General features: G+C 35.3%; 3 protein-coding genes across 4 annotated transcripts; 2 read left to right on the top strand and 1 right to left on the bottom strand.

Annotated features, from left to right (window-relative positions):
• Window positions 1–50,302: 50,302 nt before the first annotated feature.
• LOC149775684 (uncharacterized) lies at window positions 50,303–58,272 on the bottom strand. Its single transcript, XM_089943077.1, has 3 exons — window positions 58,160–58,272; window positions 57,356–57,518; window positions 50,303–50,543 (listed from the first exon to the last, which is right to left on the bottom strand). Exons 1-3 carry the CDS (start codon window positions 58,194–58,196, stop codon window positions 50,468–50,470), a joined length of 276 nt encoding a protein of 91 aa, XP_089799203.1. The 5' UTR covers window positions 58,197–58,272; the 3' UTR covers window positions 50,303–50,467.
• Window positions 58,273–65,457: 7,185 nt separating this feature from the next.
• On the top strand, window positions 65,458–98,530 carry LOC149775683 (sodium/glucose cotransporter 4-like). 2 transcript variants are annotated; one of them, XM_089943394.1, is made up of 15 exons: window positions 65,459–65,904; window positions 73,770–73,841; window positions 76,809–76,913; window positions 82,847–82,906; window positions 84,735–84,839; window positions 87,235–87,340; window positions 87,956–88,036; window positions 91,267–91,472; window positions 92,834–92,969; window positions 94,210–94,317; window positions 94,586–94,736; window positions 95,144–95,312; window positions 95,889–96,104; window positions 97,510–97,609; window positions 97,947–98,530. In XM_089943394.1, the coding sequence occupies exons 1-15, from the start codon at window positions 65,821–65,823 to the stop codon at window positions 98,189–98,191; spliced, it is 1,944 nt and encodes a 647-aa protein (XP_089799520.1). In that variant the 5' UTR covers window positions 65,459–65,820; the 3' UTR covers window positions 98,192–98,530. The 2 variants fall into 2 exon arrangements, with proteins under 2 accessions (XP_089799521.1, XP_089799520.1); XM_089943395.1 differs by lacking the exon at window positions 82,847–82,906 and having other exon boundaries at window positions 65,458–65,904.
• Window positions 98,531–102,793: 4,263 nt separating this feature from the next.
• LOC149775682 (sodium/glucose cotransporter 4-like) lies at window positions 102,794–143,021 on the top strand. The gene is made up of 16 exons (XM_089943510.1): window positions 102,794–102,916; window positions 110,269–110,340; window positions 110,784–110,888; window positions 118,967–119,026; window positions 119,357–119,461; window positions 119,601–119,706; window positions 120,396–120,476; window positions 121,092–121,297; window positions 122,084–122,219; window positions 122,941–123,048; window positions 125,394–125,713; window positions 128,231–128,446; window positions 128,986–129,100; window positions 130,526–130,548; window positions 141,561–141,686; window positions 142,830–143,021. Exons 1-16 carry the CDS (start codon window positions 102,839–102,841, stop codon window positions 143,019–143,021), a joined length of 2,049 nt encoding a protein of 682 aa, XP_089799636.1. The 5' UTR covers window positions 102,794–102,838.
• Window positions 143,022–144,179: the final 1,158 nt, after the last annotated feature.

Here is a 144,179-nt window from a genome sequence, read left to right as displayed (position 1 = left end):
AACCTCCTTTACAGTAAATTGCCAAACCCTCTTGGCAGTGGACATGTTCACTTATATCGGAAGTATACTGTCACGTGCATTCCACATTGATCATGAATTATTCGTTACAATTGCTAAAACAAGTGTGGTGTCAGTCTGCAAATACAACTGAAGGTCGACAAAGCAGTCGTGTTGCGGATTATGTTGTATGCATGCGGAACTATCTAAATAGACGCCATGTCAAAAGCAGAACCATTTTTGCACGCGCTGTATAAAAAACTAATGAAGATAAGATAGCGGCAAAGGTTCCTAATCACATGTTCTCAGATGGGCAGGAATTCCACGCATCCACGTTCTGTTCATATTATCACGGTTGAGATGGGCAGGCTGCACATCACCAGGATGTAAGAAAAGCGATTATCAAAGAAGAATGGCTACGTTAAGCTGAAGAAGAATAATATAAAACGCTTTAAATATTCCCACAACCCATCCTTGCAACAAGTTTTTCACATTACATTTTCTCTTGTGCTCATAATGCCATTTTTACGCAAATAACTATTTGTACAAGCGGGGATCTAATGTTAATTTGATGTTCAATTCCCCTTGTGCCCACAACACCATCTCAAGTCAAATCTATTCACGTTTTTAAGATTACCATTCTCTTTATACCTATACCAGACCTCAATATTAAACCTATAGACTAATGTTACATTTCCCTTACACGCATAGCACACCTTGCTAGAATGGCGCTTTGATATTAATATCCCTTGGAACCATACTGGCTCATTTGTACCCATTGTAGACTTGATTGCTACTAGCGTTATTGAATAAGCATTATGTTCTATAAATCACAATGTACAGCCCATCAGTTAGGAGCATTTTTACTGTCTTGTGACAAATAAAATTCGAGCCTTAAATAGTCAGTTGAATTTATTTTACTTGTATCGATTCGCAAATTGTAAAGAAAACACGATATCGAACATGTCACTTGTTCAATGGTGGGCTTTGTCATGCACGAGAGATCTGTTAAAAGGCATATCATTGCATTCACGAGAGAAAAGTTAAAAGGCGTGTAAAATTATGCAAAAGAGATGTTCATGCTAAATTCTCGACCTCCTCGAGTTATGCAAGCACATAAACGCGTAACAATCTGAGACGTTTAGAATATGATTGACGAGTTGTTAAGACTTGCTGTAAATCGAATGTATGTATATTTTCAGCTTTCGTGAAATTGGAATTGATGTTGAGAGTGCATAATGGGAAGCGAGTTTATAGATAATAGTAGTTTGACTGCCATAGTTAGATTACAATCTATGCATGCACGCTAAAGAAAGGGTTATTATCAAAATGACGATGACTTTAGCTTTCATTGTAATTGAAGAAGAAGAAGAAAAGATAAAAACAGTTTACCATGACGAGGGGAAAACGATGGAAAAGGAAAATCAGAGAGGCTGTTCAATTTTAAAACTATTATGTATGAGTGTTTGCATGTGTCGAAAGGAGTACCTAACTTCATAAATCACCGATATTTTCAGAATTCTTTCCTTTTTGCATCGATACTTTCAGAAATCTTTTCTTCTTGAAAAGATTCTTACAGAAATCTTTCCTTCTTGCGTCAATACTTTCAGAAATCTTTCCTTCTTGCTTCGATACTTTCAGAAATATTTCCATTTTGCATCGATAATTTCAGAAACCTTTCCTTCTTGTATCGGTACTTTCAGAATTTTTTCCTCCTTGAATCGATGCTTTCAGAAATCTTTCGTTCTCCACTAATGTGAAACAGTGGTACTGCTCAAGAAAGCTTAATTATTTTCTTTATTTCAGCTGCGCTATTTGAAACATTCATGAATTGAAGTGAAAAAAGATAAATTTATTTTCCTGCCTATTATTGGATTGTGAGGAAGCTTGAGTCAGATGTACTCCTAAATAACACAAGTTTATAACTGACCCCGACACAAGAAGGTTCTAAATGATCATTTTGAACAGTTGATAAATAGTACAAGTAATATATCTGTAGACGTTAAACTTATTTATATGACATCATCTACAGTATCTGATATTTCTTCTCTTTAGCAGTTTGTCTAAAGAACACCCAAATTTATATAGGATAGATTTGACCTATCCTGTGACCAACTATGGCCTTCTGTAAGCTTTCATTTTTGTCTGCGACAATATTCGAGGGAAAGAATTACGTTACTTGAAATATATTTCCCAGTAATTACAGGTTTTCAATCAAATTATAATATAAGCCAAAATAATAAAATAGCATTTGCGAGCTCAGGGCGACACATTATAAATATTTTATGTGACTAATAAATATCTCTGTTATTCCTTTTTTGGAATTTAAGCTAAAAATTTTAAGTTAGTGAAATAATGAAAAACACACCTGTCTCCAGCCATGCTTAGTTATTTATAGAGGGAAGTTAAAATACGTTTTTACACAAATATTTTTTTTATTAAAAGGTGACTTATCACAATTTTCAAAGTAAATCAAATCCCGGTCCATTCATATCGATTGAATTTCAAAACTTTTCTCGTAATATCTGCCAATTCTCCTTTCTATTTAAGATATAAAGCATATCGTGTATCACGTGATAGAGACCCTGTTTTAAAAATGACGAAACAATGAAAACCATCCATGTAAATTTAGACGGTAAAATCAATCACATAAATAGTTCTTCAGTTTAAGAGGGTAACAAGGACAATAAACAGATGTTTCCGCGATCTCGGTTATATGTTAGCTGAATATCAACAAGATAGCGCGTTTATAAAATAATGAATCTCGGTCATGCTAAACCAATGCAATTATGAAACTCTAGCTCATTCGAATGGGCTCTACAATGTAAATTATTCAGGGTTTGCTTGATACATTACATCTGTCAAAATGAGGATCCTGTCATTTCATTTCAGTTAATAGCATAACGCACGCCATAAACGAGTGAATATTAAATTAAAACAAATTGTTTGTGCCAATCGATTTCATATTCATTAATTACTAAATAAATTAACGTCCTTGCTCTGCGTAATTGTTTTTAAAAATTCCTTAACGAATTTTATAGCAACCACAAATCGGAAAACCAATATGTCGGCAATAGTACTGCAATCACAATTATATCGACTTTTCTGCCCAGGCTACCAACTCGAAATGAATTGGTCGTATGTTTAAACTGCTTGTCTGATTTTAATACAATGTTGATATTTATTTCCATTCATTTAGTATATTTTCATTCAAGGCATATTCTGAAAATTAAAATTTATTTCGCTTTGATTAGAGCCCACTCAGTTTACTCGTTAATACTTTATTGGTTTTAGCTCAGTTTACTGTCGTATTGATTCATCCTAGAGACGGCATATATATATATATATATATATATATATATATATATATATATATATATATATATATATATATATATATATATATATATATATATATATTCATATTGAAAACAGGTTAATGAGTGAGACTCTCAAAGCCATGCAATAGTTTCGAAGCCACGTAGAATGTATGCTATGTACATTCGTTTTCCCGAATAATTTTAGTTCATGTGTCGATTTTAATCTATAAGTGTACATGCAATGCAGTTAAACACTCTCATACGACATGTAAATGAGGGAACTCAGCGATTATTTGAGAATGAAGAAGGTTCAGAAAAGAGACCAGTCATTCACATAAATTAAACAGCAAGATTTGCGTCAGTAGCGTCAAGTTGAAAATATCATTGTCAGGTCCACTGCCTTCGGTGAAACATTATGCGCTGCATCAGACCCATGTCTCAACGGCCTTTATTCTGACACGCAAGTGACAGCCTGAATTTTTCACATGTTAAATTGGGTAGCAACAACTGTTATTTTTAACTGTGTCAATTGAAAATGCAGCCTAGATTCAAAATACGCTTTTCAGTGATAACGTAATCTCTTTCAGTCGGGTGATATTCATTAAACGTGCCTTCGTCAAATAAGGCTACGAATTGTGTATCTCATGTTTTTCTCTTACCGGGTGGTAGGAGAACAATGGACCTTCATTATCTTATGTAAAATTGAATTAGCAGCTTTTTCAAACCTTTAGGAGTGTTTTAGTTGTTCAACGTAAGCATGTGTGCCGAGTTGATCTCACCTGTATAAACTGATCTTAACAGTGTCCACATTATAGAGCAGATTTGTAAAGTGCTTTTAGAAAAGCTGTGCAATTTATCTACCAACCTTTAAGTGATGCTGTATTATGTAATTTTACATATTTTGTCATATCCTGATAACAGTTTCTCCTGAAGATAAGGGTATAATATGAACGGTCTCTAATTCATAATTGAAGTCATCCATGATTATTGATGACATAAACCCATGTAGCAAGTGTTATAGAAATTGAAATAGAAATATAGTGTCTAGATGTAGAAAAGGAACAAACGCGGCCTTGCAGATGCATATCACGTGAGACTGTGCTAGTAGCTTCATCAAAAGCAGATTAAAAATATAACTCTAAAATGGTTATTATCAACACGTCAGATACAAGATTACCTTATTGGTCCTTGTGTCTATTGATCATTATCAAATCCATCCATGACCATAATGATATAACTTTGAACAAAACCTTTTCAGAAATATGACTTGCAGATATGTAAAAAGAACGCAGCTAGTCAGATGCAAGATCAACTAATTAACAATGTGCATTTCGCTAACTATCGAACCCATACAAAATGTAGATCATAGAAACATATATTCCAAGTTTAATCAAAATCAAAACAGGGTCTGGCATCGAGAATGGTGAAATGCTCTGTCCTTCAGATCACCACATTAATAAACATGGATCTCCTTCATTACAAAATGTTGTGAGATTTTGATTATAGAAGCCATTATTCCATGTCTAATGAAGTCGGATCAGAAACAGGGACTTAAATTGTTAACAAGCCATTGTTGACAGACGAACGACTTACTATACGATCATAGAGCCATACAATAAATTCAACTGGCTTTACGCCAGGGGATCCAAATATTATCTTTCTACCACGCAAAACTCGAGCTTCCAGAACCTGTTTTATACTACCAATAAATTCTAAACACCTATAATGCAGCGAGATTTAATAGGATAAATGCGGTAATAGATGCACGGACACATTTTTTAATTAGTAAATTTTGCAAGAAATTTATAACTTTTTGCAAATTTGAATTTAAATTGATAGCTGAAAAGAAGAATAAAAGAACTACATTTGAATGGAAGATGACCCGTACGAAGACGCAGTTCTTTAAATGAACATGCACTGGTGCACCTGACGATATATCATTTGGAATAAATCTGGACAGTTTAGATTTTATAAAAGCAATCATCCGACTGCCTTTTGTTGGAAATAGGCGTGTACTACACGACCCTTTCTGCAGATATGTTGGTTTAATCCTTTAGATATGTTCCCATGAATGCAGCTATGTAATTCATTACATGTCATTAGAGAAGAGACACTTTGTGTAATATCATCTTTATGTAAATGTTTTTCAGAATAACAATTGGCTAATCTGAGGCGAATAGTAAGGGCAACACACTGAGCGACTGAATACAAACACGAACATTTTGATTTCAAAAAGTTTAAAGCAGTATTACATTTAATATGTATTAAACTACTTAGTAAATTCTGAATCATTTTTGAAGTACTGAGCAACAACCAGTTTGAAAGTTAAAGCACTATATTCTGAAGACATCATCACATAGATGATATTTTAAAACACCTAGAAGTCACGTTAATGCAAGACAGACACGCTCAAAATAATGCCTGAAAAGAACGCTTTGAAGAGATATAAATGTACGATAATGCTTCATTTCCTAAAAGCAGGAAAGTATCGATTCTTTTTGATTACCAAGTTCATAAACTAATTGATAAAAAAAACATATCAGTTATGGAAAATATTACGCCAAAAGCAAATTAAACAAAAGAAATTAAATATTTATTTTCTAGTCCGCCATCACTGCAATTGTTTTCACCGTCGAAAATGGCACAGAAAGGACACGCCTGAATGAACACATATAAAGGATAATCACGATTAGATCAAAGAGATTTAAGAAGAACTTTCGACAGAACAATGAACACTTTGTAACACGATTATGATATTTAGATAACGAGAAGTAGGTGTAAATACTCGTAACAACAGTGGACCTTCAGATTCAAGAAATTAATAAACCGTGTCCCGTGTCAGTGTCCTGCAACTCAATTTAGCGTTCACTTTGACCAAGATATCGTACAAATGTTTAACGAGATACAATTCTAATATACTGATAAAGGTTATTTGACATGCAAACCATGAAATATATTTCGCATATTGCATTTTAAGATTTGACAGCGATTACCTTGTTAACAGATACGGAGTAACGTGCGACGTGAGAATTGGACGGCATCAACTTACCTGGGCAGTGTGGATGGAAACACCTGGATGTTGAATATGTTATTTACATTTTGCATATCAAGATATATCAAAATTTGGGAAATATATTGATAAAATTCATGTTTGCTTTCATTTGCGAAAACTCTAAACTGAATGCTCTAAACATTTGCCTAAAGAACACAATTTTACTTCAGTTAATAACAATTAACATAGATCTAAAACAATTAAAAATGACTTGTAATAAACATAACTTACCTCCTTTTTATGGAGAGAAAAACCTGAAGAAAACAATTTTTAAATAAAATTATTTACCAGACATGTAGGATGGAAAAGAAAGACATAAAACAATTTGTGATTAGGGATTTTGATCTAGTACACTTAAAGAACACTATGACTATGAACTTGGACTGAACCAATCGTAAATGCAGACTTGCAGACACTGTAAAACAAAGATGATTTTTATTCTGACGAGGAACCAGTAACAATTCCTAGAAAAAAAAGTACTGAAATAATAATAAAAAAGCGTTGATAATGACTATGTAGATAAGAAGGATGAAAATGGCAACATGACTGTAATTGCAGCTGCAACTGACTTAAAAGATAAGGGAAACAAACACAAGCAACAGTTGATATCGATAACAATGGTTGCAGGAGCTGGCTAAATTTTCTTTTTGAAATAAGTTGTGAATTACTACCATTATTTTTGTCGTGTCTACTCCTGTGATCGAAACTGCAAACAGCAAGACATCCAATGGCACAGAAAGTAAAATGAAATGATTAGCTAATAAAGCAACAACATGTCTAGCTACTTTCAAAAACAAGATTATTAGCTTGACAATAATTGTAGGCAATGCTTGTACCATGTTATTTTTCTTGCAATCACTTGTGCCATAAATTTGAATGTTCTCTTTCTTATCTTCATGAAATTTGTCCATTTTAACACAAATGCATAATGAATCTGTATCTGTCATTGATAATAACGAATATGTGTCTGTCATTGTTAATAACGAATCTATCTGTCGTTGTTAATAACGAATCTGTGTCTGTCATTGATAATAACTAATCTGTGTCTGTCATTGATAATAACGAATGTGTGTATGTCACTGTTAATAGCGATTCTGTGTCTGTCATTGTTAATAACGAATCTGTATGTCATTGATAATAACGAATATGTGTCTGTCGTTGATACTAGCGAAATCTGTGTCATTGATAATAATGTGTTATCACCATACTTTTTTTCACTCAATTGAAGTAAAAAAATATCTTACACCAACAAGTCTCATAACTCTAACCGAGTATCCTTCACATTCAGATTATGTTATTTTATTTTACGCCTATTCGTAAATTTGCATTCATTGCTAGTCTCCTTGCGATTGATTTTTGCATCTCATAAAAATACTCTCATGCATTAATATTCCACCCCTTTTCCAATACACGGGTATTCATTAGTATAAGAAAGATTATTTTCGAAACAATCAGTTCACATTTGTCTTAATTTTTATTTAATTGAATGTAAATGTTTCGCCAAGGTTCTTGAACAGATGATACTACCATATGTACTCCCTTATAAGTCAAGGCAAACTACAAGGTTCTTGAGTAGATAATACTACCGTATGTACTCCCTTATAAGTCAAGGCAAACTACACGCAGTAAAGATCCTGATCTTCTGTAGAAAAATTCACCTGCAAATCATGGTCTATGTCGTTTGTCCTACTGGCTGATCAGAACAAACAACACAGACCCAGATCTAGTCCGAGTTTCCTCTGACCCTTGCCACCCCATTTTTTGATATTTGGACATTTATGTTGGGGTGTAGGGTCAGAGCGCATTCCCTATCAAAAAGTTGGAATTCGCCGACACCATTTGGTGTCGGCATGGGGTAGCCGCTTTCTAGCCGACCCAGCACACTTTAACGACCTTTCATCGAGATATACCTGCATGAAATCGATAGGAATATGATTTATTTTCTCAAAAATCGTGAGCATAGCAGTCGTCATGTCTTTAATCCGCTGACAGACTAGTCCAAAGTACGTCGTTGCTGAAATTTGACCTGGATCTGGTCATTTGCATTCCGAGTCACATGACTATACAAATCTCGGAACCTACATGTCAATGACATCAGAGGTCATATAGTCACGTGATATCGAAATAAACAAATTTCCCAAGTTGTTGTACATAGAATTTGGACATATTATATAGAAGTCACTTAATATTTATAAATAAATATAATGCACACTTAATTCTCAACATATTTATTCTGAGAGCAACGAACAGAAACCTGTCGGTATCGCAGCAGGGTGGAGAAAACCGTTTTCAAGTACCCAACACGTGTCAGCGATGTTTTTGTCGGTGTCACGTGACTATCACATTGACACGTGCTCTTCATAGTGAATCTGGTTTTCTTCAAAATTTATGCAACATTTACAGATTTTCGTCGTTGTTTTCACAATAAATATTTTGAGAAGTTTATGTTTTTTAACTTTTCTATAAAAATTACATTACTTTTATATATATGTTCGATTTGTTTTCCTACAGCAACACTAGAAAAGATCTGTTGTTGATATCAGGGGATTAAAGACATGACGAATGCTATGCTCACGATTTTTGAGAAAATAAATCATATTCCTATCGATTTCATGCAGGTATATCTCGATGAAGGTCGTTAAAGTGTGCTGGGTCGGCTAGAAAGCGGCTACCCCATGCCGACACCAAATGGTGTCGGCGAATTCCAACTTTTTGATAGGGAATGCGCTCTGACCCTACACCCCAACATAAATATCCAAATATAAAAAAATGGGGTGGCAAGGGTCAGAGGAAACTCGGACTAACCCAGATCTAATGGCGCATTATGCGACAGCAGACATGGATCCGTGCAGTTTGCAGTTGGACTCGTCTTCTAATCAAGTATATTGAGTACACTGTATATTTTCTTGAACTTCAATCGTACCTGAACTTACAATGTTAATCTCGATGATACATTACATATTTGTCTATGTTTTTCAGCGTATAAAATCACTTCTGTAACATTAGTTTTGTATTTTTTCTTTCTTCTATGAGCTGTGTTTGAGTAGCGATAAATCTTCCATATAATACTGTTCTGGTGTTAATGGGTATTCACTAAAATTATGATGTTGATAATACTGTTCTGGTGTTAATGGGTATTCACTAAAATTATGGTGTTGATAATACTGTTCTGGTGTTAAAGGGTATTCACTAAAATTATGGTGTTGATAATACTGTTCTGGTGTTAATGGGTATTCAGTAAAATTATGGTGTTGATAATACTGTTCTGGTGTTAATGGATATTCACTAAAATTATGATGTTGATAATACTGTTCTGGTGTTAATGGGTATTCACTAAAATTATGATGTTGATAATACTGTTCTGGTGTTAATGGGTATTCACAAAAATTATGGTGCTGATGCGGTGGAGCCTATAAATCAACTTCTGAAATGCCAATTAATGTATCGCCATATTTCGAATTCATTAATTTGTCTCTGATAGTTTTGTGTATTTGTCCATCTAAATTGGCGACAGGCAGCATGGACCACTCACACGTATTTTCATCATTCAGTGCGTAAGTAATAACCTTCAATTTGAACTTTAGTATGATCTATTACCTACAAACTTTTCTTCATCGTCAATACAGTACCCACGATTGGATTTATAATATTTATTTGATATCATCTTAATTCCTATTCAGATACCAGGCTAAATCCTTACAAACATTATTATCAGGCAAATAACTCATTAAAACATATCAGTATGTATGTATGTATGTATGTATGTATGTATGTATGTATGTATGTATGCATGTATGCATGCATGCATGCATGCATGTATGTATGTATGTATGTATGTATGTATATATGTATGTATGTATGTATGTATGTATGTATGTATGTATGTTTTCTAGAGTATGTCTGAAATACATTTCAATTATTTTCATTGTTTTTCATCTCCATGCATTGATCACTGTATTGAACATTTGTTGTTTTTATTTCCTTAATTTCAACATAATTACTGTTAGTTTCATAACCAATCGTAAACTCTATACGCTAAAATCTCTACGTTTCCAGTTCCTTGTTTACGTTACCTTCACGTTGCATATCAAGGCCAGGCAATACCTGTTCGGTCATACTTTTAACTGTTAAGATTCATAAGTGATACAATAGGTGTTTATAATGAAATACAACAAATATGATTTATAGACACGGGTGATATTTTTTTAAAATGTTTAAACAGAGACCGCCATATTTGAAGTTTAATTTAAAATATGCCATGACATCTTTTACATTTTAAGGCTTATGAATTCTATTTGTGGTCATATTCTTTTTTAAATTAATTAAAGTTGTCACTATACTTTTATGAGCAAATGTCCATTTTTTAAACCTTATTTACATCTCGTTAAATGTCCTATTCTTTTAAAAAATATCATCATTTCTTATGCAAAAAATATATATGAATCACCAATAAATCTATAATTATCTACAAGCGTAATTGTCCATTCTGCAACTATTTTTTGAAACAGATCCAATACAAAATAAAGTATATTTTTCATCGTTAATTTGTATTATTTGTAGATCTTGATCATCGTAATTTTTTTCAGTACTTTAATAATTAGATTAGATTCATACATTATAATTTTGAATAAAAAGACGTATGTGATTATGATGCCATAAAGCAATATAAGTCCATTTATTATGCGCTGAATCTCCATAATTGCCAGTTAAATTATCATGATCTTTTCCCTTGTATGCAGGACTCACGGTACTAATTTGGTTCCCATAGTAAACCTATGCAAATAACATGATATTAAAAATGCAATAACTTTAAATTTCTGAGTACTTATGATCAAACCTATATTGATCAGCATAGATGAAACCTCGATGTCAGCTTCTGTGTAGAGAAAAGTACACGAACCGTTGCATTTTCTGGACCTTCATGTGTTTGAAACATGTGCTTTCAATTCCGCACCAAAGAGTCAGGTGCTAATTTCAATATTGAGTGTTCCAAATTCAAGACTGCTAAAGGACTAAAATTTCATCAATAAAACAATGTCTCTATTTCTTTTCAGTTACAAAAATAAGCTCTCAAAAGATTCTTTTTTCCTAAAAAAACTTACATTATTAACTAATCCTGGCCAGCTAAACCCATATATAATACTCTATTTTATGTTCACCCATTTCAAGGCTGGTTCCCATTTTTCCATAAAATTAGTACCGTGTGTCCGACAGTGCCATAACTTCTTTCAAAACTTATGAAACACGCTGGTAGAAATAAAATACTCGTTGTTTGATTTTGTAGATATCATTTCAGCCATGTACTTCTGTCCAGTTTCCTCACTAGATAAAACTGATATCCCTTGTAAATACTCATGATGTTTTTATTGAGATGTTTTCTAATTTAACCAACAGATGTAATGCCTTAATAAAGATTCTAAATTCTGACGGAATATGTTTGCTGTTTTTACTGCATATGAACGATCATGACCTTCTTTACAACCTATAACAGATTTTGAAATTTCTTCTAAACTAAAAATACAAAACAACAAGTGAATTTATGATTGCGGTTTCCAAAGTTTACAGCAAAAATAATTTTAAGCAATATCCCAATTAAATAATTTACATAAATATATCATCACTTATGTGAATTAAATGGTAATCGATCAAATATTAATATAAACACATTTTTATGTAAATACTGTAAAATGTGCATTTGTTTATCTGAGATAATATTAATTCTGATTTATTAATCGTACTAGAATTATAGTTTTCTCTATCAAATGCAATGATTGTATCAACATGCTTTTCTCGCCAACTTTCTGTGTCTGCCTATCGCTCTGTCTCTCTGTCCGTCTGTCTGTCATTTTAACTGGCCTCATACTGTTGCCTCCATCACTTAAATCCTATCCCTATTAAATTATCCCATAAACATTTGATGTTTTTTTTTTCTTCTTCATTTCTTGGACATTTGTGAAACCAGTCTCTTTAATTATCAAAGTTATATTGTGAATGTTAAGATGGGTTTTTGCCTTTACCCATCCTGGTTATGTTATACATGATGTAGATGGGATATATCTACGAGTCATATCAAGTTGCCCATTTTTAACAAAAACGGTTTGTATGTACACATCTTTCCGGTCCTAATAGTCAATAAATTACTCTTTCAATTTCCTTGCAAATTATAATGTTTAACGGTTTTGTTCTGTAATACCAAATGTTATGCCTGGTCTCCTGTTTCTCGGGGTTTCTAATTAACAGGGTTTCCAATTACTTCATTCTTCAGATAAATCTAACCGAACTTTCAACAATCCAAAATCTTTCATTCTTTTACTTATTGTCTTTTTGAAGTAAAGTACTTCTTCATCAAAAAGTTCACCCAATTCTTGATTGTTTCCCTGACATAATATGTACTTATTTAATCTCCTATTTAATGAATTCTGAAGTTATCTTGAAATTATTCTTTTCTATTTTGTTTAATTAATCGTTACACTTATTTTCTTCTTGAAAGACTTGTCAGAGGTTGAGCTAATTTTCTTCTTTCAGATTTTGATGTCCGTAAGTTAGTTTAATTAAGACATTTATTATACTATTATTGTTTTAAATGAAAATTATTATAAAACTTTTCTATGAGTATACACTGATCTTTTAATTATAGTCTTTACATATATTCGCATGTGATTTCTTTTGATTTGTATTCTCTTATGATACTATTTTCTCCAATATAATAATAGCTTGATTTCCTCCGTCAACATGTGTTTGACATCGCTAATATTTTGTCCTTCGTTGTTTCCTTTAATCAATCGGTTTTTATGTTATCCTTTTTATCTTATAATGCACATTTTTGTTTAGTTCCTTTACAACAACAAAAAACTTGCGATGGAATTACTTGTATTGTTATTGTACGATAAACATCATTTCAATAACAATCGAAGTCATCAATTATTTCGCATATTCTCTTTTCTTCAGACTCGTTAAAAAGGCACAATGTACATTTATCAAAAGCAACAATATTGATGACTTTGTTACAAACCTCTAATTATCTGATTGGACATATCAGCACAAAGGATCCGAATCTGGATGTTGATTGTGACAAAAATGGATTTGTTATCAAATACTTCCTTACAATAAAAAAATCGGATGATAACGCTATTTTTCAACAGACTTTCTATTTTCACGAAAAGTGTGATATTTACGAAAGCCCCTAACAAATCTACTCGGGTTAACATAATTTGTCAATAGACGACATAGAAAATAAGCTGCACACTACATTATATATACATATATATATATATATATATATATATATATATATATATATATATATATATATATATATATATAATTAGGCAGTGATAAAACATGGTATATTATTCTGATTTAACGATGTCCAACAACGTCGTCATATTTGCATCATAGATCCTGTTAGTCGATACTATCTAAAATTATCTTTATTATCTAAAGATGTTACAGACGTATCCAATGTACGTAACAGCTTGAGAAACAAGAAATTTATGTTTGATTAATTCTTTTTGTAAGCACGCCATAGAAAAGGATATTCAATTTCCGTGCAATGACAGGCTTTCTTTGAAATGATGTTTTTACAAATTAAGTAAGTGTTTATATGTCATGTAATGTTTCAAGTAAAGGTGTGTAGCAAGTACTATACTGACAATTACTGTTATATTAAAAATAAAGTCTAAACTTTATTTTTGACTTGACAGTGGTGGTTACATAAAGGTCTTTTATTTTTCTGTAAAGGTAGAAAAACGTATTTACATTTATCTGTAATTTTAAAGGTTGACTGTTGTCGCCATATATAAGTGAAGCTGCATTTTCCTATCGATTCAACGCCTTTCAATAATATATTATCCGATGATTTGGCATTCTACTTTTCATGAAGCCAGTAGTACACCCTATTTTAAAACTCCCATTTTAATGATAAACAATTAAGTATGTCTTCAGGTAAAATTCAGAACCTGGACGGACAAATAAACTGATGGTTAAACTTTTTGGAGAGATGTAGGAATGACAATATTCAAAGTTTGTTTTCCACCTATGTGATGATGACATACGATAAGATGGTATATATACTTTTACATATAACAGCCCGAATGTAAAGCCGCCTTATTACTGAATGCAAAATGGTTCAATAATAATAATAATAATAATAATAATAATAATAATAATAATAACAATAATAATAATAACAATAATAATAATAACAATAATAATAATAATAATAATAATAATAATAATAATGATAATAATAATAATGATAATAATAATAATAATAAGAAGAAGAAGAAGAAGAAAAGCAGTGAGCAACAAGGTACAAAATAACTAACAAATGAAACAGCAAAAGCAAGTATTAGGCTTGAAAAAAATGATGGAGTCACAGTTGCCATTTACAGGGGACTTTCCATCTCACAAAAAGGGACTGGAAAATAATAACAGGTAGACCAAAACGTTAATTTCAACCAATGGGGCATTACATTTGCGATCCAAAGTTAACAGGCTGTATCTGACATGGGTTATGAGAACAAAGGATCCTAGCCAAATACGTTACGGATAGTTTTGAAGAATTCCAAGCCTGGATCCAGAAACAAGACCTCATTTATGATTGACCTTTGAAGTATGAAGCGATAAACATTCTGTGTCATAGATTATACAGTGTCTAGCGGTTCATAATTAAGAAAACGTATGATGTATACTGGCCACTCTGTATAATTAAATTTGATATATAATAAAGAGAAACTAATAAACATACTTTCACTAAGTTTGTTAAAATGATCATTCAGCTTGTATAACCGTACATATATTCATGCAACATAGCAATCAGTATACATAATTCGCATACAGCCAATCAGAAGACAGCAACCAATTGCCTGACAGCAAGTCAAAAACTGACCACTGGTTATTAAATCAGTGAATGAGCAGCCACTACTGAACTCTGTAGTCCTAGTACCCAAAGTGAAATCCATGCGGCGAAATCAGTATACATAATTCGCATACAGCCAATCAGAAGACAGCAACCAATTGCCTGACAGCAAGTCAAAAACTGACCACTGGTTATTAAATCAGTGAATGAGCAGCCACTACTGAACTCTGTAGTCCTAGTACCCAAAGTGAAATCCATGCGGCGAAATCAGTATACATAATTCGCATACAGCCAATCAGAAGACAGCAACCAATTGCCTGACAGCAAGTCAAAAACTGACCACTGGTTATTAAATCAGTGAATGAGCAGCCACTACTGAACTCTGTAGTCCTAGTACCCAAAGTGAAATCCATGCGGGGAAATACGCATATTATCAAAATTCAGCATTATTTAAATGCGTTCACCATTTCCACCCCTGTCCCCTTAAGTCGAGATTAGAGAGTGGCGCCTACTTGTTCTAAGCTAGTGTAAAACAATCGTTATTAAAGAAAAGAAGTTTTATTATTTAGCAAAATAGTATCTACGTCACATGGAATAACACAGATGATAGTTTAATAGGAACATTTATTGAAAGAGAGAGAGAGAGAGGAGAAAGAGTTGCCGTATTTTAGGCATCTCATCGCTGTAAGAAAAGATAAAACACTAGACATTGAATTAATTCAAGTAGATTGGAAATGTGTACGGCTGCTTGTGAGTATTATCAGCGGATAATTTTTTTTCTTAAGCAAAATGCGAAACAGAAGTTGTTGCTGTCGTTTCAGAATAACATCAGCAAGCATAAGCCCCGTCAAGAAATGCGAAATAAAGTGTCTGATAAAATTTAGACCAATGTATTTTGGATCGTCAGCATCCTATGGATAGAGTAATTCTTACATTGCTAGGCGAATAGTTGTATGAGAATACTGGGCATCATACGAGAATTAACATGGAACCCACGGTTTACATTGGTCGATCGGTACTAGTTCATGCGGGAAATCCTATGTTAAAATTATCCATAGGTTCAAAATAAGAATGGTATTATGGAGCCAAAAGTGTATGTAGGGTCGAAAGTGGTTATTGGGTCAAGCGTTTGACAGGTTTTAAACTTTTAAAGCGCCAAACGGGAGTGGTAATGATATATATTTTTTTTCTTCAAAAATCAAACACATTATATATACTATCCAGCGCCCACTTTTTGACTACAATCCAACACTCACCACATATAATATCCAGCAGCCACGTTTTGATTACTATCCAAACAAACGCATCTACTATCCAACCAAAACGGTAGGAGAGTTTATACACATTTTGAACTTACACACAACATACTATCACACAAGGGTAAGAAGTATTTATAAAGACACTAATATAACCCTCACACATACTATCAAATATAATAGAGACTGAGTAAGAGAAGGCAAAGACTAACACAAAACATAAACAAGAAAAATACACAGACACAAGTTTAAAGTTTGAGTATCATAGCTATGACTGAAACAATGAAGACAGTGTGTTGGGGTGCATCCAAGCACGAATGCTTTCCTGCGACGGTAGTAGTACCTTTACCTCCTTCTAAGTCATTAGCCTAGGTAGATGATTTCAGAGAGACAAAAGCAGGAATTGGAGAGTCTTTGCAGCGTCAGAAAGAAGCAGAAGTATTTTTATTCAACAGCAACAAGATGGAAAAAGAAAGCGAGAAGAAGAATTAGAAGACAAGATGTGAAAGAAATGAAAACAAAACGGTTAGTCTGTTATATGCATTTAGACGGAGTAAAAGTAGCTGATACAATGGATCAGACTTATTTAGCTAAACCCAATAGAAAGTGACCTTCACGTATCAAGATTATTAAACCTCCAATTACTGCATCCATTCTCACAGCCACTAAAATACCAGCAGTAGCAGTTACTACAACTACCAAAGCAGTAACAGCGGCATCAGTAGGAGTAGGACTTGACCATGTACAAGGTTTAGGACAGTTAAAATTGATGATGCCAAGTCCATAACGTTTTTGTTATTAAAAACAAAAACAACAGCCAATGTCAAAGCCACCTATATCTCTTAGAAAATAGATACTATTCAATGACTGTCAAACGAAGCAAAACTTAAATCCAATTGCGTGCGCATGCGTTATTCAATTGCGTGCGCATGTGAGTAGTGTTTAAGTAGTGAAATGGAACGAGTTGGAGTATAAAGTGCCACTAGATAAAGCAGCAGGTTTCAATACAGACTTGTCGGGTTCGTTTGTTAGAGACATTGAAAAGACAATGAAAAGCTACAATTGACTATCGTTTGAGACTATCCATCAATCATGACCTTTTGAAGCCTCCTGTTTGGATCAAGTTTTGTACACCGGCAGAATCAATACCTTCCAAACTCATCGACAAAAGTCACCACGGCCAACAACATAATGTCGAGATTGACATGACAGATGGAAAAGCCACTCTTTACATGATGCACGTTTAAATATTTACGGATGTAATTCTCTGTCATATGGAATAATTTGGGGGTGGCTTTATCGTTTTAAAGATGGTTATGAATTAATTGACTATTATCCACGTTCTGGAAAACCGTTGTCTGCAGTTGCTTAACGAGAAGTGGCCAGGTTCTTTGAGAAAATTGACGAAGATGCCTCGGTGCACAGTGGAAAATACTTTTGTTTTCACGGGCATTAATTTGTCAGCCATTTTTAATATGTTGAAGATTTATTTGAAACTCAGAAAAGTTTGTCGAAGGTGCCTATAGTTTTCGCCGAATACCAATCAAAAGCAGATTCAGGATGAAATTCACGAACAACTGCTCTTCAAATACGAAATGAGCAAACCAAGATGTTTAAATGATATTGAGACAGATGATGAAGCGTGTATTTACGTTTAGAACCCCCACACAAGAGAAAACAATAATAACTTGAATCTGATGAACGGAGCAGAGATTACAAATCGAACGATGTACTCCGTATTCTGTGCCACTGGACATTTATATGCCTCCAAAGGAGTGGAAGTGCAGTCTTTTAGCGTACATGTGCAATGTACCAAATATTGAATGGCACTTAATAATTGGATAATTAGACTGAAAAAGTGTGTTGAGGTACCAGTACATGGGGAGTACTTTAAGAGCCTGCACTGACAAAAAATGTTTACTAATAGAGGCCAGACTGGCTGTGTGGTCTACGTTGTTCTCGTACAGAGCACTCACACATCTCACTTCAGTCCCCGAGTGGCCGAGTGGTCAAAAGCGCTCACCGTTCCGCATCATTGCCATCTCACCTCTGTCTGCGTGGGTTCGAGTCCAAGGCTCGGCTAGCGTGGGTACGTGGGAAAGCCTGCGTGTAGCTTCTCCTGGGTCGGCGGTTCTTCCCTGGGTTTTCCAGAGTTCTTCCTCCACCAGTTATACTGGCCGCCATGTATAGCCTATCTTGTGCTAAAGACAACGTGGGTATGTGAGAAAGCTTTCTAGTAGCTTCTTGTGGGTTGGTGGCTGTTCAGTACGTTTTTCCATGTTCTTCCTCCACCAAGTATAGTGACCTGTATGTATTGCCCATCATGTGCTGAAAAATGGAATTAAAACCTGTTCACTAATAAAGAAATGTGTTGTACAGCTAATTAATATTCAAAACGTTTAAAATACCCCTTGTAGGCAGACAAGAAGATAAATCTGGCCTACATCACAGACTAGTCGGTAACACGGGATTTTGATGTCGCAAAATAAGATGAAAAATAAACGAACGATGCGACCTGGTTAGAGAACACACAAAGCTTTGAACTAAACTGCAACCATTTTATAAGGATGAAAATTGAGTTCAATAGTTTGTCCAATAACCAGGTTACCACTTTACTGGGGTTGATGTTTGACAACTTTACATTCAGTTCTGAACGAAAGATTTGAAATTAATTAAATGGCATCAACAATATTAAAGCAATGTTATATAGTCTTGTAGAGATGGGAAACAAAAACTTGATTTGTAATATAAAGCCGTAAGAAATAGAATCTGTATAATTTATTTTTACTTTCGGCGACCCGCCTCTACACCCCTCAGCATATATATGGTTCAGAGATCATATATTCTCAGCAAATGGCACATACATATATTCAAGTTTCTTTATAATCCATATCTAGAAGTCATTCGTTTCTCTATTTTTTTAAATCTCTCTCTCTCTCTCTCTCTCTCTCTCTCTCTCTCTCTCTCCCTCTGTCAGAATGTCTGCATTTACTGTGTACTGTATGTATTTACTTATTGTAATACAGTGGGCCTAGGGCTTCTCAATTCTGCCACGGTCTCTCTTGTCTGAGGAAATATAGACGACAATGTTACTGGCTGCATCGAATCACTGAGAGCTCGTTTTTGTCATTGCAAAATAATAGCACAAACGAAGATGGCAAGTACGGTGCAGGAAGTCAGGGAAACTTACAAAGAGCTTTCGACATCTATGGATCCGTTTTAAAAAGCGGATTACAAAAACAAACAGCAGTTACAAATAGAAAAGAAATGTAAATAAAGTGTCCATTAGCTTCTATGGTAACTGAAAGCAAAATGTGTTACTCCTCCTCAAAACCACTGACTTAGAGCTGAATGTAATTAGTTTCAATTCAATCAGACATAATTCTCGCATCGTAGACACGAAACTATTCAACCTGAGTCCATACCAACACTCATATATTGTGTCTGTAGATACGTGATCTTAAGTAAATACTCATTAACAAAGCCGTTCGTTTTTAAATAAATAGCATCTACAAAATAAATTTCTAAATGAATTTGATCATTACTGAAGAAACGAAACTGAGTTTGAGTACACACTCCAGCTGAGTGTTTCATGTTTACGTGTCCGGATTAGAAAGAACGGGCCAGACATATCTGAAAACAACATGAATACGTGTCTGGATCATTAAGCACGGACCAGGAATATAAGAAATATGAAACATAAATGCTTGTCCGGATTACTAAACGCGAGACAGGAATATTAGAACCATGAAACAAATACGTGTCCAGATTGCTAGCACAAACCAGAAATATCAGAACCTTGTAACTTGAATTTATGTCCGAAGTACTAAACACGTACCAGGAATATCTGAACCATAAAATATGAATACGTGTCCGGCTTAGTAAGAACGGAACAGGAATATCAGAACCATGCAACTTGAAAACATGATTTATTGTACTTCGGATAACAAAATGCAGCCTTCATTTTTACTGTATAATTTGTGACGCCTGAAGTACACACGTAACAGTTGTCTAGAATTTTGCCTCATTCACATGCACAGGTAGAACATATGTTTAATGGTTTCGTGAAAATTACAAAATAAATAACCATTCTGTTTCATATTGATTTCCATTCAATGATTCCACACAAATATTACCCATTGATTTCATACAATACTTTACAGTATCACGAATTCAAAAGAAAACAAAGACTACTTGAAGTGACACTGAAGTCTGGAAATACAATTTTGAAAATAAAGAGGATCGCTTAACATAAGACACAATGAAAATGTGATAAAAACCTGTCAAGTAGTTTTTAAAATATTGCAGTATTTACATATCTTTCAAGAGAGGTAACTAAGCAAACTCAATACCTATTACTGATTTTCATGACTTTACCAGTATGATTTCATTATTCTTTAACACGGTCATTTTTGCTTTTCTTTTCAATAAAATTTGTATTAACTATGATTCCTATTCAGGCCATACGTGTTTAAATTAACAAAATAAAATCTTACATTACTGAAAAATATCTGATCGAGAAAGAAGAAATACGTATGATCGAACCATATGTCCAGTTCTATCTGGTATGTTTTACATTAAAATGGTACCGGTAAGAGAAAAACACCTGTGTATTCCCCAATACTGAGATCCGATTTCGCGCATAGGGAGAGTGGAGAATGATGGTGCAGTCAAAAGTCTTCGATGGCCCGATCCCGCAGATTTCCGCGTTGCATGATCCAATGTTTGAAAGTTGTTTATAGAAAGCGTGTGAGAGTATGGAAAATGTGAGGTTAGTTGTAGTAAAGTGATGCTTCAATCGAGTCCCTTCAGTGGTTCCTATAGTAGGCGGTACCGCCCCTGGAGGGCGGTGGGATTACCTAGAGTGGGCGCTAATGCTGAATAATACTTTTTACGGGGTAAGGTAGGGGCGCTGATGATAACCAAAGGGGCGGTGGCCCGAAAAAGTTTGGGAACCACTGCACAAGATAATTAGTTGGTTTGGTCGGAAAACGGGTCATTGACTATCGTTCTATCTTGATAATGTCACGTGATAATCTTTTATATATTCATATAAACTTTCTTTCAGAAATGGTGCCTTCAAACAGTGAATCCTAAAAACACGTGTCAGTGCTTCTTAGGCATCTGTTTGCGAACCTACATTTACTTATTTTTCTTGTTTGGGTGTGTGTGTGCTCCCTTATCTGATCTTTCCAGACCATTACAGGAGTCCCCCCCCCCCCAACGCCCTCATTGTATTGTTGCCGAAGCTTACTTTTATCCTTTTGGTGTTACTGTATTTGTTGCTATATTTATAGTTGTTTTATCTCTCTCTTTTTGTACTTTTGTTTGGTTATTGTATCTATGATACGAGTATCATCCTTTTTGAGGATGGGGGCGTTAATGTATCTATGGTACGAGTATCATCCATTTTTTAATTCTAGATCTTCATCGTTTTCAATGAAATATTTCTACATTGCCTCATCGTCCTCTTGTTTTCTGCGTCTCTTTTTCTTCTTTTTTTCCCGAGTCTTTCTTTTCTGTTCTCTTCTTCTTTTTTAATAAGTGTTGTGTATTCTATTCCACTCCTTTCTATTCGTGGTATTCTTATTACTTGAGTATTTTCTTCTAGCGGTTTCGATTCCTCATTGTTGGTTTTGCTTCTCTTGGTTGTAGCATTGATTTCTTAACCATTTGCAATACTGTTCTTGTGTAAGATCCTCTTTTTGTTTGCGGTGGTGTCATTGTCATTGATGCTGTTTCTGTCGGTGTTTCATTCACCTCTTGCTCCATTCCCTGTACTTTTGTTGTCGTTATTATGGCCTCTGTAGTTGTTTCTACTTTTGTTTGCGGTGATGTCATTGTTGTTGCTGTTGGTGGTGGTGGTGCTTTGTTTAACATTTCCTGTGCTTTTGTTGTCATTATGGCCTCTGTGTGTATTTCTTTTGTGTTCTCAGTTTCGGCGAAGGCACTGTTGTTGGTGTTGTTTTTTGTGCTTCATTTAAATCTTGCTCTAGTTCTGGTACAATTGTTGTTGTTACTTTCTCTGTAGTTGACTATTTTACCTTTTGCGTTCTTATTTTCTCATATATACTAGTTTGTCTAGCTGTTGAGTTGGTTGCTTTCTTTCTTGTTGTTAGATTTATTCTTCTTTGGTTAGATATTCTGTTGTGCTTGCTGCTGCTTTACTGGTAATTTCTGTTTTTGCTGATCTCTTTGTCTTTGATTTGGGCGGTTTGTCTTTCCAGTGCCGTCATTCTTCTTCTCTTTGTTGGTTGGGCATATGTGTGGTGTGTGACCTGTATTCCTCCATTTATTGCATTTCCTATGGTATATGCAGCCTTTATACCACGACTTGGCGAGGGAGCCATGTAAAAAAAATATATGTTGGTTTGATCTTCATTATATCCTTCGTTTCTATCTCTAAAATTCTTATACCGTTTTTGATGGGAGTGAGGGAATGACGTCCTTTTTTGCGTTCATCACCTTTACTTTCAGCTTTTCTTCAAAGCGTTTGATCGTAGCCTCTGAGGGGATCTCCATAGCGATATCAGATAGGTATAGTTCTGTTGTCTTCTCTTTGATCTTTCTTAGTACTGGTTCCGGTTCTTTATTTAGTACCTTTTCTCCTCCTATTTCCATTTCGCCAAACGGTAGTATGGGCTTGCTTCCCTTAGGTGGTAGAATCCATCCTTTGAATCCTTTTCTCTTCAAGGGGTCTGCCAATTCTACGAAGTTTTTGTTGAACAGATGAATTGCTACCAAGATACGTGACGTGTTAGGTCTATTTTCAATGGATATTTTGGATACATCGATCTCCTGTGTACCTTCTTTTTATTTACATTCTAGAAAATCTCCTTTGTCTGTCTCAATCCGCTTTGTGTTGAAGTACTTTTCAAGTTCAGGAATTTCCTTGTTGGACGCCATTTTTTCTCGTGCAGTGCGTGCTGCTGTGCTACTACTCACTAAGATGTTTTCCAAAACAGTTGCAAAATTGCAATTCTATCTGACTATTTGTAGCTTATCCTTGTAAGTTTTGTTTAGTTATTATTCTGTTTTCAAATAGTCATTCTGATTCTGGTTAATTATATCTTCACTTCTTGGGTCCTGTGGACTTTCGCGCTGTTTGCTTTGTAAGTGATATTGCCGATGATAAAGAAACACTTTGCTTCTCAAGAAGGAGTATCAGAATCTAACCTAAATGTACGAGCTTGACTTTGATTTATTACTGCGATACTTTGATCGCATGCATATTTATCTTTCATGAGTAAATAGCTCTTTGTTTGGCCTCGATTTTAACTGTAAACCCTCGATGACTCAGCCATGGATATTATTATTTTTTATTGTACTCACAGAGCTCCATTGTATTAAGTGTATATGCACAGTACAAATATATTTAAAGGTCACCACCCTTCCTCTAACATTTTTCTTTCTAAATCAGATATGCATTACATGATTAAAAGAAGTTATACTAGCACAAAAAGAATAAAAATAATTATCAAGTGAAAGAAGATATAATAATTTAATTACTCTAAATAGAAGTATACAACGCTGTTACTTCCCCTTAGCTACGATTTTCCATCTATAGTGGACGCCAACCGGAAATTACGTACATTTATTCCCACAAGACGAAGAACATGCTTCTTGTTGTCGAAAAATGAAACACTATACATTATGGATAGGAAACATTTAGATAAAACTATTGAAAAATATTTTAATGTCCAGCTTCTATCGATAGATTGTGTCGCTTTGAAAATTTATTTTCAAAATTTCCGTCAATTCAGGTAAAAAGGAATCAATGCTGCCTTCCCTATGTCGGGCGACTTTGTGAAAAAAAATAAACCGGCACACTTAACAGAATCCAAAGGAACCAAAATTGGCTTCCTTATGTCGGCCAACTTCATAAAAAAAAGATTGGCACACTTAAAAGAATCCAAAGTCAGTTTCCGTGGTTAGCTTGCATTGTCATAAAATAACCTTAGTATTTGGTATCATGTAGGTAAGTCTAAACGATCAGTTTATTGTTCGCTGCCAGTTCTGTTTATTCATCACCCTGGCTTCTATGTGTTTGCTATATGTAATTATAATTGATACAAACGTTCATTGATGTTCGTAGGATAAAAAGTATACACAGCGATAACTTGCTTTAATAACACTTTTGTACCCCATGCTAGCGACAAGATTATCATTTGCACTCACAGTCAATGTCTTTTCAAATCATGTTTTTATTTGCTAGATACCGTCGTATAGTTAACCTTGATACTATACAATCTTGGTCAGTTTGCACTTCATAAACGTATCATGCGTGGATGGCATGTGCTTTCAATCAATCGGGCGATATTTCCGTCTCATTCGCGATTTTGTTATTTTACACAAGCGATACACACTACAGTAAGGATGCATACGCCAGCCGGCATCTGGTATATATACGGAGTTCGTGGATATATTTTCTTTCTTTAATAAATTTCGCACGATGAAAAAAAGAAGGAATAAATGATAGCAATACAAGGTTAGTTTCTTTCATTTTATTTTCAAATAAATGTTTCGTTTATCTATTTTACTGTACCGTGCAGGGGCACAAATTCAACACAATTTTTATTTGTTTCCTAAGTTTTGGGTCATATATTTTGATGAAAAAAGTTTCGCCATAAGTTCTGGGACAGGAAAACAAATAATTATTTTATAGTGTCCCTATATATACGGTAAATAAGGTATATATATATATATATATATATATATATATATATATATATATATATATATATATATATATATATATATATATATATATATATATATATATATATATATATATATTATAAAATAAACAACACCAACACGTAGAATGTGTGACCGGTTTCGCTTTAATGCTTCATCAGACTGAATTCAAACTGAATTCAATATCATTGCTTACGTCATTAAATATGTTGTTTCTAAGTGATCAATGAAATAAACAATGATATAAACAAGATGACGTCATAGCTTACATTTTTAACGTAATTATCTAATACTTTAACGAATAATTTACATGGAGATGTGCATATACAGCAAAGATTAATGATATCTTAATACATAAAACTGGATCTTAAAGATACATATATCTCTACTGATAACTATATATACAATTTATTAACAAATAGAGATAAACAGTTTTAGTAATATTAGTATTATGTATAATACACGCTTATTACAAGAAAAGAAAATAAATTACAAATAAATAAATAAATAAAAAAATAAAAAAAAAATTAAAAATTACAAAGATAAATGTAAACAACATATATACTAGTATAATCTTTATAGCTGTTAAAGTGGTTATCAGAACTCTATTTAATAAAAATATAATAAAAATATGGTGTGCATTACGGTTACTATCAAGTATTTTATAAATAATTAATCATATTATATTGATAATTAATTACAAATCCAATTTCATTTTTAAAGAATTAGTAAACTTATTTTTATGTTATTAGATTATACTTTTACCAATTAAGATTTTCTGCAAAGTAAAATAATATGAAATATTCATATCTAATTGTAAACAGGGAACATAATTCAGAAAAAAAATATAAAAAAAATAAAAAATTAATAAAAAATTACTAAATGTCATATAGTGTTTTTGAATTTAGACCTTTTGGATATACCGTATTAAGACGGTGAATCCAATAGGTTTCCTTTAGTAGACGTTCCATTTCAGAATCAACTTTAACAATAGGTTGGAAGGAGAAATCTTGCAATGTATGGGAATTTTTGTTAAAATGTGCGGCAACATGAGATGAAAATGATTGATCGATATAATTTTTTATATCTGATCTATGTTGGTTCATACGTTTAGATATTTATTGACTGGTTTGTCCAACATATTGGATGCCACATTTTTTGCACGTTATCAAATAAATAACATTTGATGTTGCACAATTAATGTCACAACGCATATTAAAAGTTTCTTTCGTATTATTAGTATTATTATTTTTTTATTTATTTGTAATTTATTTTCTTTTCTTGTAATAAGCGTGTATTATACATAATACTAATATTACTAAAACTGTTTATCTCTATTTTTATATATATATATATATATATATATATATATATATATATATATATATATATATATATATATATATATATATATGTATATATGACTGATTCTACAGACTTTTACACCCATAAATGATAACGTTCCAGAGTAATACATCAAATTTCTTTTTTTAAATCCTTTTGAGTTCATATTAGTTATAATAATGCTAAATAAAGTGTTTGATCAAAGTCTACACTCTGCACGTTCAAAAAGTATATGAATATTTTGAACATTATTATTTTACATCTGCAGTAACATTACTGTGTTATAATCATTTATTCGATATATTTTACTTACCATCTTTCTATCCCACTTCTCATATGCACCATAGAGCTTTCTATGGGATTTAGAAGGATTCTAATTCCTCATCCTTCGATCCCATATCTTCAATCTTTCGGAAAAAGAAAGAACCAATTTGTCCCATCATCACTCTTTTGGTTACATCCATATGCAACACAGTGCACCATATTTGCTATACAAAAGCACCATCATAAGATATATCGCATAGACATTAACGTAGAGAAATTAAAAAACTTAAATGGCTAGGTTGAATAGAATTGATAAATTCGTTTTTTTTTTTTGCACGCGGAAACTGCCAAGTGTTTACAGAGTTTCCCAAATAATGTCTTCATTTTAAAAAGCTGATTTTTTGAAATCTTTTAATCATATTTATGGTGTGCATACATAAGAAATGCGTTTTTTTAATGAATATAATAATATCACACGTTTATACAATATAGGTGGCCAGTGACCTTTAATTAGAATGTATTTGAGTAATGTTGTAGTATTAGGGTTCAAATGTGCACCGGATGCTTTCTTGTTGATGTCTTTGACGATTTCGACTTTGTCTTTGGACGCTTTCCTTGTGGCTGGGTTTTGGAATTTATGCGTCAAAGCAGATAGCTGTTCCAACAAAATGTTGAAATTGCCATTGATATTAAACTGTGGATATGCAAACCATAGCAAATGAGGGCTGCGGCACGTGAAACGGCTATCATTCTTTCAAATTTATTATAAAGGCAGACGAAAACGCAAAACTAGGTCACTTGGGAAATATATTTTTGTCTGCCTGTTATTGCAAGAATGTATCTATGGTGGAGGTGCGATAGGAATAAGCCTAGAGTCCAAAAGCTGTTATTTTGACGGTTCTATCCGTTCCGTAGTTCCCACAGACAACACACAGCTTGTGGTGAATTTCCAGTGAGATTTTTCATTATCTCCTCGCAAACGAATGGTGTTAGTCGCCAAGCGCCACCCATTGGCTACGTCGCCTACAAATATTTTAAAACACCCGTCGGCGTTGAAAAGCAAAACGCAAACAAACGACAATATCTATTGAGATTCTACATATAGTAGTTACGAAGCGTGCAAGCAATAAGGATCTAATGTAAACGACATTGTGAGTTTAACTTTCTCGAGCAATTTTTCGCTTAACCTGAAGAAGGTTTTGTTCGTGCTTCTTTATTATGCTTGCAAATAGTGCAAGCAAATCATATTTTTCCGGATTTTTGCTCTCTGACGCAGACACGGGTTGCAGGTTACTTCAGGCCATGGCACAAGGCTACCTCAAAGACTTCGCGTATCTGCATGTCAGCAGATCCTTCCAAAGGGCCTCCATTCTGCGGCGTCTTTCTTCAGAGTGTCTACTGGAGATGTAAAGGCAACGGCGTCTAGTGGCAATATACGCGAGGACTCGTCATAGTACTTGCCGATGTTGACGCAAGGGTCTGTGTGATAGACTCCTTTAGGGACGGATCGCAGTTGCTGAAAATAATATGCATGCTTTTGGATAAAGTCAAAGATCCATTCAAGCTGCGACACATTGTAGCAGAAGACCTGCTCAAAGATAACAGTGATGTAAGGACTGACGTTCAGAGGAATAAAGATGGCGATATCGTCTTTACCCTCCCGTCTGCAGCTAACTAGGTTATGCAGAGTGATGGCTTTCAGCTTGTATTCCTTGGCGACTTTGTTGCAATAGGAGTTGGTGAGGCAGAGAACAAACGTGTGTGCTGTGCCCAAAGTTTTTCCCCCAGCTAACTTCAAGTGTGTTTTTATTCCACATAGGGATAGCGGCCAACAACAAGGAGAGGGCTGACCTTTAGAAGAAGCGTGTACAAATGTAACTGCTTACCAGAAAGTTCTTCTATGAGTGCCTGTATTTTATCATCTAGCAGTTCTACCAAGAAGCCGTCTATTTCATGTACGGTCTACTTTCGCAATGCATATGTGTAAATCAGTCTTGCTGTTTCCTTGACGGCCCGTGCATCGTGCATATTTCTTTACTGCTGGCTTTCGAAGGAAGATACGCATGGATAAACAGCTATGCACAGGTCATCCATTTCGCAAGCTAGCAGGCATTCAGGCAAACGACTATCGTCGATGCGAAGGGACTTCACATCTTGCCACATGAAAACCTGCCCCTTGTGAACGCTCGCGAGTCTACTGTCAGCTAAAGTTGTGCAGGAAATCTGGACGCAACCAGTGTCGCCCAGTGCACTACCACGCTTGTGAAACATGGTGCGTTTGCCGTTGAGAATAAGGTGCGAAATTGGTTGGAAACCGTCTGAAAGTTTTCTCTGTACTTGGTCAACAACTAGGTGCAGATCAGGGACAACCTCTGTGCGCAGAGGCTTATTACTGTATGAATAATTCTCGCTCTTGTCCTGATACAAATGACCCCATGCAGCCTTAGCATCTGCTGAAAAGTCCGTAGACAAGGCTTACTAATTACTTTTTGTCGCAGTTACTGACGTCAGTGCTAGCACAACCGTACAGCTAACGCCATACCATTGGTGCAGTGAGAAATGCAATTGTGTGTTGTACGAGCTCTTTACGAATCGCAAACCATATTACCCACTCTTCTGCATGCAAAAGGATCGCGCGAGTGACAAAATCGTGCCTGAGGAAAATAGAATGGGTCAGTGTTTGTAATTTCTATCACTTAAAACCCGCGGACCAAACTGAACCACCCCTGAGCTTCTGCAGATAATCAAAGTAGGATAGCACAAGTAGATATGTCAGCTCGGCCATTAATGCAGTATCGGTACGGATGACATCGAAACCAATTAGCTTGTTGCCCTATTGTAGGGGTTGCGTACAAATGAGACTGCGCGGACATAAACGGTAACAATAAATTATTGCAAGCGCGTCATTGCTGTAGTATGAAATCCCAGCGGACGGGTGGGGTCACTTCGTTGGAGAACATTTCGACCCAGCCTATGTCCTGTTGTTTGCACTTTCCGGGTCATCTCTTAATTTGTGTGGCAGGTTGAATACAATGTCATCAGGTGAAACACACCGAAATCGGATAAATGCTTGACCAATCTTTACAAACAATATATCAATAACGCCCTTACCGCACACCAGACCACCAGGATTGGTATGACCACGGTACAGCTCGTAAATGAGATTCTCAGACTCTTCGCAATGTAATAAAGTCCTTTTTGTCCCTTTTCGTCATAGATATGCCAAAAATACTTATTCACAAAGTGTTCACACACATCTCTTCCCGTCCTATTTTAAGACAAGCGTACTAGAAATATCATCTCTTATAGATATAAATACAAATGATCCAGTTTATTTAAACTGTAAATAAAACGCGAGGGAAAAAAGTTTGAAGGCCGGAATCAGTCGTTGTTATTATTCCTATAATATCTTTGTCCAGTACTACCAGAATTTTCGGTTACCTAATATCCATACCCTTAAAAACATTGGGTCTTAGTGCAACTTCAATAAACAATTTGCACAAGTTGAAATTTGGTACGCGTAAATCTAACAGATATGGACGCCGGAATCTTTTGGTATCTCTCCAATGGAATTGTGTGTGTGTGTGTGTGTGTGTGTGTGTGTGTGCGTGTGTTTGATTTGGATTTTTAACGTAGCTTTAACAAGTTTTCAGTCATATCGCTACGATATCTGCAGTGTGACAGTTTATAGTGATGTCTACCACTGGGACATCATGCCGCAGACACGTAGCATGATGTCCCACCCAGTCACATTATCCTGACACCAGGTCGACTAGTCCTAACACTAATCTCTTAATGCTGAGCGCCAAGCGAGGCAGCTGTTAGTATCATTTCTGTAAGTCTTTGGTATGACTCGGCCGAGGATCGAACCCACGACCTCTCGCATCCGCAATGGATTTGTATTGTAAGACCTCGATCAAGCAACTGATGCAAAAAGGTACTTAAAGTTCACTCTTTTAGAAGTTTCCAGTGTCATTTTTACAAGTTTCCAATGTCGTTTTTACAAGTTTCCAATGTTGTTTTCACAAGTTTCCCATGTCGTTACAAGATTACAATGTAAATTTTATAAGTTTACAATATCATATTTTACAAGTTTACGATGTCGTTTCTACAAGTTTCCAGTGCAGAATTTGCAAGTTTACGGTGTTTTTTTTTATTACAATTTTCCAGTGAAGCTTTTTACAACTTTCCAATGTTGTTTTTTTTACAAGATTCTAATGTAGTTTTTTTAACAAGATTCCAATGTCATTTTACAAGATTCCTTTGTCATTTTTACAAGTTTCCAAATTAGTTTTTACGACTTTCCAATGCCATTTTTACAATGACTCCAGTGTTATTTATACAACTTTCCATTGTCATTATTTGTACATCAGCACATTCAAGATTGGAATTCATTCGGAACACCAATGGAATTCAATCGGAATACTCTATTTTTTGGACTTGTGAAAGAACTTTTAGGACCATTTTGAACTACAGATGAATTACAATTTATGACGCTCAGCCGTTTTTTCGCCTATAGCTAACAAAGCGAGCCACGAATACCACCTATTTAATTCAGATAAATATATCGTTATAACTCATATGCCGTAACAAAAATGAGTGCCTATCAGCCATTTCTCTATCTGCTCATCCCAAACAATATAATTTATTTGTATGCTGATTCAGTTACATAATGGCAATTTATATAGTAGCAATTAGTGACTTTAACGGTGTATAATGATATTCCTGCTCATTTTCTACCACCATTTTGTATAAATTTGTAAATCGATGCTCCCAAGAATCCTTAATTTTTGCATCGCTAGTCTTATCTCACCAAAGAACAAAAGAAAAACGAACATAAAAATACCAGTGTTTCGTCATTTAACTGATATAATTTCAAATATGTCTTCCTTCACATAAAATGGTTTAGCTTAGTTAGTTTTCATCCAATGATCGCCAAGGCAGATATTATTCAACGCGTTACGTAAATTTGCATTCGAAATAAACGTTCATTTAAAATTAAAAATATACTTTTGTACAAGGACTCCCAGTGACCCCAATCTAGTGGAAAGTGACTGTATCATGTGGCGATAGTCCATCAGGGATATCGATATGACAGCTGTCATTGCTGACACTGGTCTTAATCTCTGTTACATCCATGAAATACTTATTAGTGTAAATAAAACCACCAATGCCAGAACAAAAGAAGAATGATAGAGATTTCAAAATGTGTATTAAAATCCAGCTAGAATTGCACACGTTTATGTCCCTTGAGTAAAGCTAAAATATTCCATGAGTCAAGTTTTCATTGTTATTGCTAGCTTTGTGAATAGTGTTGCACATCATTCTCGCTTTTGTTATACCTCGGATTAATGTTTCTTTTATCCTTCAGTCAATATTGTTTATGTAAATAATTAATCTACTGCACATCTGTACAAAAAATATCGTGAGGGGGAGATGAAACATGATATATGTAGTGCGTGTTTCGGACACAAAATGTTGTCATTTGCGCACGCCTATTACATTGTAATCTGCGAAGTATTTTGGAATGATGATGCACGTAAACAGTTGAGAGAAAACATTTTAGTAGCCGGGTCATTTAGTACATTCTTTTCGGTCTGACCAGGATCTTGAAGGAATGGAGGTTTAGTGTCATACACATACTAATAAATATTTGTTGCATGATAAAATTGTAATTTGCTCACAGGTGTTCAATGTACCAGTCATTTAAAATAATTAAAAGACTGATTTCCTTGTAAAGACAGCCTATTTTGAGATTACATCAATATTTTTATCGTTTAGTGTCATTTACGAAGGCCAGTCAAAATAGGCAATTTTTAACCCTTTTTTTTCCCCATTTGGAGAGCGTTCTTTTCTTTAATAGAATGGGAACATAAATTACTATCTTGATGAGTACAGTGTGGGTTTCGGCTTTGGATAACGTATCTTCCAAATTCCCGGTTTCTAGTCCGGTAGACTGGGCACTATAAAATTACACGCTGGAGAAGACAAGCTTTAACGAACTTGTCGGTTGCAGTCTAATGTTTAACTAGGTATTGTCTGAGGGGCATTAACCATTGCATTATAAACGTCAAACAAATTTATTTTTAATATTCAATTTGTCATTTTATTATGAACTTAATAGATACCATCCGAGGGACAAGTGTTGATGAAAAGAACAAAGATATGTCATGCACATTTTGGCATTATTTTGTTTCCTAAATTTACTAGTAATATATAGGTGTTTTGTTTGTTTGTTTGATCTAGCTCGAGCGGCCATAAAGGATAAAAGCTAATGAGATGTGATGCTGTCTGTCGTCTGTCCTTACACCAATTTTCTATGGCTACTACTCCAGATCTAAACAGAGGATTGCGCTGAAACTTAAACTCACGTTCATCTCAAAACTAGATAGTTGGAAATTAAAATGGCGACGCATGGACATTCATTGTGGTCGCTATAGTGGTCATCCGAGAATATTATTATCGCTACTTATGATGGTTATCATGGCATGGGTTTTTTCACTCAAACGCTTTTAATGGTGTATATTTGCTTCTAAATGAAAATGGTGCTGATTCTAAACATCCAATATGGCCGTGACGGCAACCATCTTGAAAATGTTCTTAACGGTCATCGTCATGAATCGAAAGCATACTGACGAGATTATCGGCCTCCTCCCCCTGTGACAGATGTGTTAAAACAAGTTATGTGAACTTAATTACCTCTTCAAGAAACTTTGTGATAACTCACCACCAGAGAATTTCATGGACATTTTAAGGGAATGGGTTTTACAAACTACAAAAAACCTTCGACTCATTATTTAAGAACAAAATTACCTTTATATTTATTTCACACTAACTATTTTTCAAGATCTTTGAATGTCATCTTTTCTCTTGTTATGCTATATGTCTACGTTTGTATGGAAGAGTTTACGCTTTTATTCTTTTTTACAATCTTTTATGTCAACCTTTTGAAAACTTACCATTTGTTCAACACCATTTAGACAATACCCTGTTGACTGCCGATAATACATACATACATACATACATATATACATACATACATACATACACACACACATACATGCACACACACATACATACATACATACATACATACATACATACATACATACATACATACATACACGCATACATACATACATACATACATACACACACTTACATACATACATACATACATACATATACACACACATACGCACGCACGCACACACACACACATACATACATACATACATACATATACACACACATACGCACGCACGCACACACACATACATACATACATACATACATACATACATACATACATACATACATACATACATACATACATACATACATACATACATACATACATACATATGGAAACCTATACTACAGAGTTAAAATCCAATTTCTTAAAATATTTTCAAGCGAAAAGAATTTACAATTGTGACTAAATGTTATGTTGCAGTTGTTTTTTAAATTATTTATGATTATTAAATTCAATATCTCTATGTATTTTTTTCTCCATTTTCATGACCCAAATTTGCAGTAAAATTTCAACAAACTTACTAAGTGAAATTCATTAAGTTAGCGTAACAAACGTACACATTTTATACAAGCATTAGCGAGTTTATTCCGTTTCCAAAAGTGTAATTTACTTTTACAAAAATTATTTGACCAAAACACTGTGGTGACTTTTCCAGAAGCGACATATTTATTGAAATGATTTACCCAGAATATAACATTGAACTTTTTTTGTTCTTGTTTACTTTGAAATAGGTGGCGTCATAAAGGGGAATATAGGTCAATGCTGATTTCACATGGAAAGAAGAAAATGATTTAAAACTACTTTTTTGTTACCAAAATAAAATACATTTGTGTAAAGTCGTTGTAATATAATTTGTATCGTCACGTTGTAGCGTGTTGTTTCTTAAGTGAATTCTGGTTAAATTCCGACCAACGCTGAATCGGATTGCTTCTCTCGTATATCTATGGGTTGACCTAAGTATTAAAACTTCAGGATCTCTTTTAAGTGAGCCTTACAGAGGTGATGTGAATTGCGTTTAGCAAACATTAATAAAACGTTTGTTTTCTTTTTTAATGTTGCTTCCGTACCAGGGTCAAACTTTGTGGGTAGTTTGCAGTTTGGATAAGGAAGAAGTCTGTAGATTTTGGGGTCAGTAGGTCAAAGGCTAAGGTCACTGACTTAATGGAGTAAAAATGGTTTCTGCACAATATAATTAGTTATGCGTCAAAGACCTGGATCAAACTTTGAGGATGGCTTACGCTTTGGATATGGAAGAAAATATTTGATTTTGGTGTCAAAATGTCATGGTGAATGCTGCTGAAAAAAGTAAATGGTTCGCTCAGTATGTCTGGAGCTCACGACCAGCTAATGATACCAAACTTTGTGCATGCTTTGCACTTTGGATAATGAAGAATGCTGTCGATTTCAGCTTCTAAAGTTCAGTATCACCGACTGAAAGACGAAACATGGTTTCTGTACAATAACTTGAGTTCTCCATTATCTTAAGTTAACAAACTTGCGAGTAGCTTGCATTTAGTGTAAGGATGGCTGATTTTGGAGTATAAACATTCGATTTCAAGGTTACTGGCTGGAAAATAAAAACGGTTTCCCAACACCATTATTTCCATATCATGTACCTGGACCAGAGCGTCCGCCTTGGATGCGGGAGGTAGCGGATTGGAGCCCCTGCCGAGCCATACCAAAGACTTATATAGTCATAACAAGGTTTTCAAGATGGTGACGATGGTCATAGTGTTTGAGGTTTGATCAGCACCATTCTTATTCAGGACCTCTGGGTATCATAAGGAGTCCTCTGCTAAATCTACCCTGTCAGTACGATTGTCCATAAGGAGTCCTTTGCTAAATCTACCCTGTCACTACGATTGTCCAATCAGGACAAGTAGCTATTACAAGAGTCCCCAGCTGTTCACCATGATGATTATAGTGGACATCAGATCAGCACGTTTCCATCTAGACGTCCTTCTAGTCTTAAATGAAAATGATGTTAATGTCACCTTCCATTATTTAACAAATCTTCACCAATTTATTTCTTCAAAACAGATGGCCATTCTGATATTTTAAAACTACTTTTTGCAATATGTCCTTGTTGCCATAATATAATGATGCTAATATGGCTGCCTTGATAACATACTGAAAATCGTTAACTAAATAGTTGGCTACTTCGCTAAAACACTAAAGCAATACGTATCTAGTTTTCATAAATATGCTCATTTATCTCAGCCACGTCACCGTGGCCATCTAGAAATTCTTATCACTACTCCTGTTGCATCAATGCTGTCATTGACATGGGCAGTAATGCATAGATTACTGTTGTTAAAGTAATGAATTAAAATTAAAATTAATATTTTTATAAAACCTTATAGTAGTTTTATTACAATTACAAACACTCTATGCAACATGATGAATTTTGAAAGATGGCAACCAATACATCACTGAGGAGTGAATCATGTCGCTGTCAGTGTGACATATGACAGTTAACTTTGACATATGGGTTAGACCCGCAAAATAATCGCTAGCCTGTGATGGATCTGATGCTCCTGCTGAGCCAAGATTGATTTTTAACAAGGGTTAAAGTCAGAGACGAGACCAAGGTAATGTGAGTTAAGTAGCGAATGATGTGAAGGTTGAGATTATCATGAGACAAATTTGTGCCGTTGGACATAAGTATCATAAATTGAGATTTTCCAGAAATTGTTATTAAGAGAGTGCGGAAAATGAGCCGTTACTCAAGCCTGGATTGGTGTGGATTACATTTAGGCGGTGAGATAATTTTAATTCGATCGGTTAAGCTAAATAACGGGTGGGGGTGTCTCAAACGAAATTTCAATGTTTTAAGTATCTACCCTCTTGAGCTTAGTAAGTCTAAGTTCTGCGGGAAGGCACTAAGATGACTCCGGAAAAGAATACTCCAATAGACGGGTGTCTGAAAGCTGAGGGACACGGAAGTTAAATGAACAACGAGATTCAGCTGCATTGAAAGAGCGAGTCTCGAGAAGGCACAAGGTAGTGTCTCAATCGCATACAATTTATTCACTGGTTTTAGTTTCTAATTATTTGTTGAATTTATTTGATTTAAATTCATACATCAATTTTTCTTAAGTTCGGAAGTTGATTTTTTGCATTCATTGGTCTTGAATGTTATATGACTCTTTTATTCTAAGAATATCATACATTATTCCTTTGATAGGATGTTTGAATTCACTCGTTTATATGTAATAGGAATTGCGTATTCTAGGAATTTCTTTCGTTACTTCTGATGCGAATTGTGAAAATTGGGTGAATTTATCTGTTTTAAAATATATGAATTATGTACGCTAAGAGAAAACGACATTTTACTTAGCAAATATTCATTTAAGACACAATGTGAATTTTGTTAATTCTTTTTTATAATTACGATAGGAATTATGCTAACATAGAGTCAATTGTATTTGGCATTAAGAACGCCTGCCGGCCGACATTTACTTCTGTTAGTGATTTATAACCCACAGCAGGGTGCATAGTGCGACTTATTGTGTCTAGGGCATGTTAGTTCAGTTATGGATACCATGTAGTCGCAGGGGAGAGACATTAATATTCTGGTAATAGGGTTGTGTGTATCAGCTATCAGACTGGGAACCTACCCATTATCCTTAGTTTCTGTTGAAAACTTTAATGTGTGATTCCAAAATCACATATCTATTGATTTTGTAAAAATGTTAGAAAAGTTATATTTGGAGCTAAACACACTATGGTACTGGTGCGAAAAGCCACTGGCAATGATGCAATCTGGCGACCTAACGCAGTTGATGCTGGTAAAGTAATACTAACAAAACTGTCACTGTGGATGGCGGTAATGACTCCATTGCTTGCTGAAGAAGAAAAACTAATTGCTTTTATGAATTCAGGTGGTAAATCATTGTTACCATGGTTGACAATGACTACAGATAGAGTTCAAAGTAGTGCGGCTGGTTTATTCACATGGCAAATATCATCACAGCAAGGAGTTTCTGCACTGCGACATATATTCATCGCCTTTCAGGAAAACGCTAGAATAGATTCACAGGAACGAAATCCAATATTTGACACACTTAGTGTTTCTGAAGTTGCTTTGAGGATAAACGGACGTCAAAAACAACCTGAAGTCGTTTTGTTAAATTTTGATCAAAATCATGTTGCAGGTGCTTATCATCGGTTGGTGACATTTATAGGACGTGATCAAAATGTTGACACCGGTTTGCAAATATCTCAGCTGGATTTCACAACATTATATCTGATCCATTACTTTTTGTTGGAACATTTAGATTTATTCAGGCAATCTGTCGTTGATATACACTTCCGAGCTCGTTTAGCTCGATTGCCCGCTGATGGCTATAGAGCAATCACTGTTATACTCAGTGACAAATCAATGTTACTAGAAGGTGTTGGTGGACGAATGATAGTTATTGACGCTCCAGCAGAAAACATGTAATTAAATCGCTCACGATAATTATTTATAATGTCATAGCGTCACGTTAATGTCATTCTGACTTCCCGTCAGGTGAAAAAATTACAATCAAAACTTGCAAGTAAGTGCGGGACAAAAGTAACGTTAAAAAAGATAAAATTTCTAGTGGTGGGCCAAACAAATTATCATTAAGCAAGACTCAACTCAGACATTTTAATGAGGCTTTAAAATCAAAAACCGGAGTTTAACTTCATCTTTCTCTGGGTTCCATTAAAGACTCAATTAAAACAGGTGGCATATTTCCACTTCTTGCGGCTATGCCAGCGTTAATAGCCGCTAAATCTCCAGCTGTAGCAAAAGTATCTGCACTTGGTGAGGATGGAACCGCCGCTGGAAAGCAACAGGACAAGGATTTAAAAAAGGGGAAAAGGTCTAAGATTACCAGTATCCCGTTATCGGTACAGAAAAGGTCTGAGACTTCCAGGATCATTTCGTTAATTCTTCCAGTGCCAAAGTTTGATTTACTTGATGCTGCAAAAAAAATTAAATGTAAAAAAATGTTAGAGGTGTTTTTCTGCGTGATCAGTTACCTTTCAAACCAAATAATGTTGAAACAGGCATTATTAATCTCGATAATAGTTCTGGTCCAGGAACTCATTGGGTGGCATACGCAATTGCTCCACGTGGAATTGTTTATTTCAATTTGCATGGGTTGACTCCACCAAAAGAATTTATAAATTATGTAAACACAGTAAAAGCTCCAATTTGGTAATCATCATTACTAACACAAACAAAAACTGAGCCGCCAATATGTGGTCGTGAAGTAATTAATGTATTGAATGCTATATCTTCGTCAACATTAAGACCTCATAAAGTCGTGTACGATTTTACAAGTAACCGTTAATCGTTTTAAACAGATCGAACAATTGATATTTAAGGGAAAAAAGAGATGGGAAAGGGGGAAAAAAGATGATCTTGATTTGTCAAATTACGCGGCTAAATATGAACTCGCTGATATTATGAACCTCTCTGCAGCTGACCGATGCGAATTTGTTATTTTTCAGGATAAACACGGTGTTTTAAAGACGAGTAATATCAAATGGAATGACATAGTTCGTATAGTTCACGGCTCTACCACAGATAATATTCCAGTATTTATCAATGGAGGAAAAATCAGAGACTCAAGGATAGCAATCGCAACTACTAGAAATCAAATTGCAAAAAGCGTTGCAAATCGATTGCGATCTACCGGTGATATAATGACAGGTGAAGCCAGCATGAATGGCAATAAAATAGTTGTTTTAAGACATCCAACATCTGATGAAGATGCTGCAACAAAAAATATGTAGACACAGTATATACTAAGTATAACGTTCACTTAAGTATGTTCACAAATCTTCGTAGAAGTTTTAGAAAAATTAATGAAATCGCAGAGGAATTCTTTGGAAGTCTGTTGACTGTTGACGTAAAACTCGTTGATATTAACACAAAACTCAGCGATATTAAAACAGCTATGTCAGACATTGAAACGATTATGTGTTATCAAAGATCCTAAATCATTTTCAGCGCTAATCACGATAGCGCAGAGTAATATCGATATTAGAAAAAGACTACAGGACGTGATAAGTGGAATTCCTGATATCGTTGAATAACATTAATCTGATCAAAATTCCCAACAAGTAAATTATCAACCTGGTATATACAGTGTCATCGGGATAATCAACATGGTCACAGCAAAATAACACAATCAAACATACTGCAGAAGTCACTGGTGTGCATAGGCTGTCCGTGTTCAGCGGTGCAAAATTTAGTATATTCACCACATATCCCTGGTGTCATTCAACCGATAGTTTTTCTGGAACCGCGTCTATTGTGTTAAAAGAAAAGGAGACGACGAAACGTTTATGCAGGAATCATTTAATAAACAAATTAACCGCAGCGTCTTACCGGTAGTGTCTGGAATTTGTCGCTGAAACACCTCCAACGTTTTAGATACAATCAAGCACGTGAATATCAAACAAAATTTTAAAAAATATCGTTGACGAGTACACAGTAAAAGTTAAAAAATTATCGCAGACGAGTAGTTATTGTTGACATAATTGTTTATTCAGCGTCTGCTGTTATTGCTAGAACCGGCGTATTATTATCAACAATAACAATGACATCATCAGCAATTGTAACAATTTGTGTTTCAGCTGCAACAGCGTGTGAAGTGTCGAATTTTGAATTGCGGTGAACTTTAAATTTGAATGCATTGAGAAGTAGAATCTTATCGCACGTAAGCCAGAAAAGTCTTTGCGAAGCGTCACTTCGACCTTCCTCCGTTCATCTCCCCCATGTCAGTGTAAACTTCAAAGGAGCAGTATTCCAACTCAGTGAAATTGACCTTGGTATCTTAACACGGTCCTTAGAAAGTAAACATTTGATCTACCAACCATAACCACTTGGTAGGAACATATGTCCACTTATCATTTTTTAAAGGGAAATTGTTACGCACGGTAGCTCACAGATTCTGAGCTGTCTAAACCTGATGAATGAAATTGTTTCGTTGGGAAAAATTAGGGACCGCTGCCTACAATTGGTCAGAATAAATTAGGGCCTACACTTTAGAGCAATCAGACTTTAAAGTGACGACCTTAGTCGAAATTCTTTAGTCTGAAATCTCCTGACAGTGGAAAGAGTCTTTACTTGGTGGAAAGCCTAAAGAGAATAGTGCTTGCCTCGTTAAACAAGAAAGGAACTAGGTGGCCGTTTTGTAAAAAGAAAGACAGGTTTTAGTGCTAGGACGCACAAGTTCTGAAAGAGAACAGCAATAACGTAGGCAATTTTAGTTTCACGTAATATTCTATTATTTGATTCTTTGTTTTATGCAAATGTGTTTGCTATGACTAGGTTTCCATATTATGTATCATTTATTCAGTTTCATGGACATGTGTTGATGCCAGAGTTGTTATGCAAATCCAGGCAAATCCTTTTAACCACTCCTCTTATTAACAGGGCGAGGCCATACAGTGATTACCGGTATTCTTAATATGATTGCAAAAACAATATGGATGTGCACAAATGCAAATATGCATGATTATATAACAAAACTACACACGGTGACGTTATCATACTCCAAATTATCCTCGATATTATCAATAAGTCTTAATGATGGAAATTTATCAGATTTTGAGTTCACGGAGATGATTTAAATCTACAAGAAAGTAATGACTTTAATAGAATCCACGCCTGATTTAGAAAGTCAGGATTAAATACGAATGTCAACTCCACTGACCTCGTAAGGCGGGCTACTTCAGCAGATTGTCGTTAATACAACTCTGTCAAAAAGTACGATGATATCAGTGAACTCAACCAATCCTGAATTTAATGCTAATTTTCCAACTGCAATTCCAGTAAAAGAAATTGCACTAGCACAATTACGAGTATACTAGAGTTGGCCAAATATCAGATCAAATTATTCGGTGGATTACAGGCGAATACTTCGATTGTATTTGCAAATAAAAATAAAGATGATGGAACACCAGACTGGAATGTCAGAATTCCAACAGGCAGTTATCAAATCGAATAAATCAACGATGAATTCCTGCGCAGAATAAAATCTATAACCGGAAACGAATTCAAAATAGCTATAACAGTTCACAAACCGACGTTTTCAGCTGCGATATAAATAAATTCGACAGATTATGTTGCAGATATTTATCAGTCATTGATCAGAAGTGTGTTTGGGTGGCCTGAAATTCCAGCAGTGTATCATGGACCACCAGAACCAAAGTTAAATGATTTTTCCACTAACGAAAAGAAATTTATAACACATCCAGATTATTGAAAAGAAAACCCGTGGAGTATTGATAGAACTTTCATTGCTTCTGATGGTAAAGATTTATTGACTTTGGAGCACTTTGTTTTTGTTGCAACTAATGAAGGGAGAAAACTAATATGTGATGAAAATTATTACTTTAATGTACTTTTTCGAAGCTGAACACTCTAAATCACATCCAGGTCTTCAAAATATGTCTTCTTCGTTATATCAGTATTATGTTCATGATATAAAACAACAGGTCATTGAAACAATACAACATCTAAACCAGGTTACATCAGACCTTGGATATATCAATACAATTATCGTTGAAGTACATTTCCATGGTGGTGAATTTATTAATCCTCCCTTGAGTACAATAACGCTAAAACAGTATTTTCTTAATCATTTTAAAATAACCGAGGCAGATCTACTGAAATTTATACTACCAGGACTTAACGCCGATGAGCTATAAAAAAATCACTTAACGATCTTATCAACGAAAACTTTCCTAAATTTGTTGAGTCATGGAGAAAAATATCCGCACCAGCATCTCTCCTCAAACATTACAATGAACCGTACGGTGGCGACAGACATATTTCACCAGGCATTGTAAATATAACATCAGCAATCGCAGTCAATTTTATATGTGATGCAATTGATGGCAGTTATCAAACAGATCTTGAAAAATCTAGGCAAGCTCAACAAGGATATATTTTATATACATTTACACCTCAAGTACCTCCTGGATATTTGATTGTAAAAGAACCGATCAATCCGGTTTATCTACGATGTCATAATAATTTATTGTCAAGAATACAGTTCAACCTTACTGACCAAAGCGGACACTTAATTGACTTAAGAAATGAAAATTTGAATGAAAATGTATATGTAAGATCTGAACGATCTTTGCAAAGTGTTTTACAATTAATTATTTAATCAAGAGGTATTATATAATGTATCAACATGTGAGAGTTTTCATACACGACAAAGAGGTACTTGAAAACGCCATCAGAATAATAATGACACAGTCTCTAGTCAATACAGAGCAATTTAGTGTTCATATTATTATTGATGATTACGGCAAGGAAGACTTTTTGTTGACGCAGAAACTATTAAATGAATGAATAGCGGCGAGAGCATAGTATTATGATGACGTGTGATAGAGATCATATTCTGAATTATGCTCATTCCTGCATTAAATTTGATCAGCTTAAGAAAGTGTTGCCTAATTCTTCAGATTGATGGGTATATTACCATAAACTAAGATATAAAAAATTACATAGAGAATTGTTATCTTTTTATTTTTCAGGTAGAATACAAGTCAGAGGATAATTAACCATGAGATTGCCGTAACTTTCATTTTCATCAGTGACGTCAATACTTTCACTATTGTCACTTTCGTCGCTACTTTCACAAGTGACGTTGTTGCTACAGTCACTGACAGCACTTTCGCTTTCACGATCTGACACAAACTTTTTAACTGTCTCACACGCGTGTTAATAATTTTCTTCATTTCGTATTCGTGAGCTAATTCTGATCTAATTTTTTTATCACGCTTGAGAGGGATACGAATCTTTTACTTCCGTATCTTTTACAGTATCCAAAGATTGGAACATATCTTGTTATATAATCTTTATGAATCTATATTCCGCTGGTAGTGTATATCTATATTCAAATTTTACGCGTTTGCAGTGATTAAAAATCAGAAATAAAAAAAATTCTGGAAAAAGTTGATTTTTTTTGGCAGAAATAAGATCAATACCATTTTTGTAATTCATTATATAATAAATATATATTTTAATTGTATTCCTTAACCAAGACGGTATAATACCATTCTGTAATAAAGCACAACCGTAACCTCTAGATTACTAAATAAATATTTACTTACCTCTTGTTCACTTCAGAATGCAAGCTTACTGACTGACTAAGAGGTTGCGATTCTGTGTCTTTAATAGCCCCCACAGAACAATTCTGGAAATCCCAGAAACATGTAGTAGCAAGTTATTTTGGAAATGCCCGTCTGGAAATCCCAGAAACATGTAGTAACAAGTTATTTTGGAAATGCCCGTCTGGAAATCCCAGAAACATGTAGTAACAAGCTATTTTGAACATGCCCGTCTGGAAATCCCTGTCATTTGCGTGGGCCAATGTTTCAGAATGTTCCAGAAAATTCATGTTTTTGAGTTATTTTTTAAATTCCTGTCATTTTGCTTGGGCGTTATCGTGACTATAAAAGGCATAGAATCGCTACATCTCAGTCAGTCTGGTACTGAATTCTGAGTGAGCAAGGTAAGTGAAATATTTTCTTATACTACGTGTGTTAATTATCACGCAGATAGTTAATTTATTGCATATTTGCATAATTAGTTTAAGATGATAAATTGACTGTTCTAACAATGAGTATAATGACACACAAAATTTAATAAATAAATAATAAACTTACTACCGATGATTATACAGTACTGAGTAAAAGTACAGCGTGAATTTATTTTCTGTTTACTAAAAAATCTGCAATGACAAAGTCAAGGTACATATTTACCTGGAGATCTAAAAAATAGCTTAGCTGTATTATACATGTAACGTCGTGTGCACCACTAATATATAATTATGTTACTTCACTGATATTAATTATATGATGTATGGTCAATTAATTAATCACGATGACAAAAAATATTAAGCTCAACGGATAAAGAAAGCTACAGAGTTTTCTTGTGGTCGTTCGTATTAACAAGCTAGGTAACTACTGAGTTACTCTGCCTGAAAGAGACAGAGTTATCTCCACTTTAGTAACAGAATCTTCAGATTGATAAATTGATCGTACTATCATGATATTTTATAAACATAAAAATATCTACACACTTGCGACAGGGGAAAGTTTCCACACCAACGATAATGACAAAATGATCAGATCAGAATGATAAAAAAACCGTTTCATCACGACATTTTACCCAGAATAAAAATACCTGCACACTTTGCGACTGGCAGAACTTCCATAATTATATGAAAATGGAAGATCTGCCACCGATGATAGAGGCCTCAGAATGATAACATAATTATTCTATCCATGAGTATAATGACACACAAAATTAAATAAATAAATAAATAAATAAATAAATAAATAAATAGTGATATAGTAAGTAGCAATACTACCGGAAATATATTTGCTTGATAGAGTCATCGTCCTTCAACAATAATTAAAAATCTTCTTTTGTTTATATATTTCGAAAAAGCAGATTTGGTTATATTTTCTGTGTCGCATTGAACTGAAGACTTGCAAATATCAAAATACTTGCCAGCTGCGTTTATTGATTGAAATATTATTTCTTCACCAGTCTGTGTATTTACGGATTTAACCGCCCTTTTTACAATTTTTTCTATGTATACCAGTATTACCAGATCTACAATTTTGGCTCTGAGTAACAGCTCGCAAATTACATAAATTATTATTTTTGGGGTTTGAGTCAATATGATCGGTCACAAGACCGTCTTCGAGTACCCCGTGAAAAGACTCGTAAATAAACTTATGACAAAGATAATTTTTCTTCCCACCGATACTGATCATGAGATAACCATTAATATTAAGAATACCGACTGGTCATTTCAGTCGATAGTTCCCAAAGATACCATCACGGGATGCTTCATATTTCGTTATGATAGGATGTCTCACAAATTCATTTTGATCCATTTATATATAAACTCATTTGTTTAAATAATAATTTATCTAAGTCATCATTTTTAAAATCTAGCCTGATAATCTTTCACATTTCTTATAACTTGTCATTACTGTTGTTGATGCTTTTTATGGTAACATCTTTTGAGATCCCTGTATTATTTTACCACCACATTGCACACACAACTGCGTTTCTCCTCTAATCCCAGCACCATACTTCAGACATGGTTTAGGTCCCAAACCCTCTCTCTGTACACTTTGTAAATGATATCCGCAGAATTCCTTTACGCAAGCCTTGTCACAAGGAGTTATAAAGTTGTAAAGCCTACCATAAGCCACCTGCATTTGTTCTTTCTTTGAATCATTATATATATATATATATATATATATATATATATATATATATATATATATATATATATATATATATATATATATACTTATATACTTGTCTTAATTGACGGAGATTAAAATTCAGCCTTCTAAAAACTAAATTTAATCTTATCAGAATATCCCCGACTTACCGATGCGAGCTCTGGCTGATGCGACGAATAGAAGTTTTATTAATACTATTCATGACGCCAAGAAAGAATTTAGCAAGAATTGTGCATATCATGTGTGGTCGATGTTTAAAATCATACTCAACACCGATGGTGTCGACAAAGTCGTCGATGTTACAATGAACGAAAAAAAGAGCGGCAAAGATTATTAATTATCTCGACGATCCAAGATACTTTTCAGAGTAACGTTTGTTGTATTAGCAGAAACAAACAATACTTTAATTATCAGTGACAAATGTGACCATGTATTTCATAATTAAAAAAAACTGCCGTATTAAGTAAAAATTCCAAACCAGGAATGTTGACTGGTATTTACAAACCGTATTATGAAAGAGTGTATCCGATAAATGATAAACCCAGCGTTAATAATCTGAAACCGATGAAATTTTCAAAATTATAATGTGTAGCCGAACGAGTAACGGAATATTATATAAACGCGATACGTGGAAATGGTTTAACGGATAAAAGACGTAAAATAATAAATGAATGGGAAGAAATAGTTAAAGATACCGGAACATCTGTCAGAGATGTCTCTGAACTAGGAAAGAAATTGAAATTCCCGATAATGGTAAAATCAATAACCGGAGAGACTTTGAAAGAAACAAAATATAAATCGAAAGGAGCTTCGATTGAAACTATTAATCATAATGCACATGCATGGACTAATGCAGTAACAATATCTTCACGAAATCGAACTGTTCAATTTTCCCAAGGAGATATATTTGATTTTATAAACGAAATAAGTAAGAATGATCCTATATCAGTATGGTTATTTCAAAGTTCAGATAATGGGAATTATGATCAGTTTGTACGACCTAATGGCGTTAGTTATCGTACAGAATCTCTCCATGAAGAAATGAAAAATATTGCGTTGCAATCTACCCATGACGATACTGAACAATCACCGAATAATTGTTTTACCGTTCCTTCAGTTGCTGCTCATTTAGCTAGAGAGAAAAACTCGTGGAAACCAACACGACTGGATTTTCTTGAAGAAATACAAAGCAGCTGTGTCGAATATGGACACGGTGGATTATGGAATACTAAATACGACTATAGGGATGTTATTTCGGTTGATATGGTTGCATATTATCCGTTACGTTTTCTTGGAATGGGAGTGTGTTCTAAGTATTTTGAACGATTTAGTCATCCCGCGCACGAAATTAACAGAGTATCGATAAACGGAACATTACCGGATTTTGATTGAACTGAATTCACTTGTATTGAGTCATTTAAGCTTGCCCAAAATTCTTCATCCGAATTGTTATGTCTGATTTGGCAAACATTGTTCAGAAAATGTGGGCACTAACAGTATTATATTACGGTATATGCTCGATATAAAACTACTATTATTGTTAACAGTAAGTGAAGCAATTACATCAAATCGTCTGCAGAAAGAAGTTTGGTTACCACATCAAAAGACATATTCTGATGAGGAAAATCCTGATATAACTGATTTTGAGAATAAAATCGCAAATGATCTTGGCAGAAAAATATTTGATAAATTTACCCAAGGAGGATCATATGATCATAAACGACATTATACAAGACTGATTGTAGATGATGCTGAACTATATTTTATAATTGATGATACAACGAATAGAAATACGTTTATAAGTCGAAGTAATATTCATTTATCAGAGGGAACTAAATTAGGTACAATTGTGTTATGTTGATGGTGAGTCACCGCAGTTTACTCATTTAAGGTCTTCAATGCTCACGTACGTTTCGATAAATCTAATATCAGTGATAAATAGAGTTTCTGAGTTTGCTGTCAGAGTCGCTACGAATTCGTTCTATATCAATAAAAAAATACGGGATTGCCAGAACAACTACATATCGGCACTCACGTGGTGAATGGAGAATAAAACAATAAAATATACTTAATTATTCTGAATCCGCCGACCCAAAAAAAATCAAATATCAAAATTGTCATCTGCACCATCTGTATTTGATCCTGTAGCTAGACAAAGAACAGTTTATCTCAGTGGGCCTGGACTTGTGGTAAAACAACTCGTGTGATCGAATTATTCTTGAACAGTTGTTCAGAAATAGTTGTATTAACACCTACACATAGAGGGGACCCCGAGTGGCCGAGTGGTCTAAAGCGCTCTCCGTTACGGATCACTGCCATCTCACCTCTGTCTGCGTGGGTTCGAGTCCAGGATTCGGCCAATGTGGGTATGTGAGAACGCTTGCTAGTAGCTTCTCGTGGGTCGGTGGTTCTTCCCGGGGTTTTCCCGGGTTCTTCCTCCACCATTAATACTGGCCGCCATACATAGCCTATCGTGTGCTGAAAAATGGCGTTAAACCCAACAGCAACAACAACAACCTACACATTGACTCGCAAGAGAAAGGATAAAAGGAAATAATAAATCATGCACTTAGCATAAATTATTTCGATGGAAGGGAGATAAATGGACTCCGGAACGAATGGGAGAAAAATATATTCCAAGGATTATTGTTTAGGATGAAATATGCACCGTTTCATTAGAAACATTGAAAATATTTCTTGATTGGTTATTGACAAAAAATACTGTTGTAATAATGTGTGGTGATCATGGTCAACCAGGACCTTTTATTGGATGGTTAAAGAATTTTATAGATTATTATGAAGAAATAACTGATGATCATAGAGCGCTTGATCCATAATTAAGAGAGTTTAAGAAATTATTCAGACTACAACCGAATTAAATTCAATGTGAAATAAAGCGTGAAATAATTTCAGAAACTGCTATAAACAATGTCTGGAATTTATGGTGACCAGATGATTTGATAGTTGCAAGTAGAAAGATAGTTCGTGATACACTTCAACAACAATTATTTGTTACACAAAGAAAGATTGTCAAACCTACACGTACCATTGTGTTATCGACCGGTTGATACGCGACGGCAGAATATCGACGTTGATATACCAGGATCGTCAGAAAAACAAAATCTTGTTTTAAATGATATTGTCTTAGGTCCTGTCAATGTTGTTGAGAGCGCGTTAACTATGGACAAAACTCCGTGGACGCTAGGATACGCAATGGCAATTCATTCATCACAAGGATTACCTATCTCTGATACAAATGTTTGGATCGTCGATGATCATATAGAATGGTCAAACTTAATTTATCTCGCAGTGTCTTGAGTCAGAAGAATATCTCAATTGCGGAGAATTGAAAATACTTAAAGATTTTAACGAAAATGTAAAATTATTAAATGAAGATGGTGATGACGTTATTAAATGTATAACTGATATTGATCAAGCACCGTCCGTAGATGAATTAGATGGATTTATTAATAATCTCGTTGTATACGACGACGTAATGCTGGACAAACACACAAATCCAGCTCGGATATTTTCTAGAGGTACTGTAGACTTAAAAATACTGATGTGATTTATGTTACTCAGCGATATGTACAAATACCTAAACTGATCAGAGATAACTATAATATTTTAGTTGTGTTTAAAGGAGTCGATACACATACTCTGCGAAATATTCATCAAACTTGGTGTAGTGGGAACATGGACATGATTAAGTTCCAAAACTTCTTTTCAAAAGCACAAGCTACCCCATACGGATTCATAACAATAAATTTACACGATCCCAGAACAAGATATCGTGTAGGTCTTGATAAAATATTTGGTTGATATAATAATGATTTAATTATAGCAGCAGAGAGGGTGAGACCTCAATAAAACGTCCGGTGGGTAACAAAAACATACATACAAATTTAGAAAAACGCTAACAACAAAAATAAAGTAACAAAAAAAACTAACCCAATTGGAGAAACTCTCGGTAAAGTTAGAATCTTTGATTTAGCGTCAGTGACGTTATTTTTTTCTTCTTTTTTTCGTATGAGGTTTTAGTTTTCATAAATGACGTTTCAGCAAAAGGTCTGTTCACCCTCTCTGCTGCTAAGCATCTGTTGTATCCAACATTTCTCTGGATGGCTACGTTCATTGTTTGTCCATCTGTGATTTGACTGAACAGGCAGCATTTCGAGGGCTTGAAGAATAAAACAAACAAAAAACGGAAGTTGAAAATTAGAGATTGGTTTCTAATTAATCAAATACATCTTTAAACATATCGGATTATACATGACTCGTGTTTAACTTTTTTCTCTCGATCTAATGACGATTTTCAATCTGCCATTTTCATGCTACCATTTTCCATTCAACGTCGCTTCATTCGAGAGGTCATTGCAAGTTTCTTGTTGTTGTTCCGCCACAGGACCCATCGTGGTCTTTGTGAAGAATGTTGAAGTGTCCCTCACTGAAAGGAGAAATAACTGTCTCTTAGCGGTCTCAGATATTTTGATAAGCACAGAAATCCGAACTCAAGTGAAACAGAAGGAAAGAAGAATGGAAATGCAATATTAATGGAAGAAAATAAAGATATTAGACAGAGCGAATAAAAAGAATTAACAACTTCACGATACGATGAAATAAAAGTGAAAATACCAAACAAGCACGAGTTTTGAAATATACAAGGACTTAGTTTGATGAAAATCTGTCAGTGGAGGATATATCAGGGTGGCTATAGGGTTGTAGTCCCCACCACCAACCCCACCCAACCCCAACCCCATCCCACCCACCTCATCCCCCTGTTGTAAAAAATTTCCTTCTTTACATTTTGGTTGGCTCAGCGATCCTATCACTATTCCCCAGGAAGTTCTGCTACAAATACCCAGTCTCTTTTAGATCTATTCCTACAGTGTGCATTCCCTTTTCCATGACATATTTCTGGAACTATTCGAACAAATATCACTTCTCAAAGGTTCTGAAATTATTTATTGTTCAATTTTCTCACATCATGATTGTTGAGTACAGGCAATTTTAAAATGTAGCTCTCTCACACGATAAGTATCATCGTCTATTTTCAATCAGTCATAACGTGCCAGTTTTTGGACAATTTGTACAGATAGATTATATATATATATATATATATATATATATATATATATATATATATATATATATATATATATATATATATATATATATATATATATATATATATATAATCACAGCTAAGAAAGTTAACACAGGGATGACAAAGGTGATTCTTGAAAAGAAAGTTTGATAACAGTACATTAGTTAACTCTCTCTCTCTCTCTCTCTCTCTCTCTCTCTCTCTCTGGCACACGTTGGTATTGTCGAAAGTTCTTCAACATTTGCCGGATTTGTATACCTTTTACAGGTGTAATATCCCCTGACCACTTGACCAAAAATACGTGCTACTGTGGTTTCCAAAATAATAGTATGATTTCCTGTTGTCAACAGTCAAACAAGAATTCATAATTAATCTTCCTTTCAAGAAACCGCAGTATATATGAATTAGGGGAAATAGTTCGTGCTAACTTGCAAACAAGAGCCGGCAGAGTTATAAATCTCTTGTTCGTCCGTTAGCAAGTTCCGAACAGTGAACAAACAGCTCACATGTAAAAAGAGGTGAAACTAACTGATTAAGCGGGGCCGTCGTAAGGGGTGGATGATGCGGTAAACCGTCTGGGGTAAAAGGGACAGTTTTTTATGTTCACATTTACACCTGCCTAATATAAAAATTCATACAAAATAAAATGCATGAGTGATGTCAAAAACGTCCTTATTTTTGGGTAGGTATAATAAAGCAACACATAAGACTATCATTCATTCGACCTGACAAGTCAATGGAAATTTATAGATTACAAAGTTGATGTAACCCACCCCCAAATTTTATACATGCATTTCTCATGTCCGAAGGCCATTTTTGAGAATATGTGATGCTCACAGTGCAAACACAAGCACTTTCCCTGGATGATAATTTTGAAAAACATTGTGTACTTAATAGCTTGACGTTATTCCAAATAGTTGTCCTCCAGGCAGTTTTATATATATATATATATATATATATATATATATATATATATATATATATATATATATATATATATATATATATATATATAGATAGATAGATAGATAGATAGATAGATAGATAGATAGATATTCTACTTGGCTTGAATAACGTGTCTAATGACATAAGTAGCTAGCTCTGCTTCCTAGCCGACTATTGGTATTTCACTGGCTACATCAGGGGTCTCAAACACGCGTCCTGTGGCCCGCAAAACCGTACCATGAGGCCCGCAAAATGATCGTCGTCACAAGGTGTTATGAGAGATAACGATGGTGGTGCGGCTCTTGGGTCATCAAAAATGCCTTTATGCGGCCCTCAGGGTGGTTTGAATTTGAGACCCCTGGGCTACATACTGTGCAGTGACTTTATGAGGTGTACGTGCCTCACATCAGTTTCAATATCACCGGAAAGACCAACTTCACAAATATATCATATCTTTAATTATTACACAACAATAGCTCAACAGATCAGACCATAGCCTTAAGTTAAAAAAATTTGCCAGAGGGCCAATATACGAAACTGTCCACAGTCCCCTGTCATCCTGCATTACGCGATGTTTGCTTATTATTTTAACGGGGGGTGGGTGGGAGGACTTTTTGTCCGGCACCAACTTGCCACGGCACTACTTATAAGCCATACAAAGTTTTTCAGGCGTTAGTTTCAGATTGTTACAGTTTAAGCTACCATTTTATTAAAACGTAACAAATACCAAATTAGTCAGTACTGAACGACAGTAGCAGAAAGTTCTCTCCAGCAAGTCTAATACTATGACTTTGAATTATCTTTCCTTTTCCTTCTTTTTGGCTGCTATATTCTCAGTTAATGCACAGCAGTATTTAAGACCGGACCTGTGTGCCTATTAAAAAATTGACAATGCAAATTTTCCAGTCTTGTTGTCAAAGGAAGCTGTACAATAATTTTCATGACAGTGTTTATTTGTATGGAAAAAGTACACATTGACATTTGTTCAGAAAATGGCCGTTCAGTTGTTAACCTTTCAAGATGGGACGAACAAGGCATACAACGGCTTGATTGTAGATTGCCCGCCATGCTTTCTATCGTCTGATAGCATGCAGTCAGTTCAATAATTATATGTAATATACAAAACTCAAAACCAAATTATTTTATTAGTTACATTTTGCTCTTTCAGAATATAAGAACCGATTATTATAGAAATGACAGACATTCTTCGTATAAGAGATGTACAATGCAGTTAAATTAAGACAGTTAAATAAATATACCTTTTGCCAGAATGTTTATAGCATCTTTGAAGCCTGTATTAAAAAAGAAATCGTGTACCGTCTGCCTGAGAACAAATAACCGACACGTGATCTTGATACTTATTCATAAAGCATGAAAAACTTGATACTAATTCATAAACCATGAAAAACAGCAATCAAATCGTATTTTTGCTTTGGTTTTCTCAAATCAAAACGTAATTGCTTCTGAAATGTATGCCTAAATTTAGGGTCATATTTAGCATTTATAATTACTAAGGGGGGGGGGGGCACATACTAATATGTTTGAAACCTGGGAATGAGGAAGACATGTAGAGCATTAAATGGAGTATCGGACAGATTTACAGGGACATGTATAGCACTAGATGGAGTATCGAACATATTTACAGGGCCGTGTATAGCACTAGACGGACTATCTGACAGATTTACAGGGACATGTATAGCACTAGACGGACTATCCGACAGATTTACAGACAGACATGAATAGCACTAGATGGAGTATCTGACAGATTTACAATGACAAATATAACACCATTCTATAGATCAACAGGGAGAGCACCAGATGGACTGCCTGGTTTATAGGGAGACATGTATAACATTAGATGAACTATCGGACAGACAGATTTACAGGGACATGTATAGCACTAGATGGACTATCGGACAGACAGATTTACAGGGACATGTATAGCACAAGACGGACTATCGGACATATTTACAGGGACATGTATAGCACTAGACGGACTATCCGACAGATTTAAAGACACTAGATGGAGTATCTGACAGATTTACACTGACAAATATAACACCATTATATAGATCAACAGGGAGAGCACTAGATGGACTGTCTGGTAGGTCTATAGGGAGACATGTATAACATTAGATGGACTGTCTGATAGATCTGTCGGGAGACGCGTAGAGTACAAGATGGACTGTCTAATAGATCTGCAGGGAGACATGTTTAGTTGTTGTTGTTGTTGTTGTGGGGTTTAACGCCAATTTTCAGCACACGATAGGCTATACATGGCGGCCAGTATTAATGGTGGAGGAAGAACCAGGAAAACCCCGGAAAGAACCACCGACCCACGAGAAGCTACTGGCGACATGTTTAGTACTAGATGGACTATTAATAGGTTTACAGGGATACATGTATAACACTAGATGGACTAATTGTTACATCTACCGGGAGAAATGCATAGCACAAGATCGGCTATCGGACAGATTTGCAGGGACACACGTATACCAGTAGTTGGAATATTTTATAGATCAATAAGGAGATAGCACTAGATGTACAATCTGAAAGGTCTACAGGGAGACATGTATAACACTAGAAAGGCTGCGATAAATCTACAGGGAGTTATGTATAATACTAGATGGACGTCTGATAAATCTGCAGGGAGACATATATAGCGCTAGATATTCTGTCTTGTGGATCTGCAGGGAGACATGTATAGCGCTAGACAGATCTGCAGGAAGGCATGTATTAGATGGATTATCTAACAGATCTGCAGAGAGACGCGTATATCACTAGATGGACTGTGTGATACATCTAAATGGAGTAAGGAAACATGAACTGATAGGTGAATAGCTAAACAGGTGGACAGGATATACATATACAGGCAAACATATACAGACATACACATATATAAATATACAGGCATACATATACATACATAAATATACAGACATACACATACATATATAAATATACAGACATGCATATACATATCTAAATATACAGACATACATATACTTATATAAATATACAGATATACATATAAATAGATAAATATACAGACATACATATACAAACACACATATATATACATAAATATATGGATATAAATATACAAACATATATATACATACACAAATATACAGACATACATATTGTGGCGTGCGGGGATGTTATGCAGCCACTGTGGTAGGTGTGTTATGGTTGGGCTTGGGGCGCTACCCAATATTCTATTTAAATTATTTTAGAAGTCCCACCCAGGCTCGATTTTGGCTGGAAGTTAAATTAGTGAAAGATAGATGTAAAGCTCCGAGCCCCCAGTCAGCAATGCCGACGGTTAAATGATTGAATATACAAAAAGTGAATTTCAACGAATGTCAATTTAATAATAATTCAATAGTCAAGTGCTTCGAATTTCCCAAGTACTCTCCTTCTGCTCAACCCTGTCAACCTATTGCATCATTTAATTAGTAGTGTGAGGTAGCTTTCCACATGTCCTTGTATTCTACTCATATGTGTATTCTTCTCTCATATTCCTCCAATTCCTTCTCTTCCTCTCGACTGTCTCCAAATTTCTTCTCCTTCTCGACTTCTCCACACTCCTCCTCCTTCTCCACTTTCTCCTCCTCTACTCCTTTTGCTCCTTCTCCTCGACTCTCTCTCCCGACTAGACTTGTCGACTTCTAATGCTCTGCTAGTCTCACTCCGTCTCCCTCTTAGAAACTCGAAACTTAACTGAATCGGAAGTTCTGTCCCACCAAAAGCTTCCTGTGAAAACTCATGGACGGTATAATATTTTCCTTAGCCCTCCCATATCACACTACACCCAGTTTATCATCAGATAACGGCTCCTAAATTTCTTTGGTCATGCATTCATTCACATTGAAATACTTATACGTTCTTGCATGGTAAAACAACGTCGCACTAAAAGCACGGTATCAATTTCTTCTCATGCATACATCAATAAATTGCGTCACATCAGTACATATTTATAATCCCATTATACTAAACAATATCACAACAATCAGACGCATTTCTTTACATTATAACTCATACAAAGTACATAAATATTCAAATATCACTGCATCCATATTAACTAATCTTACACACTTCAACCATTTTCCAAATTCACAATTGAAGCATGTGTAAACTCTGACATAGCACATGAATAAATGCATTAGTTTGCTACGAAGTAACCTATGAGAGAATGACAAAATTAATGCAGACCACAAGCTAACAATCTACATAATTCTCTACATATTACTCAAGCTCAATTCTCAAATACGTATATAAAGTAAACACTACAAAGGCAATTATACGCTCTAAACGATCCTACTACACATAATTACAATTACAATGCCGTAATATTCTGCAAAAATCCAGCAAATAACTTACTGACCTTTACGAAGCTTTGTCTTTCCTTAGAACCTCCGCTCTAAGTTTTACCGCCAAATTACGAGTGGAATCCTCGGAGCAACCCTGTATTGCTCGGCAATCTTCCTAGGCGAGACTAAATGTTATCTTGGTAGTTAGAAGTTTAAATTTGGATCGAAATTGTTATCACATTTCCGATTCAGTGTCGCTGACCCGATCCAATCAAACTTAGCGGACAATGTCCTTCTCGCTGTCTGTCGACATGGGGACGGATTTATAACACGCCCCGTTCCCTCGTGGGTTCCTCTGATCTTAGGACGTAGCTGTAACACATACGTGGGAAGTCGCGCGTTCCAACGCCTGTGCCGGTTCAAGATATCGGGTCTTCTCTCTGGTCACGGTAACCTTGTGTAAGAGATTAACTCTAGCCTGCGGCAATGTTTAGACATCAAACCATGGTTTGTAATACTACCTTAGTTTATACAGGACCAACGGCTGGAGCTAAGCAAATGTGACACATGTACATACATAAATATGCAGACATACATATAAAGACATACATATATATATATATATATATATATATATATATATATATATATATATATATATATATATATATATATATATATATATATATATATATATATATATATATAAATATATATATATATATATACACACACACACACATATATATATATATATACACACACACACACACACACACACACATATATATATATATATATATATATATATATATATATATATATATATATATATATATATATATATATATATATATATATATACACACACAGAAAAACAGAAGAAATTCTTACAAGCACATTCTATGTTGATTAATTCTTTGAATATGGCACTCGCTGGTGTACGTGTTTCCGTCTGTGGCACAGACTGGTTCGCTCAAAACAGTTTCACATGTCAGCAACTTGTCACACTGTATCCTGTCCTCCAAAAATCGCTTAGAAGGTGAGCCCAGTACAACTTGTAACATAAATATAAATAAATTAATTTCAGAATTCAAATAAATGTGTTGAAACTTTGATATCCAACGTAAATTTTGATGTCTACAGTATTGAACATTATATCTTCAATAGAACCCAAACGTGATAATTTGTAATCGTCTTTTAGCCAACAATTTCTTGTCTATGTGGGTAGGCTCGGACATTACTATTCCTCAGTGAATAAAGATACAATCTCATTTTTGTTGGGGTTTTTTAGACTCAAGGGGTACCATCCATTCCTAGACAATGAAGCCTTTTGAATTGATACATTTCCTTTCAAATGTCAGCGGGTTTATGGCGGGTTTACGCCATTTCTCAGCACATGATATTTACTTGGTAGAAAAACAACCCGGGAAAACCCCAGGAAGAACCATCAACCCACGGGAAGCTGCTGGCAAGCTTTCTTGCATGCGCACTGTCAACCAACATTTAGAAGAAAAGCTCGTTTATAAGCAATAATCGATCTAACTACCCCGCGCCTGTTTAAGACATGTTTTACCGGACGTAGTGATAGAACTTCATACATGTATCTGGGGCATACGTGTAGTTAAGATAAACTTTAAAATATTCGGATAAACGAATATTCAAATATAATGTCCTACAGATATAAGGTAATCCCACCTGCTGATGTTGTCAATAATAATATCCATAGATACATCTCGTACTACAGCTGTTGTCTCTGAAAATAAATTTGAGAAATATCCTCAGCACTCTGTGTATATATATATATATATATATATATATATATATATATATATATATATATATATATATATATATATATATATATATATATATATATATTCCGCTTGTGTGTAACCAACCATATGGTAAATTAAGATAAGATTGGCAAACCCACATTGAGTCACATTGTCGTCAGACTTTTACATGCCCATTTGATGTAGTTTCAAAATAGAACTGGGAACGTCAGATATAGTCAAATGCCCGTAATTATTTGGGCCACATTTTATTTTATGTGAGACACTAGATGGGAACTGGTAACCAATAAATACAGGATACTTTTTTGTCTACGTTATTACCCGATATATGTCAACGTGTTGTACCGAAAATATGATATTTTCACGAGTGGCAAAGCTACAATTTAAACTATATAGTTTTTGGTACCACAAGATGAAATATGTCAGGTATTAGTGTAGGAAAAGAAACATTTCTTTTTGCTATATATCAAACATGCTCCAGAATCGAAGTATAGAAGATTCAACTCACTCTTCGGTACAACACGGAACCCCTCCCTTTAACCCATTTTCGTAAATTCACCTCACTTTCATAACTTGATCATATAAACATATGTGACTTATGAAAGAGGTTGGATTCGGTTGACCTAATCTATCGCAGTAAATTATAGTTTTGTCATTTTGTATGTTTTTTGTTCTTGTCAGAAACAAAATGCATGTCCGATTCAGCAATGCATGACAGCAGGGGTTTTTTGTGTCGCTATTGGCAAGGAAATAAGGGGAAATAACTTTAGAGATCTACGCACGGCGTCTGGTCAAAACACATTCTCAATGATTAATTTCCATGTTTGAAATGTAAGGCAGTCTCTGTTCATTTTTTTTCAGGCCGACAAAACATTCGTTTTCCTGTTCCAGGTACATATTAAGTTTGCCAGGAGCACTCATTCTACTCAGTCAAATCAAGTGTACCTTGAACTCTCATGTTACTAAATCATATCATGTGTGCCAGGAGCTCTCATACTGCTAAGTTATATAAAGTGTGCCAGGAACACTCATACTACTAAACTATATCAAGTGTGCCAGGACTTCTCATATTATTAAAACATATCAAGTGTGCCAGGAACTCTCATACTACTAAAACATATTAAGTGTGCCATACTAAAGAATATTAAGTGTGCCAGGAATACTCATTCTAAACAGTCATTTCTTGTGACCCAGGAGTTCTGTTACTATTACACCATATCAAGAGTGGCAGGAACTCTTATACTACACCATATCAGGAGTGACAGGAACTCTCATTCTACACCATATCATAAGTGGCAGGAACTCTCATACTACACCATATCAAGAGTGTCAGGAACTCTCATACTATATCATATCAAGAGTGGCAGGAAGTCTTATATTACACCATATCATAAGAGGCAGGAACTCTCATACTACACCATATCAGGAGTGACAGGAACTCTCATACTACACCATATCAAGAGTGGCAGGAACTCTCATACTATATCATAGCAAAAGTGTCAGGAACTCTCATACTACACCATATCAAGAGTGGCAGGAACTCTCATACTACACCATATCAAGAGTGGCAGGAACTCTCATATTACACCATATCATAAGTGGCAGGAATTCTCATACTATATCATATCAAGAGTGACAGGAACTCCATACTACACCATATCATGAAAGGCAGGAACAATCATACTACACCATTTTAGGAGTGACAAGGACTCTCATTCTACACTATATCAAGAGTGACAGGAACTCTCATACTACACCATATCAGGATTGGCATGAACTCTCATATTATTACACCATATCAAGAGTGGCAGGAACTCTCATACAACTAAAACCCAGATGACTCATAAACTCAAACATATCAAGTACTTGCCTTCTGTCTCGTCGTGTAACGTAGATTATAGTGACCTATTTTTCTTGCTTGCATGACTTTGCTAGACATTTTAAATATTCTTTCAATAAGCAAAGCAGACATAACGTTTTGTTGAATGTTTGTAATCTTACTATTTTTATGGATATGTTCAGTAAATTTAAAATATTCCTAGCACTATTAGTGAAAATACGCTTCATCTAGACCAAGAACATCTGTCAAACATGTTCATCTCTTAAGTGGGTGACCTAACTGAATTTCCTGTCCATTAGAGTGACTTTTCATATTTTATCATTTATGCCTTTCTGTCTGTCTGTCTTTCTATCTGTCAGTCTGTCTATTTCTATTTATCTATCTATCTCTCTTTTTATATATCTGTCTCTGCATGTCTGTCTACCTGGCTATCTATCTATTTTTCTATCTATCTATCTATCTATCTATCTATCTATCTATCTCTCTCTCTATCTATCTATCTTTATATATATATATATATATATATATATATATATATATATATATATATATATATATATCGGTCTGTCTATCTAACTAACTATATATCTTTCTATCTATCTGTCTGTCTGTCTGTCTGTCTGTCTATATAACTACAGACCGACACACCTACCGAGCTACCTGTATCTGTATATCTACATATCTGTCTGTCTGTCTGTCTATTTATCTATCAACTGACCGGCCTACATATATATATATATATATATATATATATATATATATATATATATATATATATATATATATATATATATATATATATACACACACACAGAGACACAGAGAGAGAGATAGATAGATAAGTTTTGGGGAAAATTTGCTAAATTCAGGCCTTTCTTATGACTAACGTCTGATTACAAAATTGCAGTGAAAAAAAGCAAAACCCTAAAACTGCGTATTAAAAAAAGCGATAAGAAGAGAGCTTAAATATAATTTATCATATTAACTGACATATTGTTTGTTGTGTATCCTCAGCCCGTAAGGAAACTAGTACGCATGCAACAGAAAACTAGAAACAGAAAAGCATGTATTTCTATATAAAGATATAAATTTCCTAGGCATTTAGTACATTTTGTCAAACGCCTAAATCGTTGGGGTTTTTTAAGCATAAAACAAAGTCATATGACAGGTTATACAATTATTTATCTTGGTGCCGGAGTAAAAAGAAATGCGTTAAAGATGATCTTTTCCCAGAACTTTCACAAATCTTGGTGAATGCATTCTTTGTTGCATGAATTCCAAATAAATAAATAAATAGATAAATAAATAAATAGATAGATAAATAAATAAATAAATAAATTCCAAAATTATTGAAGTTTTTAGTTGTATTACTGCACTGGTTGCTTTCCCTTTCATCCATCCCAGTAACGTAAATTCGTCCTTCCTAAACGTCACTGGCAGTGCTATTAAACTCAGTTTATTTATTTCAGGACTGGAAATAGCATTAACAATCAGTCCAGTTTATTCAATGAAAACGCTGACTTGCGAATAGAAGACGTATGCACGGACAATTTCTTGCTTGGGCTAGTCATTTACCTTTGTTTTAATGAAAGTGGATCTCTCACTACGTAGTACTTAAAATAAATTATCAAAATGAAATAGAAACAGGTTGTAATCTTTCATATAAAACTTTACTTAAGTTCTGTCTGCGTGGGTTCGAGTCTCGGATTGAGCCAATGTGGGTAGGTGAGAAAGCTTGCCAGTGGCTTCTCGTGGGTCGGTGGTTCTTTCCGGGGGTTTTCCCGGGTTCGTCCTCCACCATTAATACTGGCCGCCATGTATATCCTATCGTGTGCTGAAAAACGGCGTTAAACCCTACAACAACAACAACAGTTTTTGCTTTGCATTCTAGGGAAATAAATCATTTCTTGAATTTTACAAAACTTGCTGGGTTTCGCTCTTTTCGGTTGCTTTGTTTAAGAACTTAGTCGTGACATACATGTATAAAGTATGTGTTTAAAAATGTAGACAGCATTCAAAGTTGTAAATGCCAATCAGCCGTACAAATACCAGAAATGATAATAACTATAATAAATGGTGGACAATATCAACTCAATTGTTAATCATTTATTAAAAATTTTACAATCATGTAAAATGCAGAATAATATAATAATACATTTTTACATTTTTCTTAACATCTGATACTTTTTAAAATTTTGACAATGAACATGGATCCAGAAGAGCATGTTGAATTTACCCCCAAAAAATGAAAAGTTACGTCGTATCAACCATTCAGTGCAATTTTTTGTCAGACATAAAACACTAAAACAGTTTGCCCCAGACTTTAACAAACACATATTTCATCCTATTTACTTCAAGTGAGAAAGGAACTAATTTGGAGACATGATGTGTGTGTGTGTGTGTGTGCGTGTGTATATATATATATATATATATATATATATATATATATATACCATTTACTTAATACAATATATTATAGGAACTTATGAGCATTATACATTTCAATGAAATTATGAATTGCATCGCTTTTTCTTCTGTTCCTATTTAATTTCTTCGGTGTATTTAATCTGATTTGTTTTGCATTATCTGGAGCCTCTCAGTGTCTGACAATTACACACACACACACTCACACACACACACAAACACACGTACACACAACGGCATACAAAGATTTGTACCCCAAAAAATACAATTCAAAGAAATCTAACTGATGATTCAAGAAACCATTCTAATGTTTATGCGGTCTTTTCAACATTTTGGAAATTTTTCACACATGACCTAGCGTTTGTTATTGTCTCTGCTTGAAGATTTGACACTAAATCAAGTAGTTTTTCTTAAATATTTATCTGGCTGAAAGATAAGTTGTGTTTGCACAACAAAAATAAACTGAATAATCCATTATTAAATTCTAAATACAATGGATATTTGGAAGGGGGAAGTGGCAGTGTTATTTATTAAGTATAAATATAAATTATTATATGCTCATTTTTTTCCCCGTTAACTTTACATTGTCAGAATCGTTCAATATTCCCCGATACTGAACGCGCGCGACAATACACATATAGCATTCACGGGAACAAAGGAACTACTTTCTACTGTAAACAAACAATGACGCAGACGACAGCACTTTTGATTTGTAAACAAATCATATACAATCGCGTAAGAGGCTCTTTACGTTGTGGTTGTTTAAATTTGTTTCTGAATGAACTAAAACATGTTTCTTGGACTGCAAAAAACCCCAGCTGTTTTGGCACATTCCGCGTTGATACAATGTTACGGATTTAGGTTAGCTACATTATATAAAATGTCGAAATTCTGAACTGTATGAATGGTGCCACTACAGTTCCGTGTTTATGTGTGAGTGTCACACTTCTTAATTGGTCTGTCTGGACGAGGCAAAAGTGGAAAGAAATTTAGGATAGACCCTCAACACCAAACAAACAATTTCCAATCTGCCAACTAATAAGAGCGTTTTATTAAATTCAATTAGCATTTCCAATAATAGTTAACACTAAATATTCCCAGCTAAAAGAATTAAGTTACTGTGAATTCAGCCCTCAATTACATTTATTCAATCTTGGTTGCATATTACAAGTTAAATTTCTACAAGAGTATTAAACTACCAATCAAATTTGAGTTAATATATCGAACCTTGCAAGTTGCAAAACCAGCCAAAGAATTCAACCTCCAATCAGATGCAGCCTTACATAGTTAATATGTTTGAGTTAGCTCAAGGATAAAAACTAGCTACAGGTTTCAACTTCCAATCAAATTCGAGTTTACATATCTGATGCCATCAAGTTAGAAAACCAACCAAAAGATTCAACTACCAATCAAATTTGGTTTTACAAAACTGATACCACCAAGTAAGAGTACGAACCAAAATTTTCAACTGCCAATCGGGTTTACTTTTGCGTAGTTATTTCAATCAGATGATACAATAATAGCTTGCACACAATATCGGGCGAGATTTTCTGTTCTTCAAATATCCCAATGTAAAAATCTAAATTCAATTGTTTAAGAACATTAGATATCGAGTTTGCCATTTTAGCCTATTTCTCAAGCATCCCATAGCTTGGCAACTTCACGCGCATGCGCAAGTTTGCTTCTCATTATAATGAAATTTCGTATAAACACAAAAGCACAGCATATAAAGAAGTTTGCACATCATATAAGTACAAAAGCACAGGATATAAAGAAGTTTGCACATCATATAAGTACAAATGCACAGCATATAAAGAAGTTTGCACATGTTATAAGGACAAAAGCACAGCATATAATGAAGTTTGCACATCATATAAGTACAAAAGCACAGCATATAAAGAAGTTTGCACATCATATAAGTACAAAAGCACAGCATATAAGTACAAATGCACAGCATATAATAACAATTCTCATCTTAAGACAGCTCTGGCGTTCCATACATTTTGCTCCCCTCTGGTTATAGTGAAACTGAATATCATCAAATCTCTAGTGGAGGACATTCACAGGCAATACAAGGCACAGCAAATGGTTATCATTTGTAATTTTGTCTGTAATATATGCACTTTTAAAAATCTAAACATTTTCATTACATTGACAGTTTTGTACAATTTCTGAGGGGCGCATCAGACGTGCTGGGCTGCAGCTGTGGGGGTGGCGGAGATCTCGGTGCGCATCTTCTCCTGAAATAAGCACTAAACAAAAGGAACGTTTCCTTTTGTAAGTGAAAACGTGTGGAACTTAGGGGCTCCGTGTGGCTTTGCCCCGTGAACCCCATGAAGGTATCCATTCCATCCTTAGTCACCTTGCCTACTTGTTTGCGACTGCCTCTAAACGATTTACCTGAATCCGCTACTTTTTGTTTTTGATGTGTTACAAGTTGGAATTTAGGCCTAAAACGTGACCGAAAACGAACTTAAATTAGGCTATTATTTAACTGCAATTCCAGCAATCGGTTAACATATATTGTGGTTTATTATAAAATGGCTTCAATTTTCATCCACGTTGCCTTAATGTAGCCGTCTCCATGTGAACAAATATCGTCTTCTTTACTTACATATTTTAGTTTGCTTCAGTTATAGAGGATCTCCATCTGAATTCATCCATCATTATAAAGGATAAGGCAAGGTGACCTGTTTGACGTCATAATTTTTTTTAATATAAAAAATATAAACTAAGACCTGGTGAATGTATTTAATACATAAAGTTTTTAATCAGCATTGTATTACTTGAAAATCCGTTCTGAATGTATTTTGCATTGCGCCTCTTTTAATCATTTAAATAAACGTTTTCTCCCCTCCGCAAGCCCCTCCTTCAAAATTCTTCACATCAACGATAGACTTCGGTATATTTATATACACACACGTGCATGAGACTTGTATGCAAGACCTGGGACACAGATCAGTCCTAGCCTAACTCACCACCAGGTCAGTGTGACCTCCATTTATGAGGCATTTGTTGTTACAAAACCTTTATTTACTTAAAGAACCGCATTCGTCCAATAGGCCACGATTCATCCACCTTCAAGTGTTTAATAAGTGGTCAAATACAGCTAATGTTGACAATCGTAGATAGATAGCAACCCTGAAGTGTGAAAGGCGAGCGTATTATCAGAATACTATATCGGTAGGACAAAGTGGATGTATTGTATTGAATTCATGTCTCTGAATTACATTAGGCAAAGTTCGTGGAATAAATTGGAAGTTTGAAACTCTAAGGATACTGGCCTGCCGACTGGAGTTATGGCTGTAAAGGGGTTAGACCATTGGGGAGACATTACAATAGTGGTGGTCTATTTTGTGTTGGTACTCCTCGTGGGATTGTGGGTAAGTAAAGTAGACAATATACAGCGTGTTTATTTAATCGTTGTTCCTGCCTTGCTTGCTTATGGTTATGCTTCTAAGTACAAAATTTGTCAAGCATATGTATTGGTTTTGACACAGTGTGTACGTACGTACGTACGTACCTACCTACCTACCTATCCCCCCCCCCACACACACACACACACATTCATGCATGCATGGGTGTCTGGATAACTACTTACTGTAATTACAGAGTGTCAGTTACACGAAGACGCCATTTTAGCGAAAATAAGTACTTAGCAATGTAAATGGCTAACAGGCTGAACTGGATGTATACTTTCGTTATTTAGCCTGAACCCTGGACACAAATGGAATAATGGCTGACAGTAAAAGAAAAGGAAGGAAGAAGCCTTGTACCTATGGTAGATATGTAATTGAAATCTAACGACAATCTACCGATGTAAGCAGTGTTAATCGAAACAACTTTAGGGACCTAGACCAACCTGTGATGGGGAACCATTCGTGGCTGAACAACCGGGGTAGAACAACCTGTTGGTCTGCTGGGGACCCACCTCTTGGGGGCTCTGTGTGTGTGTGTGTGAGAGAGAGAGAGAGAGAGAGAGAGAGAGGGTATCATCATCGACTTTCCGTCCTTGTGGTCAACTGTCATGAAAGCATTTTGATTTTGTAATCATAACTTTACCTACAGGGTAGTCACAAAAGTTAACAGACACGCTTGTTATATAGATTATAGCATCATCTCAGTTCAGTGTTGTAATCTCCTTACATGAAATCCTAAATTAGTTATCAGCAAAGGTCATACACAGAAAAACTAATACATAAATTAAGTGTCGATTTGTATGTGGTTAACACGGGGAACTGGGTGTATTCGCGAAAAGTCAATGAGGCTATTTTAGCCGCTAAAATATTGTGATTTACAGTGCCTACATTAGAACATACATACACACGTGTCTATATACGTGCATTATTTAGTACACATACATGCTATCCGTGATTTCTTTAACTGCATGTAAATGATGCAAATGAAAGTCTACCCTGCGAGTTTTCAAGGAGTCAGGTAGTTGTAAATGCCCTTTTACGAAAAGCCGCTGAACTGTCAGGGCAAAAGCTTGCTTGAATGAAAAATTAAAAAGCTTTTGTAAAATAACTCTATTCAGGGACACCACTAGGCCGGCTGGACCGATTTGGCTCGAGCCTCGTGCTCACATGGGCCACGTACATTAGTATTTCTAAAAAATATATCTATAGATAGAAGTAATTTTAAAGCGATGGAAGACAAATTTAAGTTCAATATCATATCAAACTTTGTTTTAAAGTTTATTTCTAAATGCCGTGCGGGGGGGGGGGGGGATATCCGCACGTAATGAACCCAATTGGGCCCAGAGTTTGATAAGGCCGTTCCTAGCTCTTCTTGTTGTTGAGAGAATGATACGTGAGAACCTTTTAAATATGAACTTTTGTTTAACCAAGTTAGTCGGCTCCGAATGCAGTATCTCAAGTATTAGCCCTTTTTCAAGATGGCATGTTTTCATGCCTTGGGCTGTCACCATGCTCACTGATATACACCTTGCGCTACCAATCGAACGAATATTTCAACAGTACAACGAAATTTTGGCTCACATTTGATACCCTAAATTGGGCCAACATAAAGGATACTGACCAACGTTCAGGACGGCTTATTAATCGACAAATAGGGCCTTAACAAAAAGAACGGCCTAAATGTGTTATTTACATATGTTTCAAAATGACATAAGATTCTCGATACAGATATTTAAGAATCATTCCCGTACAAATAGCGACCTGATTAAACACCCACCACCGACAAAGCAATGTATGTGGACATTAAAGTTTATTTAAAATACCTTTTTAAAACTCAGTCTGTTATATTACAAAGCACCCTAAAGTCACAATGACAGGGCTCGTATATTTCGATGCGGCCGAATATGTAGACACTGCTCCCGATTGCTCAAATGTTTGCATGGAGGTTAATTGATCTCAGAACTAATTAGATAGTCATTTGATAACTTTATAAGTCAATAGTCATTTGATAACTTTATAAGTCAATCATATCTCTTCATCAAACTTGTGTATGATATGCTAATATAATGTCTGGTTGGTGTCTGTGCCCGTGGCGGCATTAACACTCCCTAAGGATGTCAAATGTTGACTTTTTGGCAAAACATCAACAAATTTAAAAAGTCGAGAAGACAAACTGTAAACTACGACCATTAATGGACTTGAGTGAATTTTACAGTGTTTAAAAATCATTAAATTGCAGTGCATTTGTATTCTCTCCTTTGCTTTATGTATACTCAAATCATCTTAAGAGGTGGCGACATTGAGCGCAAGAGTAATGGTCCTACTAATAGACCTTTTGGAAATTAATTTCAATGGACTGCCCACGCTCATTGACATAAAAAAAAAATCTTTTCTGATTAACCGAAACTTACGCCATTTAACAGAATGATTACGCTAAGTAAAAGTAAAAACGTACGAAATTGAAAAGAGTGATTGCGCTAAGTACAGGTAAAAATGTACGAAATTTAACAGAGTGATTACTCTAAGTACAGGTAAAAACGTATGAAATTGTAAAGAGTGATTGCGCTAAGTAAAAGTAAAATAAAATGTCACGCAAAATAAAAGCTATAGTTTCTCAATTATAACAGTTTTAAGGGTGGTAAATGCTTCTATGTTCTTTTTATGGAAACAAGTCCCTCGTTTGACCTACATTATGTAACATTATGCAAATAACCACACCATACTTCATTTTACAGCCCTCAAATTGTCTATAGTTGTTGAATTAGATGCTAAGATAAGGTTGAATGACATGTCTGAAAAGTCCACTCTAACACTGTGAGAAGGTTTCCTCCAGCTGAGAGAGACTGATGCTGGGACAGATTTATGACGGGTGGAGTGAAGATGGAACAAACAATATTAATTAATAGGCGCTAAACAGTGACGTTTCTTAGGTGACGTTTTCTTTACAGTTAGATGGTTAAAAGGATGCACTGGAAACGCTTATAATGAATGAGCTTCCCGAGGCTGCGTCCCTAGGTCACATGGGAGGGGGGATGGTCCATTTTACGGACCCCATGCTTACTTGTTTACGCAGTCCCCGCCCCAACGATATTTTGGATCCAGTCCTGACTAGAGTTTGGTGTTAAGGGTTGGATTGATATCCAGTTTGGTAAGTGACACTAGTTACTGCACAGCAATATCAAAAGAGTCTGACGTTTTATCAATAAAGTACGGTGAAATATCTGACAACATGAAATCGCGTTATCGGTAATACAAAATGAACACAATGAGTACAAGGGTGACCACAATCCTCCGCTCGATTCGACTTTTCTCACTCGTCTTTTATCACTTCAGAATCACAAGAAGACTAAAAAACTACACATATACATTCAAAAGACAGTGACATACCAATGCATAACTTTCGAACTCTCTTTACTCCCTGGACGTTGCATTATCGGAATTGACTGCCTGGACGTTGTATTAGCGGAACTGACTGCCAGTACTTTGTATTAGCGGAATTGACTGCCTGGACATTGTATTAGCGGAATGGTAAGCCCCTTTAGTGTCCTGGCGTTGTATTTGCTGAATCTTAAGTCCCTTTACTGCCTGAGCGTTGTATTAGCTGAATAGTAGGCCCATTTACTGCATGGACGTTGTATTAGCTGAATGGTAGGACCCTTTACTGCATGGACGTTGTATTTGCTGAATCGTTAGGCCCATTTACTGCATGGACGTTGTATTAGCTGAATGGTAGGACCCTTTTCTGCATGGACGTTGTATTGGCTGTATGGTAAGCCCATTTACTGCCTGGATGTTGTATTAGCTGAATGGTAGGACCCTTTTCTGCATGGACGTTGTATTGGCTGTATTGTAAGCCCATTTACTGCATGGACGTTGTATTAGCTGAATGGTAGGACCCTTTTCTGCATGGACGTTGTATTGGCTGAATGGTAGGACCCTTTTCAGTCTGGATGTTGTATTGGCTGTATTGTAAGCCCGTTTACTGCCTGGATGTTGTATTAGCTGAATGGTAGGCCCCTTTAGCGCCTGGACGTTGTAGTAGCGGAATGGTACGCCTCTTTACTGCCTGGACTTTGTATTAGCTGAATGGTATGCCATTTTACTCTCTTGACGTTGTATTAGCCGAACCAGTGCATATCAGTTAAATCAACGCTTTATAAAGACAATTCAGCGGACTGATGGTAGGAATATCTTTATCGAATTACTTACAGTCGATAGGAGAACCTTTCAAGGATGGATTCAGAAATATTGGAGTGCAAGGTGAGGGTGATGTGGAACGTCTCAACAAGTAGGCAAGGAATCAATAGGAAGGAATCCCAGGTGGGGTCCCATGGAACCAAGCCTCCAAAAGCTGCTGAATTTTTAACATATCCAGGGCATACTTTTATCTATATATGTGTAAAGAAAACTTACTCTAAGAAACGTTCTTTTTGTTTCGCGCTCATTCTTAAATGGTGCGGGGGGGGGGGGGCTGCTTCTGATCCCTCTTCCTGGATCCACCCCTGGCTCTAGTGTGATTCCTTAGGTGATTTGCTACATACCGTAGCAACGAAATATAACGCAAGCACTTGATTATATCAGTAAAAATGGCGCAATTCATGATAATATCCTGCTCTAAAGTAGACAAGACACGTAGAAACATTGAAACTTCGAGTAAAAGTTGCCATTAAAAATCAGTAAGGTACTTAAATTGCAAATGATGGAAAGATTTTAATGTCTTCTTCACGGCGTTGTAAGTTATTAGTAACTAAATGCACATGTAGTATAAGATGAAACATGGAATTACTGAGGGGTCAGATTTCGAACCATGAGAACTGGTTATATGGGCAGCTGTTGTTACATACATTCAATTGAATACAGAGCTCTCTAATTCAATTACTGCCCGCAACATTTTTTTCTGTAGTTTACCACTGAGAATTAGAGACCTCTGTGATACTTATTAGAGACCTCTCTCTCTCTCTCTCTCTCTCTCTCTCTCTCTCTATTAATTCGACGACCCCAATGGTGTCGGCGTATAACAATTTCTCCCTCCATATCATCGGCCAGATAGAAAGCTCTAAACTGACGCTAACGTTATCCTGTCATAGTTGGCTGGAGAATGAACCTGTGTCCATTAAAAATCTGAAAACCTAGCCAGATATATGAAGAGTGAAGTAAATTGGTGCAGATGCATCAGAGAACCAAATCATATGCTAAGTCAAGCAGTGAAAGACATATTGACCTCATCCAAGATACAGCTCTTCAAAATACTTGCTGGTCACTTGAAACTATTTATGGCAGCTTACCAAACAGACAGGCCATTGATTTGCTTTCTAGGCAATGATCTGGGATACATGTTGCAAGGTCTTCTGAGGACATTTTTATCAAGCCTGGTGAGCATGCAACATGTACATCTGAAACGAATGAGGATAGATGTGGTAAATAAAAACAAGTATGTAATTTACAATACTATCCAATTAGGTTTATTAACTGTTAAAGCATTGAAAGAAACACAGGCTATCAGTTATTGAAAACTGTTGGAGCTTCAAATGGAACGCAGGCATTTTCTTTTGAATATAAAATCAAATAACGCATAAGTCCCCCATCCCCTCCAGTAATATTCATTGGTAAGAAATTTATCAGCAATAAATCCCAGAGAAATCGTTTCAGTCCTCAAGAGTATAGATTTAGATTTATAAGCGTAGTGTCCAGCATAGCAGGACTCAGCAGGATAGAAGGTCATTGTGACCAGGGATGTCGGGGGGGGGGGGGGCAGGCCTCATGGCATATTAACTTCCAACAATGTGGACCATTACATCAAATCTTTACACCTATGCAGCCACATACGTATACGATATATAACATTACGAAATATATGCCGTTTGGAATGATACAACAACCGTTTCGAATGATACAACAAGCTCGTTGCTTATGATATTCGCTGCTTAAGACAATAACTCAAAAGCCGCGCGAAACTATGGTGTCTGAAATGTAAAATCATGCTTGCGGAAAAACATGTCCACACCAAATAGCACGATTTAATGAATAGGTGACATCGACCAAAAAAACTTTTCATCAGTCTCAGCACAGGTGGGGCGTACGGGTGTATCAGACTATGTTTAAGTAGGCGAGACAGGCATAACAGGAACTCCTACAATATTAAGGCGTAAACATTACATATAGTGATAATCCAAAGTTTCAGTTGAACGCAGCCACTGGTGTGGACGATGCATGACTTTTGAGAAACTTTTATGCAAACGATCATTGGAGGGGCTTAGACCAAGCATCGGAAAATAAGCTCTTAGTTAACAATTATAGTGTTGAAAGATTCTCAGTAATAAAAAAAGAAATCAATATGGCCTTGAAATTTGAACATTCGCTTACTAATTACTTGGAACCTTTCTTGCCTTTGCTAAATATAGAGACAGAATTTGATGTAAGCAGTAGAACTATTCCAACTATGTTTGGGAGACCCACCGGAAATACATGGGATACTGTATCGTTACCATTGATTATGCGACCAAGTGAGCAACTATTGAGGAGGCATTTCGTTTTGATACATATTCACTATATATTTATTGTAAAAAAATAATATAAAAAAACCCGGGAGGCTGAGTGGTTTAAAGCGCTCGCCTTTAGCAATCACTGCATCTCACCTCTGTCCGCGTGGGTTCGAGCCTTGGGCTCAGCCAATGTGGGTATGTGAGAAAGCTTGCCAGTAGCTTCCCGTGGGTCCGTGGTTTTTATCTAGGTTTCCAGGGTTCATCTTCCACAAGATATGTAAGCCTATCTTGCGCTGAGAAATGGAGTTAAACCCCAAATAACAACAACTAAATGACACCAGCAATGGGGAGGCAACTCGCTGCTGGTATGGGGGAAAAAAAACAACCTATTTGATACCATGATCCACTGATTTCCTTTTATAGGTGTTGAGTCTCTGACTGTTTCCTGACTACTAAGCCTGGTAATTGAGAATTGCCTATCAAATAAAAGGCCTGTTAGTTGGGAATTTGTATCAAATATAAGACCTGGTAGTTCAGAATTTTCTATCAACTATAAGGCATGCTAGTTCGGAATTTCTATCAAATATAAGGCCTGATAGTTGAGAATTTCTATCAGATATAAGGCCTGATAGTTGAGAATTTCTATCAAATATAAGGCCTGATAGTTGAGAATTTCTATCAAATATAAGGATTGGTAGTTGAAAATTGTATACTGTCTCACTGGCCATCTCTGTACACACCGCTTGACAACAGTTAATTGAAGTTGTGGTCGTGATCGACATCGATGGACAAACATTATTTTTACCAGATACAAGGACTGATAGTTGAGAATTATCTACCAAATGCAAGGCCTGGTAGCTAAGAATTGTCTATCAAATACAATGACTGTTAGTTGATAATTTTCTATCAAATACAAAACCTGGTAGATGAGAATTGTCAATCAAATACAAGACCCGGTAGTTGATAATCGTCTATGAAATACAAGGACTGATACTTGATAATTGTTTATCAAATACAAGGACTGTTAGTGATAATTGTCTTTCAAATACAAGGCCTGGTAGATGCGAATTATTTACCAAACGCAAGGCTGGATAGTTAAGAACTGTCTAGCAGATACAAAGACTCGTAGTTGATAATTTTATATCAGATACAAAGCCTGGTAGATGAGAATTGTTTATGAAATACAAGGAGTGGTAGTTGATAATTGGCTATCAAATACAAGGATTGGTAGTTGAAAATTGTCTATCATATACAAGGCCTTGTAGATGAAAATTGTCCATCAAATACAAGGTCAGGTAATTAAGAATTGTCTATCAAACACTAACACAATTTTCATTTTTGTTGTAGACTTTATTTCGGCCAAATCGAGGCAATGTGAAGAGTTACTTTCTGGCCGGGAGGAACATACCATGGTGGGCGGTAAGTCTAAATGTAACGCATTATAAACATCATTATTATAACCACTACCATCAACATCGCCATCATCGTCGTCGTCATCGTCGTTATCACCGTCATCTTCATCAGTGGTAGCTGTTGTAATAGTAATAGTAGTAGTAGTAGTAGTGATGGTAATAGTGAAAGAGCCATTTGTAGTGTTTTTGTCAAATATGTCACATGATGGAAGGCAGAGCCGTCTATTTCCATGTGTGGTCTGAAATTTTCAATACGACGTTTTGGATGTAACAAACTCAGATTTACCTTTAAAGAACTTAGGCATTTTTGCATTCGTTTTCCTTTGGAATCTCCTCTGTAATATGTACACCTTTCGTTTGTTACCTATCGTTGTTATGTAAGTTTGCCCTTGGGTCACATCACTTTAGCTTTATCGTTAATTTCGACAGATCGTTTCCTCGCTAAACTCTAAAATCTACCACTATATATATATAAACACAAGAAGGCTCATTAATGTTGAGGCAAGAAGAGTGTCCCAGGCTGATCCAGTGATAAGATTTGAAACCCTCCCTTTCGGTAATAGCGCGCTAACAACTGAACCAAAGAGGCTCCTGCTTCCTTTTGTCACTTCTCAGGACATACAGGAAGGCGAATCGGGACTCTTCCTCATCTCCCAACTCTCAAAAGGGGCGGTAGATATGCAGGGTTGCAGTCTCTGGTTTACTGCGACAGGTGATTTTTGATAGGATAAAATGCATTATCAGTATGACATTTATCCAATAAAAAAATCATACGTTACGACCAACTTGTGATTGCGACTACCTACCGTTTTTATGTTCCATTTTGCATCGAAAGTACTAGACTTTACTGGTCAACGACAAAACATCAATCAAATGTCTGGCCCTGGCTTATTTTCGGTAAAACAATAAAACTGTCATATATATTATACTTATTTCTGTGAAGTCAGAATTTTAATAACATACAAACGCAAATGTATTGATTTCATGAAAAATACATTTGACAACCTAAGCCGAGTATCATTTGGAACTACAAATATGTACAATGCATAACTTATTTATTTTTTTTTAAAATATATAGGTTTCAGGAAAACTAATCGACCAGTTATTGCAAGATTTGCATAATAATTTGCAAGATTCCTCTGCAGTTGTAATTTATAGATTATTTAAATAAACATTTGGGTTTTACCAGTATCTGCTAAATATTCCGCTAAAATTAAGATGCAAATTAATACAATTTCATTCATTGAATCATAAATAGCAAATAAAGAAAGGAAGATGGGTGGGAAAGAATTTGAAATAAATTGTATATTGGTTTGTAGGAGATGAATATCATTATATTTTAAGACGTCGAAAGTTTCTATACAAAAGGAAAAATGTGCCAAATCTTTAAATTTTAACCGCCAGACTCGTAGAAGTTCCGTCCAATTTTTAATCAGTTTAACAAAACATGGTCAAAATAATTTTGTAATTTAAAATAACGATCACACTGTCAGAAATAAATGTGTAATAATCTATGTACACTAAACATATTAATTTTGATTTGTATGTTTTATTTTTATATTCTAATTTTCCCCGCACATAAAATGTAATGCTCTAAAATTCTCATCGTCAGTACTTAATCTCTATTCTGAGGCTAAATAAAGTTGAATTGTCTTACAAAATGAGTGTAATAATGAAAATATGTCATCGTACTCTACGTACAGATGATATCATTATGTTAATGTACCATGGTTGCTCGTGTATAACTCACCTCCACCTATATAAGCCGTTTAAGACTCACCTCCACCTACGAACAGTATTTCATCTACCTACCTATCTAGCTAACTATCTAAACACGTTTTTGCACATATTCTTCGGTGATATATTTTCATTTGATAGAAATGGTCCACTGACAAAATTTAATCAGGACAACAACTGCCAGCTTCGCAAAAGGTCCGTAGCAAAGTGCGGCGCCCCATTTGTACTTACGTTGCTGGTCAGATAAATAGCTTCACTTTATGACATTCTGGCAAACTAAAGTCCGTAATTTTTCACCAAATAACTTTAATAAATTAATACAAATTACCCATAATACACACTCACAGGCGTACACAGGGCTTCATTGATTGTTTGTTACTTATCCATTAATGGACTGGCACATTTTTGACGGCCTTGTTCATAGCAGAACAACTCGTTTTGACCTGCGACATCCGCCTGAATTCCTGTTTATATAAGCCGTTTAAGACTCAATTAACGATCTTTAAACGCTTCGATTAAAACAAGAGCTATATATGTTTATTATATCTATTGCATTATTTGTATGTGTGTGTGTGCACGCTCAAATAAAATCGAAATCGTAACGAGCACAAAAAGAACGTGATATTTAAGTGGGTGCCTAGCCTCGTGGTTTCATTTTATGACAGCATTCTTAGTGTAATATAATCTAATTGATAATTATATTTGATATTATTTTATTTCAAATGACGTGCGTGTTGGGCGTGGTTTGCCGATCTGGTTCTTCTGCGAAAATAACAAAATATGCAAAACTATAAGTTTACTTTCTGTCAAGATTTAACTTTGTTACGAAGTTGGCGTTATACATCCCTGCACTTTTCTATCTAATTGCAAATTAAACAGTTATCGCCAAACAACGTGTGTAGAAACGTGTTTGGACATGTTGAGTCTACTTAGGATCTATAGATTGAACGGCGTTGACCTAATCGGCTACGCATTATGAAACGGCTGTTACCTACAGGTATTCGTATTAATCTAATTTAATTTAATCTAATTCCAAAATGAGTTGTATTACAGGAGCACTTAATTACGGTCTTCGTCTGGTCTTACTCGGTCAAGTTCTTGCAAAGAACAATCATTTCGACTCTAACATTGAATCTCTCAGTGTGAAGTCTGTTTTCTACAACGATGATATTCTCCATTAGTCTAAGCATTCATATTAATCCTGGAAATTGTCGCTTGTTTCATTTTTCTCTTCAAGGTTGGAGCCTCCCTCTTCTCGAGTAACATCGGTAGCGAACACTTTGTTGGTTTAGCCGGAAGTGGAGCAGCTTCCGGTATCGCCATAGTTTTGTATGAATGGATGGTGAGTTTTCTTTCATGTAACTGAAATGGGTCATATATTATGCAAGCCTCGTTTCCTTTTAATAAAAATGTATACAACGAGTGGTATATCAAAGATACAGCGTACATAATATAAGTATATTTTATTTATATCACATACAAATATACATATATCAGCAGGTGGTGTAGATATGTGTGTCTCCCCAATCCCTTATGGTTTTAGGTTATCGTTATCTAGGAGATGATCGATCACAGTGTTATTGCCCAGATCGAGTAAACAATAAAATAAATATGAAAATAACGGATGGAATAACAAAGATCTGAGCAGAGATATAGAACAGAATCATAAAGCCCCACCCACCCACCCACCCAAAAAACAACATCAATTTAATCAATCACATTAACAAAAAATGAAATCGAACATGGCATGTAAATGATTCAGCTTCTCTCAGAAACAGGGTTACAAAATTATGCGAAATTCAATTAGCCGTTCTGTTAAACTGATCAAACTCAAATTGCCAGCACGTTAGCATCACCTGGTGCTTCCGGTCTTTCCAAATCACTGCTGGTAATAAAATCGGTCCTTAGTTCGGTATTCTCTCTCTCTCTCTCTCTCTCGCATCTTCGAGTCATCAACCACTTGGTTGCACACTGTGCAATACAGGTGTGGAGCTATTTTCTTTACTTCAAAAATTTCAAAAATTAAAAAATATCGTACCCAACATTAATACTGTCGTATGTTTCCTTCTCCTGGGATCAACACTATTCCCACTCATTACATCATACATCGTCTATCAAAATTCAACAGAACTAGCTCTGGTCATTTTGCATCTAATAATAGTCTCAACCCTTATTAACCTACTTTTTTTCTTAACCAGCGCTCTCGCATCTCAGCTGAGACCATGACGTAATCAGACCTCTTTAGATAAACCTTCACACCCCGCTCTTGCTATAAATTTAGAAGCTGAACTGGGTCATTCGGCACACATTACTCGATTCTAAGGTTGATGAGAATTCACAACTTAATTACACACGAATAACTGAACTTCATTCCTTGTCCTAACCAACTTATTTTGTTAATTAGCGAGTCACTGACATACCTTTTTAGACATAGGAAAAATCAAATCACAGCTTGAATTATGCTAGTCGTTTAATACAGATAACTTACATATACGTAAAATTTGAAACGGAAGAAATTCATTATATTTTTAAATGATTTATATTACATACAAACAACTGAATCTGAACTCAGTCATACAAATGCACGATCTTCTATGAACTCAAGGAAAAATTGAAGTATGAATTTAAATTTCAAAATAACTACAAACTTGCATGAATGTGTGTGTGTGTGTGTGTGTGAGTGCGCGCGTGTGTGTGTGTGATTTGGATTTTTAACGTAGCTTTACAAACGTTTCAGGCATATCTCTACGATGTTTGCAGTGTGGCAGTTTATAGTGATGCCTACCACTGTAGCATCATGTCGCAGACATGCATCATCATATCCCACCCAGTTACATTATCCTGACACCAGGCCAACCAGTCCTAACACTAACCTCTTAATGCTGAGCGCCAAGCAAGGCAGTTGTTAGCACCATTTTTGTAAGTATTTAGTATGAATCTGTCGTGGATCGAACCCACGACCGCCCGCATTCGAGGCGGACGCTTTAACCACTAGGCCACCGGAGCGGTGCCGCCATCAATGAATATAAAGTATTTAAGTGAGACTAACCATGTGCATTATTTGAGAGTCGTACCTCCCTATGAAATCGAAGCTCTCTCCTTCCGTGTCCTCACTCTTAGACAGTCTAACGTGAAATCTTATATTTCCCGAAGCTAAAATTCTGGCTCTGATCAGAACCTTGACTGATTAATTTCAAGACGGGAATTATTTTAAAATCTGAATTCCCGCTGGAAACACACACACCCACGTTTATCTTTGCCAGTCAAGATTACTTCTTTTCCTGTCAGAAATTTATATCACTCCCATTGAAGTCAGAATAATCGTCTCAAGTCCCCTTTTATTAATAGCTATTCTGGAAAATATCATTTTATGACATTGTTTCAGAATGAGCCACAACCTCCTAACATATTCCCTTATCATCTCCACTCTTGACGTTTTACCGCAATGACCTCGCGATAACATTGCCATCTATTCTGACTCAAACCGTTAGCCTTGCGAGCCCTATTTAAAGTTCAATTCATGTCCCAAGCACAACAGATTCCATCCCTCGCAGTCAAACATTTATGGCGAGTCCAATCCATGTGTTAAACTAAATTTCTACCTGTCATGCTGACCCTGACGGAATGCACTTTACACGCAGCGAGTGGCATATCAAAGATATATCGCACCTACTATATATATTCTTTTATTATATCACATACAAAATACACATACTTTCATTTGAACGGAGTAAAGATTAATTACAGGCAACTATGTATTGACTCGAGTGAATGATTTCTGCACATCCCTATCGAGTATGTCCGCTACAAAATGTAGTTTTATGACATATGTTGCTCTCCCTTTTGCAAGTTGTTGCATATTTTCTTTTTCTGAGCTTCTATTTTCATTCATATTGATTAGATAACTATAAGACACACTTACGATTAAGCATGAAAGATGCTTTTAATGAAGAAAGTAGGACACTACATACATAGGATTAGCTTCTTGAACACTGAACGCTCAGCTATTAACGCACCAGCGAATATATTGAAATGAATGCGGAATATAAACTAACCGAAATGAGAAAACGACAAAAGGTAATTCAAACAATTGAATGCATTTACAGTGATCTAAGTCATTATTCTGCTTTAATTAACATTACTACTGACCATAAAATTGTTTTTACCCTACATCACCATCTCTCTTTCCCCTTTATGTTGGTGTGTGTGTGTGTGTATGTGTGTGTGTGTGAGTATGTGTGTGTGTGTGTGTGTGTGTGTGTGATTTAGACTTTTAACGTAGCTTTAACAATTTTTCAGTCATATCGCTACAATGTCTGCAGTGTGACAGCTTATAGTGAAGTCTAGCACTGAGTTATCATGCCGCAGACATGTAGCATGATGTCCCAACCAGTCACATTATCTAGACACCAAGCCGACCAGCTGTTAGTACCATTTTTGTTAGTCTTTGGTATGACTCGGCCGGGGTTCGAACCCGCGACCTCCTGCATCCGAGGCGGACGTTCTAACCACTAGGCCACCGGAGCGGTCCCTTTATGTAGGTCGGATATACTGCATGTTTTACCATCATTTATAGGTCCAGAAGCATCGTTACATGACACAGGCGAAAACGTAACTTACCACAATGGTACAGAGAGAGAGAGAGAGAGAGAGAGAGAGAGAGAGAGAGAGACAGACAGACAGACAGAGAATTTGGTAAAACTTATATGCTGACAGACCAACCAGCGGGGGGGGGGGTTTGTTTGCGGGTTAAAAAGCATTTGTTGTTATTTTCAAATTTATGTCCCTCTGTTAGTCGGTTAGTCTGCTTGCCGGACCAACCAACACAGTGAGAGACAGACAGACAGACAAACAATATGGGGTAGTGGGATGGGCCGGGCGGTTTTCTGGCATTTTCATAATTAAAATAATAGTCTTTTCATAAATTTATTATAGGTTTAAGAAAAAACCGACATTAAATAGATTACAGTATGTGAGCCTCGTAACCAAGACATTTACGTTATAGGGACCTCAAGTTATTGCAACGTTGTATCACTGATATTATGACTAATCTAGATAAACTCCAGTTAAAGTAACTACATACCGTTAAGACGAACCAGGTTCGTTGGGTAGCTTGGTGTAAGTTCAGTTTCAAGGGTTTCATCAAGCCAACAAAATAAAAAGTCTCCCCCACCGCATATTTCTGCGTATTATATCTCTCATGCATGCGAGAGAGAATAAAGGGAAAGCAGAAAGTATTGTACTGAAATTGTGTACCATGTTAAATTCGTTTAGAAAAGGGATTATTCGTATAGGTATTTTATTTCGTAACAAATGATTAATCAGTTGAAATTCATCATTGATACTGTTAGTATATCGAATTGCTTAATATCAAGGGGTGGAGTGCTATGGGGACTCGTGGAAACGGCGTTCCCTTACTTTTTTGGCGCTAGTCAATGTACACACACACACACACATCCGTGTAACGTGCATTCCCATACACCTCTATTGAGCACTACACCGCTGTTTATACCACCAACACATTTAAAAAAAAGCCATGTTATATATATATATATATATATATATATATATATATATATATATATATATATATATATATATATATATATATATATATATATATATATATATATATAATTTTGAAGTTGAAGATTACAAGATGTATAATATAGAAGATAAAGAGCAAAGACTTATACAATTATTTTCCACTCAAGTTACAAAACTATCTCTCTCTCTCTCACACACACACACACACACACACACACACACACACACACACACACACAGATATATATAATTTCATAAGTCATATGACTGACAATATTAAGATTTTATGTCCAAAAAGTACTTTATTGAATAGTCAAAGTTAATTATCTTGCCTGAACATCAGCATTTGGCTAGGATATATAAAGCACGAGGTTGAACAAAGCGGGAACGACGAGGATAAAGAGAGGAAAGTATTCAAAAAGATAATTTTTTCAATGACATGTGTCAAACACACTGTGGGAAGTTCAGAAAATCGGAAGGAAAGAGAGAGGATGCACAAAAATAAATAAATAAATAAATAAATAAATAAATAAATAAATAAATAAATAAAATAAAAAGGAGCAAAAGCGGGATTAAAGTGAGTACATACGTCCGTCTAGAGCGAGTAGTTGCGGAGGCGATCGCGAATGATTTGGAAAAATGGGGGAAATTGATGTTTACAGCTGTTCATGGCCGGTGGAAGTAATATCTGCGTTAAGGAAATCTTTTTTGACTTTTCAATAAAAAAAATTATGAACGGCATCAAATATATTAAAGTTTACTTCGTACGGTAGCGTTGTATCGCCATAAAAGAAGGCGTTTAAAGTTAAATTACGATATGGTGTTTAGGATTTAACTCGATATGTATTTAAGTGTCTGGGAATATGAGTGTCACAATCATATAATGTGCGTTTTAAAGTTGTTAATGGAACCAGTTTGACGAGTCTCAATAGATTATGGAGTCCATTCCAGAGACAGACGAGTTGTAATAAAGACTAGCTTGTAGTAAATATGAATGATTTACATTACGTAAGTCATAACAAGTAATATCAGTAACAGCTAGTAGAATCAGAGAGGTGAAATAGGAAGGGCTTGAACCAATTATCGTTTTATACAAGAGAGAAAGTTTGTATTTTTGTCATCTGGATTCAAGACTTTCTCAACTATATTCCGCTGTGTAGTGCTTCAGTAAAAACTAATTTTGTGGTACCAGTCACAATGATGGCTGCCTCATTTTGTATTTTTCGAGCTCTCTATTCTCGAACAATGTGCAGTTGTCCCAAGTCACATTACTTTATTCCAGAATGGGTTGTATAAAAGATGTCACTGCCCATATTGGGTGCACAGGGTGTTCGGTACAGGTGGTCCTCCTTCTCCTCCTCCTGATGTCGAAATTATTGTTTCCATATCTGACCTAAAATCTGTGTCATAGCTGAAATGTGGGCTTGTAAAAGACATCCTCGTACCTATGTATACCTAATATGCATATCTTTCAAAACAAACATTTGCCAGGTTGCAAATTGACACAGTTGCAAATATGCACCCCGTGTGCAAAGTTTGTTCATGCGAACAAAGTATAAATAATTAAGTAACAGACATGAAGATTATAACTCAAATAATCTTAAAATGTAAGGCGGCTTAAAAACAAGCTTTTGATCCATTCATCTATCTGTCTCCTTGCCTATATAATTACCTATCTACTTATCCATGGGGTGCAGATGTCAATAAGTGCAGTGTGTCTTTTTTCAGTCCCTACCTCTAGTGCTGTTATTGGGGTGGCTGTTTCTTCCGGTCTACATTTCCTCAGGGGTAAGCATAAAACTAACACTGATATCTTGACCTAAATTTTAGATATTCATTAGCAAACTGAAAGTATAATTATACTTACAATGAAATTAAATGTGACTCTTTTGTCTTTATCAAAAAAAAAACAATCTCTAGATTAGGATGTGGAATAGTTTGCAGTGGTGCGTATGTGACTACTTACACGTACACATCAATATGGATTTAAATAACTGCATCACTTTGAAAAATGGAGAACTCTGTTGTCCATTCAGTTGTGTATATATTTCTTTATAACCGGTGTTTTCCCTTTGAAATAAGAATGACCAAGTACTAAAACACATATAAGATTGTTATGAAAAGTTTAGGCAAATTGATTGAAAAATTTCCTATTTGCAACAGGTTTAATGGGGAGAACGTTGGCGTATGTCTCTGCAACTTTCATGCACTGTGATTGAAATTTGTATACGTGTGATATTCGGGAAACAACGTGCTGTCAAAAAGAACTTAACACCATTTAATCTGACAATGGTGCATTAAAAATCGCAGATCTAGGTTTCATAGTATTGCCCCTACAATCTTGACCCGTGATGACACTGAGGCCGTTAATAGTGAAACAGACAAAGCTTGGGCAAAGATTCACGAAACGCTGAAAAAATACACCTGCGCATTTTAAGCGTATGGTAATTGTACCTGTAAATAAGAGTGCTTGGTTAGAAGTGCATGTGTCTTACACACGGCCGTGATGAGTCCGGAGAAGGTCTGCCTGTTAAGCAATTATACTCTGCAATCACATTACTAATAGAAGTGGTCTGCTGGACCCTCAAAGTTACCGGGAAAATAATCGAAGCGGAACCAACAACTGCTAGATGATATGCAACAAACAAAAATCTCTCGAAATATAAACGCGCGCGCGCATGTGTGTGTCTGTGTGTGTGTGTGTGTGTGGTCGTAGATGCTATTTGCGGAATCACCGATGGCCTTGGGTTTGCTGAAATTGTAGCAACAGAACCATCATCGGTACACCAGTCGGATTTGCCCGAGGCTATGTCAATGGTATCCGATGTTGCAAGCGGTGCTGGCAAGATAAGTTCGTTACGGATGCATTCGTAAATGCACATCAATGAGAAATTTCTTGCTACAGCGCAGAGTGGCCTTGCTATAATCAGTAAACTATACTGAAGAAAAAATATTAGCATGGCTGATTTCGAGACCGTGTTGGTTGAAATGAAAAAAAATTCTAAAATTTGAATAAATATTTGCCTGTGTATATCGTTCTGTCTACGACTTCACAGTACTACAGCTCTCAACCCATGACCTTTCTTTGCTGATGATTTTCGAACCGCGTGTGTCTGTGATTTCAGCCCACATGTGTACACCTATTCCAGTTCGCAAAGTCAAGCGATCCTGTGTTTGCATTCACGAGAGAATCATCGCACTTTCATGGGTGTGTTAAGCGAGGTCGAGGCCATGGGGAATAGAAGGCTTTGATCCTAGTCTCGAACTGCGGTCTCGAACTCTCATTCTCATACCATCCTTACGGAAATTATGCTGTATAGAATACTTCGATGCAGCATTATTTGGGTCGCAATTTTCGAACATTTTATTTTCACTCTAGTTTACATATATTTCCATTCCATAAATAGAAGTAATATGGTTGCAAACGGATTGAAAACATACTTATTTGAAATGTTTCCTTTTTTCTTAATATCTCTATAAATACATAGATAATGTATCAAATTAATATGAAATATTGTCAATGATTGTTAGTATGGCACGCATATCAAGTCCTTTTTCCTTTGACACTTAACAATATATATTATATTAATTCTCTAAAAATGGATTCATTTTGAAGGTGTACACCCTGCCGGAGTATCTACAGAAACGATTTGGAGGACAGCGACTGCGAATCTACATCAGCGTCTTGGCGGTTATTCTGTACATAGTTACAAAGCTTGCGGTAAGGCATACAGTTAAGTTTATAGACTGTTTTACTGTCAGCTACAGTTCTGCAGGGTTTCTGTCCTATTTTGGCCACACCTTGAATCTGTATATTTTAATTATTTCTTGTTATTACTTTATTTATTCATCCGCATGTACATGTCCACATCTTTTTCTCAGGTAAACTGCTCAGGAAGCATTGAAAATGTTGTAATATTATTTGGAAAGTAAATGATGTAATATCATCTGGTACGTAAATTATGTAATATCGTTATATATCACTAAATAAATATTCCCTTCTTCTCTCAATGGTGATTTATTTTAAAAACTTTATTTGAGCTCTACTGGTCATAGACCAAAAGAGCTTATGGATTGCCCCGTCGTCCGTCTGCCTTTTTTAGCCCTAAATCCATTTGTCCTTCCGTCCGTTAGCACAAGTATGTTATTGCAACTATTCCTAAGCCACATAGAGCATTGCCGTGGCACTTTACACACATACATTCATCCCATGGTCTAATTGGTCCTAACTGAAAATGGTGCTGCTCGGGCACCCAATATGGCTGCCAAGTTGGCCATATTGAAAACTTTGTTATCGCTACTCCCCCATATCAACATGCGGTTTTCACTAAAACAATTCTTTTGGATATCTAATTGTCCCTAAGTGAAAACTGGGCCGATCTGATGCCCAATACGGATATCATGAAAATTTCCTCTTGAACGAAAATTATTATTTTCTTTGGGTTTTCGCCAGTAGACTTACTATGATGTATGGCTGGTTCAAAATGAAAATGGTGCCGATCTGATGTCTAGTATGGCTATCATATCGGTCATCTTGAAAATATTGTTATTACTACTCCTCCTGAATGGATGATGGTATTAAAATGGTACTTAACGACTTCTTATATCGTGTTGGTCCAAATGGTGCAATTCAGACATTCACTATGCCTGCCACAGTGGCCATATTGAAAATCTTTTCATTACTAGTTCTCCTGAATGAATGGCCATATCAGCATGATGTTTTCACTGAAACACTTCTAATGATGTTTTGTTGATTGCAAATGAAAATATTGCGGATCCGACTTCTAATAAGACTGCCACAAGGGCCATCTGGCAACCTTCTTATCAACACTACTCCTAGATTCTTGGTCGTAGCGACATTGTACTCTCACCAAAAGACTTCTTATGATATCTAGTTTGTACCAAATAGAAATGGTGTCAATCTGATTTCGTTTTATCGTTACTCCTCCAGAAAGACATATCAACGCGGCGTTTCCACCAGAAGACTTATAAAGATGCTTTGTTGGTCCTAACTGAAAATGGCGCCAAGCTGATAACCAGTATGTCCACCACAGAAGCTAATTTGAAAATCTTGTTATCGCTGAAGTGTATAAAAGATAGTTTGAGCACTCAGCATTTAAAAGGAAAAAAACTACTAGAAATTATGTTCAGTCAGGGAAGTGTTTGTCCCTTCAATGGACTGTTGTTTCTTTTCAATTTTGACGTCTTGTGAACTTTCATTGATCCTTTAAACATATCGGTTCAATAAAGATACTACTACCATTAGCAATAAAATAATTATACAATCCTTAATTAACCATCAGGAACACTTCATACAAATTTGTTGTGATACGTGTGATTTGGATTTTTAACATAGCTTTAACAATTTTTCAGACATTTTACTACGATGTCTGCAGTGTGGCAGTTTATAGTGATGTCTAGTACTGGGGCATCATGCCGCAGACATGTAGCATGATGTCCCACCCAGTCACATTATCCTGACACCAGGCCGACCAGTCCTAACACTAACCTCTTAATGCTGAGCGCCTAGCGAGGCAACTGTTAGTACCATTTTTTGTAATTCTTTGGTATGACTTGGTCGGGGTTTGAATCCGCGATTTCCCGTATCAGCGGACGCTCTAACCACTAGGCCACCGGAGCGTTCCCTAAATTTGTTTCAGCAGAGACAATGTATATACCCTTTTCGGAAGATGTTTATGGTCATTGTATCGTGGGACAACTTATATGTTCTGCCAGAAAGGGCAGCAGACTTGCAACTTCAGTATTTAGTAAAAATGGGACTTTTTAAAGGACAATGCGAATATTTAGCATAAAATCCACAGAAGAAATAAATACAGTGATGATAAGATAGACAAGAATGAAGGAAAAGAAATATTAAAAATATCAGTGAAGAAAAAAATGTACGAAGGATCTACCACACTTCTGAACTTAACGTATATGTTGAAAATTTAAAAAATATATAACAAAATCATCAGCTAAGACATTCAATACTATGAACATAGATGACCTGATCGAGATGCAAGAAATCGTAGATAATTAGATGAATATCTACTTTTAAAAGATTTAACTCGTCAATTTGTTTTCATTCATCACTGTGCCAATTTCTTTATCTTCAGGTCAGTATTTTTGCCGGAGCATTGTTTATTCAGTTGTCTCTGGGTTGGGATATGTATCTATCCATCGTCGCTCTCCTTCTGGTCACAGGATTTTACACTGTATTAGGTGAGTTTGCTCCTTTGAAGCAGTAGTCCTCAACCGCTACTGATTATACGTTCATACAAATATTCAGAAAATGTCATTAAATGGATAAAAGTGAATGTTGGTTTCTTTTGCTTTTTTGTATTTGTATTTTTGTTCATTTTGGCATATAATTTTTATTACGGATAGGTTTTCTATGACTTAGGAAAGTGTATTTGCTATCTTTGCAACGATAAACTATAACTGACCTTTCAGTTCACGAAATAGAAATGATTTTAAATATACATTTGAATGTAAAAGCCGAGCCCAGGGCTCCCTAAACCAAGGCACCTTTATACGTTAGGGGCCATTAAAAAAAAGATATTTAATAAATATTCGTCTGACTGCAGATTATACCATCGCCTGGATTTTTCCTTTGAGTTCATTCTTTACTACAATAAGTTAAAATGAGAGAGTACTAACCCTGGGTAATTCCTTTCAAGAGAACCTACGTCAAGGCAGTTTTCAGTAATATTCTGTTGTAGTTTATGCGGTTTAAAATTTCTTGCTTGCCTCACAAAATAGTAGTTGACGGATTCCATTTAAAAAGATTTATTTATTTATTTATTTATTTATTTATTTATTTATTTATTTTTTTAGGTGGTCTTGCAGCAGTGATCTATACTGACACCTTCCAGACAGTAGTCATGACACTCGGCTCTTTCGCTCTTGTTGGAATAGGTCAGACTACTTATCCTTGCCTAATTTATCGTATGCATTTCTTGTAATGAGGTTACATGAGCTCATTTCATATTTTGTTTTCGATATTATATGTATGTGGTATTGAATTTTTACTCAAAAATAGTCATGCGGATTAATGGTTTTTGCAGTGGCCGATGAGGTTGCGAATTGATCCGCCAAAACAATGATTCAAGATAACCTATTTATTGCGTGTTTTAAACCATTAAGCAATATACAACCATTATTTTGTAAAGTCGTCACTGAAACAACAAAAAAGAAACAGAGACAGTTGGACTTAAACCTAATACATTTAAAAGACCCCTCCCCGTCGTATATCCTCAATAATGGAACCCTATTCGTACTTTTTTACGACACCACATAAAAGTGATGACATTTCTTAAAATAGTAGTACTCCTTCTCGTTGTGCAGATGAAGAATCTAAACTCCTGTAAGTAATCAGGCGTTATTAATATCGGAATATAATATATTGCCTTTAGGTAGCAGATAACAAGATTTCAGCATAAAATCAGCACTTGACTGTACTGTATGTGCGTCTCTGTCCTTTGAGACGGCAGTTCTTTGTTCATGCATAGTGTGTAATTGTTCTACAAGCTTCATGACTCCTGCAAAATGTGAAGGCCAATTCTTATCATTATAAAATTTAATAAAAGTAATGACGACTCTCCAGATGTAAATAAAAAAATATAGTATAACTCATGTTTGCAAATATTGTCTAAGCAGACAAGTAGGTCGTATGAATATATAAGTAGTTCTAGTCTGGTCTTATGAGCTAAGTATTTCTAATGTTTCCGTGTAACATTATGCGAATTTAACCAATATAAATGCTGGCTGTAGAAAGTCTTGTAAAAAAATTATATCATTTTCTGGTCATACTGTAACATTAACTAGTTTATTAACCACAATTTTTTCTTCTTCTTCATATTATTTGCAATGTCACATTAAAAGATCCCTCTAAAATCTCGAAAAATACGTTTTGTTTACTCTGTTATCGTCGTCTCCAACCGCTATAATTTTGGATAATAAATTAGAAATGGCTGACGTCGGAAGTGCAAATGTTCGGCTTCAATCGGACGTCATCTGTGTTCAGGACGGGAAAATATTGAATAGTTTTAGTAATTCAGAATGAGTGTTAATTGTGTTTATTCCATACCCATCTAATCCTGTATGATTGATCTGGTATTTTGTAAGGGTATCAGTCCATATTTCAATATCGTACACCTAGCCTGATACTAATGAAGGATTTTCATTGATGTCTGCGGCTTGATTTGGTTCAATACACCCAATCAAACACGTAAGGGTCATGTTTATTTTAATTTCTGTTCACACTTTATAGAGAAAATATTTCAACAGCATAAATAAGGGCTATTTGAGAAATAAATAACTGCATTTTCGTGTTTTGTCTCAAGTTAAGGAAAGAACTAACTTCATGTGGCGAATGAATACATCTCCGCCTGACGGGCTGGAGGTATCTCTTTGCCATATGAAACTCTTATGTAGTTATGTGGATAAAGTATATAATAATAAATGTGTAATATTACGTCACAAATGGCTTCATTATATATAAAGGCTTAATGTCCGTACCATCTAAATGTGCTTCAGGTGTATTTCACTAAACTACGACGAGATTTTTGTATATAATAAATGATTTTTGCCAAGTAATTAATTTAATCTTTCATCTTTTCAGCTTAAATTTCTATGAAGCTCGTTGAATAAGTTCAATCTTTTTGCTCGACAAGGTTAGCCAAATAGAGAAATTGGTCAACTGGTTTCCATAATTTTATCTTTAAAAACCAATGGATTCTTATAAGATCTACTAATATTTATAGACTGATCATATTTCTAAATGTTATAAATTGAATCCTAGACATGTCTGATATCGCTAATCATATCACATACTACCAGTAGGATTGCCTTGAAGCTTTACACATGCATTTGTTCCATGGTTCAATTGGTCCTCAGTAAAAATGGAGCTGCTTAAACATCTAATATGGCTGCCACAGCTCCCTCTTGAATATCCAATATGGCTGCCACAGCGTCCCTCTTGACAATCTTTTTATCACTACTCTTCCTGAATTGATGACCATATCAACATGAGGTTTTCACTAAAAGACTTCAATAATATTGGGTTGATTATAAATGAAACTAGTGCCCATCAGACGTCCAATCTGGCCACCACGACATCCATCTTGAAAATGTTGTTATCGGTTCTCCTCCTGATTGGATGGTTGTATCAACATGATATTTCTTCTAAAAGACATCTTACGATGTCTTGTTGGTCCTAAATATTAATGGTACTGACTAACACCCAATATGGAAACCAAAGGAGCCATATTAAAAATTCTTTTTTTCGCTAATATCTCCAGTAGGGATTGTCGTTTCGGCATGTGGTTTTTACTTGAAGACATCTTATGATGTCTAACTGGTCTTAAAAAGGAAATTATGCCATTCGTACATCCAATGAGGACGCCATAGCAGCCGTCCTGAAAATCTTGTTATCACACCTCTACTTTAACAGAAAGTAATAGTGGCATGGGGTTTTCACGAGAAGACTTCTTAAGATGTTGAGCTTGTCTTAAGTACAAATGGTGCCGATCTGACGTCTAGTATGACCGAGACAGCAGACGTCTTGAGGATCTTCTTATTGTTACTCCTGAATGGAAAGTCATGTCTTGAAAATATTGTTATCTCTTCTGCTCTCCAAATGGATGGTTATGTCAGTACCAAAAGACTTCTAATGACGTCCACATTGCCCTGAATGAAAATGGTGCCAAGCTGACATCCAACATGTATACCACGTTCACTAATACGAATATCTTGTTGTAGCTGAAGAATATCAGAGATTGTTTCAAGAATAGGCAGTTAAATAGAAGAAATTGTCTTACCTTGAATTCCTGGGAATTATTTTCGCCCAGTAGAGCGTCAGTCCTTTTGAGGGGCTCGTATTAAAATCTAAAATGCATATCCAAATCCTAAAGTAACCAGTAAGCACTGTAGTTATGGGGAAAAGGGTGTCTAACATAGATTGCACATTTCAAAATTATCAATACATAAAGAATTAAAGTCATCGAATTTTATACTGCAAGTTTATTGCGATTGACAAATACGGTTTTAAACAGGTATTGTCATATTGGGGCGAATATGTCTTAGGATTTCCCGCTGTATAATTGTCATTACATAAATAAAGACATCAATAACCTATTATGTAACAGGTTTTTATAAAATTGGTGGGTACAACAATCTGGAACACCTTTACATGGAGGCAATCCCGTCCATTCGAAACTCAAACAGCACGTGTGGACTGCCACGATCTGATTCCTTTCATATTCTACGTCATCCTGTGACATCAGATAACCCTTGGCCTGGTCTTATTCTTCAGAGCAGCGTGGGTTGTATCTGGTACTGGTGCTGCGACCAGGTAACCTTATATTTCATTTATTTGCATCTTAACATAGATTGCTCATGTGAGGAAGCCATGTTGTATATATATATATATATATATATATATATATATATATATATATATATATATATATATATATATATATATATATAAGTTAATGACATTTTTAATGCTAATGTCCTATGATCGTAGTCTGCACTTTAAAGATAAGTCATGTAGAGTGTACGTTGTTTCGCTCATAAGTTTCAAGGTTAAGCAGAATTAATAGCTCAGATAAACATCACGTGATACCTTGAGGACATAACTTCTTGTGAATGGAGGACGTGGATTTTCTTAAACGGCTCCTGACGTATTTCCTGATTAACCAGTGTATATCAGCTGATTTTTTACTGCTAGGGTATTTCGAAATACCAAGAATGAGTCATTCAAAGCCCTCTATTGCACTGTGACAGTGCAATTGCGTGACTATTGCGTGTTGGTTTTGCATATAATATAATTATTACGCGGAATTAGACAATCTTAGTAATACTGTTGTTCACTTACGCGTTATATGAGATGATTGATTCACCTATTTGATATAATCATTAGTTGAAATCGCAGTACTCTAACACTCAGTTAAATACTCTTTGGATATATAATAGCTGTGAATTAATTGAAAGACATTTAGATTAATATCTATATTGGAATTACCGTAAATTCATATAAAGACATTTTGAGATTATATGAGTGATTTTTTTTCTGTACTGCTGACACGTCAATACACCAGTGACAATATTCGAAATACCTTTGGAACTTATTCAGATTACTCTGAACTATGGAATTGATAGAACTTTGAGAAATTTAGGAATTCAGTCACCATATTGTGAGTTATTTTTAATTCTTTCACTTTGTGTTTTAGGGAATTAAACTTATATTTCAGTTATACAAAACTTGGTTTTGTTCTTTATTGTTAACTAGTTTGAGACCATAGAACTGTAACAGATTATCTTTCTCAATCGAACAAAAACAAAATTCTCGTTTTTCCGACGAACGAGGCCAATTCCAGCACATTCGGGCATGGAAAACAAAAGCAGGATTATAAGGATAATATTGAAAAAATCTCAGACAGTTTATCAGAATTCAGGCTTTTTTGGAGCTCAATATCTGCTATTGACAGAGGATACAAAATTTACTTTAACAAAATCTAGTCAATCAAGCGCAAGTTGAAAATATTTGATGCGTCGAATTAGTATAAAGCAGGTGGAATATTAGAACGAAATTTCGTTGCTATTGTTATGACCAGCCAAATACTGAAAGATGTGAATTATATGACTAATGAAATTAAGTACTTACAAAATAAATGGATAAAAGAATATTTTCATCGTCATTTTACCAAGGTAATAGTACAGCGAACACTGGCAGCGAAAAACCTGTCTCATGCAAAGGCAGGGTCTCTGATAGCAGGATACCTGAAGCTGTTGCCTCTCTTCATAATGATTTTCCCCGGGATGATTAGCCGAGCTTTATATCCAGGTATTGAACATTTTGTCTTAATTTGAGAATGAGGACGACGATGACGACGACGATGATGACGACGAAGAACGATAGTGATAATGAAAGGCAGTAAATAACTTCATAAAATCATGAACATGGGCGGTAGCGATACTTTTTGGCAATGCTTCTATAATTTTCTAAGTGATTTTGTACGTATTATGGACATTTAACTGCATGGTAAGCTGGAATGTCTACACTTCTTATCACTTCCAAAGCTGATTTTTTGGTGTCATCTTTTACTTAGCTGAAACATGTGAGCATTACTCAGAAAAACCTGAATATATAATGCTATTTAGATTGATCGCATGCTCACTTACAATGTGTAGAAATCCAAACTTGAACTTTTGTTACAGTTGTTTTTGCTTTTTTTTTTCGTCTTCTCTTTTTTGTGTTGCCGTTTTTGTTGTGTGCACATTAGCGAGAAACGAGACACTGCAATCACTTTTCTGGAGGCGGCAATGTTTCTTGTCTTTTTTGTTTTTGTCTTGTTTTATTTTTGGTTTTGGTTTTGCTTAACGTTTTTCATTTGCGTGTATTTCATACGCCCCTTGATGTATTTTCTTCATATTTGTTGTGAACAGATACGAAACAAAAACAATTCATTCAGCCATATTTTCGCTTGCCCATTCTACTTCATGGTCACAGTTATAAAATCCAAGTTAAGTTCAGGTGTTAGTTACAGTTTTTTAATTGCTTATATTTCCTAAACCTCTTCATGTACCTTCTTAATATTTGGAATAAATTATTATGAACCAAAGACAATCAATTCTGCATCACGCGCGCATGAAACTCTGACCTCGTGATCAAGTCATCTTCGTAGAAAATTGTGTTAAGATTTTGATTAAAGGTTTTTTTGATTTGATTTAATTTCCTAAACCCCTGAATGGATTTTCTGCATAATTGGACTCTGTCTCTCTCTCTCTCTCTGACTCTGTCTGAAGTCAAGGTCACATGTTTTACAACAATGCTTTGTTCGTGGGGTCAAAATGCAGGCCCTAAACTTCTTGTTTTCATTGTGTTTGAGTGAGATGGCCGCTTGAAAGAGCGGATTTTTAAGGTTCCAACGTGGACTAACCGGTATGATAATAAAACAGATTATATAAAATGCATTTTACTTAACAATTTATGTAGTAGAACTGTGTCAACTAAAACTTAATATTAACTTCACAATTTTCTCTCAGGAAATAATGTCATATTTATTTGTAACATTTAATTGCAGATGACGTGGCATGTATTGACGCGGACGTTTGTGAAAAGGCCTGTGGTAACCCCGTTGGCTGTTCTAACATTGCCTACATCAAGCTTGTCCTCGAGTTGATGCCAACAGGTTAGTTTGTCACCGTACTTTGAAAACTTTAAAGTACTAACTCAAACTATAAACAAACAGAGCCCAATCATACACTTGCAGGTGTGGTCTTTGATTTTAACGTTGTCCATAGAAACATTATGAAAATGCATGAGTTTAGGATTTTGAGCCGGTGTTTGCGTTTCTTTTTCAAACAGAATATGTACAAATGAAGCCAGATTGTAAATACCTCAACTTTACTTTCACAGTCCACAATGTATATCTTACTAAAACTGTGGGTTTCCTTCAGGCTTGCGAGGACTAATGATGGCAGTTATGCTTTCGGCCATAATGAGTTCCCTGACCTCCATCTTCAACAGCGCCAGTACGATTTTCACAATGGACCTCTGGCGGAAAGTGAGGAAACAGGCCACAGAGAGGGAGCTTCTCATAGTCGGCAGGTACTAGGCTAAAATTACCAATGTGATGCTTAAACGCTGCCTAGCAACGTGTAATTCCATACAGAACTCTATGTCTATGATTAGAAGAGCGCATAATCTTAAATGGCTTTCTCTTGGTTCACTCTGAACGTTACTTTCATGAGATAATTCACTAATCTCCGTCCTCTCGATGGAGAGATATTTATCGTTATTCTGTGTGAGATATACGGAGAAACAAAAACATTGACGCATCTCGTTTTCAGAAGGTCTTATCATGATTCGGTATGCAATGACTGCGTGGATTAGGTTGTTGAATGTTGTATGGTGCGAAAACACTATATTACATTTGACCTCTGTTTGAGATGATGTTTAGTATTTATCGTGGTTTCTTGTGAAAGCAGAAATAACCTCTGCCCTCTTCTTAACAGGGTGTTTATCGTGGGGCTGTGCGGAATCAGCATCCTGTGGATTCCTCTTGTGCGGTCCTCCCAAAGTGGACAGCTCTTCATTTACATCCAGGCCGTGCAGGGGTATCTAGGAACTCCAATAGGTGCGCTTTTCCTCTGGGCTATTCTCTGGAAGAGGATGAACGAATACGTAAGTTCATCATAGACAAAATGGCAATGGTTTTCGATATAACATGTTCAGTTACAAGAAATATCTTTGCCTAAGTACGTGCTTCATACATCACATTTAGTGTGGATGACGTTTAAGTATGGTTGATTATTTCCAATCACCCCCAAAATGGAGGCGCTAGATTAGAAGGAATTTGTGTCTTTTTAAAGGTATTAATGGGTTGGTTAATTTTATTCAAAGCAATTGAAACAGTTAATAAACGGTTTTTGGGCAACCTATCGTCATAATGAATTATGCGACAGTATATAATGCAATAATCGAAAATTTTTTTTTTATCTGTATGGACGATTTGATGCCCAATATTCTATCTTCGTATGAAGTTAAATTCCATTAATGTCATCAAAACGTGTGTGAAGTTGAAAGCGATTCTTAAACTTAAATGTGTCTAACGCATGTACCACTGATGTTTTTGCAAGCATTCAGTTTTTAAACCTGCACACAAATATTATAATATACTAAGTTATACTATAAACCGATACCAGAGAGATTTATTTATTTTTAATGTATCTTTCTTGCCGGATTTCTGCCTTTATTCAGGGTGCCTTCTTCGGAATTCTAGTAGGTCACCTGTGCGGCGTAATACGCATGTCCATTGACTTTGCATATCCGGCTCCAGAGTGCGGTGAGGTGGAGTCTCGGCCGGCCATCTTGTACAATGTCCATTACACATACTTCGGCCAACTGGCGTTCTTAATAACATCCCTTACCATCGTCATCGTTAGCCTAATGACCAAAGCACAGCCAGAAGAAGAGGTAAACGTTCTATCCAATCCCTGAACACGCCGTGTCTTCAATGTTTGGTACCCGCTATTTATTTTACAAGTTGTAGTAGTTATTCATGTATGTAAATAAGTGGCGGCACAATGCTTTGACGCTTGTAATAGTCTGAAGTGGTGATAATGACGATGATAAGGAATCCTCATAAACCGCAATGATAACAAAATTTACATACACGACTGAGTTTTCAAAAGTAAGGTTTTTCTGCTTTGGATGAAAGGAATTAAACGTATTTAGCACTGTTTCCACGTTCATTCCCCCGTCCTTTACACTAGAATGATTATACTTGTGAACAGGGGTGTAGTGCGAAATAAATAAGTGAGAGAACGTGAGGGAACACATATCACTCAGATGCAAGGGGACAATGGCGATCGCCAAAAAAAAAAAGTAAGGGAATGCCATTCCCACAGCACCACACTCCTGCAAGTGACCAATTACCAAGCACTCGATTAACCCCATAAACAACGAAATAATCGATGGGCCGAAGACATTGCCAATATATCGGCCTGCTAGTGGTATTCATCAGATCATCTTGGGTTATGAAATAAAAATCTTACCGTTTTGTTCATTGACAATGATATTTCATGATGCAACAATTGCAACCTGTTTTACGTCCGCCTCTTTAAAACAATCTTAGTGAGAAACGCATACAGTCACATATTTCTCTTTTTATGGTAATTTTACCATGATTACAATATGACATCATATACTAGCATTTTCCCCACAAATGGCAGAATTAGGGAAAGATGCCTTATAATGTGCCATTGTCTCGAGACCGACCAGTTTCGGATTGAAAGCGGCATTTGTCACCTTCCTATAGCAATGACAGATCACGTAGAAGCTAAGCAGTTTCTGAAACTAGCTACAATATTTAAACTTCTTTAAGATTCGCCTGTATTGCAGTGGTGATCAGTTCCTGCTCATTTCAGTCAAAATCGCACTATGTAGTACTTAATACGTTTCCATACAATGGTAGCAGAAGTCAGTATACATACATTCTGACTTTACATTTATTTTTAACATTAGTACCCATCTTAACTAATTAGTAACATTAGTACCCATCGTAACTAATTAGTAGCATTAGTACCCATCGTAACTAATTAGTAACATTAGTATCCATCGTAACTAATTAGTAACATTACTACCCATAGTAACTAATTAGTAACATTAGTATCCATCGTAACTAATTAGTAACATTAGCACCCACTGTAACTAATTAGTATCATTAGTACCCATCACTTAGTCGTGGAGATTTAGACTAACGCTCTCTCTGAAACGTGGTTAATTCCGATTTGTCAGTGTAGCCGCTGCTAAGCTCAATCCGAGACGGTAATAACTACATTTCCAATTAGTATATTATGACATTGTGCGTCTCTTACAGCTGCAGATGGTAATGTGGTGGACACGTGCTGATAAAACCTCAGGAAAGAAGGATATCGAGGAAATTCGTGACAATACACCAAAGGGTGAAATATCAAATGGTATATGCTTCTTGTTTTGTTATAATATTAAAATCACTATATTGTTACATTTAGTCGCGAAATGCATCACATAAATTTCTGTGAGATTTCTGCCATCGAAACATTTTTTCAAACGTCACGCTAAAATATATATGTGGTGAAACAAAACATTTTTGTTCAAATCCATCTTTGGATAAATTAAATCAGCAAATGGACCTTGGAATATCTGACACCAAATTGAATTTGTTGCACGTAAATATAAGCTATTTCAATAGTTCATAATTACGTTCCAGGGAATATTTGTATCAAATGATAGGTTTCCTTTATACTATTATTATTATTATTATTGTCACACCAGGACTATCGACCACGCAGATCAGCGATGGCCTGTCAGATGGTGCACCCACCAACGTTGGGGCATTTCGGCGCTGGTTAGATGTAGTCTGTGGAATTCCGGAAAGCTCATCAGAGGCGGACACGGTGATGACTCTAGCTCAGACGGATGCTTTCTTGAATGAAAAACCTTTGATTGCTAAAATGCTAAATCTTAATGCAGCCATTTCTTTAATTGTCATGGTCTTCCTTCTTGGATTTTATAGATAGACTCCAAATTGACGAACATATTGCAAATCAGTGGGGAAAAAAGCGATCGGAAGGCCATCGGTCAGTTTGTATTTTTTATAGTGAAAACCATATTCACAAACATTTCAGAGGCAAAACGTCAAAAGACAACCTTTTCAAAGACAAGGTCGCATATAACAGTTTTACAGACAGACTTTTAAATCTGTGTTTATAATAGTTTGTAGATGGGTGTGATGCATTGAGTCTTTTAGCTGTTACAGAACAAATATTCTTTTTTGGTGACTTACAATACATTAAACAAGGGATCTAACAAGTCGCATTATCCATTTACTGTGCAACATAAATAAAAATTGAACAGTTCGCTTAATGGTTTGCTTCATGGAATCTACTGTGTATTAATAGTCATTAATTCCGGAGATTCAGTAGCTTGAACGACACCATCGGCATCTAAAGAGCTTGGTGCGGCTTGGTATGGAAGTGTAGTGAGTCACTGTTGCATAATCCCCTGCTCTACACTCATATTCAACGTTCCTTCGCCTACCGTCGACAAATTTCCATTACGTATGAATGATTTAATTAGTAGCGATTAATTGACAATATACAGCGCTTTGATTACATGCCTACAATATGTATGCCACGCGAACTTAAAAACAAATGCAGATAAAAATCTACGAATATTTTAAACTTCAATTATACTAAGATGTATGGGAAAAAATATATTTTTGGATAATTTAGCTTCTTCGAGCTGCAACTGAGATTTTTACAATTTTGCTCAGATTTGGGCAGATAATGTACATTGCTTCATTCAATATGTCTAGTAAATTAATTCTTCTATGTAGATGACACGCTATTTAAGTGCAGGCAAATTATCTTTCACACACACACACACACACACACACACACACACATATATATATATATATATATATATATATATATATATATATATATATATATATATATATATATATATATATATATGGGGGGGGACAATTACTATATTTAACTTTTGCTAACCTTAGTACCCAAAGAATCTCGAGGTAGTTATATCACAACTTCACCACATACCACCAGCAGGTGGGAGGTCAAGTTTCTTTCATAGTTTGTAGATTTATTTTGTATGCACCGGGATTGGATTTTTATAGCTCGTTTATTGCTTATGTTACGTTTATCGTCCGATAACCATATGATAAATTTTGTTTTATTGTTACGTTTCTGTGTTTAGTTTTACATGTTTCCTGTACACTAGATACACTATCATGCTTCTTGTATGTTAGCCAGAACATTCATTTCGTTTTACATACACTAGAGACTGTTTTATTTTTCTTACCTTTTAGCCATACGATGAGTTTTGTCTAGATATTGTGGGCTTGGGGTGGGGATATATTTTTGTTTTATAGAAATAAAAAAGTAGTTCAGAAAGGTTACCGTATAGGGATCTGAGTTTTAAACTAAGAACAATTACTGAGACAGCACAAACGGGACTTGGAGGGATTGTTGGTTTTGAAAAATATATCCGTGACCCCAGAATTAAAGCGATTTAAACGGTTTGAGTGTTTGTGTGTGGCTGATCTAGTACACACTACACACACAGAGCACTTGTGATTGAAACTTTCATGTAGTTAAATTTTTTGTATTCCACGTAGAGGAACAAAACATGGTGACTGTCCATCCGTGTCCTTCCTATCTATATCATCGACAACACAACATCAGCAGAACAAGTCATTGAAAAACTTATATGGAACAAATAATGTAACGACTGCCTTAAGTAAATGTATCTCTACTACAAACTACTATATTAGCACTGTAACGTTGTCTCCTATGGTATTTTTGCTAATGTCTTAGGAGGACGTACAATTTAAAATTTTTAAATAGATGAGTATATAGCTTCGAGCCCCCAGTCAGCAATGCCGACGGTCAAGGTGGATAATATACAAAAAATAAAATGCGAGAAATAACGATTTAATAACAGATCTAACTATTCAAACAACACAAGTAAATTTCCACAATTTCTCCACTCGGTCGACCTATTTAATCTGCCAATTTCATCATCTGATGTGCAACGTGAGAATGTTTCCACTGCTATTTTACTCATCTGTATTATTTCTTTTTCCTTGACTGGTACTCCAGTATCCCTTCCATCCATCGATTACGTCCTTCACCCTTCCACTTCATTCACTTTCGTTCTTCGCTCTGCCTTCAAACTTCTGCCTCCGTTATTTTATATGGTCCCGTGACCTCTATAACCACTTCTCCCTAATTCGTCACCTTTGGGTGTCACTCGGTCCAACCCGAACAACTCCAAACAGTACCGAAATCTTCTCTGTACATATAAAGGGACGTATAGTCTAGTCTCCCTTTCGACGAGGACAATCTCGCATCCTCACACAACCTTTCATCAGCATCAAGGCGATTAAAATCATTAGGTCTCGCATACACTCACATCGAAATATTCCACACACGTGTGTACGATAAAATTAGGGTAATAATACAACATCGGTATTAACGAATCCTGATACATACATTCACAACTTCCGTGACGTGAGTACACGTATTTAATTCTCGATATAGTAGCTACCAACATCACACAATCAGACGCATTCTTTACCTTGCAAATCATTAGAGGTACACACAATGTTCAAATACAAATATGCAGATGCTTCCCGATATGTTAACAACTATGTATTCAAATTCAAAATTAAAACAAGTATAAGTTCGAACATAACTCATTAATTCAACACGATGCACACATCAGCAAATTACACAAATTAAATCCTAGCAGAGGCTAACAATCTACGTAATTCAATCTTGAATACTACTAATTTCTCTACAGAACGTTACGATAGGTAAACAACTCAAATACATAGGTGAGATTAACTCTATAAAGGTAGCTTCTACATACCAACATCATTCTAGTTATCAATTTCTACATAATACGTATAAACTTACAACACTCAGTTTGCAATGTTCCACAAATTCGGGCAAAGAATTCTTACCTTAAAAAGCTTTTCAAGTTTGAATTCCCGCTCTACCTTTTTACGAATGCCGGGCATTCGGAGTACGCATATAGATGCTTCCCGATGAGGTCACTATCAGACGATACTGTGCCCATTTTACCTGGACAACGGGCAACCTGGCAGTTTCTCCTATAGCCGATTGCCAAAATTTACCATTTTTAACAAGGCACATTTAAACAAGGTCAACTTATAAATCGCAAATATAGATACTAACAGAAAGCTTGATTTGCGTTCTGTTTAAGTATGTAATTTTCATAAAAGTATTAAGAGATTCAATGAAGTTATTTCAGCTTCCAAACACCATATAAAGTCAACTGTCAATCTACCAAATGACCACAAATATGGCGGCTGAAGACGACATTCGTGAACCATCTATTAGAATTTGCTTCCTAACTTGCTACACCCCTGCGTTGGTCAAAAGCCTGGCGAGTACTGAAGTGATCGTAAATTGACATGCAGAATAAGGGTCTGCTTCGGATAGGTGCCCCGCCTATATTTCCCTAACTCATCCCTGATTTGATACTAGGTTCTCTCTGAAATGTAGTCTACCTAGTTTCTCACGCAAATGTCAAATTTATTTCTCCCGCGGCTAGGCCGTTGCTCAGGTGTGAATAAACAACCTCTTCCGGTTTTACCAGTTACTTTATCTCTTTGAAGATAGTGCCGATTTCAACCGCAGTCTTGCACAAAAAAGGTCAGTCGCCATGGTCGTGGCAACATTCTCCACCCCCAGGTAAGCTGTATATATGAGAGCTGTCTTTATAACGTGACAAGCACCTATTATATATTTTATTCTCGAAACTACTCTGATGTTTTGTTTAATAAAAAGTACAATTGACCTGCACCATCTACGATGTCTGATAAAATCAGTTAGGTTGAACTGTGTCAATAGCTTTAAATCTCCAGATAGATTTACTTTTCTTTGGCTTAGGTGTCCGCGTCTTTTTCTTTTTTTAATGAAACTTCCTTAGATATGGTAAGATGGAACCAATTAAATAGAACGTATCCTGTATAGTTTACTAGTTATATAATTACTGTTTTATAATAAATTTGAGAAAAAGGATCTACTTGGAATCATGGAACGTCGGACGCAATCAATTTCTCTCTTACATTTCCAGCTGCAGGATGAATAAAAAGATGACGAACGGTTGTTTATAGGGAGATAACTCTGTAAGTACATGGCATCATATGAAAGCTGTATTTAAACACACACACGCGCGCGAGCGCGTGACCTTGCATGCGCTGGTTGCATGTTATCTCCTGAAAATATGTTCTTCAGTTGTTAAATTTTGTTAACTTTCTATATTGTCTTCACCTCGATTTTTTGTCGTGATGCATTCGTTGGTGGACACTGTCTTAAAGCTTACGAATGATCTCTGTCTTTTTCTCTCACTACTTTCCTAAGGATATAATTTACTCAACCCATCTAATAATTCGTTGTTATGAACCACTTTTTTGTCCACCCTTCCAGTCATCGTCTTAAGAACACTTCAACTCGTTTTAGCAAGAGAATGTATCATTCAATGAGAGATAAGAACACAACTGCCTTATCACCACCATTGATAGATATATAGATAACCGTAACCTCGACACGTTTAATTGTCAACAAGTGACAAGGTGTAGAGTATAGCAGCTGCATATCCTAGAAACAATGGAAGGCCTGAACCACTGGGGAGATATTTTAGTAGTTGTACTGTACTTTGTTTTCGTTCTTATTGTCTGTGTATGGGTATGTATTAGTTTTTACTTGTGACTGCATGTGAATGCACTTTATCAGAAGTTTGTGCGAAGCACTCCTCGCGCAGTACATGCGTGGCAAATATGAAATAGAAGTTCAACAATACTACATATAATTCTCCATATTAAACAATGTGTTATATTACGGTAAGCAATGTGTACCTGGCGGCTGTCATGTTTCTCCATTATGGTCATTATACAGTGCACTAATTGGTGCAGCGCAGTAAACTGTCTTTTGCAGTGTAATTCATTATCACCTGGAAATATGATTTTAAAAATTGAAGTATTAAAATTTATTTTTTAAGAGCGCAAAGGTGGACTGTTTCTATTTTTGTTTGAACGGTGCTTTAAACACGTGACTGACCACGACCTAATGTCAAGGAAGTATGAGCTAAGTACCTTCCTCAAGGTCACACCGAGGCAGCAGACCCGAGCTGGCACGGTCAGATATAACGCGTGTCAGGGTTCACTGTCCAAATGACCAGGACTTATATTAGCCAAACTGTTTACTTGAAACTTGGAACTGAAATGGATACGATAGTGTTGAGATACAAAAACCTGGTTGTAAAATTCAAAATATTTGAAACTAACTAATCGTGTTCATGCACATGTTTTGAGCAATATTGTGTCTCTATATTTTAAGACGTAAATGGGAACGGGCACAAGCCGCAAAGGGGCCCAATTGATCACTATTGTATATCAGTACATAAAACTAGGAGCAAGTGCTTTAATAATTGTACTAAAGAAATAATATAAACAGCCTATTTTTAACAAATTATTTCTGCAATGAACATTTTCATTTTTATTGCAATTTCATTAACTAAACATGACTTAATAACAAAACCGGCAACAACAAAGTTATGTCTATTTCATGACCAGAAAGTCCGACAAAAAGGACAAAATCAAAATTTACAAGAATATCACCTAATAAGTGAAGTCATAATAAGGTATTTTCTACCGAAGTATTACGAAGTCAGGAAGACTAGAGAACTAGCAAAATAGTGTATGCTTCCCTTTGAGGATCCGAAGATATTGGAAAGGTATGTACGTGATGGGGCAAATTTCTGTCGATCTACGAAAAGCACATTAGTATGGGCTAGAGAACAATTAATTAGATTTATGGGGACAGGCGCTTGTTAAATCGCTATACTTCAGTGATTCCAAATGTCTGGTCGTAGTGGTAGAGATTTTTAAATTAAGCATTCGTTTACTTAACCGCGAGAAAGACTATTAGGGACACAGCTAACTTCGATTTCATAGTAGATCTGTCGAAATTGAAAATTTTCCAGAAACCGTTGGTCGAAAACCTGGAAGGTCAAGTTGACCCAAATTTTGGCGCATAGATAAAAGGCGGTAAATATATTTCATTCTGATTGGTTACGCTAAATAAGGGTCGTGTTTCCCACACGAATTTTTATTGCTGTAAATATTTTCCTTCCCCACCCACCCCATCGAAAAATCTTATTAGTCTAAGTTTTGCTGCAAGAGTAAAGGTACAGGGGACTTCGAGAGTCAGTTTGGAAGAAATTCTCTTGTAAAACATTTGTCCAAGGGACCGGATGTCTAGAAGGTCGACGGACACAACTTTGGCGGTAGAAGCTAGAAATGCTTAGAGAAAAAGGGCGGAAAATAGCTCTTCAGACGTATTCCCATAGTATCCTCAGATGTACCTACGCATTGACGTATTCGAGCATATGTATATCTACATGCTTAAATATCCACCTACCCACACAAAGTTTGAGGGCCGAAGGGAGGCGAAACAGTAGGAAGGTTGTAGAGAAAAAGGAAAAGGAAAGGCGAAAGGACAGAGAACAGCTACAGGGAGATTGGAGTGAACCAGAGACAAGCAGGTTATGCAGTTGTGCAAGGCAACGACTTCGATTGTTCACTCGATCGTATGATGAACTAATCCTATCAGTTAAACAGATCGGCTATTTTTATAAATATATTTGTGTTTGTTTTTTTTAAAAATTCGGTGAAAGCTTTATTCCAAAAGAAGTGCATCTTCCTAATGTATTGTGTTATCACCATTGTTTATGTAATTGATTAAATTTTGTTTTTCTGTGTACGGGGGGCTCGAGTTGTTCTGTTCTATGTATCTGCTCAGATCTCTATTTATTATACCTATAAGTTTACTCGATCCGGGCAATAACACCGAGGGCGATCATCTCCTAGATAACGAGAACCGAATAAAGCGAACACCTTGAAAGAAGGTACAATCTGCCAATCAATCCTCACCCTTTACAAACAGTGGGGGCGCTTTACAAAGTACAAATATGGTTTATTGCGGTGAATCGGTCCAATAGTTTATACCTATGCATTTCTTGTTTGCGTCTTCTCATAGTTATGAACACATAAGCACCTTACATCAGGATTTGCTTTCAGGTCATTTGTTTCTGAAGTTGGTATTTTCTTCATTAAAATGAAACAACAACAACAACAATAATAATAATAATAATAATAATAATACCAATTTTTATTTCCGTGCATACAAGGTTATTACTTTTCAGATCGTTCACAGCATTGCGTAATGCATAATATTTTTGTAAAACAAATGGCGAATTTTAACGAGCTACGTTCTTACCTCCATTCGTTTTAGAAAATAGAGTTTTAACGCACCCTGTGTTTTGCTTTAGATGCAACTTATATCTAATTTCTGTTTTTGTTCAGCTAGTTGATTTCCATGGAGCAGCAGAAAGGGTGAACAAACCACTTGCTTTAAAGTCCATTTATGAAAATAAAGCTTCATACGAAAATAATGAAAAATATAAGGTCAGTAACACAGAACCGAAGCCTCTAACCAAAACCTAGAGCTTCTCTAATTTGGTTTATTTTGTTACTCTATCTTTGTCGTTCGTGTTTTAAAAAAAAATTGTATATGTTTTCTTTACCCACCGTGACACTTATTTGTGGTCGCACCCTCTCTGCTGCTGTTTATATAAAGAATTTGAATTTAAAATTATTATAATGTCTCTTAATCCCGAACATGAATCAGGAAATGAATTTAAAAAATTTAGAGATGAAGCAAGAGAAAATGAAGTAATAAGACGAGTCCAAAATGATTCTAAATGAGAGTTAGATAGAGCTAATCGACTTATAAAGATACTGATGAGAAATCTAAAAATAATGAAAAACTAATGTCTCAACCAAATATTGTTTCAAGACCTATACGATATCGCGATCGAGGATCATGTAAATTTATTGTTACAAATCCGTGTGGAGTAGATTGTGCTTTTGAAAAGAATTTTTTGAACTTAATCATGTCCATGTCCCCACTACACCAAGTCTGATGAATGTTTCGCAGAATATGTGTATGGACTCCATTAAACACAACTAAAATATTGCAGTTATCTCTGATCACTTTAGGTATTGTGTATATCGCTGAGTAACATAAATCACATCCGTGTTTTATGTCTGCCTCGAGAAAATATACGAGATGGATTTGATTGTTTGTCCATCATTATATCATCGTATACTACGACATTATTAATAAATCCATCGAGGTCATCTACAAATGGGGCTTCATCAATATCAGTGATAAAATCTATAATATCATTACCATCCTCGTCCAACAATTTTGCATTTTCATTAAAATCTTTGAGCACATCGTAGCATCTCTGATCATCTACAGATGGTGCCACTAAATATAATTTATCCCACCTGAGCCATCTCATTTTCAAATCAAGCAGTAATTGTGTTTTACCCAATCAAAGTGCACCTATTATTATCATTCGGGTGGAATTCAGTAATGCTGAAATAATGTTTTACTGGTTCTTGCTTTCGTGTCGCTGAGAAATGAATGACATCCATGTTGTACAAAAATAATAAATAATATGGATTTATATTGTGTTCGATGCAAAGCATCCACCCCAACCAATGGATTAACAACTTTAACATCATAAAATATAAAACGTGCACTTACTGGTAAGTGTGTAAAATGTGGTACAAAGAATACAAATTTATCTTACTGACACAGTCAGGATACAACGTGGCTGGTGGTGATATAGCCGCTTCATTAGGAAAATTACCAGGAGCTCCAGGAGCTAGATATCCAGGAGAAAAACATCTAACCGGTTATAATTATTGCGGCCCTGGAACTCGACTTGATATCCAACTTGACGAGCGAGATCAACCAAGACCTGGAGAGTATCCAATAAATGCGATTGATAAAGCATGTTACGTTAGTGATGTAGCGTATAAAACCAAAATCTAAAACAACGACATATTGCAGATGTGAAATTGATTCACTCGTTAAATTCCATAAATAAATAACAATCTCTCAGAGAATCATTAGCTAATTGGTTCCTAAGATCTGCGATGAAAGGTAAACTAGTATTAGGGGCCGATAATTAATCAACCATTTTTTTTTTGTTCTTGAGTTTAATTATAGTGGCGTGCGCACAGTTGTGCATGTGACACTTTTTTCTGACTGCACCGCAGTCTGCTAGTTGTTCCTGGGAAAGGGAATGGTGCCACCTCCCCCAGGCTTTTATGGATTCAAGGAACCCTGATAATTTGGCCTCAATCTGTGGGTCCATAAAGGTCCCTACAGTTGAATGGTTGGCTGTCATTAGTGGGAAGGAGAGCTCGGGAACGGTCCTGCTTGCTTTACATTGCTGGTTTCTTGTTGCATTTGCCTGGTGTTTCTTGCGATTATTTTTTTTTTTATTTTTTTTTTTATTTTTTTATATATATTTTTTTTTTCGATTTTTTTTTCTTCTTCAAAATGTTCTAAAAGGAGGGGGATGTTCTATGCTGTTTATAGAGGTTCTTATTATTATTATTATAATGGAATCAATTTATTATAGCCTAAGAGGATATTGGAGGGGTAGAGCAGCGATTAGTAAACTTGCTGATGCAGCAAATGTTACACGTTCTGTTGCTACAAAACGGTTAGCACACAAGCAATATGGCAAATTTAACTACCACCACCTAAACATTTTCAGTACGCACATTTTCATGTTAGCAGTCCTAATGAAGTTCATCGAACAGATATTTTGTTTTTACCACACGATACTATTAAAATTAGTAGACGTCAATTACGTACATACCAATACGCGTTAACTGTCGTTGACGTTGCAAGTAGATATAAAGATGCAGAACCACTATCAACTAAAACGGCAGCTGAAGTTGTATCTGCTTTGAACGAATTTATCAACGACGACTCTTGCGATGGCCAAAGTTACTACAGGTTGAAAAGGTAAAGGAATTTCTTGGTAAAGTATCATCTCTGATGAAAAAACATAATGTCAAAATTAGACGAGGACATATCGCAATTCGTCGCGATAAGGCAATGTTGAACGATTTAATCGAACACTTGCTGAGCGGTTATTTGGATATCAATATGCGAAGGAAATAATTAAGACAGATGAGAGCTCGCGAATGGGTTGCAAGATTACCAAGTGTGATATCTGCGTTGAATAATGAAATTACTCGTGCAAATTCTATGAAACCCATCATATTTTGTCGTCGCGTATCAGCTGGTCGATAACATAATGGTACGGGTAAATTTGAAACTTTTTATTTATGTAACATAAATAATTGTTGTTGAAGTGTATCGCGAACTATCTTTCTACTTGCAACTATCAAATCATCTGGTCTCCATATATTCCAAAAATTGTTAATAGTAGTTTCTAAAATTATTTCAAGCATAATTTCACACTGAATATTATTAGGTTGCAGTCGGATTAATTTCTTAAACTCTCTTAATTCTGGATCAAGTGCTTTATGATCATCATTTATTTCCTCATAATAATCTACAAAATTCCTCAGCCATTCGTGTGGAGATGATCCAAAAAAAGACAGTAGTTGACCATGATCGCCGCACATAATTACAGCAGTATTTGTGTCAACAACAAATCAAGAAATATTTTTAGTGTTTCTAGCGGCACTGTACATATTTCATCCCAAATAATTATCCTTGGAATATATCTTTAACACATTTGTTCAGAAGTCCATCTATCACCCTTCCACCGAAAGAAGCTGTGATAAGTATCAGATTTAACTCCTCGTTCGTTCATTAATCTGGCGAGTCTATGTGTAGGGGTTAACACAATTATATCAGCAGACTTTGAAATAATTCAATCCCACGTGTTATTTTACCAGAACCTCCAAACCCACTGAGGTAAACTGTTTTATGTCTAGCTATAGGATCATATTTCGATGGTGCTGATGATAATTTTGATATTTGATTATTTTTGTAATAAATATTTTTGATTTCTACGTCGGCAGATTCAGAATAACTAAGTATCTTTTCTTGTTTTATTCTCCATTCGCCCTATGATGCATAAATGCCTATATTTAATTGTTCTAACAATACTGCATGTTTTTTATTGATCTAAAATGAATCCGTTGCGACTCTAACTGCGGTATCAGGAAATCTGTTTATCATGGATAATAAATTTATCGACACATACGCGAGCATTAAAGATCTTAAATGAGTATATTGCGGTGACTCACCATCAATATAACTCACAATTGTGCTTAATTTAGTTCCATACGGCAAGAAAACTATTTCTCGACTTATAAATGTATTCCTCTTCGTTGTATCGGTAATTATAAAATCTAGTTCAGCATCAACTATAATTAATCTTGTACAATGTCATGTATCATCATATGATCCTCCTTGGGTAAATTCAACAATTATTTTTCTGCCAAGATCTTTTGCGATTTTATTCTCAAAATCGGTATATCAGGATTTTCATCATCAGAACATTTCTTTTGCTGTGGTAACCAAACCTTTTTCTGCGGACTATATGATATAATTGCTTCACTTACAACCAGCGATATTAATATTTTTACATCGAGCATATATCGTAATAATACTGTTGGTGCCCACATTTTTTCTGAAAAATGTTTGCCACACCAGACATAACAAATAAAACTGTAAATATCTTGATATATGTTGTGCCGTCCTTAGAATTAAGATTGTAATAATATGCTGTAAATATGCTAATATAGTTAAGATAATGCTGTAAATGTAATAATAATAATATAATAATGTGTATAAAAAAATATTTTAAATATATATTTATAAAATAATGAGCTGCGAAAATATTAATGTAAACAAACCATATACAAATTTAGAAAAAACACGAACGACAAAGATAGAGTAACAAAATAAACTAGCCCAATTAGAGAAACTCTCAATTTTGGTTCGAGGCTTCGATTTTGTGTTATTGAACTGATATTTTCTTTTTCCTATGAAGTTTTATTTTCATAAATGAACTTTAAAGCAAGTGGTCTGTTTACCTTACCCTCTCCGCTGCTCACGGAGATAACAAATGTCAAATAATGATCTATACATAGATTTTAAAATTGTAAAATCTGCCTGCATCGTTTCAGTCCATGTTTCGTCCCAACAGAGGGAGTTTGAAAAGTTATTTCTTGGCTGGTCGCAGCATGCCATGGTGGCCGGTTTGTTTTCTCTCTCTATCTCTTTCTTTCTCTATCTCTTTCTCTCTCTCTCTCTCTCTCTCTCTCTCTCTCTCTCTCTCTCTCTCTCTCTCTTCTGTCTCTGTCTGTCTCTCTCTATCTCTCTTTCTCTCTCACACACACATACACACACACACACACGCAGAGAGAGCTTCGAATAGTCACCAAGATCCTCCGTTACTATACGAGAGACACCGAACTGCCTTGATTTGGTGTCATGGTGAATGACTCTTAGAGTAATGTTTAATAATCATAATGGCAATGATGTCCCAGAAGCTAACTGAAAAGCAAAATATGTTTTAGATGACAGACGCATTAAGTAGTTCATACTGATCTAATATACTTTTTTATATGTCCACAGTTCTTACAAGTTTAAATGTTCCATGTTCTCTCCTTCTTAATGTGAATTCTTTCGAATAAACTAGGTCGGCGCATCGTTGTTCTCTAGCAATATTGGAAGTGAGCATTTCATTGGCTTGGCTGGAACGGGTGCCACATCGGGAATTGCTATTGTTCTTTATGAATGGTTGGTAAGTTCTGTTTTAGTTGAAAATATTACTCTTACATCTTAGTTTCCAATTGAAAGAAAACCGGTTACATTCTTTGAAACAGAAAATGTCTTCTTTAATACATATAACCAAATGTGATGACTTTTATACATGTATGTGCCGTTATTTCATATACCTTCTTCAAGAAGAAAGGTAAATACATCACATATTTCGGAGTGGTAATAGCAAAAGAAAATGGATGTTTTACAATGAAACCTTGATAATCTGATCTTTTCTTTTGCATTGTTATGTCCTACTTGCTTAAACTATTTATTTCCCTAAAATATTAAAACAAACAAAGTGAAAGAATTATAAAAAAAATTACATGATGATATGAATTCCATAATTTCCTAAATGTCAATTTGACAGTAATCTGGAAACGCGCCAAAGTATTCTGAATGAAAGTTCTAATTGGTTATGTGCTAGCACCACAGCAGAATCACTGATTTAGTATCAAAAGGCTTTTACTTCGAGGTTGTTGTTGTTGTTGTTGTGGGGTTTAACGCCATTTTTCAGCACGATAGGCTATACATGGCGGCCAGTATTAATGGTGGAGGAAGAACCCGGAAAACCCCGGAAAGAACCACCGACCCACGAGAAGCTACTGGCAAGCTTTCTCACATGCCCACATTTGGCTGAATCTTAGACTCGAACCGCCGCAGACAGAGGTGAGATGGCAGTGATCCGTAACGAAGAGCGCTTTAGACCACTCGGCCACTCGGGGCCCCTTACTTCGAGGTGAATCCAATGAAAGTTGAATGTCACAAATAGTCACCTAATGCGCATCAAATAAGCAAATCTGAATTATTTGAAAGTATTCTCGAATATTTAAATTATTTTATATTGCGAAATACTTAAACAGCCAAAACTTGCCTTTTTAATAATTTGACCAATCACAATGTAGGGCAGTCATGATATATTTGCAATACAAATGTAATCCCTACATCACGTGATGTTAGTCCTGATCTCCATTCAACTCATTGGTTGACCATTTAGTCCGAAATATAATGCAGATGTGAAATTGGCAATTCAACCTTTTTTATGAATGGAAGTAATACATACATCTATACGTCTTATAGTACAGGCCAGCCATATTATCAAAGAATTAGCATAAAAAATTATCATTAGCCATATGACTTAATGACTTAAATAAAAACTATATTATAAAATAATACGTGTGGTATAGATATCCGTAGCAACATTATGTACAAGTAGTTAGAATGTTAATTTTACCAATTTAATAATAATAATAAGAAGAAGAAGAGGAAGAACAAGAAGAGGAAGAATCGGGTATTGCCATAGAATTGTAAATGGTTTGAAAATATGACTAAAATAACCTAGTTGACAAGTTAATGCTGATGAGTCTAAGTATGATTTATGTCATGTGCACACTGCAAACGCAGAGCTTAGATTCTGCAAAACTCGTCAAAAATGTGCGACACGTAAGGCGTCCAAAAACGTGCCTACCGTAAATATAATTTATAAAATCCGTTTGGTGGCAGAACACAGCAAATTATTTCAGAGTAAATGAACAGAGAAGTAAATCACTGTTTGTATTTGTGATTTCTTTCATTTACATCTGAAGCTCTCAGTCCGTCTTCTAGTCCTTGCAACATATCCGCACATTTGTTCGCATGGAAAAGAGACATTCCACATTTCTAGAATAGGTACATCAGTAGATGAAGCGTTTAATTCCAGGTATATAGATTTGCAAACGTATTTTTTGTAATGTTTCCGCCTGCTTGCAATGGGTCAATTAACAGGGACATATTAACAACAAATTAGCCCCTGAAGCAGATTCGAAACAAAAGAGTACGTTAAACAATATCAATTCCATCATTCAAAATGGATTCTTACTCTTGGGTTATCCATCTTTTTATCCGAAACGGTATTGCACATATTTACCTGTAAAAATGTATATTGCATGGTCACCTATCTGGTATCGGTCCAAACATTATCATTGTAAGGGTACAGTGGAGCAAGATATATATCGATGTAGTATAGCAGTTGATCTTTCCCAACAAAATTCCTAAGCAACTGGAAAATTGGGCACAAACAAATGAGAGAAAGCAATGAAGGTAATAAGTTTAAAAATGAACTACAGTAAAATTTCTAAACTTCTGAACCCCAAAAAGGGGAAGGGGTGCACGAAGTTAGGAAAGTCGGCAAATAATATTTATATTCAAATGTAAATCAAGTTTACTTAACTCACTTGACCGGTAAAAGTTTCCTTTAAAAGCTAAGGCAATAAAATTAAACTTCCCTAGTAAGTATATTTTACATGAAATATAATGAAGATATAGAACTAAAAGTTCTATATGTTGAATGCATACAATAACAACAGCTAAAATATACCAGTAAAGTATAATATTAATTGCTTAGTATGATACTAATTGCTTAGAAATTATGATATATTCCTGAGGATTGAATCAGGAATTAAATGAGGAATTAGTATGTTACGCTAAAACAAATCAGGTGTAAAATGTCAATGGCGAAGCTAACATGATAGATGATGGAATATTAGATGTCAGGTTCGATGTCATCCTTTATATACCTAGTTCATAAAAACCTTTATCGATGTAGAATTATCTATTCATGCCTGTCATGAATGTTAGATGGCAACCAATATAAAAATGTTTATAAGTTTGATGATCACCAATAGGAAAATGGTTAAATGGTTGATGGCAGCCAATAGGAAAATGGTTAAATGGTTGATGGTAGCCTCTAGGAAAATGATGTTTGATGGTATTTTGTAAGTAGATTTAGAGGTACCAAGATAACTGCATGACTGTTTCAAAGAGTACGCATTAGAACCTAACGAAACTAGTCCTACAATAATGTAATTTATAACCATTACATGAGAAACTGGATGAGAATAAAATGTTTACAAAACCGGTAGTACCTAAGTTATTGTGCATGTTCGGGAACAAAATTAGCGACGTTATCCACTAATTATCTTAATTTGACATTGTATGATTAATTAGGTTTAAACTTAAGAACTTACATAGAGGCGTGTTATTTGATGAAGAACCTTGATTAAAATCTTATATTGATTTGAATCCTACTCTCAGCGTAAAAAGCAGACAGAGACTTTGAAATTCCTTCTTCAAACTCACAAATAATAATCTCTTCAGTAAAATTGGACAATCTGTGCAAGAGAACGAGAGTGAAAATATGTGCCCATGCAATCCTCCCTCACCCCCACCCCCGATCCCAATCACAGATATCGGAAAGGTTTCTAATTTGTAAGAAGAACAATCATGACTAAACAATCTAGTGCTAGACAAAACAATGATATTAACCAAATCCATTTATAGTTGCTTTACTGTGCTAGAACTAAGCTGGCGTTTATGTACGAATTTCACTACAACAAGATAAAGCCAGAACATGGTGACAAACTGAGCTAGCTAATTACAGACTCGCTATGTATTCATGTGTATTACTTGGACAGTAAATTAAAATATAACATTATATTGTATGTCATGTTATTAAACGAAGGAAAATATGTTCAGTGTTTTCCTAATGAGTTAAGAAGTTTCTGGCCTTTTCAAAGATGTATAATTTGGTGTGCTTATACAAAATGTCGTGGACTCTATAGTAAGTGTAATTACCTTGCGACAGACAAAGACGACTCTAAAGTAAGTGTAATTACCTTGCGACAGACAAAGACGACTCTAAAGTAAGTGTAATTACCTTGCGACAGACAAAGACGACTCTAAAGTAAGCTTAATTACCTTGCGACAGACAAAAACGACAAAATGTATGAATGAGATACATAAACAGGTAATAAAAAATGATCTGAAATTTAACAGGTACAATGAATGTTTTCTTTAAACAAACTGTACATCACTAAGAGATGAATTTAATTAGATTGTACGGTCATGAAATATAAACATTATGGTAAGTAAGGTCACCTTAGAATTACAAACGTTATCTAGTTCGTAAAACACATATTCCCATATGGTCAGACCTTGTAATCAGATCGGTATTTCAAACTCATTAAAGTTTACTTATATTCTTTTATTTTCAACTTTTCAACTGTATGTTAGGAAAAGAAGTGCCTGTTTTCGCTTTCAATTAAATATAGTGCCAACTTTGTCTTTCCAGAATTTGTAAGATCACGTAGTACCATAATTTATCTTTTGTTAGCCTCGAGTTAGAAATTCGATCTATATCAATTGGTTGTATTTGAATTTATACTGGTTCGTTTTCTTGCTGATATTTTACAAACTTGACATATGTGCCATAGTTATACATGGAAAATATATCGAAAATAATGAAGGGTTATTCAATGGTTTCATCACCATCTGATTTTTACAAAATTAGCACAAAAACATTTTGTAATACGTCATGGGTATGAATTAGCACTACTGGTGATAGACCAGACGAGTTTATGTGATGGTCTGTTGTCCATTGACCAGCGTCGTCTGTCGCATGACGTCCGTCTGTCCGTTAGTTCAAGTTTGTTATCGCTACTCCTCCTAAACTATTTGTTGGATTTACTCGAAAATTTATAAACACATTCTTCACATGGCCTAGTTGGACCTAAATGCAAAAATGGTGATGCTCGAACGTTCAATATTGCCACCAAAGCGGCCATCTTGATAATCTTGCTATATATTCTGTTCCTGAATGGATGATCATATCAACATGGGGTTTTTATTAAAATAAATTTTATAACGAATGCTTGTTTCTTAATTAAAATGGTGCCGATTTTAAATCAAATATGACCGCTACAGACGCCATATTGACAACCCTGTTATTGTTATGGATGGTCATACCATCACGGCGTTTTCACTGAAAGATTTATTATGATGTTTAGTTGATCGTAAATGAAAATAGTGCCAGACTAACATCCAATGTTTCTGTCAGAGCAGGCATATTGAAATTCTTGTTATTGCTACTCCACCTGAATGGATGATCATATAAGCATATGTTTTTCATTTAAAAGATTTTTTATGATGTTTGGCTTGTTGTATATAAAAAATATTGCCAATCTTACGTCCAATATATCCACCATGGCAGCCGTCCAATCATGTTTTCACAACTCTACTTGAAAAGAAATTCAAACTGACGTGGGGTTTACTATACAAAACTTCTTATGATTTCCAGTTGGTCTTAAATGTAAACGGTGCCTATCTGACGTCCAGTATGACCGCAAGAGTAAGTTTTGAAAGTTGTATTATTGTAAATCCTGAACGAAAAGTCATCTCTTGAAAATAAAGTTGTCTCTACTTCTCTTGAAATGGATCGCTTTATCATCATCGGTTTTTCATCAATAGATTTCTTATGATACCAAGCTGATTCCAAATAAATAAATATCACTACTCCTCCTGAATGGATGATCATTATGGCATTGGGTTTTAACAAAACGACTTATACTGGTGTCCACTTTGTCCTAAGTGAAAATGACGCCAAGCTGACTTCCATTATCTGTGCCACACTAGTTAATTTGAAAATCTTGTCACTGCTGAAGAATATCAAAGATGGTTTTAATACTCGGCAGATAATAGGAAGAAATGGTCTTATCTTGAATTCGTGCAAATTCTTTACTCCAATAGAATGTCAGTTCCTTTGAGAGACAGGTGTTATCTTTAAGCGTTCTAGAAATGCAATCAAAGTTTTTCACGGCATATACAACAGCTTTAATTATTTTATCCGTGCTTTATTTCGATAACTTGCACCTCATTAGCATGTTCTTGTTTTGTGATGTCTTTCATGTGTATTTTAACTTGTCTTCTTTCAGGTTTTTCAAATTATTTGAAAATATATATCACACACGTTTTTATACTCTCTCGTTGAGCTGCACCGTTCTTATTACATCTCCCACACACACCTGAAGAAATGAAATCTAAGCTTGTAATGATTTCATTTAAGTGAATGTGAATTTCAAAACCGACTGAGCTAGCTGTTTGAATGTTTGCCTGATCATCAAGCACAAAATTAATACGAATTATGTTCAGCAAACATTGATGGAGCAAATTTGAATCTATGACTGAAAGATAGTTTTTGGGGTGTAGTTAATTCTTAAATATGTTTAAGACATCCTTGTTTTTGGCTATTTGTTACTGTCATAGTAAAAAAAAAAATAATTTCGCTAGTGTGAATGTTAAATACAATTAGAGCACATTTATGATTATCCAAATTGATCAATTAAAATTATAAAGCACTATGAATCGGGGTGTATGTTTTGGCTTTATCACCCAGCTCATTTTTAAATTTATCTATTTTCTTTTGGTGTTCTAATTTTATTATAGAATGTAATAGTATATATATCACTCCCCGAGTTCAATTTGTTTTATATTCATTTCGCTAATTTGGTTTCAAATTTCTATATTTATTTTGTTAATTTGATTTTAAATGTATCAATGCAATCATCTAATGGATCAGCTTTTAATCCATATCATTTTTGCTCTTTCTCTTTATAATCTTTGTTCCAAATCGATGAATTCTTGTGTTATACGTTTTATTCTTTTGTCTCTTTGATCAACGCTAACTTGCAAGACAGCGATATTATTAATTCCCAATTAACATCTTCCTCAATATCTGTTCTAGTCTATCTCAGCATGTAATCTTTTATAAAAGTGGTGAAATATAACATTTTTAATCATTCTGTTTTATTCTTCATGTCCATACTAGATAAATACTATATCGTCCTAACAGCTCGAATCACGCTTTGATTCACGTTTTGATTCACATTTTGATTCACATTTGGTTATCTCAGTTAAAGTATTTTCTTTTCATCTTTGACAAAGTACTAGTGTTGGGAATTATATTGTTTGTTATTCAAGTTAGTAATACTGCAGCAAAAATCATTTGTTAACCTTTTAATCTCTTAATCTCTTTGTTTGAATTCATCGTTTATGTTTTTCAGTTATTGTTCTAATTGGATCGCATAGTGCCACATTCTATTATATTATTATTATATTTCGTTTCCGAATGTCATTATGAAATGCATACATCTCAGTGGGTTATCATTTATTCAGTAGCCTTTACTTGCTGTTGTGCATTGGATATTTCCCGTGCTCTTTTTCATGCAGTTTATTGTACAGGATTTGACGAATTGTTATACACTGCTTATCACTGCTGTAAATATATGTCGGTATTTATAGGTGTGTTCTGTCCTCGTTTAGATCCATCAGATAGTTTTTTAAATTGTAATTGTAACCCACAAATCTATCTGTTTCAGTCATGAAACAATATACCATCCATACCACCAAAATGTTCTAGCCAAACTGCTAAACCTAAAATATAGTGCTGAAATCTTATCGTGGCGTTTTCATCTGAATCATAGTTTAGCTTGCCTAAATTAAGTTTTCAAATAACATTTCCATTGTATCCTAAACACTAAATGTGCTTGAGCACCTGAAGTACATATAATTTGATTGCATGTAGCTGTAACCGTTTCTTCTTGTGAAAGACCAGTACTACCTTACAGCAAGAAAGAAAGCCATTTTGCGTTTTCATCACTTGTTACCAGTGAGTTACTTTTAACAGCCTACAAATCTCTCTAGCATTAAACAGTACCTGCTTCTTGCCAACTTTCGTATTCTTACACGCCGATTTTGCCCCGAATTATTTAAAAATATTGTTGTAGCTCATTTTCAAACTATTGATCTCTCTTACTTTGTCTCTTTATATGTGACAATGTTTCCTATTAATTTATGAATATGGTTAAGAAGAACCACCCAGCCTACTGCTTAATGAGGAAACGTTTAGTCTCTCTTGTATTTAAAGTGGGAACATATATTTTCTAATCATGTGATCCCTACATTCTTCTCTGACTCTTAACAGTGATGACCAGATTATCAGAAGAATAGATAGATCCAAGGATATGTGGACATATTGTTAAATAGATCTATGGACGGATGGATAGATCAAGAGATGGATATAAAGATAGATTAATCGATGGATAGGTAGATCAATGGATAGATGGTCGGATAGATAGTTCAGTGGATGGACGGACGAATAGATAGATAGATAGAGAGATGGATGGATGGATGGATAGATAGATAGATGGATGGATAGATTCGTACTCATCATTTCTTTTTTTATTGTAGGCAATGCCACTTCTGATTATGATGGCATGGTTGTTTATTCCAGTATATATTTCTGCTGGTGTAAGTATGAAAATTGCAGGATTTGCTTTTTTATTTTACAGAATCCTGACTCTTTACACGAAATTACAGTAGTCTTTACAGTTACGTAACATAAAGACACCAAAGAAGACATAATTGGTTATATAACTACCCAGTAAGCATACATGTATCCTGATCTATTAATACAAAACACAAAGCAGACTGTATTTTTTACTGCAGTTGTAAAGCATATTATCAGTTTCATAATGAACTCTTTACGAACTACTGCCTATCACAAAGTAAAAATTACAGATTTACCAGCGAGGATTCTTTATCGGATTTGTAGAGTTAAAATTCGTGTATTTTTTCCAGGTATTTACACTACCCGAGTATTTAGAAAAGAGATTCGGCGGGCAAAGAATCCGACTTTACCTCAGCGTTCTTGCAATTGTATTGTACATTGTGACGAAATTGGCGGTACACTCTCTCTCTCTCTCTCTCCCTCTCAGTGCTAAACTACTAATATCCGGAATAGTTTCAAAATAACAGATAAATGTCGAACAAAGTTTCTCCATTATTGCTTCCAATTCAGTTATTTATTTCTTATTTATTTAAGGTCAGCATATTCGCCGGTGCTCTCTTCATCCAGATGTCTGTGGGATGGAACATGTACGTATCGATTGTGGCATTGCTTGTGACAACTGGATTGTACACAGTTCTAGGTAAGAACAATGATTCTGTTTATCAATTTTGGAATACCTTAATCGATAGTGTGTGTGTGTGTGTGTGTGTGTGTGTGTGTGTGTCCAACATATGCGCATAAAAGGACGAAGTGTCTAACATGAGGTGAAGATATAAATAAGTCTCATATGGTGTTTTAGACTTGTATAAGTACTTCCACTGGAATCATAGTCCTCCATCTTTGGTTTCGTTATAAATGTTTGGGGAAAAGTCATTCCATGAAAATTAAAATTGTTTCATTTAGTCCGTGTTCTATATGTTGACAAAAAAGCACGTTTATAAAGGTATGTCCAATAGTATGTGCAAGATAAAATCCTATTTTTAAAACGTAATTTAAAATAATGTATATCAGACGCCTATCATTACAATATATGTAAGATGGTCTAACCTAAAGATGACGGACGAAACAAATTCCAAAAGCATTGACTACTAGTTTTTGCAATGGAAAGAAACTTCTTATTCAAAACTATTTATACTAATATGTCAAGAAATTGCATTTATATCGGTAAAAATACTATGCCTCCAGGAAACTAAAAAGGTGCATTGATCAAAAATAATTAGAGTCATTTGAATGACGCAACGATAATAATAATAATAATAATAATAATAATAATAATTATTATTATTATTATTATTATTATTATTATTATTATTATTTTCTTACTTGCAGGTGGTCTCGCCGCAGTGATATATACCGATACATTGCAAACGGCCTTTATGGTGGTTGGGGCATTGATTTTAGTTGGAAAGGGTAATTCCTCGGGGGTTTCTTCTCTTTATCATTCCGATTGATTTAGAATGTGATAAATGCTTAGTCGAGAGTAGTTATTACAGAAACGTATAAAAGATGTGACGAAGGTTAAGACATTGAATTTTACTAATATACTGAAGTTAAATAGTATTTAAGTTGAATAACGATTCCATCGTAGGTTTTCCCTTTTTACTGGAGCATTTCCATGGCACTGTTCGATTATTTGCGTCCAGTTTTGAAAGGTAATACTGAAAAGAAGTTAAAGTTGATAATAATAAATTTAATGGCATTACAACGCATTAGTTCTGGAAGTTTTCGCCCCTTACGTACTCAGTTATGTGGAGAGAGAGAGAGAGAGAGAGAGAGAGAGACTTTAACTTGTAAAATAGCTGGTCAAGGAGGTTGATGAAAACAAAAACGAAGTGAGGTCAAAATAATGGAAAGTGTGATAATATTTAGTCCAGAAAGTCTAAATGAGCATGATGACAGCGGATTAAACAACAATAGTGGTTTTAGATCGTGTAAGTTTATTACCGTTTCAAGCTATAGCGATTACAATGGGAAGGTTGTCACGATGTTTTATCAGTGTCTTTTAAGTTTCTGTATTCAATATAGGCTTTAGCGAGGTCGGCGGTTATGACAAATTGCAAGATCGATATTTTGACTCCGTGGCATCGGTCCGATTCAATAACAGCTCATGTGGTTACCCTAGAGACGATGCCTTTCATATTCTACGTCATCCTGTGAATTCAGACAGCCCTTGGCCAGGGATGTTACTTCAAGCCAGCATCGGGGTCATGTGGTACTTCTGCTGCGATCAGGTACTTTTCCGCGATTCTGATTAAAGAAAATGACACTCAACTTATGCCACAGCAACAATTTCCTCCGGTTTGCATGTTGCGTGTCTTAAACGTCAAAACAACACAAAAATCCAAAACAATACGAATTCACTCACTTCAGACAAAACGGTTTATTGTTTTTCATGCATGTGAGTCCTGGATATCTCAGCCCCAACACTTATGTAAGTAAAGAGAGAAAAAAACTGAGGCGTTCCCTTTGCTAATTCTATCCTTCCTCGTAGTGGAGGAAATAGGATTACGTGAGCATGCCCTTCTTTCGAATCCCTTCTGGCATTTCTGGAAACCATTTACTGCAGATGTCTATGCACCATTATTGTTTGTAGTGATTACTGATTATTTAAGTATCAAGCTTATAAAAGATTATATGTTGCTATGGTATGTAGGTGTGTGTGTTCTTTTATGTTGTATTTTAAGCCAATAGGGCATGCATGTAAATTCGTTTTCTACATCACCATTGCTTTGGAGTAATGAATAATCTTGATCAATTTAATATACTCATTTTCCTTGCCCATGCTTGGCGTACGATTGATCCTGGAATGAATAAACATACCCTACAGTAATATGATAAAATACATCCTGCATACATCAAGCCACTGCCACAATGCCCAAAGTATTCCGCATGAGTGCAATTGTGGATATCCTACAGGGCTGGTTCACCCGTCTGAAACTTTAAGAGATTTCGTGCATAAGATGTGAAGAAGAAATCTATTCATAACTATCTAACATTACTTACTATCACCCTTTCAGGTGATAGTCCAACGTTCTTTAGCGGCCAAGAACATATTGCATGCAAAGGGGGGAGCCATAATGGCCGGCTATTTGAAGATTTTGCCATTTTTCATCATGATACTTCCAGGAATGATCAGTCGAGCACTATTTCCAGGTACAGAGAACATATTATAAAGTAGATAGTCGTCCATTTCTGAATTCTAGTCTTTTTTATATTGAAACAAAGTTTTAGTACCTTTTTCGTGTTGGGACATTTACATATATCATTACAGATATTAATTGCTAGAGATCATTTTCGACTGATAATTTTATTACATGCATTAAGTTAACATATACAAATAAAGATCTTCTATATTAATTCACGGATTATTTTTTCTAAAATATGTTCATTTTAAAGGTGTTCTACCCGTGAGATAGAGACGTCGGATTGTGGCAGAAAGTTTACTTCCCACATCAGCATGATTAGTAAATAGTTAAAACTCAAGTTAATCATTATCTGAGCAATAACGCAATAAAAGTACTAAATACATTCTACCTAAAATATATACTGTCAAAAGACATCGCAGATAAGTTGCCCTTGATGAAGCAAAAAAGCCTGATGAAATCAGGAAGGAAAGGCGATCCCAATTTTAAAATATTTCCCAACATGACAAGCGGTGGTGGTATAATTTCTTGGTATTCAAACGTACTGGCTTTCATTAAGCACAAGTGAATGTGAATCACCCCCAAATACCTTCCCTTTGATATGCTTAACTTGAAGGCATTCAGGCATTCGTACGTAAAGATGATATTTACCTTCCAGCATCTGGGTACGCTCGACTTAAAGCCATTCAATCATTCGTACGTAAAGATGATATTTAGATTTAATTTGACAGATGAAATCGCATGCGTGGACAAGGAAGAGTGCCTTCGCTACTGTGGCAATCCTGTGGGATGCTCCAACATCGCCTACCCCAGGCTAGTAATGGGGCTTCTTCCAGCCGGTACGCTTCAATTTTTCTAGTACTTTTGTAAATGCCGAATTATTTTAAACAGTTTTGAAATAATTAAAGTACGAGTCATAAATGTAATCTTGAAAACTATAGTTCTTGTGGCATAACTAATGTTCATAGCTTCTTAGTGTACGTGGTGCAAGTGTCATTGAAGTCTATTGTATTGTCCGATTGACTGATTCGATAAGGGAAGTCTCTTTGCCTTTCTAAAATTATCTGTTTTTCGAACCGATTATTTTGCAAAGTTAGCTTCAAGGGATATTTAACAACTATCGATAATAGAAGATTTGTATACATAAAAAATTGATTATACATTATGTGCACCTAGAAATCCCTTGATTTTCTCCAGTTGCAAATTTTGTTACGAAAAGTTACTTTTGTATATCATGGGTAGTTTTAAAGAACATAAGTTTTTTATTTTAATATCTGAATGATGCAGTTGATATGTGTTTGAGAGAACACAGCTAAATCAGACTTCTGGTGTACGTCTTATGCAAGATTTCTACACCTACATCACTATTTCCACTTCCTGAACTTCAGAGGCTATTTTTAAAAAATCTCAATGATGTATATTGAGGGTCTTTAAGACATGGTGGCATATTTATAACCAATCTCAATTATAACACCAGTATGACACATACAGTTTGGCCTCTTCCAAAGAAAATGTGAGTTATATGTGATAGTAACGCAGATCTCTAATTCTCCTTAAATAGCCCAAGACAAATAAATCGTACTTCAGTCATTTTATAGTTCGTTCGAGATGTGTACCCAGTATCGTATGATTGGCAACCATCAACATTTCCAAATTAGAACTGATGAAAGTTAAAAGTTATCTTTGAAGAAAAAAATTAATTCTTATATTTCATATGACATCCATCAATTAAATGAGATAATACAGTAATAAAATCGAATGTTGTTATATTTCTACTTTCTCATGCGTTGAACTTGCGTAATTACGGTCGACATATCACCCCACAGCCCTCATGAACTCGTATTATTACGCTTTTGTTTAAAAACAACAGTACGTGGATCAAGACGTACAATGCCTCCAAAAAATAACAAAAATATACAAAAAGGTGAGGCAAAAATAGTACCTGATGAATACTGTATGCGTTGAAATTGTTAATTGTATTGCAAAAACGCTGGGTTATTTAAATTTGAATAGAAAAAGTACGAGATTGATTGAGAACAATAATCTATCTTAGGGTTTGTACCGAGACAAGGAAATTCCAGTCGTGGATTTACATTGTTTGTCTCCCCGCGAGGCTCTCTAATACAACCCATTGACTGGGATTTTCTTTTCTCAATGGAAAGGTGGTGGTCTACAGTTTCGTATTTTGCAATGGTTTAGATCTTTAAAGAATAATAATTTTCCAGATTTTCCTCACTGGTTATCCAGGATTTTAATAAAACAGACTTTGTATATCTGAGGTATTGTAAAATGAACTTTTAATTCCCTTTATTTTGGAATATGATTGATGGGTCCAGTTTGGGTTTAGAGTATACAGTACTTACTACAACTCCGCTTGTTCATTTTCTCTCCTTTAACTTCATTGGCAAATGGTAATAAATGGAGCCAATATTTTTCACTTTTTATTTATTTTGTAATATATTAATTGTAATTTCAGAAGCTGGTACTGTCTAGCTTAGCAAAAGTTCCGATATTAATAAATGCTAAAGATAGTGTACTTTAGACTAATCCAGGCTGATTTTTCGACCACATGGGGGCAGCCATTTTGGTTAGCTGTGTGCATAGATCAAGTACATTCTCCACAAGCACGCTATCCAAAGACATGTCAGCCACAGTACTTGAAACTATTATAGATGTATGCCAACATTTTCTCCACTGCGCATGTTGCGAATTCCAACAACTTCATCTCTAATCTATCACTCTCTCAGAAGTACGTGACATATGTAGAACGCATGCAAAACCCCGGGCATATATTCTATTATTCTAAACTTATTTGTATGGTATGACGCCACGCCATTGTTCTCGGTACTGCAAGAAATTCAAGTGATACTGAAAGGAAAAGACCAGAAAAAGTCACATAGGTGCAATGTAGGTGTAAATCTTTACATTGCACCTACAGCTCGATTATTAGTGATTACAACTGCATAGGTAGTTTCCCGCCGCGGCTCATTTTTATGAAAAAATTCATGAAATTAATCGAGTGGGGGACGAATGGGGTTCCAATCGACGTTGCATTCCCTGTATTTGAATAGGGTTTTAGGAATTTATCGGGACAATTTTGGCTTCTATACAGACTTTAAAAGTAAAAAACCAGATTCCAGTGTTTTATATTATAGGAATCGTGAACAGCTTGTCTTTCTTGAAGGTCTGAGGGGCTTGCTTATGGCCGTGATGCTGTCCGCCATCATGAGTTCTCTTACTTCCATCTTCAACAGTGCTAGTACAATCTTTACTATGGACCTCTGGCAGAAAATTAGGAAGCAGGCAACAGAAAGGGAACTTCTCATAGTGGGACGGGTTTTTATTTTGATACTCTGTGCGATCAGTGTGTTATGGATTCCACTTGTGAAAACATCTCAGAGTGGCCAGTTGTTTATCTATATTCAGGCTGTCCAGGGTTATCTGGGAACCCCGATTGGCCCCGTCTTTCTCTTAGCTATCTTATGGAAAAGGACAACAGAGCAGGTAACAAAATGAGTTTATATTTGTTAAAATTTTCTTTGTTCACCATTTGTTCATTTATTCTAATTGCCTAGTCACGAAATAATTTGCTGTTGCTGTGCAGCAAAACGTGAAACGAAACCTTCTGCTCAGTTGCATGATTGCATACTGGTGAGACATATGAACTTGCCTTGAGTTACTCCCCTTTATTTCTGAATACGGTGCCGCTCCAGCTTTCACAAAATTATACTTTCTGGCACGTATATCGTCTGCTTAAAGTTAAACCTTTGCAGTGAAAACTGGCGAAATTGAGACTTTTTCATCACTGAACATCCAAAATAAAATAATTCTCTATCCTTGTATCTGTGATTTTGTCAGTCTGACTTATTCTGCACCAGTTTAATTCAATCTTTTGAACTAGCAAAACTGCTTTTTATTTTATTTTTAAAGCGAAAATTCATACCTTTCCCTGGCCCTGCGCTTAGAAAGGAATTTTCCTACACCTATGTATATAGAGTGAAGTACCTTACGTGGCTTTTCTCTACATGAAGGAGCATATGACTTATTCCACCTTTTAATAGTTTTATATCAAGCATTTGGTACACATTTTTGCTTTCTAAACCTACGTGTTTAAACGTTGAACGCATAGTTTCAAAATTCTAACGCTGCGGTAATCACCCTGAGTAAGATTCCCGCTGCATCCAGTACCTATTGAATGCTTAAATGAAATCGACTTACACAAACATAAGCAGTCTTGGGGGGGGGGGGAGTCGTTAGCTAATACATCATCCTATTGGTCTAATGTCAGGAATATGGACATTCTTGTTTGGGTCTTGGCAACGTGGCCAGAAACAGGTTTCATTGTGTTATCGTTCGACCAGTTTTACGACCCTGGTTGTAGATGTGCACCACCGTTTCTCTTCATCAACAATGAAATCTTTAAATAACAAATCGTGGCAGTTATAAAGTTATATAAAATGAATTGCATACCATGTGTGAAATTAATCATTCACATATCATTCCTTGACCATGGGGAATCGTGGGTTTCTCTCCTGCAACAGGTATTTCCTAAGACAAATACTTTTTGATATTGTATAATACATGTACAGTTGGCTGACGCCAAACTTTAAAGTTTTAAAGTCACTTTTCAACCACAACACATAATCTGAATCAATAGAAAATTGAAACACTATGGTCATGGATGCTATTAAATTGGATCTGAAATGGTACGGGCTGATCTAGGAGGTGCGCAAATCCAAAGGTGGCACACACACAACTGCCTCCAAAACATCAGCGCAAAACAGCCTAATGTTTTTCTTGAGTAAGTTTTCTTTACAAATATATGGTTTCATTTATGCTCTGGAAACGCTATAAATGCAGGAGCTTCTGGGTCTTCGACTCCTGTGCCCCCGCCAGAGATTCCATCTAGCAAACTCCTTACATGCTTGCTTACGCCTCCCACCTTCCCCAACAATATTCATGGACCTGCCCCTGATATGTGTCATCCACCTCTTTTTTACACAAACTTATAGAGTACAAGTCAACCATTTTCGACTCGGACTGAAGCACCTTTTAGCCGCAGTTTCGTGTGTACATCAAGTTGAAATGCTTTCTTGTAGAGGATACACCCACCCTACTGCACTGCATAACCTGCCTGTCTCAGTTTCAACAGCCAGCACATTTATGAGCATTTGTTCCACATATATATCTCAATATTATTTCCCTATTTATTTTTCATTAAGTTCAAAAATGTTACGGGAACCTTTTACGAACCTGTGTTCTTTTGAGACCATATATAGTATCATAAGTAATATTTGAGAAATGATTGCATTAAATAAATGTGATGGGAACAGATTGGTATTGAAAATAATGGCAATTACGGTGGATGTGTACAGTTTTATTTGTACGCTGCAGCAATGTTGTTGTTGTTGTTGTTGTTGTATGTTTTAACGCCATTTTTCAGCACAAGATAGGCTATACATGGCGGCCAGTATTAATGGTGGAGGAAGAAGCCAGGAAATCCCCGGAAAGAACCACCGACCCTCGAGAAGCTACTGGCAAGCTTTCTCACATACCCACATTGGCCGAATCCGAGACTCGAACCTACGCAGACAGAGGTGAGATGGCAGTGATCCGTAACGGAGAGCGCTTTAGACCACTCGGCCACTCGGGGCCCCCGCTGCAGCAATGCATTGACATGTGTCTTAATACATCTCTAAAGAATGCAGATACGTATACCTGGGCAGCGAAAACACCCTTATCGTGAGTGTGAGAATTTACATTACAGGGGACCTATGCAACATTTTTTCATTTATCTATTACTACTTTACTTTTTCAATGCTTGGAGTGATTGCAACGATTTTGATAGGTCTAAATAAAACTCGATTTAATTGATGCCAAGTCTCGTAAAACGCACCCAAACCATATAAAAAGCCTTTGTGCATTCAGTTCGTATTTGGCAGAAAAAAATCCCAAAAATGTTTCTTTATAAACATGTCACCTTTGGAAATCCGATATTTTCGGTTTCGTCTCTTTTCCTAGGGTGCATTCTGGGGCATGCTGGTTGGTCATGTCTGTGGAATCATACGAATGTCCATGGATTTTGCATACCACGCCCCAGACTGTGGTGAGCCGGAAACGCGACCGCCAGTCTTATATAAAGTCCATTACACCTACTTTGGTCAGATGTCGCTTGTTATAACATCTTTAGCAGTCGTGATTATTAGTTTATTGACCGTACCAAAAGAAGAATCCGAAGTAAGTTTAGAATTAAACTTTTAATGACATATATCTTCATATTTCACTAGCGTATTGGTATTGTGTTGATCTCATGATTTCAAAAAAAAAGTAAAGATTGCATAAACATCACCCAACAAATACGATTTTTTTTTATTTCAAAAGTATCGCAAAAGGTCTGATTCTTGAAGCAAAGGAAGAAAAAGAATAAGACAATATCATTTGCATAATTCATGATTAAAAAGGTAATCATTAGCAGAACAAAAAATATTAATGTTATAATGACGTAAGGAAATTCACTTGAAACAACTTTTATTTGGTTTTAACAATAATTCAAATAGCGTGTAAATAAAATGTATTCTATACTTGTGATTCCTTTTCTTAAAATGAGCCATTATTTTTAGTTCAGATTTCGAGATATGAATTAAGATATAAAAACAATGTTTACACCGTGTTTTCACATAAGGGGCAAAACACATTACGCCAGAGATTGATCAATAGATGGATTAGTTTTCTTGCCGTCTTGTATTGTTTAATACTTTATTAATTCATTCACATAGCTTTGTAATTTAACATGGTGGACAAGGAAGAAGTATAAGGAGGAAGAAAACGATAACGATGTAGAGGAACATGAATTATCGGACTTATCCAGTCAGAATGAAGAAAAAGACATGGGCGAGTATTTATTTCTTCCTTTCCATTTTTTCATACTTGTATATTCTCATACATACATACATACATACTGTAAAGGTGGTTCGAGAGTGATAATTCGGTCTAAGTAGGTTTCGAACCCGTGCCGCGAGTAACGGCGGCCATTGCTTAGTGCTAACATAAATTACAATCATAATAAACGATATAAAGAGAAGACACGGGTGATTCATAGAAATCTGCAGTAAAGCATGCACTGGATTCTCGCGCGAATAAAGAGACATTTTAGCATCGTTCACTTTTCTTCTTGGAGAGGAAAATCAAATTAACGCGATCTGTTATTCTAAGTACATTCTAAAATAAATGTATACTAAAAGAAATGGTAAAAAGTAAAAACATTAAAGCTTATTTTGATAATATGTTTTTACAGGTTGTCATAGCGAGCAAACGCCAAATATATCCAAGGAAATTGGAAAAATTCGGTTGTGGTGTGACAAAATATGCGGAATTCCGGAGGATAAAAAGATGTCCCCAGGATTATCTCATTCTGATATTTGCCAGAGGCAATTTCTATATGAAAATCCGTTTTGGAAGAAGATACTTAATATTAATGCGATTCTTGGAGTAACTGTGATAGCGTTTCTCATTGGGTACTATAGATAATTTAGTTCAGGGAAATATTTATCAGTTCTCCCACATTATCTGTAATTGTACAATTGTCGTTATACCAACTGGAATCATATATATTTGCGATAATAATAATAATAATAATAATAATAATAATAATAATAATAAGTCAATAAAATGAAGTAATTAATTCTTAAAGTCTGAAGTAGAAAAATTGTTCTACAATTATAACTTAACATTATATTTTAAATATGACGCTGGGAATTCTGAAAACGCATTTTCTCTTTTATCTACGAAATTTAAAGAGTTTTTAAAAATGATTTACATTTAAAAATTGATATAAATTAGTTACTTATGTACTATTATGTAATAAGTTTGATTCAGCTGTTAGAAACATCGAATTAAGGTAAAATTGTTTGAATTCTAGCGGTGCAAACTTCTTAATGAGATTCAAATGCTGAAGGGAGGTAATTATTTTAAAATTGAGGTAAATAACGTTGTTGCGAGAAGTTGTTTCATATGCACTCGAAATTCCGATGAACCGGAAACGCCATTTGAAATCGTCTCGTTAAAACCTTTGCTATTTTAAATGCTGTATATTTGTTCAATTTACTTTTAAAATCTAGGTAAATAATCTCGACAAAATAAATTTTATCAAATGACTTTCGGCTTAATTCTTTTGTGTGTGAGTGTGTTGGATTTGGCTGTATATTTTTCAATGCTACCTTCACCCCATCACTGTTTCATCTGCTGATTGGACGCATGGTATGCAAGGATAACCATTTGTTGAAAGGTTGGCTAGCTTGCTTCTTCTTCCTTTTTTAGGCCCACACTTTGGAAGTATTCAGGTAATAAAACTTGCCTCCTAAGTGAGATAGTTAGTGGAATCGTTCAACGAATTCCAGACATATTCAAAAACAAGAATAAACTTCGTACTTTCGAAAGGTAACAATAAAGTAGGCAAGCTACACAAATAAATAAATGAATAACTATCGACACCGCCTCTGTTGGAGGCTATAGTTTTACTTTCACGATGAAAGGCACACAGGTTCAGATTCCAGTTATTTTTTCTATACAGTCTCTACATTTGTTTCTTAGTACCGAGCTTTCCACTGTATCCAAATCCTTATCAATGACACGTGAATCTAAGAAACGTTCAAAGATGAACTCACGATGAAGTGTTTGAAAGTTATCTGACATTGATTTGAGAGAGGCTAAACTGTAAACGAAGCACAGTGCAAAGGGTTACAGATTTCACTTCCGGATCAGCATCAATGCCTCATTACTCACTATGCAATGTTGCTGACACACAGACGTCCACGCCATAATGCTGAACTTGTAAAGAATAAACAAAAATCTTTAGATCAAAACAATGAATATCTAAATCTATCTCTTGCATCACCACTAAAATGAGAGAGGAAAAAATGCTCTGCAATGCCGATGTTAATGAAGGAGGACTCATGCTTTTGGAGTTTGCTGCCTACAACGCCAACACTTCTTGCCCTCACAAAGCATGTAGAAGATGAACCAACCAACCATCCATTAGTTTATGCACTCCATCTGGTGACGGTGTGATTGGGTCAATTATACAATATGGTTTCTGTCCTTTGTCTTTGAAGGATGGTACATATACTTTGTTGTACACAGACTAGAGCTGTTCCTTCCGCATGTCTGCCTGCATCAAACTGTCTAATGGTCTTCAAATGGGAAACCCTGTGCTGTCACTTTTATGCTATATATAAAACTCCAGACACGCTTGGGATTGATGATTGATTTTGGATTGAGTATGTATTTCATGTATATTGTAAGCCATTTTGCATGCTGATCTCGTGACCTTCTTTATATGCGGATACCTATTAAAACTTTTTGGTCTTTTTGTGTGATTTGGTTCTGATAAAGTTTGCTTTTGCTTTCACGCAGTCTCTTTACTTGCACTGTAGTCCATGTCTGGATGGAACAAGTGGGTGACATTTTGGATGGTAAGCCCCTCTATAGAACTTCATGTAAGCTAGTCTTAACATGATTTAAAATATGGTTTATTTACTAATAAAGCACATGCATTTCACTTACTGTTCCTGGCATCAATGTTAGCACACTAAAAGTGGAAAAGTATATGCTTCACTGGTTTGCTAAATCTGGGTATGAAACCAGATTCGAATCAACTATATCATGGTCTCCAATGATTGTCAAAGGAATATCCCTGCTGATCACTTTTGGCGATTGTTCATAAACATGTGGAACCTGTTTTCTTTCAATGCTGAGATGATGATCATTTGTTCAAGACCACGGTGTTGCAGGGTGTCCAAGAAACAATCATTTATGAAGACTGGATACAGTTTCCCCACACCCGAGGTGGCGTTACAGTTGCTATTAGGAAGGCTGTCGATATAGCCATAATACAACATCTTTGGGATTGTGCAAGACTTCCAAATGGGTTCACATTTACTGAAAGTCGCTTTCAGGTGGAGGATAAACCTTTGCAGTAATAAACATGGTCAGGAAATATTTCGCTGCTATAATGTAATCAAGTTTCAATGCCCATTATGAGATATGGTTATTTTAATCAGTTAAGTTGCTAATTTCTTCTTTCCAATTTTTCACGCTCTGAAAGTTGATCACTAGCTTTTTCCTATAAAGATATGTGGTTTCTTTTGTTCTCAGGCAAAGGTGGCGAGCTAGAATTAATTGGACCAAGATAGTCTATTATAGTGTCACTGATACCCAAAATCAAAACTAAAAAATGAGAACACTATACACCATGAAGCTTTGTATATTGAACACTATACACCATGAAGCTTTGTTTATTGAACACTATACACCATGAAGCTTTGTATATTGAACACTATACACCATGAAGCTTTGTATATTGAACACTATACACCATGAAGCTTTGTATATTGAACACTATACACCATGAAGCTCTGTATATTATCACTATACACCATGAAGCTCTGTATGTTAACACTATACACCATGAAGCTTTGTATATTGAACACTATACACCATGAAGCGTTGTATATTGAACACTTTACACAATGAAGCTCTGTATATTATCACTATACACCATGAAGCTCTGTATATTAACACTATACACCATGAAGCTCTGTATATTGAACACTATACACCATGAAGCTGTGTATATCGAACACTATACACCATGAAGCTTTGTATATTAAACACTATACACCATAAAGCTGTGTATATTGAACACTTTACACCATGACGCTCTGTATACTGAACACTATACACCATGAAGCTCTGTATATTAACACTATACACCATGAAGCTTTGTATATTGAACACTATACACCATGAAGCTTTGTATATTGAACACTTTACACAATGAAGCTCTGTATATTATCACTATACACCATGAAGCTCTGTATATTGAACACTATACACCATGAAGCTCTGTAAATTATCACTATACACCATGAAGCTCTGTGTATTAACACTATACACCATGAAGCTTTGTATATCAACACTATACACCATGAAGCTGTGTATATTGAACACTTTACACAATGAAGCTCTGTATATTATCACTATACACCATGAAGCTCTGTATATTAACACTATACACCATGAAGCTCTGTATATTGAACACTATACACCATGAAGCGTTGTATACTGAACACTTTACACAATGAAGCTCTGTATATTATCACTATACACCATGAAGCTCTGTATATTGAACACTTTACACCATGAAGCTTTGTATATTGAACACTATACACCATGAAGCTTTGTATATTGAACACTATACACCATGAAGCTCTGTATATTAACACTATACACCATGAAGCGTAGTATATTGAACACTATACACCATGAAGCTTTGCATATTGAACACTATACACCATGAAGCTTTCTATATTGAACACTATACACAATGAAGCTCTGTATATTATCACTATACACCATGAAGCTCTGTATATTGAACACTTTACACCATGAAGCTTTGTATATTGAACACTACACACCATGAAGCTTTGTATATTGAACACTATACACAATGAAGCTCCGTATATTAACACTATACACAATGAAGCTCCGTATATTAACACTATACACCATGAAGCTCTGTATATCGAACACTATACACCATGAAGATTTGTATATTGAACACTATACACCATGAAGCTCTGTATATTGAACACTATACACCATGAAGCTGTGTATATTGAACACTTTACACCATGACGCTCTGTATATTGAACACTATACACCATGAAGCTTTGTATACTGAACACTTTACACCATGGAGCTCCGTATATTAACACTATACACCATGAAGCTCTGTATATTGAACACTTTGCACCATGAAGCTTTGTATATTGAACACTATACACCATGAAGCTTTGTATATTGAACACTATACACCATGAAGCTTTGTATATTGAACACTTTACACATTGAAGCTCTGTATATTAACACTATACACCATGAAACTCTGTATATTGAACACTTTACACCATGACGCTCTGTATATTGAACACTTTACACCATGAAGCTTTGTATATTGAACACTATACACCATGAAGTTTTGTATATTGAACACTATACACCATGAAGCTTTGTATATTGAACACTTTACACATTGAAGCTCTGTATATTAACACTATACACCATGAAACTCTGTATATTGAACACTTTACACCATGAAGCTCTGTATATGGAACACTATACACCATGAAGCTCTGTATATTATCACTATACACCATGAAGCTCTGTATATTGAACACTATACACCATGAAGCTTTGTATATTGAACACTATACACCATGAAGCTTTATATATTGAACACTATACACCATGAAGCTGTGCATATTGAACACTATACACCATGAAGCTTTGTATATTGAACACTTAAAACCATGTCCGGTAACATTTGATGATATTAAAAAATTAAAAAGAATTTTAAATCTCCTTAAGTGTCAATGAAATATTGAAGTAAGAAAAGAAATATCCATGTCAGAGTAACAAAGAAACTACGTCATATTGGTTAAAATAACTAAAACAGAAAGAGAAAAACAATTCTGAATAGTTCTGAATATTTTTTATATAACTACCTTTCTAGCTTCATTGAAACTGTCAGTAAAGTTAATGCTGATCGATAGATAAAATAACGTTCGATAAAATTATTAGCAGCTGCACGTGCAGCGCGCCTGACAAATGCATATATATGCCTGTGATATAACATAGGTAACTGACAATCACATGTGTGTGATTTTGGATTTTTAACGTAGCTTTAAAACTTTTTCAGTCATGTCGCTACGATGTCTGCAGTGTGACTGTTTAAAGTGATGTCTAGCACTGTGGCATCATGCCGTAGACATGTAGCATCATATCCCATCCAGTCACATTATCCTGACACCAGGCCAACCAGTCCTAACACTAACCTCTTAATGCTGAGCGCCAAGCGAGGCAGCTACGAATACCATTTTTATAATTCTTTGGTATGACTCAGCCGGGGTTCGAACCCGCAACCTCTCGCATACGAGGCGGACGCTTTAACCACTAGGCCACCGGAGCGATCTTACAATCACGTACAGATGTCAGAGAAAGAGAAACAATTATGCTACTATTGAAAGAATAGTCGTCCAGGTAATTATGAATGACTCGGCTAACGTCAATGAATATTGTGATGTATCCAAATTGTTGCTAAAACTTGTGGGGAAACTACCGAAGCAACGATCCGCGCACCGGTATCCAATGTATCCATCTCCGGCTTGACATTGGCGCATAAATCTGCCGTCGTGACAGACTTCCTGAAGGAGCATAGTATGCAGACAATGACATATCCTCCACACAGCCCTAACTAAGTAATTTTTTGTTTATTTCCGTAATGCGCAGAGGGGAAGACGATTCGAATGTCGCTATGCAGTTATATTTAATTTGTAAACAGCTAACACAATATCATACTTATACTAATAAAAACTTTGGAATACAGTTTTATGTTTCTCATATGCATTATCGATCGAGTATTTGCTTTCAAAGTGTTGCAATAAAATTAAATTGTTTAATAAATGTAACTTTGCTACTGTTGCATGGTTTTATTGCATCTTTATCATTTATGTGAAGACAGTGATTTTGCATCCAGATATAAATATCAATTTGTATCAGGATTCGACAAATCTGATATATTTATGACTATTAAAGGCCAGTAAAAAAAAATCCAACCACCAGGTGTTGGCATACACACTACTTACTTTGATTAATTCTGCCAAAATTTCTTGCCACACTGTTTTCCATACATGTTTAATGCGTAATTATTGACCATTTCTCAAGTGTGGTTCTCAAAAAATGTTTATAATATATATATAGAATATAATTTGTCGCTAAATGCATTTACTGTGTTATCAAAGTTAAGGTTAGTTAATCAATTTATATTTTTCTCCATATAGTCAGATTACTCGCCAAGGTTCCACTATTTCTGTAACGTCCACAGACAGAATTTACGACGTCTATGAAAGCATTACTTTGCGTTTCTGAATAATACGCGTTTACTTAGATTGTAAAAATAAAAAGTTACATGAAGTTGGGTTTCTTGTTCAGATACATTGAGCCTCCATTTACCACCTGTCCATATTCACGTGTAATTTTTATTTTGATTTATTCCTAATTTATTTCACATACCTGCTGTAATACCAATTTATACTCTTTTGATCTGTTTGCATTTCGTTTTTCCATTTCCTCTCTCATTATTTCTCTGACGTACTTGAATAGTCTACATCTGAGTATCTCAAATATTGATTGTGCCATTTATTTATTTATTTAGTTTAATTTTAATTACAACTAAATTTCATATGAAAGTTCTAAACAGATTGCAGTTTCAACCTCTGTATATGTTCACACTGCTAGAGTAGCGTTAGATTTTATTTTACTTCATTCACGTGGAATAAAACTCCTCAAATTTGTGGAAATTATTTGTCAGTGAAGGTTTTATATATGCGTTGAAATTTAGAATGGTAAACATTTTGTCTGCGAAAAATGCATAAATGATGGTGTAAATACAATACCTTTTCTACATGAAATTTGAAAGAAACTTAAATGTACTCGTACTTACATCAACATATAATTAATTTTCAGGAACCCTTATTCTGTTCAAATACTCATAGATGATCATCTAGTCTTTAATAATAAGCATGTTTGTTAGCATTTTTAAAAATATAGTGGGAATCAACTTCATAGTTTTTATCGTTAGCCCTTCCCATTTCTTCCACGATATCCATTATATCATGCTTGGGCATCCTTCACATTTTGGTCGCCTTATCATGCTTTCATATGTACCAATTTCGCAGTTATCTGTGACGTTTTGGTATGTGTTGTATTGACTCTGGTATTTTGCATATTTATAATGTTTTTTATTGTTCTGTCTCATTCTCGACACTTGGTATCTTTAAAAAATTTAAAGTTTTCATACTCCTTGATACTGCTATTTACGCATTGTGCTTCGTCACTATCCGATTGAGGAAAGATGTACTTTTTGGCACACTGTTTCCGGAGGAGTGAATGTTTGTAACACATAATTTATTTAATGGCATAATATTTTAATGTGGTTACAAACTATTAAAGGATTGATCATATTCTTTCCATTTCGCGAGCGCATAAATTTTACTGTTTCCTTTTTTCATTTTTGGTCATCAAGCTCTATTCAACGCTATGTGGTATCCTGTCTGTCCAATTATGGACAAATATGTACGTGAAGCTCGAGAGTAATGTAATTATTTAATTATTTCATTCAATGTACATATTTCTTTTTAATATTTTCTTTACATCATTTTTTCTTTTTTAAATATTTTGCTCACTTTTATTCTTCGTGTCTAAATAATAAAAAAACATATACAATGCATACACAACGCAGTTCACAAATGTGTACAATTCCAAGCTTATTTTTACTTTTTTTACGGGGCAGTGGGAGAGGGAGCTGACCTTGTGTCCTTGCAATGGGTCTTCTGGTTATGCTTTCTTGCAATTATATCCAAAACATATAATCCAGAAATTGATGAATAACATCAGCACGACATAATACAACGACCGACAAATATCACATTGAAAGTAGGTAGGATGAGACTATGAAGGGTCACTTTATACAGAGCACAACTTAATGATGTCTATCCACTTTTATCAACGAATTTCGAAGTTTGTATGCGATTAGCGATTTTATTTGATCATCTCCTTTGCCGACGTAATTAGCAAAGGATTATCTAAATTTTAATGTTATTGACATGTGATCAATTGCTTTGTCGACGTAACTTGATGGATATACTAGTTCGTTCGTTTGATATTAAACTATGACTATACTGAGGAGTGTGTATCAGTATACAATCAATGGTGTAATTATTTCTTTCACGTAATCGTTCAATACGAGAGATATTAAACTAAATCAATTGTGCCTCTCAACATATATAAAAATACATTAATCAATTCAATGGAAAAGAGAAAAACAAAAACAAGAGCACAGATGAATATATATATATATATATATATATATATATATATATATATATATATATATATATATATATATATATATATATATATATATATATATATATATATATATATATGTATATATACTAACAGTTTGAACTGCCACTAAAGGTCATTGAGTTCTCGGAAGCACATTTCCACTACTTGTGATTGTAATTACGCGTTTACACGTGTTAACTGGTTTACTGTAAAGCTTCCATAGCATAAAAACAGCGTACGCAAGAACAGGAATACGACTATAATGTCTTAAAATAAGTAATAGGAAAAGCAAAAGGGGCAAGTTTAGTAAAATTCAACAAATAATTTATTTCCATAGGATACAAAGTGAAAATTTCAAAGTAACTTACAGAATTGTGAATTATTCTCCTAATGATCCTAAAAGTTAAATCACAAGTCCCAAAATATAGAGTGTTCCGAATGAATTGCAGTATTGGAAGTGCTGGTGTGCAAATAGTCTTTGATAAGCAGATGTGCGAACAGTCTTGATGTATCACAATGATACAACCCAGAATGTTCTTGAATGAATTCACAATAATCCCAAAATAGTGATTTAGTCCAAAATGTCAATGGATACATCCTAATTCCAGTGAATAATTTTTTTAAAAATGTTTCGTCTCAAATTATATCTGAGCACATATGAACTTAAGGTAAGAATGCAATAGTTTCGTTTACTTCAAACTTATATAAAATCCTGCGACACAATAAGATGACTAGGATGTATGTCATTTTCCGATCATTTGTAAACAAGTTTTCTACTGGAACATTCAAAGGTTAGACCTTGTACTCATATATCAGTAAACAACTTATTTATAACTTACGAACCAGGCAAAAGAGTAGATACGCTTTGTAAATTTAAAAGGTTATGTCAGATTGTCTACATTATCTTAAACCCAAGCTACACTCATTGAAAAAAGATAGCACACACTATAGATGTGGACAAACGTTATGCCCACAATATTGAAGAGGATAGCAAATTTTATACACCTGTAGCAATAGATTTCTTTGAGTACATGTCTTGACATTAACAGATATATATTATATTACAATATATTTTTATTCTTCATGCTTAGTATAGATTTCGATTAACTTTACTGATCATTAAGAATTATTCAGAATACATATTACCAACATCCCAATAATTTACAAATATTTGGAAGCTATATACCTTCTTTGCACTATATGTACCTCTCTTTGCGCTGTTTTTTTAAAATTATTATTGTGAGTGACTTTATGCAGTCTGAATTTTATCTATGCGTGTCTCTGTGCTGTCTTTGCGTATCTTATTCCTTCTCTCGAAACTTAGCATATTATTAAATATTTTAGATATATACACCGGGACTTTTCATTGTCAATTAAAACCAATGAGAGAGAGGATGGGTAGGTAACAATTAACCACAAATGAAATTATTTTTTTTTAAAAATGTATTCTAAAAGTCAACTATCTACTTGTCCTTTATGTACATCGCAAGACAATTTCTCTTGATTACAAATCATACTTTAAAAATATCCATTTCCGGTGAAATTATTTCTTTATTGATATTATTAGCCTGTGATTGTTGCCAATGTAGCAAGTGGCGTACAAAGAGTAAATGGCGCTCGGGGCGACCATGTAGGCCCATATTTGTTTTAGCGCTCCAAGACATCTGGCGCCCGAGGCAACCGCTCCCCCCCCCCCATCCGTTAGTACGCTACTTGATGTAGTTACTTTTGTTTCTTTTTCTACCGTTCTGATAGACTATTTGCATATTTGCAAATCCCCAATTTTACAATTCCGGTAGAATAAATCGGCTGAAAACTCATTTATTTGTTAAAATTTTTTACTGAATATCCAGCTTATCACAAGTATAGCTAATGCAATGAAGTGGCTAATAGCTAATTTACCCTGTAGATGTTTTGAAAATTGCTTAGAAAGTGGTATTTATTTAGATGCTTATCTGTAAATCTCACTCAAGTGTATATAAAATTTCAGTTATTTGAATAGATTCAAAGATGTTTCTTTTTTCGTCGATGTATTTAAAACAGACAAATAAAATAGTGGGTCTTTCCAAAATCTCTTCCTTTAATCAGGATTTTAATATTTTATTTCAACTCAAGACCGCTTCTCGGGTATGTGAGTATAAATAAGTATAAGAATGTTAAAATAAGAAGGTAAACCCCCAAGAAGAAGAAAAAAAGGAAATTTACAAACTTGTAATAAATCGACAAGGAATGGGAGGCAATCAAAGTGAAAAGGAGAAAATCATAAAGTTGTCACCCTTGGATGTCACTTGGAAAGTCACTAGGAGCACGAAGTAACGGCCTAAATCGCTTTTTGGAGTATTTATCCATTATCAAAATTAGCAATCCAGTTGAAGAATAATGTAAAAAAAAAGATAATGAAAAACAAAATCATGATTGACTTAGACTGTTTGCGACTAAATACGGTAAAATGGGTCTTATTCGGACCACAGGGATAATTCCGTCCACTTTCATGATCATAATATTAAATGTACAGGAAGTAAATATCCGATGCATATTAACAAATACCAAAAAATAAAAGTATCTCTGTAACCTGGAGTGGTTAACATAATGGCACCAAATATCGCGAGATCCTGCTAATGCAAAGTTATGTCACGTGCTATTCCGGTAAAGTGTTACAAGCGGGAAATTTCAAGCTTCATCAAGGAAGATTTGGGTCTGCATAATTCGCATGCCATGGTTGTATTATCATATTGTAAATGTATATCATTGATTTTTATTCACAGAGAGAGTTTTATCTTTGCAATCTAAACTTAACTATATATCCAATTAATTATATTTTCCAATATTTCCAAAGAAATAAAATGGTCGGAATTACCCATGATATTTTCCTGTGCCAGGGGTATTTCCGACCAGTCATGCATGTGATAAAACCTTTAAGGCTCCTTATTCGGTTGTATCTAGTTTTATGTATACATCAATAAGATGACACTCAGAGCAATGAATGAACTTTGATCAATGAATGAAAAGCTTGATCATTTGATATTTAATAGATTTATTGATACACAAAAGTATCAAGATGTAACTGCTGTTTTTTTTATATTTATCAAACTGTATACATATTATTTAAACTTTCTCCCCAAATATTCAACATCAGTCAAGGTTATGTTCCAATAGTTATTATTCCATCCATCCATACAGCTATCCATCTATTTGTTCTATACGCATGCATGTGTGTGCGTATATATATATATATATATATATATATATATATATATATATATATATATATATATATATATATATATATATATATATATATATATATATATATGTGTGTGTGTGTGTTTGTGTGTGTGTGTGTGTCATTTTTTGTCTATCTATTTATAAGCTTAAACTCTTGCAGGATGCCAAAGACAAGAGCTATAAGAAAGTAAGCTTGAAATATGGAATCCTCAAAATGACCTTAGTGGACCATGTAACTGGTCATTACCTGTCAGGGTCCAAACCAGGACGACCTCAGGTTATACCGGTAAAGGTTGAAGACGGCATTATTGCGAGGTCACTGAAAGCATCGTCAAAAGGGTTTGGGATTACCAAGAAGCAGATGTTGATACAGACCGTCACATTATGCAAAAGGATGACAATTAGTACACCATTTTAAAATGGGATACCTGGAGAAGATTGATGGAAAGATTTAAAGGCTCGATATCCTGAACTGGCACTCAGGAAACCTGAGAAGCTGTCAACATCACGTGTCAGAACGAAGAACCCCACACAAGAAATATTTACAAATTTAAATCTACATGGCAGTCCTCATTTAATATGGAATTGCGATGAGACAGGCAAACAGTTTAAACACACTCCAACAACTGTGTGTGCAAGAAGAGGGGCAGAAGTGTAATTGTTAGAACATCTAACTCTGAAGAAAATGTTACAATCCTCGTTTGTGTCAGTGCAGCAGGAACAGCAATGGCTCCCATGTGCATTGCCAGGGGAAAGACAAAGAAGTGTTTGCAGTCATTTAACTGCATGGATTCCCCATCTGGTACATTATGGACCTACCAGAAGAAGGCTTGGATGTGTGATATTTTAGGTGAAGAGTAGTTATGGGGAGTTATTTTGTTTTTAACGAATTGTGGCCCTGAGCGACCACAGCATTTGATCGTCGATTCTCGTGGGTCGCATGAAGTCTTTGGATTACTAGAAGAAGCACAAAAAAGAAAATATCCATATTTTCGCATTACCGCCACACACCACCCACTACTTACAGCCCTTAGATAGAAGTGTCTTCGGGCCTTTACGTGAAGCCTACAACAGGGTATGCACGGAGTTCCTGACAGAAAATCATGGATTACTTATCAATAAGGCCACATGGCCAAGATTATTCCGTCTGGCATGGCAAGATGCATTCACATCCAGCAACATAATAAGCGGCTTCAATGGAACTGGTCTCTTCCCAATCAATGCAGCAGCTATACCAGAGTCTGCTTTCTTGACATGAGTACCATATGATAGGCCTCATCCGGAGCCGGTCCTTTCAATAGCATCATCAATCAGTACTCTCGGCCACATACCACCTAATTCAAAAAATTCAGATCCTGTAGCTTCTCCATTTAATGCATGTAAAACAATCTCCGACACAAAAGTCCTGTCAGTCTCAATGACATTTCAGGATTCCAATGATACCAAATCAACAACGCATGAAGGATTTATTTTAGTAGAGGTACCCAGCGAGGCAGTTGAAAACCTTCAGCATTCTCCATACATCATTGGCCCAGACGTGCTTTTGGCTAGTACAACCAATGACAAGCTTTATACCAGCACACTGTTCATTGATTTGGCAAATGGAACATCACTGCTTTAAGGCGATATGAGAAAGAGATAGAAATGTCACATACTTCATTGTCATCAATGAGTAATGACGACGAGAGTGCAACTTTTGATGTCGGGGTATTATGGAATCCTGAATTATATAATATTTTTGGTACTACCATTGCAGACGGGACACAAAGGCCAAAGTCGAAACATGCCATTACATCGCATCATCTTTTGACGAGTGATGACATAATTTATGAGAAAAAAATGGCTCTCGTTCTCAAGCAACAAAAGCAGCGAAGAAAGAAAATAGAAAAAGAAAACCAAAAGAGAGAAAGGCTAAACAAAAGGCTGAAGCTAAAAATACTTCAAAGTAAGATTCTAAAGGAAGGAGAAATACTAGGAGTAGAGGAATGAAAATATATTCAGAATTAGCTCAATTGCAATGAAATTTATAGCTTGTTTAATAAATTTTCTTTTGACATGTTATTTTGTGCTGCCTATTGAACTGAAGTACTGCCAGTTTGTTTGTTGGATTTCCTTTCCTATACGTAGATACTTAGAAATATGCTAAATAATGCCACATCAGAGCCATAAATAGCTAATTAGTTTCTGGATCATTGAAACAACTGTCTCTTGATTGCGTGCAAATATTTATAAGGCATTTTTGCCTATATATTGACGAAAAAGAAAAACTTGGAAGGGGCAGGGTAAAAGCGAAAGAAAGGTATTTAATAATTGAATGCTATAATACTTCCACTAAGAAGATGCCTGTCTTTGCAAGGAAAACATTGACCGTTGTTATCCTTTAAATTGTGGCCCATTTGCTAACATTTCATGCCGGAATAATTATTAACCAAAATGTACTGAAATTAAGATCTCTTTCGAAAGTTTTAATACTAACAATAATAATTTTTGTATTGCCTTTAACACCATACAAGACATATAGCAATACAACATAAATACACACAAAATTAAAATGAAGTAGAGTTAAAACATATAGGTATGACAAAACGAAACCATTAGACAGACATAATTACATACACACTGTATACTAAATCCCCCAAAACTGCCACTGATGATAGGCGCCTATTTTTCTGTTGAAAAGGCGATCTTTAATTCTTTTTACGGTTTATTTCTTTAATTTAAAAAAACAGTTACCTTACATAATCTACTGAATATGCCCAAGTCTAGCTTGGATGTGGGG

The sequence above is a fragment of the Sinohyriopsis cumingii genome, chromosome 19, assembly GCF_028554795.1.
Source record: "Sinohyriopsis cumingii isolate HCF-2022 chromosome 19, ASM2855479v2, whole genome shotgun sequence".
NCBI lineage: Eukaryota > Metazoa > Mollusca > Bivalvia > Unionida > Unionidae > Sinohyriopsis > Sinohyriopsis cumingii.
Note: the sequence above shows the minus strand (reverse complement) of the source record. Positions and strands in the feature narration are given on the sequence as shown.

Coding starts and splice junctions, on each gene's coding strand:
- LOC149775684 (XM_089943077.1), bottom strand. CDS start 58,196: ATGTATCTATGGATATTATTATTGACAACATCAGCAG. Junction 57,519..58,159: donor ATTATTGACAACATCAGCAG/GTGGGATTACCT, acceptor TTATGTTACAAG/TTGTACTGGGCTCACCTTCT. Junction 50,544..57,355: donor AATCAACATAGAATGTGCTT/GTAAGAATTTCT, acceptor TTCTCCTTTCAG/TGAGGGACACTTCAACATTC.
- LOC149775683 (XM_089943394.1), top strand. CDS start 65,821: ATGGCTGTAAAGGGGTTAGACCATTGGGGAGACATTACAATAGTGGTG. Junction 87,341..87,955: donor AGGATTTTACACTGTATTAG/GTGAGTTTGCTC, acceptor TTATTTTTTTAG/GTGGTCTTGCAGCAGTGATC. Junction 94,737..95,143: donor GAGCTTCTCATAGTCGGCAG/GTACTAGGCTAA, acceptor TCTTCTTAACAG/GGTGTTTATCGTGGGGCTGT.
- LOC149775682 (XM_089943510.1), top strand. CDS start 102,839: ATGGAAGGCCTGAACCACTGGGGAGATATTTTAGTAGTTGTACTGTAC. Junction 119,462..119,600: donor ACATTGTGACGAAATTGGCG/GTACACTCTCTC, acceptor TATTTATTTAAG/GTCAGCATATTCGCCGGTGC. Junction 123,049..125,393: donor AATGGGGCTTCTTCCAGCCG/GTACGCTTCAAT, acceptor TCTTTCTTGAAG/GTCTGAGGGGCTTGCTTATG.